This window comes from Pelophylax lessonae (assembly GCF_965119305.1).
Source record: "Pelophylax lessonae genome assembly, chromosome: 6".
Lineage (NCBI taxonomy): Eukaryota > Metazoa > Chordata > Amphibia > Anura > Ranidae > Pelophylax > Pelophylax lessonae.
The window spans coordinates 152,892,151-153,036,329 of record NC_138773.1 but is presented as its reverse complement, the minus strand read 5'-3'; the positions used below and the strand labels follow the sequence as shown (position 1 = coordinate 153,036,329).

The window sequence follows — 144,179 nt, the reverse complement described above, 5'->3', positions numbered from 1 at the left end:
ACCCTCAGTCTGGCCATGGGGGCAGCGTACAGTACCCGCACCCAGTTCAGAAAGTTCTCTCCCACACCAATGCGTTTGAGAACTTCCCTATACAGGCCGACACTTATTTCTGAATCCTGTGAATGCCTAATGTACCTTCAGCCTCCAAATACTACATACTTAGCTGTCAGGTAAACCCATGTGAGCTAATTTTTGGGGCCTATACATGCCGACACTTACTTCTGTATACTGTGTGAATGCCTAATGTACCTCTAAACAAAACGATTTGGGATGCTCATAATTGTCCGTTATGTTCCGCGGAAAGACCTTCTCTTTGCCACAAGTTCTGGTCCTGTCACTATATCACGACATTCTGGGACCAGGTACTGACCTTCAAGTGACGAAGTGGCACATACCCAAAGACCCTATATTGCTCCTGTTCGGTTACTGGGACAAACGCCTCCAAAAGTGGTCTAGCACCCCTGCCTCGCCACATCGTCTGTGGATCCTGACCTGTTTACTGGTGGCCAGAAGGACAATCCTAACTAATTGGATCTCCACGACTCCCCCCTTAGTTTCCCGGGTATGATCAGAGCTTTCCACACTTCTTTCCATTGACCGCCTCAACAGGTTTTTTTCAGCCCCATCCTCAGGGAAATCATTTCTACAGAAATGGGACAATTACATCAAGTACTCCTTCCCCAAATCCGACCCCTCTATGGATCAATATACATTTACGTTCCAGGACTCGCCCAAGAACTCTTCCCCACTCTCACATTCCCCATTAGTTTCCATGCTCTTTTGACCCTGAACCCCCCGCCCTGCCCTTCCCCAGTTCAGGTTACCCATACTATGAGTGACCTAATTTGCATAATGTCTGTATTTAATTGTACCTTTTCTGTTGTTGATACTCAAGTGTTATATTACAAAATTTTAAATAAAAAAAAAGGAAAAGCCAAAAGCCTTACAGCACCTGGTATTCCCAGGCGGTCTCCAATCCAGGTACTAACCAGGCCCGACCCTGCTTAGCTTCCGAGATCAGACGAGATAGGTCACGTTCAGGGTGATGTGGCCGTAGGCGATCACCCCTGCCACCCTCGACCCCTTTGAACTTGGCCATGGCAAGATGGCACCTCAGGAGAAACAAAAAGAAAGCCAACGAATAAAGGAAAAGCCAAAAGCCTACAGCACCTGGTATTCCCAGGCGGTTTCCCATCCAGGTTCTAACCAGGCACGACCCTGCTTAGCTTCTGAGATCAGACGAGATTGGGCGCGTTTAGAGTTATGTGGCCATAGGCGATCACCACTGCCACCCTCGACCCCTTTGAACTTGGCCATGGCAAGATGGCACCTCAGGAGAAACAAAAAGAAAGCCAACGAATAAAGGAAAAGCCAAAAGCCTACAGCACCTGGTATTCCCAGGCAGTTTCCCATCCAGCTGCTAACCAGGCCCGACCCTGCTTATCTTCTGAGATCAAATGAGATCGGGCACTTTCAGGGTGATGTCGCCGTAGGCGATCACAGATGCCACCCTCGACCCCTTTAAACTTGGCCATGGCAAGATGGCACCTCAGGAGAAACAAAAAGAAAGCCAACGAATAAAGGAAAAGCCAAAAGCCTACAGCACCTGGTATTCCCAGGCGGTCTCCCATCCAGGTACTAACCAGACCCAACCCTGCTTAGCTTCCGAGATTAGACAAGATCAGGTGCGTTGAGGGTGATGTGGCCGTAGGCGATCACCACTGCCACCCTCGACCCCTTTGAACTTGGCCATGGCAAGATGGCACCTCAAGTTATTCGTTGGCTTTCTTTTTGTTTCTCCTGTGTGAATGCCTAATTTACCTCTAGCCATCAAATACACTATGTTCTTTGCTGTCAGTTAAACCCATGTGAGCTAATTTTTGGGGCCTATACAGGCTGACACTTACTTCTGTATCCTGTGAAAGCCTATGTTTGTATGGTTTTAAAGAAGCTATTCGCTATTTTGATAGGCAGAGCTCGCATCAAATATAAATATTTTGGAAAGATGTTCATTTTTATTAGGTTCCCCCTCCCAAACCAAGACTGGAGTCCCCCCTCCCATTGGTCAAGAAGTCTCCTTGTCTCCTTGACCAGAGGGAGCAAATTCAGGTCGACTAACCTTGACAGGTCTGCTGATATATATGTCCCTAAATATTTCACTGCCTCTTTCACCCAGATAAAGCCAAAGTTACTTTTTAGTCTCTTCATTTTTACTTCCGAGACCCCTATTCCCAGCGCTTCCGATTTCCCATAATTTATTTTGAGATTTGACATGTCCCCATACTGTTTAAATTCCTTTAGGAGCACAGGTAGTGAGATGTCTGCCTCTGTCAAGGAAAATAACAGATCATCTGCATAGGCTGCGATTTTATATTGCTCTTTGCCCTGGGAAACTCCTCTTATATCCGGATTCATGCGGATTTTACATAAGAAAGGTTCCAGTACTAGAGCGAAGAGCAATGGGGAAAGTGGACATCCTTGTCTTGTGCCGTTCTTTATATAAAAAGGTTCTGAGAGTACCCCATTAGCCTTCACCCTCGCTGTTGGATTTGAATAGACTTTGGTGATTCTTTCCCTCATTACTTCTCCTACTCCTATATATCTAAGCACTGACTGCATAAAGGCCCACTCAACTCTATCGAAAGCCTTTTCTGCATCGGTGCTCAGTATAACACAGGGGGTCCTTGCTTTATTAACTATGTGGATTAAATTGAGGACTCTCGTAGTATTGTCTTTCGCTTCTCTTGCCATCATGAATCCTACTTGATCTAAATGAATTTCCCTCGAAAGGATCCTCGACATTCTAGTAGCTAATATTTTCGTGAAGATTTTTAAATCTGTATTTAACAGGGAGATAGGCCTATAACTTCCGCAATTTGCTGGGTCCCTACCCTCCTTCAGAATCAGCGTCAAGTAGGCTGCCAAAGTATCTCTGGCAAACATCCCCTCTGGACCTCTCTCATTAAATAGTCTTTCCATGTATGGTCCCAAAATTGGGGACAATACATGGAAGTACTGTGGTGTTAATCCATCCGGTCCTGGTGCTTTGCCTATCTTCATGTTTTTTATAGTCTATTGTATTTCCTCTAACGAGATTTGTTTTTCCAGATCCTCTCGTTCTTCTTCCGATAGTTTAGGGAGACCTGTTTGTATCAAATACTCATCCATCTCTTTCTGTGTTTTCCCTGTCTCCGGTAAATTATACAACAGAGAATAAAAATTCCTAAACTCATCAGAAATTTGTTTCGGTATCAGCTTCTTACTACCCTCTGATGTTACAATCTGTGGGATATAAGATCTTAATTTTTGGTTCTGAATAGATCTTGCTAAGGTCTTTCCACATTTGTTTCCTGATTCATAGGATACCTTTCTCGATATTTGTATTGCAGCCTTAGCTCTATATTGGAGTAGATCTGATATTTGTTTTCTTACGATAACTAGTTCCTCTAGTGTCTTATTTACCTTTTTCTGTTTATGCTCTATTTCTAATATTTTAAGTTTCTCTAAAAATGTTGTTAATTGTTTATTTCTTTCTTTCTTTATTCTTGCTCCATGCTTAATCAGAACTCCTCTTATCACTGATTCATGGGCTTCCCACAATATTCCTATAGAGCATCCTGGCTGATCGTTAACATCGAAATAGTCCCTAAGCTTCTTCTGTACCTCCACCCTCACCTCTTCTATCTGCAAAAGACTCTCGTTTAATTTCCAAGATCTCTGTTTTATTGAATTAATTGTTGTGACACTATAAATCTTTGAGATCATTGCGTGATCTGACCATGTTATGAATGCAGGGCAGGCGCGCGATCGCGTGCGCGCCGCCCTGCACTGCCGGTGTCGGGGTGTCCCCGGGACACCCCCCGTCACCGGCAGGGGGGAAACAGCCAATGGGCGTTTCTGTTTCCCACGTGATCGGCTGTGTTCCAATGACACAGCCGATCACAATGGAGGCGCCCGGGAGATGACCGCGCATGCGCGATCGGGAGCGCGCAGCGCGGTCATGTCGGTGGCGCTGTGTTCCGTAGGAACACAGCTGTCACCGGCAGTAGTAAACAGTCACTGACAGTGACTGTTTACTATGTGATCGGCTGTGAATCCATTCACAGCCGATCACAAAATGTAAACAAAGAGCAGTAACTCACTGTTACTAGCTCTTCTCCCCTCATACAGTTTCCAGTATGAGGGGAGCAGAGCTAGAAACAGTGAGTTACTGCTCTGTGTACCTGTAAAAGTAAAATCACAGTAAAATCACACTAATAAAGGTCCCCACACAGTCCTCAGCGCCCCCCCCCCAATGTCACCTGTCACCCAACAGTCACCTCATCAGTGCCCAGAAATTGACACCCATAACGTTCACATGTGAGCGCAGCGATCGCGGGCAGAATCACCGCGATTCTGCCCGCGATCCGGAAATCATTGCATATTGCGGGAAGCCTGTGAGTTGCCCGTTTTTTGCAATAGCACCCCAAACGCTGTGCGATGTTGCCACCATTTCCGCCTGCCGAATCGCGGTAACATCGCGCAAACATCGAATGACGCCCAAAAAAGGTACAAGAGCTTATTTGGGGCGTCATGCGTTGTTTGCGTGATGTTACCTCGATTCAGCAGGCGGAAATCGCAGCAACATCGCACAGCGTTTGGGGTGCTATTGCAAATCACGGGCAACGCACAGGCGTCCCGCGATTTGCAATGATTTCTGGATCGCACACATGTGAACGTAGCCTAAAGTTCACCGGTCACCAGAGACTGCCATCAGTACCGCCGTGCACCATCGCCCATCACCTGTCACCCATCAGTGACCATCGCCTGTCACCTGTCACCCCATCAATCACTGTCACCTGTCACCCCATCAGTCATCGTCATCTGTCACCCCATCAGTCATCGTCATCTGTCACCCTATCAATCATCGTCACTTGTCACCCCATCAGTGATCGTCACCTGTCACCCCATCAATCATCGTCACCTGTCACCTCATCAATCATCGTCACCTGTCACCTCATCAATTATCATCACCTGTCACCCCAACAGTCATCGTTACCAGTGATCTGAAAACATTTTTTTGGGTCAAAATGACTCTATTTTTTTCTCCAAGTGTCTAAAAAGCCTTTTTTAGTCAGGATAACTGCATTTGATCACCAAAGATCTGGAAAAAATGTTTTAGTCAAAATGACTGTATTTTCGGCTTTTAGAGTCTTATAACGCCGGTTTTAGACCAGATAACTGCATTTGGTAAACCAATGGCCTGAAAAAAATTTTTGGGTCAAAGTTAAATTATTTTGGTCTCCAAGTGTCTAAAAAGCATTTTTTAGTCAAAATAACTACATTTGGTCACCAAAGGTCTGACTTTTTTTGTCAAAATTTTCATCTTTTAGTCTTTTAGAGTCTTAAACAGCCGCTTTTTAGACAAGATACCTGCATGTGGTAACCAATAGCCTGACAAAAAATTTTTTGGGTCAAAATGACTCTATTTTGGTTTTCAAGTGACTAAAAAGCCTACAAGCCTTTTAAGACTCTAAAAGACAAAAATACAGTCATTTTGACGAAATTTTTTTTCAGGGGGGGCGTGGCCGAGCTGCGGGTGTGAGCGGACGTGCATGCTGTGAGCTCCGCTGTTGATCCTGGTAGTTATCCTGTGTAACTCCTTATCCTGCTCCGATTTCTACCGTCACTCAGTGCCCTGTGTTCCCTGGAGTGCGGTGATCACCCGGTGAGTCCTCCATCTTCTCTCTGTGATGTCTGAGAAGGGTAAAGAGGGAAATCCGCACAGGCCGGCCCGATCCAAGATGGCGGCGCCTCGCAGCGTGCAGCACAGAAGGCCACATATCTGGAGGCTGCTCAAAAGCTTTTTGCTAAGCCTGCTGCCCGGGACCCCCATACTCTATCTGAGGACCATCGATCCGGCTCACCGGGGTCGCATGCAGACACGGATGACACTGTTCCCTTTGGGGATCTCTCCCGCCAGATTGCTGATTGGGAGGCAGCAGATGCAGACCAGGCCCCGAGGCAATCATCTCCTACCCCGGACACAGAACCCACTTTGTGGGACATTATGGCTGCGGTTACCACCTGTACCACCTCAATTACGGCCCTGACAGCGGAGTTAAAGGGGGTCAAGGCTGAGATATCGTTCATGAAACATGATATCATGATATGCAGAAATTGAGGGAGAGGACAGCGGCAGTGGAAGGCAGGGTCAGCTCCCTGGAGGATGACATGGCGCCTTTGCAAAGGAAAGTGAAACATACTGCCCTGCTCTCGGCCCAGCAAGCTGCTCGTCTGGATGACTTGGAGAATAGGATGAGACAGAGTAATATCAGAGCAATTGGGATCCCTGAGCGGGCGGAAGGTAAAGATCCTGTGGCTTTCATTGAACAATGGCTGCTCTCTACTTTTGGGCAAGAATCCTTTACTTCCATGTTTTCGGTGGAATGTGCTCATAGGGTGCCTATGCGACCTCTTCCTCCTGGAGCCCCCCCCCCCCCCGCGCACTTTCATCTTCAAATTCCTCAATTACTAAAGCCAGGGGAATGCAGGGGAGGCTCAAGATTGACAACTCAAGGATCTCCCTGTTCCCCGATTACTCTGTGGTGGTGCAGAAACAGCGTGCGAAATTCGTAGAGGTCAAGAGGAGATTGCGGGACTTGAATGTTCAATATGCTATGCTGTACCCTTCCAGGCTCTGGGTGGTGGCCCGGGATGAGGTGTTGTTCTTTGACAAGCCTTCTGCTGCTGTTCAATGGCTGGATGCTAATGGTGGGGCCCTGCGGGCGGCCACTTCCCCCAGGCGAGAAGACCTTTGAGGATCGTTTCTACTTTTTGGAACTTTTGTACTCTTTTCGGCCGGTCATGGATCCTTTCGGTTCTCCTGCCTATACCTGGCACTTGATGTTACACACACTTTTCCTGTTATGATGGGAGCTCTTCTGCTGCACTAATGGTTGCTACCTCTCACACGGTTGCTAATTTTGAGGAGACTACACTGGCATCGGTGGTCCCTCTTCGGTTTCCCCCCCTTGGTCGTGACTGGACATGCCCTATTGACTCGTTCCTTCCCCCACACGTGGCAGACGTGTATTGCCTTTTTGTTCCCCCCTTTTTGCCTTTTTTCTGGTCCTGGACTTTGGTTCGATTTTTGCTTTTCCTGCATGTAATTTGTCGCTCTACTGCTATTATTTTACCCTATGCTGTGGATGTTCCTATTGACTGTTCTCTATGCTGGGTCTGCACCGGTACTGTGTGGGCTGGGCGACTACTCCTGTTGCTCTCTCTATATAGCTGGGCTGTGCTGATGGGGTGTAGTGGGTTCACCCTTTCTGGGTGCCCTCTTTCGCCTCCCTGGCCGGGTTGCCTGACGCTCCGTGTATGGCTACATTTTGACTATGGCTGATAATATTTGTGTGATGTCCTGGAATGTGCAGGGCCTCAGCAACCCGGTAAAGAGGACGGCAGTGCTCCGCACCATCAAACGCCTGCAGGCAGATGTGGTTTGCCTGCAGGAGACCCATATGTCTCCTTCCACTTCCCCGTGTCTCGCTCCTAGCGTATTTAGTCACCAGTTCCACTCTGTTTACTCCACTTATTCGAGAGGGGTGTGTATTTTGATTAAGAAGGGGGTACGGTTTCTATGCTCAAAGTCTGTGATTGACCCTGAGGGCCGGTTAGTTTTATCCTGCCAACTAGCAAGCCTTAGGTGTGTACTTGTGCCCCCCCCGTATTCTGCAGGGGTACTTAAACTTATCGTGCCACATATTGCTCAACTTCCTGATGTGCCCCTGCTGATGTTGGGGGACTTTACTGCCTGGGATAGGTTTTCCTCTCACTCCGGTGGACCTATGCTGGCCGGGGGGGCTACGCCCCTTGCTCGGTTGGTGGGTGAACTCGGACTGACAGATGTCTGGAGGATGGGCCACCCTAAGGTACGAAAGTTTTCGTGCTTCTCGGCGTCACACTCTGGATTGTCTAGGATAGATCTGGGGCTGGGTAATGGTTCGCTACTGCCTCTGGTGGTCGTGGCGGGGAAATCCCTTTGGAAACTCAATACATTCTGGCTGACGCTCTTTCCTAGTTCTGATCCCCTGCCACCCAAACTAACGTCCTTTTTTGCTGACAATTTGGAATCCGCAGAGGTGGGGGTGGTGTGGGATGCGGCTAAGGCATTCATGGGAGGTCAGTTTATACATATGGTTAATGCCATTAAAACGGACACCAGGCAATGGGAGAATACTGTGTTGGATGCAGTGACTAGAGCGGAGGAAACTTATGTTAGGGACCCGTCAGATGATACTCAGAGGTCGCGGCTGGCTGCCCAATCTATGGCCAAGTCGGCCTCGATTCAAAAGGCTGAAAACAAGCGCTTCTTCTTGCAGCAGAGGTATTTTGAGAAGGGAGAAAACACGGGTCATATGTTGGCCATGCTGGTTCGCTCGCAGCAGCCTGCGGCATTTATACACCAGATTAAGGATCCTCAGGGGGTGCTCTGGCACGCCACGGCTGACATACGGAGAGTACTTGGGAACTTTTATGCTGATCTTTACTCCTCTAAGATCTCGGCTGACTCACGAGAAATTGCCGATTTTTTTGGCTTCCTGCGATTTACCTTCTCTGTCTGCCTGGGACGTGGCTGTGCTTGGGGCCCCCCTTACGGAAAATGAACTTTATGCGGCCTTGAAATCTACTAAGCCTGGTAAATCTCCGGGGGCTGATGGTATCCCGTCGGAGGTTTACAGCCGATACGCTGAACAGTTGGTGCCTGTGCTGCTGTGGGTATATAACGAAGCCTTCCATATTGCCCGCTGTTAGGAATGCTTCATGAGCACACTGATGTGCTGTCATGAATCTGCAATCTAAAGGGTTAACCTAGAGCAGACTAATTGCAGTAATTGGCAAACAGGCTGCCTTATTTAAACAGCTCAGAAGCACTGTGTCTTTGCTGACTTTTCTGCAGCTCTTCCTGTGTTCCTGAAGCCTGCTTCCTGTTACCTGTTTGATATCCGTTTTGACCTTTGGCTTGTTCCTGACCTTGTTGACCTGCTGCCCGTCCTGACCCCCGGCTTGTTTGATCATACTCTCGGATCTCCCTTGTCTGCTTATCTGCCTTCGGATCATGACCGGCTTCTCCCTTGGTGGGGCGACCCTGAGGACTGCGACCTGGTATCCACACGCAGCAAAATCCATCCTCCCCACTAGAGGCTCTGGGGAAAACCGGTGGATACTTAGATTCCGCACCTCAGGTTAGCCTGTGTCACTTACCTTGGGGGTTCCCGTCTAAGCTCCGCCCTCTGGCACACGTGGGGCCTTCCTCTGCCATCAGGCTACCACTTGTATCCCTAACAGTACAAGTCAGCCATGACGGAGCCTGCAAGAGAAGCCTCACCGTTGGAAGAGATCTGCCAACACCTCGCAGCCCTATCTCAAACCGTAAAGTCGCTTCAAGGCGGCTACACACAGCTAGAGGAAAGGCTGCTCTCTACGACACTTCAGGGGGATCCTCCTGTATTATCTGCTTCCTCTCCTGCTGCAGCACTCTCTGCACCTGCTTCTGGCCCTACCGTAGTGATGCTGCCACCAGAACCTCGAGTTCCTGCTCCCGAAAAATATTCCGGGGATCGCGGTAAATTCCGCGCCTTTCGCAACGCCTGCCAGCTGTATTTCTCCCTGCAACCTCGAACCTTTTCTTTGGAGACCACCAAGGTGGGGTTTGTTATCTCCCTGCTCCTAGGCGAACCCCAGTCCTGGGTTCATCGGCTCCTTGAAGAGGGCAGCCCCCATTAAACTCCTTACGGTAATTTTTTGAGGCCATGGCACAGCTCTATGATGACCCGCAGCGATCCTCCACCGCAGAAGCTGCGCTTCATGTTCTTCAGCAGGGTCGCTGGCCTGTAGAACACTACGTCACTGACTTCCGCCGCCTCAGTTCCGATACATCCTGGAACGAAGCAGCACTCCGGTATCAGTTCTATCTCGGCTTGTCAGAAGGACTGAAGGACGAGCTGGCGCGGGTAGGTGTCCCCAATGCCTTGGAAGATTTTATTTCTCAGGCCATTCAAATCGACCGGTGGCTACGGGGGCGCAGAGCAGAACGATCTCCGCAGCCGTTCAGACCAGCCTGGACGCTACCACGAGTTGCTCATCCTGCATACTTTTCTTCTGCTGGGTCAGCTCTTACCAACCCCGCCTCCGCTGGAGTCGCCTTTAGATACGCCTGAACCTATACAACTTGGGATCATACGGCCTGCTTTGTCCCCGGAGGAGAGACGCTGTCGCCAGTTGGGTAACCTGTGCCTGTATTGCGGTGAAGCTGGACACTATGTGCGCTCCTGCCCGGCAAAATACCATAAGTTCATGCCGGCCTCACCATCTGTTGCCAGTTCCTCCCACCTAGCCTTTCCTGTGTCATTACAGCTTCCGGAAGGACTCGTCCCAGTTACCACAATCATTGACTTGGGAGCCTGCCGTTGTTTCATTGATCGCTCGTTCGCCCTGCAACATGGCGTACCTCTCCGGCTCAAGACTCAGGACCTCACCATCTTCCTGGCTGATGGCTCCCACATCAAATCCGGGCCCGTGACCCAAGAAACTTTTCCCCTTCCTATGGTCTCCTCCTCCGGCCATAAGGAACTGATTAGCCTGGATGTTATCACATCCTCCTTATTTCCCATTATCCTGGGATTACCGTGGTTGCAAGCACATAACCCGCAAGTCAATTGGATCACAGGCACCATCCAGTTCCCATCTTTTTACTGCAAGAATTCCTGTCTACCCGCTCCTCCTGAATTCCCCAAGACTCTGTTCTGTCTTGAATCCGAACCTGATGTATGTTCTGTGGTGCCCAAAGCATACCATGATTTCCTGGACGTATTCAGCAAACGGGGAGCAGAGACCTTGCCCCCCCACCGTCCATATGACTGACCCATCGACTTGCTCCCAGGAGCCGAAATCCCGTTCGGCCGGATTTACCCACTTTCTGAACGTGAGCTGGACGTCTTAAAGGACTATGTAGACGAAAGTCTGAAGAAGGGGTTCATCTGTCCCTCTACCTCTCCAGCAGGGGCAGGTATCTTCTTCGTAGAGAAGAAGGATCACACCCTCCGACCCTGCATCGATTATAGGGATTTAAATAAAGTTACTATTAAAAACCGTTATCCCCTTCCTCTAGTCCCCGAACTCTTTCAGAGACTCAGATCTGCCATCCTGTTTACTAAGCTGGATCTTCGTGGGGCGTACAACTTGGTGCGCATCCGAGAGGGCGACGAATGGAAGACTGCTTTCCGCACTAGATTCAGACATTTCGAATACCTGGTAATGCCATTTGGCCTTTGTAATGCTCCTACCACGTTCCAACACTTTGTGAACAACATCTTCAGGGATTGGTTGGATATCTTCATCATCGTATACTTGGATGACATCCTAATCTTCTCAACATCCCTAGAGCAGCATCGCGAGCACGTTCAAATGTCCTCGGTCGCCTTCGCCAGCATGGTCTCTACGCCAAGGCCGAGAAGTGCGTTTTTGAGCAGAACAGTATCTCGTTTCTGGGGTTAATAATTTCCACAGAAGGAATAGAGATGGATCCTCAGAAGGTCTCTGCAATTCTGGACTGGCCACCTCCATCAGACAAAAAGGGAGTACAGCGCTTCGTTGGCTTCACTAATTTTTATAGGAGGTTCATTAGGGGTTCTCTAACATCATAGCCCCTATTACTCACCTTACTAAGAAGAACGTCCACTTCCAGTGGACCCCAGAAGCTCAGTCCGCCTTCTCGGTTTCCTAAAAAACATTTTACCTCTGCCCCTATCCTAAGTCACCCGGATCCTGCCTTACCCTATCTCCTGGAGGTAGATGCATTGGACATTGCGGTCGGGGCAGTCATCTCCCAAAGACAGGGAACTAGAGACTTAACTCACCCAATAGCCTTCTTTTCCCGGAAACTCTCTCCCGCGGAGAAAAACTATGATGTCGGGGACCGGGAACTCCTGGCTATCAAAGCCGCTCTCGAAGAGTGGAGATATCTACTAGAAGGAGCATCACACCCGATTCTTATATTTACCGATCATAAGAACCTTGAGTACTTAAGATCTGCAAAGCGACTTAGACCCCGCCAGGCCCGATGGGCACTCTTCTTCTCCAGATTCTCGTTCCATATCACCTATTGGCCCGGGTCGAAAAATGTCAAACCGGATTCCCTGTCCCGGATGTTTGATAATACTAAAGAAGAGTTGGTACCTGACACTATCCTGTCAGAGAAAAACTTCCTGCTCACTAGCCTGAAATCCCATCTTGAGCAAGCCTCTGCCAAAATTTCCGGTCCACCTGGGATACCCCTGTCACGCAAGGATGGTTTGTTGTGGGCTAAGGACAAAATATTTGTCCCGGAGGGAGTCAGAGTTTCGGTTCTAGCTGCCTGCCATGACCACCCTCTGGCTGGCCATTTTGGTGTTCATAGGACCCTTGACCTCATGCAATGCACCTTCTGGTGGCCTGAGATGGGAAAAGACTGCAGAAGTTATGTGTCTTCCTGTGTTTCTTGCTCCAGGAGTAAAACCACCAGAAGTAAGGCGTGGGGTCTCCTCAGACCACTCCCAATCCCTGACTGGCCCTGGCAAACTATCGCCATGGACTTTATCCTGGAACTTCCACCTTCGGCCGGGTGCTCTGCCATTTTTGTGGTTGTAGACCGGTTTACTAAGATGGCCCACTTTCTACCCCTCAAAGGTACCCCCTCTGCAAAAGAAACTGCAGAAGTCTTCATTAAGGAGATCGTGCGACTCCACGGGGTACCCACGAACATTATCTCGGACAGAGGGGTACAGTTCACGTCCCGCTTTTGGAGGGCCTTGTGTAAGCTACTAAAAATTGAATTATCTATGTCCTCAGCTTACCACCCGCAGACGAACAGGCAAACAGAGAGGACAAACCAGACCCTGGAACAATATCTCCGGTGCTTTACCACCTTCGTCCAGTACGACTGGGTAGCATTACTACCATTTGCGGAATTTGCCTTTAATAATTCACGACATTCCGTTACCGGGCAATCTCCCTTCTTTGCCATTTATGGTTTTCATCCTTCCTTTCTGCCCGACGTCCCATCTGATTCCAGAGTGCCCGCAGTTCAGGTCACCATTGACTTCTTCACGAGTAATAACAAACTTCTGCCGGACACCTTGGCCAAGGCTCAGATAGCGTCCAAAAGAATCTTTGATGGGAAAAAGAGGGGAGAACTGTTCTCCAACCAGGTGACCAGGTCTTTTTATCCACAGCTAACCTGCGCTTGGCCTGCCCATCCAAGAAGTTGGCTTCCAGGTTTATCGGCCCATTCCCCGTTAAAATAAGACTCAATGCCGTGTCCTATGAGTTATCCTCACCTGATACCCTACGGATCCATCCTGTGTTCCATGTCACTCTTTTTTAAAACCCGCGGTTCCTGACGCCTTCCCCGGCAGAAGCCCTGGACCTCCGGAACCAGTGATGGTGGATTGCGACATGGAGTACGAAGTTGAGGCTGTACTTGATTGCCGGAAAAGAGGTAACCAGCTTCAGTTCCTTATTAAATAGAAGGGTTATGGGCCGGAAGAGAATTCATGGGAACCTGAGAGTAACATTCATGCCGCAGACCTGATCCAGGCGTTTTTTCTTGCCCATCCTCAGAAAAGCAGTTTGTTGGGCACCCGGAGGTTGCCCTTAAGGGGGGGGGTAATGTTAGGAATGCTTCCTGAGCACACTGATGTGCTGTCATGAATCTGCAATCTAAAGGGTTAACCTAGAGCAGACTAATTGCAGTAATTGGCAAAGAGGCTGCCTTATTTAAACAGCTCAGAAGCACTGTGTCTTTGCTGACTTGTCTGCAGCTCTTCCTGTGTTCCTGAAGCCTGCTTCCTGTTACCTGTTTGATATCCATTTTGACCTTTGGCTTGTTCCTGACCTTGATAACCTGCTGCCCGTCCTGACCCCCGGCTTGTTTGACCATTCTCTCGGATCTCCCTTGTCTGCTTATCTGCCTTCGGATCTTGACCGGCTTCTCCCTTGGTGGGGTGACCCTGAGGACTGCGACCTGGTATCCACACGCAGCAAAATCCATCCTCACCACTAGAGGCTCTGGTGAAAACCGGTGGATACTTAGATTCCGCACCTCAGGTTAGCCTGTGTCACTTACCTTGGGGGTTCCCGTCTAAGCACCGCCCTCTGGCACACGTGGGGCCTTCCTCTGCCATCAGGCTACCTCTTGTATCCCTAACAGCCACCTTCCTGCCTCTATGTCCGAAGCTTTAGTTGTTTTCCTGCTGAGACCTGGCAAGGACCCGCTTTTGGCGGATTCCTAAAGGCCCATATCTCTACTCACAACGGATGTTAAAATTCTAGCTAAGATACTGGCCACTAGGCTGTCCTCTGTTGTCCAGGGGGTTGTCCATAGGGATCAATCGGGGTTTATCCTGACCAGATCGATGGCACTTAATCTCCACCGACTATTTCTGAACCTTCAGATCCCAGTAGACAACCCTGGGAACCGGGCAGTCTTTTCGCTAGATGCCGCTAAGGCATTCGATAGTGTTGAATGGGTGTACCTATGGGAAGTTGTCAAACGCATTGGTGTAGGAGAGAACTTTCTGAACTGGGTGCGGGTACTGTACGCTGCCCCCACGGCCAGACTGAGGGTGAAAGGGGAGCTTTCTGGACCCTTCTGTTTGCACAGGGGGACTAGACAGGGCTGCCCACTATCTCCATTGCTGTTTGCCATGGCACTGGAGACCTTAGCGGCGTGGATTCGGTCCTCCCCTGACATAGTGGGGTTCAGAAGGGGCTCCCATGCAGACGTTATCTCACTCTATGCGGATGACACACTGCTCTACCTAGGTGATACAGGGGAATCCTTGCGGGCGGTAATGTCCCTTATTGACTATTTTGGGTCCCTGTCGGGATTTTCCATAAATTGGGATAAATCAGTTTTAATGCCCCTTGATCCCATAACTCAGCCTCTTCCGCACTGTGCATCCACAGTGCGAGTGGTTGACTGCTTCAAATATTTGGGGATCCAGGTGTCTCCTGATCCTACCCAGTATATCACACTGAACCTCGTACCTCTACTGCAAAGTTCCCTTGTCGGTGGCTGGGCGAGTCAATCTAATTAAGATGGTGTGGGCTCCTCAACTTCTTTATGTCTTGCACAACTCCCCAATCTGGATACCCAGGAAATGGTTGTATAGGATTGACTCCCAGTTCCGAGAACTAATCTGGTGCAAAAAAGTGGCTAGGATTAAATTGGCTACCCTTCACATGGGCAAGGATAGTGGTGGCTTGGCAGTCCCCAACCCCAGAGTATATTTTCTAACCTTCCAGGTTCAGCATATGGGGGGCTGGGATCTTTTGGATCCATTCGTTCCTATTGGGTCCCTACTGACTCGCCTCACCCTGTCCTTGTACACCTTGAAGCGGGGTTCTCCAATATGGGGACTCGGTTACCCACACTCGCCTTGATTCGCATGGTGTGGCGCTGTGTCAAGGGGATGTTGCAGATCACGGGTTACATTCCTCAGGCTCCGATTTGGCATAATCGCAACTTTTCGGAACTGTTTCGTCTAGAGGGTGCGGAGATGTGGGAGGCCCATGGTGTATATTTTATAGCACAATTGTTCAGAGCTGGGGTACTGAAATATATTCAAGACTTACAATGGCCTTTATATATTTGTATTTTGTATTTGTATTTGTAACACTGGTTCTATAACTGATTATGTCTACCATTCATGTTATTTATTCAGTGTACTGTTTATACTCAATAAATATAAAAAAAATTCAGACCTTTGGTGATTAAATGCAAAAAAATAAATGCTTTTTAGACACTTGGAGACCAAAATAGAGTCATTTTGACCCAAACAAATGTTTCAGGCGGTTGGTTACCAAATGTAATTATCTTGTCCAAGACCGGCTTTTTAAGACTCTAATAGATGAAAATACAATCATTTTGACTAAATTTTTTTTCAGACCTTCGGTGACCAAATGCAGTTATTTTGACTAAAAGGGGCTTTTTGGACACTTGGAGATCTAAATAGAGTCATTTTGACCAAAAACATTTTTTCAGGCCATTGGTTACCAAATGTAGTTTATCTTGTCTAAAAGCAGTGTTTTAAGACTCTAATAGACAAAAATACAGTCATTTTGGCTAAAAAAGTTTTTCAGACCTTTGGTGACCAAATGCAGTTATTTTGACTAAAAAAGGCTTTTTAGACACTTGGAGACCAAAATAGAATCATTTTGACCAAAAAAATATTTTCAGATCACTGCATACGAAATGCAATTATCTTGTCTAAAACCGGATTTTTAAGACTCTAATAGACAAACATACAGTCATTATGGCTAAAAAAAGGTTTTCAGACCTTTGGTGAACAAATGCATTTATTTTGACTAAAATAAGCTTTTTAGACACTTGGAGATCAAAATAGAGTCATTTTGACCAAAAAATGTTTTTAGATCACTGGTAACAAAATGCAATTAACTTGTCTAAAACAAGCTTTTTAAGACTAATAGACAAAAACACAGTCATTTTGGCTAAAAAAAGTTTTTCAGACCTTGTGTGACCAAACGTAGTTATTTTGACTAAAAAGGGCTTTTAAGACACTTGGAGACCTAAATAGAGTCATTTTGACCAAAAACATTTTTTCAGGCCATTGGTTACCAAGAGTAGTTTATCTTGTCTAAAAGCGGTGTTTTAAGACTCTAAAAGATAAAAATACAGTCATTTTGGCTAAAAAAAGGTTTTCAGACCTTTAGTGACAAAATGCCTTTATTTTGACTAAAATAAGCTTTTTAGACACTTGGAGACCAAAATAAAGTCATTTTGACCCAAACAAATGTTTCATGCGATTGGTTACCAAATGCAATTTTCTTGTCCAAAACCGGCTTTTTAAGACTCTAATAGACGAAAATACAATAATTTAAACTACATTTTTTTCAGACCTTTGGTGACCAAATACAGTTATTTTGACTAAAAGGGGCTTTTTAGACACTTGGAGACCAAAATAGAGTCATTTTGACCAAAAAATGTTTTCAGATCACTGGTTACGAAATGCAATTATCTTGTCTAAAACCGGCTTTTTAAGACTCTTAAAGACAAAAATACAGTCATGTTGGCTAAAAAAAGTTTTTCAGACCTTTGGTGACCAAATGCAGTTATTTTGACTAAAAAAGGCTTTTTAGACACTTGGAGACCAAAATAGAATCATTTTGACCAAAAAAATGTTTTCAGATCACTGCATACGAAATGCAATTATCTTGTCTAAAACCGGCTTTTTAAGACTCTAAAAGACAAAAATACAGTCATTTTGGCTAAAAAAAGGTTTTCAGACCTTTGGTGAACAAATGCATTTATTTTGACAAAAATAGGCTTTTTAGACACTTGGAGACCAAAATAGTCATTTTTTTACCCAAACAAATGTTTTAGGCGATTGGTTACCAAATGCAATTATCTAGTCCAAGACCGGCTTTTTAAGACTCTAATAGACGAAAATACAATCATTTTGACTACATTTTTTTTCAGACCTTTGGTGACCAAATACAGTTATTTTGACTAAAAGGGGCTATTTAGACACTTGGAGACCAAAATAGAGTCATTTTGACCAAAAAAAATGTTTTCAGATCACTGGTAACGAAATGCAATTATCTTGTCTAAAACCGGCTTTTTAAGACTCTAAAAGACAAAAATACAGTCATTTTGGCTCAAAAAAGTTTTTCAAACCTTTGGTGACCAAACGTAGTTATTTTGCCTAAAAAGGGCTTTTTAGACACTTGGAGACCTAAATAGAGTCATTTTGACCAAAAAATTTTTTCAGGCCATTGGTTACCAAGAGTAATTTATCTTGTCTTAAAGAGGTGTTTTAAGACTCTAAAATACAAAAATATAGTCATTTTGGCTAAAAAAAAATTTCAGACCTTTGGTGAACAAATGCATTTATTTTGACTAAAATAGGGTTTTTAGACACTTGGAGACCTAAATAGAGTCATTTTGACCCAAACAAATGTTTCAGGCGATTGGTTACCAAATGCAATTATCTTGTCAAAAACCGGCTTTTTAAGACTTTAATAGACGAAAATACAGTCATTTTGACTAAATTTTTATTTCAGACCTTTGGTGACGAAATATAGTTATTTTGACTAAAAAGGGCTTTTTAGACACTTGGAGACCAAAATAGAGTCATTTTGACCAAAAAAATGTTTTCAGATCACTGGTTACGAAATGCAATTATCTTGTCTAAAACCGGCTTTTTAAGACTCTAAAAGACAGAAATACAGTCATTTTGGCTAAAAAGGTTTTTCAGACCTTTGGTGACCAAATGCAGTTATTTTGACTAATAAAGGCTTTTTAGACACTTGGAGACCAAAATAGAGTCATTTTGACCCAAACAAATGTTTCAGGCGATTGGTTACCAAATGCAATTATCTTGTCAAAAACCGGCTTTTTAAGACTCTAATAGACGAATCATTTAAACTACATTTTTTTCAGACCTTTGGTGACCAAATACAGATATTTTGACCAAAAGGGTCTTTTTAGACACTTGGAGATCAAAATAGAGTCATTTTGACCAAAAAATGTTTTCAGATCACTGGAAACGAAATGCAATTATCTTGTCTAAAACCGGCTTTTTAAGACTCTAAAAGACAAAAATATCGTCATTTTGGATAAAAAAAGTTTTTCAGAATTGGGGTACCAACCGTAGTTATTTTGACTAAAAAGGGCTTTTTAGACACTTGGAGACCAAAATAGAGTCATCTTAACCCAAACCAATGTTTCAGGCGATTGGTTACCAAATGCAATTATCTTGTCCAAAACCGGCTTTTTAAGACTCTAATAGACGAAAATACAATCATTTTGACTAGATTTTTTTTCAAACCTTAGGTGACCAAATGCAGTTATTTTGACTAAAAAGGGATTTTTAGACACATGGAGACCAAAATAGAGTCATTTTGACCCAAACAAATGTTTCAGGCGATTGGTTACCAAATGCAATTATCTTGTCTAAAACCGGCTTTTTAAGATTCTAAAAGACAAAAATACAGTCATTTTGGCTAAAAAAGTTTTTCAGACCTTTGGTGACCAAACGCAGTTATTTTGACTAAAAAAGGCTTTTTAGACACTTGGAGACCAAAATAGAGTCATTTTGACCCAAACAAATGTTTCAGGCGATTGGTTACCAAATGCAATTATCTTGTCCAAAACCGGCTTTTTAAGACTCTAATAGACGAAAATACCATCATTTTGACTAATTTTTTATTTCAGACCTTTGGTGACCAAATATAGTTATTTTGACTAAAAAGGGCTTTTTAGACACATGGAGACCAAAATAGAGTCATTTTGACCAAAAAAATGTTTTCAGATCACTGGTTACGAAATGCAATTATCTTGTCTAAAACCGGCTTTTTAAGACTCTAAAAGACAAAAATACAGTCATTTTGGCTGAAAAAGTTTTTCAGAACTTTGGTGACCAAATGCAGTTATTTTGACTAAAAAAGGCTTTTTAGACACTTGGAGACCAAAATAGAGTCATTTTGACCCAAACAAATGTTTCAGGCGATTGGTTACCAAATGCAATTATCTTGTCCAAAACCGGCTTTTTAAGACTCTAATAGACGAAAATACAATTATTTTGACTACATTTTTTTTTTTCAGACCTTCGCTTACCAAATGCAGTTATTTTGACTAAAAAGGGATTTTTAGACACTTGGAGACCAAAATAGAGTCATTTTGAACAAAAAAATGTTTTCAGATCACTGGTTACGAAATGCAATTATCCTGTCTAAAACCGGCTTTTTAAGACTCTAAAAGACAAAAATACAGTCATTTTGGCTAAAAAAAGTTTTTCAGAACTTTGGTGACCAAATAAAGTTATTTTGACTAAAAAAGGCTTTTTAGACACTTGGAGACCAAAATAGAGTCATTTTGACCCAAACAAATGTTTCAGGCGATTGGTTACCAAATGCAATTATCTTGTCTAAAACCGGCTTTTTAAGATTCTAAAAGACAAAAATACAGTCATTTTGGCTAAAAAAGTTTTTCAGACCTTTGGTGACCAAAAGCAGTTATTTTGACTAAAAAAGGCTTTTTAGACACTTGGAGACCAAAATAGAGTCATTTTGACCCAAACAAATGTTTCAGGCGATTGGTTACCAAATGCAATTATCTTGTCCAAAACCGGCTTTTTAAGACTCTAATAGACGAAAATACCGTCATTTTGACTAATTTTTTATTTCAGACCTTTGGTGACCAAATATAGTTATTTTGACTAAAAAGGGCTTTTTAGACACATGGAGACCAAAATAGAGTCATTTTGACCAAAAAAATGTTTTCAGATCACTGGTTACGAAATGCAATTATCTTGTCTAAAACCGGCTTTTTAAGACTCTAAAAGACAAAAATACAGTCATTTTGGCTGAAAAGGTTTTTCAGAACTTTGGTGACCAAATGCAGTTATTTTGACTAAAAAAGGCTTTTTAGACACTTGGAGATCAAAATAGAGTCATTTTGACCCAAACAAATGTTTCAGGCGATTGGTTACCAAATGCAATTATCTTGTCCAAAACAGGCTTTTTAAGACTCTAATAGACGAAAATACAATTATTTTGACTAAATTTTTTTTCAGACCTTCGCTGACCAAATGCAGTTATTTTGACTAAAAAGGGATTTTTAGACACATGGAGATCAAAATAGAGTCATTTTGACCAAAAAAATGTTTTCAGATCACTGGTAACGAAATGCAATTATCTTGTCTAAAACACACTTTTTAAGACTCTAAAATACAAAAATATAGTCATTTTGGCTAAAAAAGGTTTTCAAACCTTTGGTGAACAAATGCATTTATTTTGACAAAATAGGGTTTTTAGACATTTGGAGACCTAAATAGAGTCGTTTTGACCCAAACAAATGTTTCAGGCGATTGGTTACCAAATGCAATTATCTTGTCAAAAACCGGATTTTTAAGACTCTAATAGACGAAAATACAGTCATTTTGACTTATTTTTTATTTCAGACCTTTGGTGACCAAATATAGTTATTTTGACTAAAAAAGGCTTTTTAGACACTTGGAGACCAAAATAGAGTCATTTTGACCAAAAAGATGTTTTCAGATCACTGGTAACGAAATGCAATTATCTTGTCTAAAACCGGCTTTTTAAGACTCTAAAAGACAAAAATACAGTCATTTTGGCTAAAAAAGTTTTTCAGACCTTTGGTGACCAAATGCAGTTATTTTGACTAAAAAAGGCTTTTTAGACACTTGGAGACCAAAATAGAGTCATTTTGACCAAAAAAATGTTTTCAGATCACTGGTAACGAAATGCAATTATCTTGTCTAAAACCAGCTTTTTAAGACTCTAAAAGACAAAAATACAGTCATTTTGCCAAAAAAAAAGGTTTTCAGACCTTTGGTTACCAAATGCAATTATCTTGTCTAAAACCGGCCTTTTAAGACTCTAAAAAAAAAATGCAATCATGGCTAAAAAAGTTTTTCACAGACCTTTGGTGACCAAATGCAGTTATTTTGACTAAAATAGGCTTTTTAGACACTTGGAGACCAAAAAAGTCATTTTGACCCAAACAAATGTTTCAGGCGATTGGTTACCAAATGCAATTATCTTGTCAAAAACCGGCTTTTTAAGACTCTAATAGACGAAAATACAATCATTTAAACTACATTTTTTTTTTAAAACCTTTGGTGACCAAATACAGATATTTTGACCAAAAGGGTCTTTTTAGACACTTGGAGACTAAAATAGAGTCATTTTGACCAAACAAAATGTTTTCAGATCACTGGTAACGAAATGCAATTATCTTGTCGAAAACCGGCTTTTTAAGACTCTAAAAGACAAAAATACAGTCATTTTGGCTAAAAAAGTTTTTCAGACCTTTGGTGACCAAACGTAGTTATTAAGACTAAAAAGGGCTTTTTAGACACTTGGAGACCTAAATAGAGTCATTTTGACCAAAAACATTTTTTCAGGCCATTGGTTACCAAGAGTACTTTACCTTGTCTAAAAGCGGTGTTTTAAGACTCTAAAATACAAAAATATAGTCATTTTGGCTAAAAAAGGTTTTCAGACCTTTGGTGAACAAATGCATTTATTTTGACTAAAATAGGGTTTTTAGACACTTGGAGACCTAAATAGAGTCGTTTTGACCCAAACAAATGTTTCAGGCAATTGGTTACCAAATGCAATTATCTTGTCAAAAACCGGCTTTTTAACCACTTGCCTACTGTGCACTTAAACACCCTTCCCATCCAGGCCAATTTTCAGCTTTCAGCGCTCTCACACTTTGAATGACAATTGCGCGGTCATGCTACACTGTACCCATATGAAATTTTTATCATTTTTTTCACACAAACAGAGCTTTCTTTTGGTGGTATTTAATCATCTCTGGGTTTTTTATTTTTTACAAAAAAAAAGAAAAAAGACAGAAAATTTTGAAAAAAAAAAAAGTTTTTCTTATTTTCTGCGAGTAAATTTTGAAAATAAATTTTTCTCCCTCACTGATGTGCGCTGATGAGGCGGCACTGATGGGCACTGATAGGCTGCACTGATGGGCACTGATGAGGTGGCACTTATGGGCACTGATGAGGTGGTACTTATGGGCACTGATGAGGAGGTACTAATATGCCGCACTGATGAGCACTGATAGGCGGCACTGATAGGCGGCACTGATAGGCGGCACTGCTGGGCACTGAGAGGTGGCACTGCTGGGCACTGAGAGGTGGCACTGCTGGGCACTGAGAGATGGCACTGCTGGGCACTGAGAGGTGGCACTGCTGGGCACTGAGAGGTGGCACTGCTGGGCACTGAGAGGCGGCACTGATAGGCGGCACTGATGGGCACTGGCGGATGGCACTGATGGACACTGACGGGTGACAGTGATGAGCACTGACGGGCGGCACTGATGAGCACTGATGGGCAGCACCATCAGTGCCCACACTCAGTGCCCATAGTGCTGCCAGTCAGTGCTCATCAGTGCCTAGATGAGCAGGCACTGATGGGCACTGACTGGCAGCACTATGGGCACTGATTGTGGGCATTGATGGGGGCACTGATGGCGGGCACTGTGGGCACTGATGGTGGGGGCAGTGTGTGTGTTTTTTTACCTTCAGTAATCAGGGCACTGGTGATCAGTGCCCTGATTACATTTGTCTGTGTCCCCAGCGGCTGTCGGCTCCCCCTCCTTCCTCACACTGCAGTGTCTGTGTGAGGAAGGAGCGCCGGCGATGAGAGATGATCTCATATGTTTACATATGAGATCATCTCTCATTGGACGGCTTGATCACGTGGTGAATGGCCGCTGTGATTGGCCATTCACCACGATCTGTGATCGGCCGTGTCCAAGGGACACGGCCGACACAGATTCCCCCCGATGCGCGCTCGCAGGAGCGCGCGGGGGGGCGTGTCACTGGAGGCCGTTTAAAAACGGCCTCCCGAAAATTCGAGTCCGCGCTGCAGCCGTATATAGGCTGTAGCGCGGATGGGAAGGGGTTAAGACTCTAATACACGAAAATACAGTCATGTTGACTAATTTTTTCTTTCAGACCTTTGGTGACCAAATATAGTTATTTTGACTAAAAAAGGCTTTTTAGACACTTGGAGACCTAAATAGAGTCATTTTGACCAAAAAGATGTTTTAAGATCACTGGTAACGAAATGCAATTATCTTGTCCAAAACCGGCTTTTTAAGACTCTAAAAGACAAAAATACAAATCATTTTGACTAATTTCTTTTTTTCAGTCCTTCGGTGACCAAATGCAGTTATTTTGACTGAAAAGGGATTTTTAGACACATGGAGACCAAAATAGAGTCATTTTGACCAAAAAAATGTTTTCAGATCACTGGTAATGAAATGCAATTATCTTGTCTAAAACCGGCTTTTTAAGACTCTAAAAGACAAAAATACAGTCATTTTGGCTAAAAAAGTCTTTCAGACCTTTGGTGACCAAATGCAGTAATTTTGACTAAAAAAGGCTTTTTAGACACTTGGAGATCAAAATAGAGTCATTTTGACCCAAACAAATGTTTCAGGCGATTGGTTACCAAATGCAATTATCTTGTCCAAAACCGGCTTTTTAAGACTCTAATTAGAGGAAAATACAATTATTTTGACTAAATTTGTTTTTCAGACCTTCGGTGACCAAATGCAGATATTTTGACTAAAAAGGGATTTTTAGACACATGGAGACCAAAATAGAGTCATTTTGACCAAAAAAATGTTTTCAGATCACTGGTAATGAAATGCAATTATCTTGTCTAAAACCGGCTTTTTAAGACTCTAAAAGACAAAAATACAGTCATTTTGGCTAAAAAAGTTTTTCAGACCTTTGGTGACCAAATGCAGTTATTTTGACTAAAAAAGGCTTTTTAGACACTTGGAGACCAAAATAGAGTCATTTTGACCAAAAACAAATGTTTCAGGCGATTGGTTACCAAATGCAATTATCTTGTCCAAAACCGGCTTTTTAAGACTCTAATAGACGAAAATACAATTATTTTGACTAAATTCTTTTTTCAGACCTTCGCTGACCAAATGCAGTTATTTTGACTAAAAAGGGATTTTTAGACACATGGAGACCAAAATAGAGTCATTTTGACCAAAAAAATGTTTTCAGATCACTGGTAATGAAATGCAATTATCTTGTCTAAAACCGGCTTTTTAAGACTCTAAAATACAAAAATACAGTCATTTTGGCTAAAAAAAGTTTTTCAGACCTTTGGTGACCAAACGTAGTTATTTTGACTAAAAAGGGCTTTTTGGACACTTGGAGACCTAAATAGAGTCATTTTGACCAAAAACATTTTTTCAGGCCATTTGTTACCAAATGTAGTTTATCTTGTCTAAAAGCAGTGTTTTAAGACTCTAAAAGACAAAAATACAGTCATTTTGGCTAAAAAAGTTTTTCAGACCTTTGGTGACCAAATGCAGTTATTTTGACCAAAAAAGGCTTTTTAGACACTTGGAGACCAAAATAGAATCATTTTGATCAAAAAATATTTTCAGATCACTGCATACGAAATGCAATTATCTTGTCTAAAACCGGCTTTTTAAGACTCTAAAAGACGAAAATACAATCATTTAAACTACATTTTTTGTTTAAAACCTTTGGTGACCAAATACAGATATTTTGACCAAAAGGGTCTTTTAAGACACTTGGAGACCAAAATAGAGTCATTTTGACCAAAAAAATGTTTTCAGATCACTGGTAACGAAATGCAATTAACTTGTCTAAAACAGGCATTTTAAGACTAAAAGACAAAAATACAGTCATTTTGGTTAAAAAAAAGTTTTTCAGACCTTGTGTGACCAAACGTAGTTATTTTGACTAAAAATGGCTTTTTAGACACTTGGAGACCTAAATAGAGTCATTTTGACCAAAAACATTTTTTCAGATCACTGGTAACGAAATGCAATTATCTTGTCTAAAACTGGCTTTTTAAGACTCTAAAAGACAAAAATACAGTCATTTTGGCTAAAAAAGTTTTTCAGACCTTTGGTGACCAAACGTAGTTATTTTGACTAAAAAGGGCTTTTTGGACACTTGGAGACCTAAATAGAGTAATTTTGACCAAAAACATTTTTTCAGGCCATTGGTTACCAAATGTAGTTTATCTTGTCTAAAAGCAGTGTTTTAAGACTCTAAAAGACAAAAATACAGTCATTTTGGCTAAAAAAGTTTTTCAGACCTTTGGTGACCAAATGCAATTATCTTGTCAAAAACCGGCTTTTTAAGACTCTTATAGATGAAAATACAGTCATTTTGACTAATTTTTTATTTCAGACCTTTGGTGACCAAATATAGTTATTTTGACTAAAAAAGGCTTTTTAGACACTTGGAGACCAAAATAGAGTCATTTTGACCCAAACAAATGTTTCAGGCGATTGGTTACCAAATGCAATTATCTTGTCCAAAACCGGCTTTTTAAGACTCTAATAGACGAAAATACAATCATTTTGACTAGATTTTTTTTCAAACCTTCGGTGACCAAATGCAGTTATTTTGACTAAAAAGGGATTTTTAGACACATGGAGACCAAAATAGAGTCATTTTGACTAAAACATTTTTTTCAGATCACTGGTAACGAAATGCAATTATCTTGTCTAAAACCGGCTTTTTAAGACTCTAAAAGACAAAAATACAGTCATTTTGGCTAAGAAAGTTTTTCAGACTTTTGGTGACCAAACGTAGTTATTTTGACTAAAAAGGGCTTTTTGGACACTTGGAGACCTAAATAAAGTCATTTTGACCAAAAACATTTTTTTAGGCCATTGGTTACCAAATGTAGTTTATCTTGTCTAAAAGCAGTGTTTTAAGACTCTAAAAGACAAAAATACAGTCATTTTGGCTAAAAAAGATTTTCAGACCTTTGGTGACCAAATGCAGTTATTTTGACTAAAAAAGGCTTTTTAGACACTTGGAGACCAAAATAGAATCATTTTGACCAAAAAAATGTTTTCAGATCACTGCATACGAAATGGAATTAAAGTGAATTAAAACCGCCTTTTTAAGACTCTAAAAGACAAAAATACAGTCATTTGGGCTAAAAAAGTTTTTCAAACCTTTGGTGACCAAACGAAGTTATTTTGACTAAACAGGGCTTTTTAGACACTTGGAGACCTAAATAGAGTCATTTTGACCAAAAACATTTTTTCAGGCCATTGGTTACCAAGAGTACTTTACTTTGTCTAAAAGCGGTGTTTTAAGACTCTAAAATACAAAAATATAGTCATTTTGGCTTAAAAAGGTTTTCAGACCTTTGGTGAACAAATGTAGTTATTTTCACCAAAGGTCTGAAAAAAAAATGTAGTCAAAATTATTGTATTTTCGTCTATTAGAGTCTTAAAAAGCCGGTTTTTGACAAGATATTTGCATTTGGTAACCAATCGCCTGAAACATTTGTTTGGCTCAAAATGACTCTATTTTGGTCTCCAAGTGTCTAAAAAGCCTTTTTTAGTCAAAATAACTGCATTTGGTCACCAAAGGTCTGAAAAACTTTTTTAGCCAAAATGACTGTATTTTTGTCTTTAAGAGTCTTAAAAATCCGGTTTTAGACAAGATAATTGCATTTCGTAACCAGTGATCTGAAAACATTTTTTGGTCAAAATGACTCTATTTTGGTCTCCAAGTGTCTAAAAAGCCCCTTTTAGTCAAAATAACTGTATTTGGTCACCAAAGGTCTGAAAAAAATGTAGTTTAAATTATTGTATTTTCGTCTATTAGAGTCTTAAAAAGCCGGTTTTGGACAAGAAAATTGCATTTGGTAACCAATCGCATGAAACATTTGTTTGGGTCAAAATGACTTTATTTTGGTCTCCAAGTGTCTAAAAAGCTTATTTTAGTCAAAATAAATGCATTTTTTCACCAAAGGTCTGAAAACCTTTATTTAGCCATTAATGACTGTATGTTTGTCTATTAGAGTCTTAAAAATCCGGTTTTAGACAAGATAATTGCATTTCGTATGCAGTGATCTGAAAACATTTTTTTGGTCAAAATGATTCTATTTTGGTCTCCAAGTGTCTAAAAAGCCTTTTTTAGTCAAAATAACTGCATTTGGTCACCAAAGGTCTGAAAAACTTTTTTAGCCAAAATGACTATATTTTTGTCTTTTAGAGTCTTAAAACACTGCTTTTAGACAAGATAATTGCATTTCGTTACCAGTGATCTGAAAACATTTTTTTGGTCAAAATGACTCTATTTTGGTCTCCATGTGTCTAAAAATCCCTTTTTAAACAAGATAATTGCATTTGGTAACCAATGGCCTGAAAAAATGTTTTTGGTCAAAATGAATCTATTTAGGTCTCCAAGTGTCCAAAAAGCCCTTTTTAGTCAAAATAACTACGTTTGGTCACCAAAGGTCTGAAAAACTTTTTTAGCCAAAATGACTGTATTTTAGTCTTTTAGAGTCTTAAAAAGCCGGTTTTAGACAAGATAATCGCATTTCGTATGCAGTGATCTGAAAACATTTTTTTGGTCAAAGTGACTCTATTTTGGTCTCCAAGTGTGTCTAAAAAGCCCCTTTTAGTCAAAATAACTGTATTTGGTCAAAAATGATTGTATTGTCGTCTATTAGAGTCTTAAAAAGCCGGTTTTGGACAAGATAATTGCATTTGGTAACCAATCGCCTGAAACATTTGTTTGGGTCAAAATGACTATTTTGGTCTCCAAGTGTCTAAAAAGCCTATTTTAGTCAAAATAAATGCATTTGTTCACCAAAGGTCTGAAAACCTCTTTTTAGCCAAAATGACTGTATTTTTGTCTTTTATAGTCTTAAAAAGCCGGTTTTAGACAAGATAATTGCATTTCGTAACCAGTGATCTGAAAACATTTTTTTTGGTCAAAATGACTCTATTTTGGTCTCCAAGTGTCTAAAAAGCCCTTTTTAGTAAAAAAAACTGCATTTGGTCACCAAAGGTCTGAAATAAAAATTTAGTCAAAATGACTGTATTTTCGTCTATTAGAGTCTTAAAAAGCCGGTTTTGGACATGATAATTGCATTTGGTAACCAATCGCCTGAAACATTTGTTTGGGTCAAAATGACTCTATTTTGGTCTCCAAGTGTCTAAAAAGACTATTTTAGTCAAAATAAATGCATTTGGTCACCAAAGGTCTGAAAAACATTAGTTAAATTTAGTCAAAATTACTATTTTTGTCTTTTAGAGTCTTAAAACACTGCTTTTAGACAAGATAAACTACATTTGGTAACCAATGGCCTAAAAAAATGTTTTTGGTCAAAATGACTCTAGGTCTCCAAGTGTCTAAAAAGCCCTTTTTAGTCAAAATAACTACGTTTGGTCACCAAAGGTCTGAAAAACTTTTTTAGCCAAAATGACTGTATTTTTGTATTTTAGAGTCTTAAAAAGCCGGTTTTAGACAAGATAATTGCATTTCGTTACCAGTGATCTGAAAACATTTTTTTGGTCAAAATGACTCAATTTTGTCTCCATGTGTCTAAAAAGCCCTTTTTAGTCAAAATAACTGCATTTGGTCACCAACCGCCTGAAACATTTGTTTGGGTCAAAATGACTCTATTTTGGTCTCCAAGTGTCTAAAAAGCATTTATTTTTTTGCATTTAATCACCAAAGGTCTGAATTTTTTTAAATATTTATTGAGTATAAACAGTACACTGAATAAATAACATGAACGGTAGACATAATCAGTTACAGAACCAGTGTTCGGAAAAATACAAATATATAAAGGATATAACAGCAACAGTACAGGAAAACGTCATCCATAAACCATTGCATTCAGGTGAAAATTACAGCCAAGTAAAAAAACCTGAGCATGTGCCCATGTGCATAAGAGAAGGATAAATAAAAACATACAGTTATTCCCTCCCAATAGTAATAGGACCATGAACATCTAGCAATATAGCACACACCTCCGTAAAGTAGCAAAAACCCACCTGAAGTACTAAGTGCAAAGGAGAAGGGAAGGGAAAAAAGGAAAACTGTGGCAGAAAATTTAAAGGTTGGGGGGAGGGGGAAAGGAAGGGAGGACTCTGCACGCTAGACCTTCTCAAGAAATGCTACCCTATCCAATGAGCAGGCGATCCATAACCAACTGGGGGGAGCCAAGGCCGGGTCATCCAACCAAGGTTGCCATAACGGGGCAAATTTCTTGTGAGCATTTCGATGCTGGTATGGCTTTTCCCTGATTAAAGAGGCATTGACCTGTGTTATCCACTGGCCCCTGCTCGGCACCCTGGAGGCGATCCAAAATCGATGATTGATGAGAGGCAAAGATCCCACGTCTGCCCATCTATGGGTCCAAGATCCCCCCTCCCACCCCGCACGAGCAGGGAGGGAAGAGGGGTCCTGCACGGATCCCAACAGAAGGACATAAACCTGTGAGATCATACCCTTCTTGTCCGAGACCCGAAACACCTCACCCAACAGGCAGTGAGTGTCGGGTGTCAAAGAAGCCAAGCCTGCCTGGGCCATCATCGCGTGTCTCAATTGTAGGTAGCGAAAGAAACAGTGCCTAGGAACATCAAACTCCCTCTGTAAGTCTTGAATATATTTCAGTACCCCAGCTCTGAACAATTGTGCTATAAAATATACACCATGTGCCTCCCACATCTCCGCGCCCTCTAGACGAAACAGTTCCGAAAAGTTGCGATTATGCCAAATCGGAGTCTGAGGAAGGTAACCCATGATCTGCAACATCCCCTTGACACAGTGCCACACCATGCGAATCAAGGCAAGTGTGGGTAACCGAGTCCCCATATTGGAGAACCCCGCTTCAAGGTGTACAAGGACAGGGTGAGGCGAGTCAGTAGGGACCCAATAGGAACGAATGGATCCAAAAGACCCCATCCCCCCATATGCTGAACCTGGAAGGCTAGAAAATATATTCTGGGGTTGGGGACTGCCAAGCCACCACTATCCTTGTCCATCTGCAGGGTAGCCAATTTAATCCTAGCCACTTTTTAGCACCAGATCAGTTCTCGGAACTGGGAGTCAATCCTATGCAACCATTTCCTGGGTATCCAGATTGGGGAGTTATGCAAGACATAAAGAAGTTGAGGAGCCCACACCATCTTAATTAGATTGACTCGCCCAGCCACCGACAAGGGAACTTTGCAGCAGAGGTACGAGGTTCAGTGTGATATACTGGGTAGGATCAGGAGACACCTGGATCCCCAAATATTTGAAGCAGTCAACCACTCGCACTGTGGATGCACAGTCCGGAAGAGGCTGAGTTATGGGATCAAGGGGCATTAAAACTGATTTATCCCAATTTATGGAAAATCCCAACAGGGACCCAAAATAGTCAATAAGGGACATTACCGCCCGCAAGGATTCCCCTGTATCACCTAGGTAGAGCAGTTTGTCATCCGCATAGAGTGAGATAACGTCTGCATGGGAGCCCCTTCTGAAACCCACTATGTCAGGGGAGGACCGAATCCACGCCGCTAAGGTCTCCAGTGCCATGGCAAACAGCAATGGAGATAGTGGGCAGCCCTGTCTAGTCCCCCTGTGCAAACAGAAGGGTCCAGAAAGCTCCCCTTTCACCCTCAGTCTGGCCATGGGGGCAGCGTACAGTACCCGCACCCAGTTCAGAAAGTTCTCTCCCACACCAATGCGTTTGAGAACTTCCCATAGGTACACCCATTCAACACTATCGAATGCCTTAGCGGCATCTAGCGAAAAGACTGCCCGGTTCCCAGGGTTGTCTACTGGGATCTGAAGGTTCAGAAATAGTCGGCGGAGATTAAGTGCCGTCGATTTGGTCAGGATAAACCCCGATTGATCCCTATGGACAACCCCCTGGACAACAGAGGACAGCCTAGTGGCCAGTATCTTAGCTAGAATTTTAACATCCATTGTGAGTAGAGATATGGGCCTTTAGGAATCCGCCAAAAGCGGATCCTTGCCGGGCTTCAGCAGGAAAACAACTATAGCTTCGGACATAGAGGCAGGAAGGTGGCTGTTAGGGATACAAGAGGTAGCCTGATGGCAGAGGAAGGCCCCACGTGTGCCAGAGGGCGGTGCTTAGACGGGAACCCCCAAGGTAAGTGACACAGGCTAACCTGAGGTGCGGAATCTAAGTATCCACCGGTTTTCACCAGAGCCTCTAGTGGTGAGGATGGATTTTGCTGCGTGTGGATACCAGGTCGCAGTCCTCAGGGTCGCCCCACCAAGGGAGAAGCCGGTCATGATCCGAAGGCAGATAAGCAGACAAGGGAGATCCGAGAGAATGGTCAAACAAGCCGGGGGTCAGGACGGGCAGCAGGTCAACAAGGTCAGGAACAAGCCAAAGGTCAAAACGGATATCAAACAGGTAACAGGAAGCAGGCTTCAGGAACACAGGAAGAGCTGCAGACAAGTCAGCAAAGACACAGTGCTTCTGAGCTGTTTAAATAAGGCAGCCTGTTTGCCAATTACTGCAATTAGTCTGCTCTAGGTTAACCCTTTAGATTGCAGATTCATGACAGCACATCAGTGTGCTCAGGAAGCATTCCTAACAGCGGCCAATACGGAAGGCTTCGTTATATACCCGCAGCTGCACGGGCACCAACTGTTCAGCGTATCGGCTGTAAACCTCCGACGGGATACCATCAGCCCCCGGAGATTTACCAGGCTTAGTAGATTTCAAGGCCGCATAAAGTTCATTTTCCGTAAGGGGGGCCCCAAGCACAGCCACGTCCCAGGCAGACAGAGAAGGCAAATCGCAGGAAGCCAAAAAAATCGGCAATTTCTCGTGAGTCAGCCGAGATCTTAGAGGAGTAAAGATCAGCATAAAAGTTCCCAAGTACTCTCCGTATGTCAGCCGTGGTGTGCCAGAGCACCCCCTGAGGATCCTTAATCTGGGGTATAAATGCCGCAGGCTGCTGCGAGCGAACCAGCATGGCCAACATATGACCCGTGTTTTCTCCCTTCTAAAAATACCTCTGCTGCAAGAATAAGCGCTTGTTTTCAGCCTTTTGAATCGAGACCGACTTGGCCATAGATTGGGCAGCCAGCCACGACCTCTGAGTATCATCTGACGGGTCCCTAACATAAGTTTCCTCCGCTCTAGTCACTGCGTCCAACACAGTATTCTCCCATTGCCTGGTGTCCGTTTTAATGGCATTAACCGTACGTATAAACTGACCTCCCATGAATGCCTTAGCCGCATCCCACACCACCCCCACCCCTGCGGATTCCAAATTGTCAGCAAAAAAGGATGTTAGTTTGGGTGGCAGGGGATCAGGACTAGGAAAGAGCGTCAGCCAGAATGCATTGAGTTTCCAAAGGGATTTCCCCGCCACGACCACCAGAGGCAGTAGCGAACCATTACCCAGCCCCAGATCTATCCTAGACAATCCCGAGTGTGACGCCGAGAAGCACGAAAACTTTCGTACCTCAGGGTGGCCCATCCTCCAGACATCTGTCAGTCCGAGTTCACCCACCAACCGAGCAAGGGGCGTAGCCCCCCGGCCAGCATAGGTCCACCGGAGTGAGAGGAAAACCTATCCTAGGCAGTAAAGTCCCCCAACATCAGCGGGGGCACATCAGGAAGTTGAGCAATATGTGGCACGATAAGTTTAAGTACCCCTGCAGAATACGGGGGGGGCACAAGTACACACCTAAGGCTTGCTAGTTGGCAGGATAAAACAAACCGGCCCTCAGGGTCAATCACAGACTTTGAGCATAGAAACCGTACCCCCTTCTTAATGAAAATACACACCCCTCTCGAATAAGTGGAGTAAACAGAGTGGAACTGGTGACTAAATACGCTAGGAGCTAGACACGGGGAAGTGGAAGGAGACATATGGGTCTCCTGCAGGCAAACCACATCTGCCTGCAGGCGTTTGATGGTGCGGAGCACCGCCGTCCTCTTTACCGGGTTGCTGAGGCCCCGCACATTCCAGGACATCACACAAATATTATCAGCCATAGTCAAAATGTAGCCATACACGGAGCGTCAGGCAACCCGGCCAGGGAGGTGAAAGAGGGCACCCAGAAAAGGTGAACCCACTACACCCCATCAGCACAGCCCAGCTATATAGAGAGAGCAACAGGAGTAGTCGCCCAGCTCACACAGTACCGGTGCAGCCCCAGCATAGAGAACAGTCAATAGGAACATCCACAGCATAGGGTAAAATAATAGCAGTAGAGCGACAAAGTACATGCAGGAAAAGCAAAAATCGAACCAAAGTCCAGGACCAGAAAAAAAGGCAAAAAGGGGGGAACAAAAAGGCAATACACGTCTGCCACGTGTGGGGGAAGGGACGAGTCAATAGGGCATGTCCAGTCACGACCAAGGGGGGGGAAACCGAAGAGGGACCACCGATGCCAGTGTAGTCTCCTCAAAATTAGCAACCATGTGAGAGGTAGCAACCATTAGTGCAGCAGAAGAGCTCCCATCATAACAGGAAAAGTGTGTGTAACATCAAGTGCCAGGTATAGGCAGGAGAACCGAAAGGATCCATGACCGGCCGAAAGAGTACAAAAGTTCCAAAAAGTAGAAACGATCCTCAAAGGTCTTCTCGCCTGGGGGAAGTGGCCGCCCGCAGGGCCCCACCATTAGCATCCAGCCATTGAACAGCAGCAGAAGGCTTGTCAAAGAACAACACCTCATCCCGGGCCACCACCCAGAGCCTGGAAGGGTACAGCATAGCGTATTGAACATTCAAGTCCCGCAATCTCCTCTTGACCTCTACGAATTTCGCACGCTGTTTCTGCACCACCACAGAGTAATCGGGGAACAGGGAGATCCTTGAGTTGTCAATCTTGAGCCTACCCTGCATTCCCCTGGCTTTAGTAATTGAGGAATTTGAAGATGAAAGTGCGCGGGGGGGGGCTCCAGGAGGAAGAGGTCGCATAGGCACCCTATGAGCACGTTCCACCGAAAACATGGAAGTAAAGGATTCTTGCCCAAAAGTAGAGAGCAGCCATTGTTCAATGAAAGCCACAGGATCTTTACCTTCCGCCCGCTCAGGGATCCCAATTGCTCTGATATTACTCCGTCTCATCCTATTCTCCAAGTCATCCAGACGAGCAGCTTGCTGGGCTGAGAGCAGGGCAGTATGTTTCACTTTCCTTTGCAAAGGCGCCATGTCATCCTCCAGGGAGCTGACCCTGCCTTCCACTGCCGCTGTCCTCTCCCTCAATTTCTGCATATCATGTCTCATGAACGATATCTCAGCCTTGACCCCCTTTAACTCCGCTGTCAGGGCCGTAATTGAGGTGGTACAGGTGGTAACCACAGCCATAATGTCCTGCAATGTGGGTTCTGTGCCCGGGGTAGGAGATGATTGCCTCAGGGCCTGGTCTGCATCTGCTGCCTCCCAATCAGCAATCTGGCGGGAGAGATCCTTAAAGGGAACAGTGTCATCCGTGTCTGCATGCGACCCCGGTGAGCCGGATCGATGGTCCTCAGATAGAGTTTGGGGGTCCCGGGCAGCAGGCTTAGCAAAAAGCTTTTGAGCAGCCTCCAGATGTGTGGCCTTCTGTGCTGCGCGCTGCGAGGCGCCGCCATCTTGGATCGGGCCGGCCTGTGCGGATTTCCCTCTTTACCCTTCTTAGACATCACAGCGAGAAGATGGAGGACTCACCGGGTGATCACCGCACTCCAGGGAACACAGAGCACCGAGTGACGGTAGAAATCAGAGCAGGATAAGGAGTTACACAGGATAACTACCAGGATCAACAGCGGAGCTCACAGCATGCACGTCCGCTCACACCCGCAGCTCGGCCACGCCCCCCTAAAAAAAATTTAGTCAAAATGACTGTATTTTTGTCTTTTAGAGTCTTAAAAGGCTTGTAGGCTTTTTAGACACTTGAAAACCAAAATAGAGTCATTTTGACCCAAAAAAATTTTGTCAGGCTATTGGTTACCACATGCAGTTATCTTGTCTAAAAAGCGGCTGTTTAAGACTCTAAAAGACGAAAAGATGAAAATTTTGACAAAAAAAAGTCAGACCTTTGATGACCAAATGTAGTTAATTTGACTAAAAAATGCTTTTTAGACACTTGGAGACCAAAATAATTTAACTTTCACCAAAAAATTTTTTTCAGGCCATTGGTTTACCAAATGCAGTTATCTTGTCTAAAACCGGCTTTTTAAGACTCTAAAAGGCGAAAATATAGTCATTTTGACTAAAAACAATTTTCAGACCTTAATGACCAAATGCAGTTATTTTGAGGAATAAAGGCTTTTTAGACACTTGGAGACCAAATGCAGTTATCTTGTCTAAAACAAGCGTTTTAAGACTCTAAAAGACGAAAATAGTCATTTTGACCAAAAACATTTTTTCAGGCTATTGGTTACCACATGCTGTTATCTTGAAAGCCAACGAATAAAGGAAAAGCCAAAAGCCTACAGCACCTGGTATTCCCAGCTGGTCTCCCATCCAGGTACTAACCAGGCCTGACCCTGCTTAGCTTCCGAGATCAGACAGGACCAGGCGTGTTCAGGGTGATGTGGCCGTAGGCGATCACCACTGCCACCATCGACCCCTTTGAACTTGGCCATGGCAAGATGTCACCTCAGGAGAAAAAAAAGCCAACGAATAAAGGAAAAGCCAAAAGCCTACAGCACCTGGTATTCCCAGCTGGTCTCCCATCCAGGTACTAACCCGTATAGATGATCGAACGGTTTGGGTCGACCATCGGTTCGACCCGAACATTGGGTGTTCGAAATTCGGCCGAATTCCGAACTTTTTGCGGTAAAAGTTCGGAATTCAGCCACCAGAACCGCCCAAAATGCACTGGTACAGGAACTGGGCTTTAAAAGAACGTGATTGGCCCAGAAACATCAGCAAAAGCCAATGAGGGGGCAGGAGTCTTCTGGGAACGTGATTGGAGTGACTACGGAGACCAGGTTCCAATCAGAAGTGAATACGCCCACAGTATATAAGATAGCCCCGCCTAACCCCTAGCACAGTGATACAGAGTCTGTTGAAGAGAGTGGAAGCATTTCTCTTACTCCTGCTTTGCTACACTATGTTTTCTGCATAGGCGAGTGCTTCTAAAGCTCCATATAGCAGAATTGCATTCAGCTTACAGCCAGTCAGTGTAGTTAGAAATACAGCGATTGTGCTGGTTTTTTGAGTTAGAAATGAGGAAAGGGATATCTAGTGTAGTTAGGGAACTTTGTACCACAGTAGTTAGATGTAATAATCTAGTTTCTGTAGGGAAAGTGAAAGTGAAAGTGTGAGGGTTCTGTGTAGTGAGCACGTTCCACAGTGCTGATATATCTACAGCAGGTATACGTGCTTGCTAGTCAGCAAAATACATTGCCTCAGTGACAACTTAACGCCTGTTCTTGAAAGCGTTAGGTCCACTGTGCAAAAGGCTTTGCAACTGTGCGTGACACGCATCTGCTGTGCTGTATTCAGCGACAACTGTGGGTCGCATAGCAGTGTGCATTTTTCACCGCACAGAGTTGCCAACGCCTCAGTGACAAATATGCCAGGTAGACCAAGAAAAGGCATACGTGGCCCTGCTGCGGAAAGGGGCACAGCTTCTAGGGTGTCTAGAGGCAGGGGTGGACGTGGTGGTCAGTCCTCAGCCAGGCCACCATTTGCGGACCCGCCGGCAGCGGGTAAAACTATCCGGTCCCGGATCCTCAGAGACAGGAAGTCGAGTGAGGGTAAGATGGCCCTCACTCGACTCTATGGTCTTGGAGGACCGGAGCTACGTCAAAAGACATTGCCTAGCAACCGGTTTAAAGGGCCACTTTTTTTTTTCTTTTTTTTTTTTTCCTCTTTCAACAATTTTTTTTTTCTTTTTTAGTGCAGTTGTGAGGTGTGAGGTCTTTTTGACCCCAGATCTCACAATAAAGAGGACCTGTCATGCCTATTTCTATTACAAGGGATGTTTACATTCCTTGTAATAGGAATAAAAATTATCAAAACATTTTTTTTTTAAACTGTATAAAAATAAAAAAATAATAAATAAAATAAATAGGAAAAAAAGAAATTAAAGCGGTCTGTCGCCGCAGAAGCAAACGCATACGCAAGTCCTGCCCACATATGTAAATGGTATTCAAACCATACATGTGAGGTATCGCCGCGATCGTTAGAGTGAGAGCAATAATTTGAGCCCTAGACCTCCTCTGTAACTCTAAGCTAGTAACCTGCAGAAATTTTCAAAATGTTGCCTATGGGGATTTTTAAGTACCAATGTTTGGCGCCATTCTGTGAGAATGCGCAATTTTGAAGCATGACATGTTGGGTATCTAATTACTCGGCGTAACATTATCTTTCACATTATGGAAAAAAATTGGGCTAAATTTACTGTTTTCTTATTTTTTAGTTCAAAAAAGTGAATTTTTTCAAAAAAATCGCATTTGGAAGACTGCTGCGCAAATATGGTGTGATAAAAAATATTGCAACGATCTCCATTTTATTCTCTAGGGTCTTTGCTAAAAAAAAATATATAATGTTTGGGGGTTCCAAGTAGTTTTCTAGCAAAAAAAATGATTTTAGCTTGTAAACACCAAGTGTCAAAAATAGGCCCAGTCTTAAAGTGGATAAATGGACAACTTTGTGAAAAGGGCTACTTGGATGTTAGGCCTATGTTTGTGGCCAGGCTGTGAAAAAGTGTTACACATGTGGTATCGCCATACTCAGGAGGAATAGCAGAATGTATTTTGGGGTGCAATTTTTGCTATGTACATGCTATGTGTTAGAAATATTGCATAAATGGACAGCTTTGTGTAAAAAAACGTGTTTTCATTTTCTTTCCACATTTTCCAAAAACTTGTGGAAAAAAATGACATTCAAAAGACTCATTATGCCTCAAAAATTATACGTTGGGCTGTTTGCTTTCCAAAATGGGGTCATTTTATGGGGGTTTCCATTGTCCTGGTGCTCCAGGGCCTTCAAAAGTGCGATAGGTTGTCAGGAAATGATATGTGTAATTTGTGCTCCTAGAATGCCGAACGGTACTACTTGGATGTTAGGCCTCTGTATGTGGCCAGGCTGTGAAAAAGTCTCACACATGTGGTATCGCCATACTCAGGAGGAGTAGTAGAATGTGTTTTGGGGTGTAGTTGCAAGTATACATGTGCTGTGTGAGAGAAATAACCTGTTAATAAGGCAATTTGTAAAAAAAAACTCATTTTGCAAAGCATTGTGGGAAAAAATTACAACTTCAAAAAACTCACCATGCCCCTTATTAAATACCTTGGAATGTCTACTTTCCAAAAAGGGGTCATTTGGGGGGTATTTGTACTTTCCTGACTTTTTAGTGTCTCAAGAAATGAGATAGGCCTTCAGTACATCAGGTGTGATCAAGTGTGATCAATTTTCAATGATTCGCACCATAGCTTGTGGACTCTATAACTTTCACAAAGACCAAATAATATACACTTATTTGTTTTTTTTTACCAAAGATAAGTAGCAGTATAAATTTTGGCCAAAATTTGTGAAGAAAAATGACTAATTTGCAAAATTTTATGACAGAAACAAAGAAAAATTTGTTTTTTCACGATATTTTCAGTCTTTTTTTATTTATAGCACAAAAAATAAAAAACCCAGTATTTATCAAATAGCATCAAAAGAAAGCTCTATTTGTGTAAAAAAAAAGGACACAATTTTTGTATGGGTACAGTCTAAAAATCCCTTTTTAGTCAAAATAACTGCATTTGGTAAGCGAAGGTCTGAAAAAAAAATGTAGTCAAAATAATTGTATTTTCGTCTATTAGAGTCTTAAAAAGCCGGTTTTGGACAAGATAATTGCATTTGGTAACCAATCGCCTGAAACAATTGTTTGGGTCAAAATGACTCTATTTTGGTCTCCAAGTGTCTAAAAAGCCTTTTTTAGTCAAAATAACTGCATTTGGTCACCAAAGGTCTGAAAAACTTTTTTAGCCAAAATGACTGTATTTTTGTCTTTTAGAGTCTTAAAAAGCCGGTTTTAGACAAGATAATTGCATTTCGTTACCAGTGATCTGAAAACATTTTTTTGGTCAAAATGACTCTATTTTTGGTCTCCATGTGTCTAAAAATCCCTTTTTAGTCAAAATAACTGCATTTGGTCACCGAAGGTCTGAAAAAAAATTTAGTCAAAATGATTGTATTTTTGTCTATTAGAGTCTTAAAAAGCCGGTTTTGGACAAGATAATTGCATTTGGTAAACAATCGCCTGAAACATTTGTTTAGGTCAAAATGACTCTATATTGGTCTCCAAGTGTCTAAAAAGCCGTTTTTAGTCAAAATAACTGCATTTGGTCACCAAAGGTCTGAAAAACTTTTTTTGGCAAAATAACTGTATTTTTGTCTTTTAGAGTCTTAAAAAGCCGGTTTTAGACAAGATAATTGCATTTCGTTACCAGCGATCTGAAAACATTTTTTTGGTCAAAATGACTCTATTTTGGTCTCCATGTGTCTAAAAATCCCTTTTTAGTCAAAATAACTGCATTTGGTCACCGAAGGTCTGAAAAAAAATTTAGTCAAAATGATTGTATTTTCGTCTATTAGAGTCTTAAAAAGCCGGTTTTGGACAAGATAATTGAATTTGGTAACCAAAGGTCTGAAAACCTTTTTTTGGCAAAATGACTGTATTTTTGTCTTTTAGAGTCTTAAAAAGCCGGTTTTAGACAAGATAATTGCATTTCGTTACCAGTGATCTGAAAACATTTTTTTGGTCAAAATGACTCTATTTTGGTCTCCAAGTGTCTAAAAAGCCTTTTTTAGTCAAAATAACTGCATTTATTCACCAAAGGTCTGAAAAACTTTTTGAAAGTTTTTCAAAAAAAAGTCATTTTGATCAAAAAAATGTTTCCAGATCACTTTTAACGAAATGCAATTATCTTGTCTAAAACCGGCTTTTTAAGACTCTAAAATACAAAAATACAGTCATTTTGGCTAAAAAAGTTTTTCAGACCTTTGGTGACCAAACGTAGTTATTTTGACTAAAAAGGGCTTTTTTACGCTTTTTTCAATACGCTATGCTGTACCCTTCCAGGCTCTGGGTGGTGGCCCGGGATGAGGTGTTGTTCTTTGACAAGCCTTCTGCTGCTGTTCAATGGCTGGATGCTAATGGTGGGGCCCTGCGGGCGGCCACTTCCCCCAGGCGAGAAGACCTTTGAGGATCGTTTCTACTTTTTGGAACTTTTGTACTCTTTCGGCCGGTCATGGATCCTTTCGGTTCTCCTGCCTATACCTGGCACTTGATGTTACACACACTTTTCCTGTTATGATGGGAGCTCTTCTGCTGCAGTAATGGTTGCTACCTCTCACATGGTTGCTAATTTTGAGGAGACTACACTGGCATCGGTGGTCCCTCTTCGGTTCCCCCCCCCCCTTGGTCGTGACTGGACATGCCCTATTGACTCGTCCCTTCCCCCACACGTGGCAGACGTGTATTGCCTTTTTGTTCCCCCCTTTTTGCCTTTTTTCTGGTCCTGGACTTTGGTTAGATTTTTGCTTTTCCTGCATGTACTTTGTCGCTCTACTGCTATTATTTTACCCTATGCTGTGGATGTTCCTATTGACTGTTCTCTATGCTGGGGCTGCACCGGTACTGTGTGGGCTGGGCGACTACTCCTGTTGCTCTCTCTATATAGCTGGGCTGTGCTGATGGGGTGTAGTGGGTTCACCTTTTCTGGGTGCCCTCTTTCACCTCCCTGGCCGGGTTGCCTGACGCTCCGTGTATGGCTACATTTTGACTATGGCTGATAATATTTGTGTGATGTCCTGGAATGTGCGGGGCCTCAGCAACCCGGTAAAGAGGACGGCGGTGCTCCGCACCATCAAACGCCTGCAGGCAGATGTGGTTTGCCTGCAGGAGACCCATATGTCTCCTTCCACTTCCCCGTGTCTAGCTCCTAGCGTATTTAGTCACCAGTTCCACTCTGTTTACTCCACTTATTCGAGAGGGGTGTGTATTTTCATTAAGAAGGGGGTACGGTTTCTATGCTCAAAGTCTGTGATTGACCCTGAGGGCCGGTTTGTTTTATCCTGCCAACTAGCAAGCCTTAGGTGTGTACTTGTGCCCCCCCCCCCGTATTCTGCAGGGGTACTTAAACTTATCGTGCCACATATTGCTCAACTTCCTGATGTGCCCCCGCTGATGTTGGGGGACTTTACTGCCTGGGATAGGTTTTCCTCTCACTCCGGTGGACCTATGCTGGCCGGGGGGCTACGCCCCTTGCTCGGTTGGTGGGTGAACTCGGACTGACAGATGTCTAGAGGATGGGCCACCCTGAGGTACGAAAGTTTTCGTGCTTCTCGGCGTCACACTCGGGATTGTCTAGGATAGATCTGGGGCTGGGTAATGGTTCGCTACTGCCTCTGGTGGTCGTGGCGGGGAAATCCCTTTGGAAACTCAATGCATTCTGGCTGACGCTCTTTCCTAGTCCTGATCCCCTGCCACCCAAACTAACATCCTTTTTTGCTGACAATTTGGAATCCGCAGGGGTGGGGGTGGTGTGGGATGCAGCTAAGGCATTCATGGGAGGTCAGTTTATACGTACGGTTAATGCCATTAAAACGGACACCAGGCAATGGGAGAATACTGTGTTGGACGCAGTGACTAGAGCGGAGGAAACTTATGTTAGGGACCCATCAGATGATACTCAGAGGTCGTGGCTGGCTGCCCAATCTATGGCCAAGTCGGTCTCGATTCAAAAGGCTGAAAACAAGCGCTTATTCTTGCAGCAGAGGTATTTTTAGAAGGGAGAAAACACGGGTCATATGTTGGCCATGCTGGTTCGCTCGCAGCAGCCTGCGGCATTTATACCCCAGATTAAGGATCCTCGGGGGGTGCTCTGGCACGCCACGGCTGACATACGGAGAGTACTTGGGAAGTTTTATGCTGATCTTTACTCCTCTAAGATCTCGGCTGACTCACGAGAAATTGCCGATTTTTTTGGCTTCCTGCGATTTGCCTTCTCTGTCTGCCTGGGACGTGGCTGTGCTTGGGGCCCCCCTTACGGAAAATGAACTTTATGCGGCCTTGAAATCTACTAAGCCTGGCAAATCTCCGGGGGCTGATGGTATCCCGTCGGAGGTTTACAGCCGATACGCTGAACAGTTGGTGCCCGTGCTGCTGCGGGTATATAACGAAGCCTTCCGTATTGGCCGCTGTTAGGAATGCTTCCTGAGCACACTGATGTGCTGTCATGAATCTGCAATCTAAAGGGTTAACCTAGAGCAGACTAATTGCAGTAATTGGCAAACAGGCTGCCTTATTTAAACAGCTCAGAAGCACTGTGTCTTTGCTGACTTGTCTGCAGCTCTTCCTGTGTTCCTGAAGCCTGCTTCCTGTTACCTGTTTGATATCCGTTTTGACCTTTGGCTTGTTCCTGACCTTGTTGACCTGCTGCCCGTCCTAACCCCCGGCTTGTTTGACCATTCTCTCGGATCTCCCTTGTCTGCTTATCTGCCTTCGGATCATGACCGGCTTCTCCCTTGGTGGGGCGACCCTGAGGACTGCGACCTGGTATCCACACGCAGCAAAATCCATCCTCACCACTAGAGGCTCTGGTGAAAACCGGTGGATACTTAGATTCCGCACCTCAGGTTAGCCTGTGTCACTTACCTTGGGGGTTCCCGTCTAAGCACCGCCCTCTGGCACACGTGGGGCCTTCCTCTGCCATCAGGCTACCTCTTGTATCCCTAACAGCCACCTTCCTGCCTCTATGTCCAAAGCTATAGTTGTTTTCCTGCTGAAGCCCGGCAAGGATCCGCTTTTGGCGGATTCCTAAAGGCCCATATCTCTACTCACAACGGATGTTAAAATTCTAGCTAAGATACTGGCCACTAGGCTGTCCTCTGTTGTCCAGGGGGTTGTCCATAGGGATCAATCGGGGTTTATCCTGACCAAATCGACGGCACTTAATCTCCGCCAACTATTTCTGAACCTTCAGATCCCAGTAGACAACCCTGGGAACCGGGCAGTCTTTTCGCTAGATGCCGCTAAGGCATTCGATAGTGTTGAATGGGTGTACCTATGGGAAGTTCTCAAACGCATTGGTGTGGGAGAGAACTTTCTGAACTGGGTGCGGGTACTGTACGCTGCCCCCATGGCCAGACTGAGGGTGAAAGGGGAGCTTTCTGGACCCTTCTGTTTGCACAGGGTGACTAGACAGGGCTGCCCACTATCTCCATTGCTGTTTGCCATGGCACTGGAGACCTTAGCGGCGCGGATTCGGTCCTCCCCTGACATAGTGGGGTTCAGAAGGGGCTCCCATGCAGACGTTATCTCACTCTATGCGGATGACACACTGCTCTACCTAGGTGATACAGGGGAATCCTTGCGGGCGGTAATGTCCCTTATTGACTATTTTGGGTCCCTGTCGGGATTTTCCATAAATTGGGATAAATCAGTTTTAATGCCCCTTGATCCCATAACTCAGCCTCTTCCGGACTGTGCATCCACAGTGCGAGTGGTTGACTGCTTCAAATATTTGGGGATCCAGGTGTCTCCTGATCCTACCCAGTATATCACACTGAACCTCGTACCTCTGCTGCAAAGTTCCCTTGTCGGTGGCTGGGCGAGTCAATCTAATTAAGATGGTGTGGGCTCCTCAACTTCTTTATGTCTTGCACAACTCCCCAATCTGGATACCCAGGAAATGGTTGTATAGGATTGACTCCCAGTTCCGAGAACTGATCTGGTGCTAAAAAGTGGCTAGGATTAAATTGGCTACCCTGCAGATGGGCAAGGATAGTGGTGGCTTGGCAGTCCCCAACCCCAGAGTATATTTTCTAGCCTTCCAGGTTCAGCATATGGGGGGATGGGGTCTTTTGGATCCATTCGTTCCTATTGGGTCCCTACTGACTCGCCTCACCCTGTCCTTGTACACCTTGAAGCGGGGTTCTCCAATATGGGGACTCGGTTACCCACACTCGCCTTGATTCGCATGGTGTGGCACTGTGTCAAGGGGATGTTGCAGATCACGGGTTACCTTCCTCAGACTCCGATTAGGCATAATCGCAACTTTTCGGAACTGTTTCGTCTAGAGGGCGTGGAGATGTGGGAGGCCCATGGTGTATATTTTATAGCACAATTGTTCAGAGCTGGGGTACTGAAATATATTCAAGACTTACAGAGGGAGTTTGATGTTCCTAGGCACTGTTTCTTTCGCTACCTACAATTGAGACACGCGATGATGGCCCAGGCAGGCTTGGCTTCTTTGACACCCGACACTCACTGCCTGTTGGGTGAGGTGTTTCGGGTCTCGGACAAGAAGGGTATGATCTCACAGGTTTATGTCCTTCTGTTGGGATCCGTGCAGGACCCCTCTTCCCTCCCTGCTCGTGCGGGGTGGGAGGGGGGATCTTGGACCCATAGATGGGCAGACGTGGGATCTTTGCCTCTCATCAATCATCGATTTTGGATCGCCTCCAGGGTGCCGAGCAGGGGCCAGTGGATAACACAGGTCAATGCCTCTTTAATCAGGGAAAAGCCATACCAGCATCGAAATGCTCACAAGAAATTTGCCCCGTTATGGCAACCTTGGTTGGATGACCCGGCCTTGGCTCCCCCCAGTTGGTTATGGATCGGCTGCTCATTGGATAGGGTAGCATTTCTTGAGAAGGTCTAGCGTGCAGAGTCCTCCCTTCCTTTCCCCCTCCCCCCAACCTTTAAATTTTCTGCCACTGTTTTCCTTTTTTCCCTTCCCTTCTCCTTTGCACTTAGTACTTCAGGTGGGTTTTTGCTACTTTACGGAGGTGTGTGCTATATTGCTAGATGTTCATGGTCCTATTACTATTGGGAGGGAATAACTGTATGTTTTTATTTATCCTTCTCTTATGCACAGGGGCACATGCTCAGGTTTGTTTACTTGGCTGTAATTTTCACCTGAATGCAATGGTTTATGGATGACGTTTTCCTGTACTGTTGCTGTTATATCCTTCATATATTTGTATTTTTCCGAACACTGGTTCTGTAACTGATTATGTCTACCGTTCATGTTATTTATTCAGTGTACTGTTTATACTCAATAAATATTAAAAAAAATTCAGACCTTTGGTGATTAAATGCAAAAAAATAAATGCTTTTTAGACACTTGGAGACCAAAATAGAGTCATTTTGACCCAAACAAGTGTTTCAGGCGGTTGGTGACCAAATACAGTTATTTTGACTAAAAGGGGCTTTTTAGACACTTGGAGACCAAAATAGAGTCATTTTGACCAAAAAAATGTTTTCAGATCACTGGTTACGAAATGCAATTATCTTGTCTAAAACCGGCTTTTTAAGACTCTTAAAGAAAAAAATACAGTCATTTTGGCTAAAAAAGTTTTTCAGACCTTTGGTGACCAAATGCAGTTATTTTGACTAAAAAAGGCTTTTTAGACACTTGGAGACCAAAATAGAGTCATTTTGAGCCAAACAAATGTTTCAGGCGATTGGTTACCAAATGCAATTATCTTGTCAAAAACCGGCTTTTTAAGACCCTAATAGACGAAAATACAATAATTTTGACTACATTTTTTTTTCAGACCTTTGGTGAAAATAACTGCATTTGTTCACCAAAGGTCTGAAAACCTTTTTAAGCCAAAATGACTATATTTTTGTATTTAAGAGTCTTAAAACACCGCTTTTAGACAAAGTAAAGTACTCTTGGTAACCAATGGCCTGAAAAAATGTTTTTGGTCAAAATGACTCTATTTAGGTCTCCAAGTGTCCAAAAAGCCCTTTTTAGTCAAAATAACTACGTTTGGTCACCAAAGGTCTGAAAAACTTTTTTAGCCAAAATGACTGTATTTTAGTCTTTTAGAGTCTTAAAAAGCCGGTTTTAGACAAGATAATCGCATTTCGTATGCAGTGATCTGAAAACATTTTTTTAGTCAAAGTGACTCTATTTTGGTCTCCAAGTGTGTCTAAAAAGCCCCTTTGAGTCAAAATAACTGTATTTGGTCAAAAATGATTGTATTTTCGTCTATTAGAGTCTTAAAAAGCCGGTTTTGGACAAGATAATTGCATTTGGTAACCAATCGCCTGAAACATTTGTTTGGGTCAAAATGACTATTTTGGTCTCCAAGTGTCTAAAAAGCATATTTTAGTCAAAATAAATGCATTTGTTCACCATAGGTCTGAAAACCTTTTTTTAGCCAAAATGACTGTATTTTTGTCTTTTAGAGGCTTAAAAAGCCGGTTTTAGACAAGATAATTGCATTTCGTAACCAGTGATCTGAAAACATTTTTTTGGTCAAAATAATTCTATTTTGGTCTCCAAGTGTCTAAAAAGCCTTTTTTAATCAAAATAACTGCATTTGGTCACCAAAGGTCTGAAAATCTTTTTTAGCCAAAATGACTGTATTTTTGTCTTTTAGAGTCTTAAAACACTGCTTTTAGACAAGATAAACTACATTTGGTAACCAATGGCCTGAAAAAATGTTTTTGGTCAAAATGACTCTATTTAGGTCTCCAAGTGTCCAAAAAGCCCTTTTTAGTCAAAATAACTACGTTTGGTCACCAAAGGTCTGAAAAACTTTTGTAGCCAAAATGACTGTATTTTTGTCTTTTAGAGTCTTAAAAAGCCGGTTTTAGACAAGATAATTGCATTTCGTTACCAGTGATCTGAAAAAAATTTTTTAGTCAAAATGACTCTATTTTGGTCTCCATGTGTCTAAAAATTCCTTTTTAGTCAAAATAACTGCATTTGGTCACCGAAGGTTTGAAAAAAAATCTAGTAAAATGATTGTATTTTCGTCTATTAGAGTCTTAAAAAGCCGGTTTTGGACAAGATAATTGCATTTGGTAACCAATCGCCTGAAACATTTGTTTGGGTCAAAATGACTCTATTTTGGTCTCCAAGTGTCTAAAAAGCCTTTTTTAGTCAAAATAACTATATTTGGTCACCAAAGGTCTGAAATAAAAAATTAGTCAAAATGACTGTATTTTCATCTATTAGAGTCTTAAAAAGCCGGTTTTTGACAAGATAATTGCATTTGGTCACCAAAGGTCTGAAAAACTTTTTTAGCCAAAATGACTGTATTTTTGTCTTTTAAAGTCTTAAAACACTGCTTTTAGACAAGATAAACTACATTTGGTAACCAATGGCCTGAAAAAATGTTTTTGGTCAAAATGACTCTATTTAGGTCTCCAAGTGTCCAAAAAGCCCTTTTTAGTCAAAATAACTATGTTTGGTCACCAAAGGTCTAAAAAACTTTTTTAGCCAAAATGACTGTTTTTTTGTATTTTAGAGTCTTAAAAAGCCGGTTTTAGACAAGATAATTGCATTTCGTTACCAGTGATCTGAAAAAATGTTTTTGGTCAAAATGACTCTATTTAGGTCTCCAAGTGTCTAAAAAGCCATTTTTAGTCAAAATATCTACGTTTGGTCACACAAGGTCTGAAAAACTTTTATTTTGGTCTCCAAGTGTCTAAAAAGACCCTTTTGGTCAAAATATCTGTATTTGGTCACCAAAGGTTTTAAACAAAAAATGTAGTTTAAATGATTGTATTTTCGTCTATTAGAGTCTTAAAAAGCCGGTTTTTGACAAGATAATTGCATTTGGTAACCAATCGCCTGAAACATTTGTTTGGGTCAAAATGACTCTATTTTGGTCTTCAAGTGTCTAAAAAGCCTTTATAAGTCAAAATAACTGCATTTGGTCACCAAAGGTCTGAAATAAAAAAATTAGTCAAAATGACTGTATTTTTGTCTTTTAGAGTCTTAAAAAGCCGGTTTTAGACAAGATAATTGCATTTCGTATGCAGTGATCTGAAAACATTTTTTGATCAAAATGATTCTATTTTGGTCTCCAAGTGTCTAAAAAGCCTTTTTTGGTCAAAATAACTGCATTTGGTCACCAAAGGTCTGAAAAACTTTTTTAGCCAAAATAACTGTATTTTTGTCTTTTAGAGTCTTAAAACACTGCTTTTAGACAAGATAAACTACATTTGGTAACAAATGGCCTGAAAAAATGTTTTTGGTCAAAATGACTCTATTTAGGTCTCCAAGTGTCCAAAAAGCCCTTTTTAGTCAAAATAACTACGTTTGGTCACCAAAGGTCTGAAAAACTTTTTTAGCCAAAATGACTGTATTTTTGTATTTTAGAGTCTTAAAAAGCCGGGTTTTAGACAAGATAATTGCATTTCGTTAAAAGTGATCTGGAAACATTTTTTTGATCAAAATGACTTTTTTTTGAAAAACTTTCAAAAGGTTTTTCAGACCTTTGGTGAATAAATGCAGTTATTTTGACTAAAAAAGGCTTTTTAGACACTTGGAGACCAAAATAGAGTCATTTTGACCAAAAAAATGTTTTCAGATCACTGGTAACGAAATGCAATTATCTTGTCTAAAACCGGCTTTTTAAGACTCTAAAAGACAAAAATACAGTCATTTTGCCAAAAAAATGTTTTCAGACCTTTGGTTACCAAATGCAATTATCTTGTCCAAAACCGGCTTTTTAAGACTCTAATAGACGAAAATACAATCATTTTGACTAAATTTTTTTCAGACCTTCGGTGACCAAATGCAGTTATTTTGACTAAAAAGGGATTTTTAGACACATGGAGACCAAAATAGAGTCATTTTGACCAAAAAAATGTTTTCAGATCACTGGTAACGAAATGCAATTATCTTGTCTAAAACCGGCTTTTTAAGACTCTAAAAGACAAAAATACAGTTATTTTGCCAAAAAAAGTTTTTCAGACCTTTGGTGACCAAATGCAGTTATTTTGACTAAAAAATGCTTTTTAGACACTTGGAGACCAATATAGAGTCATTTTGACCTAAACAAATGTTTCAGGCGATTGGTTACCAAATGCAATTATCTTGTCCAAAACCGGCTTTTTAAGACTCTAATAGACAAAAATACAATCATTTTGACTAAATTTTTTTTCAGACCTTCGGTGACCAAATGCAGTTATTTTGACTAAAAAGGGATTTTTAGACACATGGAGACCAAAATAGAGTCATTTTGACCAAAAAAATGTTTTCAGATCACTGGTAACGAAATGCAATTATCTTGTCTAAAACCGGCTTTTTAAGACTCTAAAAGACAAAAATACAGTCATTTTGGCTAAAAAAGTTTTTCAGACCTTTGGTGACCAAATGCAGATATTTTGACTAAAAAAGGCTTTTTAGACACTTGGAGACCAAAATAGAGTCATTTTGACTCAAACAATTGTTTCAGGCGATTGGTTACCAAATGCAATTATCTTGTCCAAAACCGGCTTTTTAAGACTCTAATAGACGAAAATACAATTATTTTGACTACATTTTTTTTCAGACCTTCGCTTACCAAATGCAGTTATTTTGACTAAAAAGGGATTTTTAGACACATGGAGACCAACATAGAGTCATTTTGACCAAAAAAATGTTTTCAGATCACTGGTAACGAAATGCAATTATCTTGTCTAAAACCGGATTTTTAAGACTCTAAAAGACAAAAATACAGTCATTTTGGCTAAAAAAGTTTTTCAGACCTTTGGTGACCAAACGCAGTTATTTTGACTAAAAAAGGCTTTTTAGACACTTGGAGACCAAAATAGAGTCATTTTGACCCAAACAAATGTTTCAGGCGATTGGTTACCAAATGCAATTATCTTGTCAAAAACCGGCTTTTTAAGACTCTAATAGACGAAAATACAATTATTTTGACTAAATTTTTTTTCAGACCTTCGCTGACCAAATGCAGTTATTTTGACTAAAAAGGGATTTTTAGACACATGGAGACCAAAATAGAGTCATTTTGACCAAAAAAATGTTTTCAGATCACTGGTAACGAAATGCAATTATCTTGTCTAAAACCGGCTTTTTAAGACTCTAAAAGACAAAAATACAGTCATTTTGGCTAAAAAAGTTTTTCAGACCTTTGGTGACCAAATGCAGTTATTTTGACTAAAAAAGGCTTTTTAGACACTTGGAGACCAAAATAGAGTCATTTTGACCCAAACAATTGTTTCAGGCGATTGGTTACCAAATGCAATTATCTTGTCCAAAACCGGCTTTTTAAGACTCTAATAGACGAAAATACAATTATTTTGACTACATTTTTTTTCAGACCTTCGCTTACCAAATGCAGTTATTTTGACTAAAAAGGGATTTTTAGACACATGGAGACCAAAATAGAGTCATTTTGACCAAAAAAATGTTTTCAGATCACTGGTAACGAAATGCAATTATCTTGTCTAAAACCGGCTTTTTAAGACTCTAAAAGACAAAAATACAGTCATTTTGGCTAAAAAAGTTTTTCAGACCTTTGGTGACCAAACGCAGTTATTTTGACTAAAAAAGGCTTTTTAGACACTTGGAGACCAAAATAGTCATTTTGACCCAAACAAAGGTTTCAGGCGATTGGTTACCAAATGCAATTATCTTGTCAAAAACCGGCTTTTTAAGACTCTAATAGACGAAAATACAGTCATTTTGACTAATTTTTTATTTCAGACCTTTGGTGACCAAATATAGTTATTTTGACTAAAAAGGGCTTTTTAGACGCTTGGAGACCAAAATAGAGTCATTTTGACCAAAAAAATGTTTTCAGATCACTGGTTACGAAATGCAATTATCTTGTCTAAAACCGGCTTTTTAAGACTCTAAAAGACAAAAATACAGTCATTTTGGCTAAAAAAGTTTTTCAGAACTTTGGTGACCAAATGCAGTTATTTTGACTAAAAAAGGCTTTTTAGACACTTGGAGACCTTTTCCCGGAAACTCTCTCCCGCGGAGAAAAACTATGATGTCGGGGAGCGGGAACTCCTGGCTATCAAAGCCACTCTCGAAGAGTGGAGATATCTACTAGAAGGAGCATCACACCCGATTCTTATATTTACCGATCATAAGAACCTTGAGTACTTAAGATCTGCAAAGCGACTTAGACCCCGCCAGGCCCGATGGGCACTCTTCTTCTCCAGATTCTCGTTCCATATCACCTATCGGCCCGGGTCGAAAAATGTCAAACCGGATTCCCTGTCCCGGATGTTTGATAATACTAAAGAAGAGTTGGTACCTGACACTATCCTGTCAGAGAAAAACTTCCTGCTCACTAGCCTGAAATCCCATCTTGAGCAAGCCTCTGCCAAAATTTCCGGTCCACCTGGGATACCCCTGTCACGCAAGGATGGTTTGTTGTGGGCTAAGGACAAAATATTTGTCCCGGAGGGAGTCAGAGTTTCGGGTCTAGCTGCCTGCCATGACCACCCTCTGGCTGGCCATTTTGGTGTTCATAGGACCCTTGACCTCATGCAATGCACCTTCTGGTGGCCTGAGATGGGAAAAGACTGCAGAAGTTATGTGTCTTCCTGTGTTTCTTGCTCCAGAAGTAAAACTACCAGAAGTAAGGCGTGGGGTCTCCTCAGACCACTCCCAATCCCTGACTGGCCCTGGCAAACTATCGCCATGGACTTTATCCTGGAACTTCCACCTTCGGCCGGGTGCTCTGCCATTTTTGTGGTTGTAGACCGGCTTACTAAGATGGCCCACTTTCTACCCCTCAAAGGTACCCCCTCTGCAAAAGAAACTGCAGAAGTCTTCATTAGGGAGATCGTGCAACTCCACAGGGTACCCACGAACATTATCTCAGACAGAGGGGTACAGTTCACGTCCCGCTTTTGGAGGGCCTTGTGTAAGCTACTAAAAATTGAATTATCTATGTCCTCAGCTTACCACCCGCAGACGAACCGGCAAACAGAGAGGACAAACCAGACCCTGGAACAATATCTCCGGTGCTTTACCACCTTCGTCCAGGACGACTGGGTAGCATTACTACCATTTGCGGAATTTGCCTTTAATAATTCACGACATTCCGTTACCGGGCAATCTCCCTTCTTTGCCAATTATGGTTTTCATCCTTTCTTTCTGCCCGACGTCCCATCCGATTCCAGAGTGCCCGCAGTTCAGGTCACCATTGACTTCTTCACGAGTAATAACAAACTTATGCAGGACACCTTGGCCAAGGCTCAGATAGCGTCCAAAAGAATCTTTGATGGGAAAAAGAGGGGAGAACTGTTCTCCAACCAGGTGACCAGGTCTTTTTATCCACAGCTAACCTGCGCTTGGCCTGCCCATCCAAGAAGTTGGCTTCCAGGTTTATCGGCCCATTCCCCGTTAAAATAAGACTCAATGCCGTGTCCTATGAGTTATCCTTACCTGATACCCTATGGATCCATCCTGTGTTCCATGTCACTCTTTTTTAAAACCCACGGTTCCCGACGCCTTCCCCGGCAGAAGCCCTGGACCTCCGGAACCAGTGATGGTGGATGGCGACATGGAGTACGAAATTGAGGCTGTACTTGATTGCCGGAAAAGAGGTAACCAGCTTCAGTTCAAAATAACTGCATTTGGTCACCAAAGGTCTGAAAAACTTTTTTAGCCAAAATGACTGTATTTTTGTCTTTTAGAGTCTTAAAACACTGCTTTTAGACAAGATAAACTACATTTGGTAACAAATGGCCTGAAAAAATGTTTTTGGTCAAAATGACTCTATTTAGGTCTCCAAGTGTCCAAAAAGCCCTTTTTAGTCAAAATAACTACGTTTGGTCACCAAAGGTCTGAAAAACTTTTTTAGCCAAAATGACTGTATTTTTGTATTTTAGAGTCTTAAAAAGCCGGTTTTAGACAAGATAATTGCATTTCGTTAAAAGTGATCTGGAAACATTTTTTTGATCAAAATGACTTTTTTTTAAAAAACTTTCAAAAAGTTTTTCAGACCTTTGGTGAATAAATGCAGTTATTTTGACTAAAAAAGGCTTTATAGACACTTGGAGACTAAAATAGAGTCATTTTGACCAAAAAAATGTTTTCAGATCACTGGTAACGAAATGCAATTATCTTGTCTAAAACCGGCTTTTTAACCACTTAAGCCCCGGAAGATTTTACCCCCTTCCTGACCAGGGGGTATTTTGCGATTCGGCACTGCGTGACTTTAACGGACAATTGCGCAGTCATGCGACGCTGTACCTAAACGAATTTGGCGTCCTTTTTTTCCCACAAACAGAGCTTTCTTTTGGCGGTATTTGATCACCTGTGCGATTTTTTGATCACGCGCTATAAACAAAAAAAGAGCGTAAATTTTGCAAAAATAGCAATATTTTTCCCTTTTTTTTATATGAAATTCCCCCAAAAATAAATGTAAAAATCAAAATTTTTTAATATTTTCGGCCAATTTGTTTTATGCTACCTATGTTTGGTAAAAAAAATCGCAAAAAGCGTATTTTGATTGGTTTGCGCAAAAGTTATTGCGTTTACTAACAAAGGGAAAGATTTTTGTCATTTTTGTTGTTTTTTTTTAACGCGTAATGGCGGCGATCTGCGATTTTTTTTGCGGTACTGCGACAATGCGGCGGACAGATCGGACCCTTGACTGACATTTTTGACACTTTTGGGGTTACCAGTGACATTTCTACAGTAATCAGTGCTATATATATGCACTGTTACTGTAAAAATACACTGGTAGTGAAGGGGTTAACTTTATTTGAGAGGGAGGGGCTGTGTGTGTCCCTAGGGGCGTGCTTCTAACTGTGATTGGCTGGGGCTTCAACTGTATGCAGAGTGATCAATGGATCTACATAGTAGATCCATGTGATCATCTCTCATACAGAGAGGAGAATGACAGGCAGCTTGTTTACACAAGCTGCCTGACTTTCTCCCTCTCCCCCGCCGATCGCAGAGTGGCCGGCGGCGATCGGGTCCGCCGGTCACACGCGCGGGGGGGTCCGTGACCACGCGGGAGCGGGAGCGCGCCTCCGGCGGCGCGCGCTCGCTCCCTAAACCCTCACAGGCGAGCAACGTAGACCTACGTCACTTTGCCTGTGAGGGGCTGACCGCCCACGTAGATAGTCGTGCGGCGGTCGGCAAGTGGTTAAGACTCTAAAAGACAAAAATACAGTCATTTTGGCTAAAAAAGTTTTTCAGACCTTTGGTGACCAAATGCAGTTATTTTGACTAAAAAAGGCTTTTTAGACACTTGGAGACCAAAATAGAGTCATTTTGACCCAAACAATTGTTTCAGGCGATTGGTTACCAAATGCAATTATCTTGTCCAAAACCGGCTTTTTAAGACTCTAATAGACGAAAATACAATTATTTTGACTACATTTTTTTTCAGACCTTCGCTTACCAAATGCAGTTATTTTGACTAAAAAGGGATTTTTAGACACTTGGAGACCAAAATAGAGTCATTTTGACCAAAAAAATGTTTTCAGATCACTGGTTACGAAATGCAATTATCTTGTCTAAAAACGGCTTTTTAAGACTCTAAAAGACAAAAATACAGTCATTTTGGCTAAAAAAGTTTTTCAGAACTTTGGTGACCAAATGCAGTTATTTTGACTAAAAAAGGCTTTTTAGACACTTGGAGACCAAAATAGAGTCATTTTGACCCAAACAAATGTTTCAGGCGATTGGTTACCAAATGCAATTATCTTGTCTAAAACCGGCTTTTTAAGACTCTAAAAGACAAAAATACAGTCATTTTGGCTAAAAAAGTTTTTCAGACCTTTGGTGACCAAACGCAGTTATTTTGACTAAAAAAGGCTTTTTAGACACTTGGAGACCAAAATAGAGTCATTTTGACCCAAACAAATGTTTCAGGCGATTGGTTACCAAATGCAATTATCTTGTCAAAAACCGGCTTTTTAAGACTCTAATAGACGAAAATACCGTCATTTTGACTAATTTTTTATTTCAGACCTTTGGTGACCAAATATAGTTATTTTGACTAAAAAGGGCTTTTTAGACACATGGAGACCAAAATAGAGTCATTTTGACCAAAAAAATGTTTTCAGATCACTGGTTACGAAATGCAATTATCTTGTCTAAAACCGGCTTTTTAAGACTCTAAAAGACAAAAATACAGTCATTTTGGCTGAAAAAGTTTTTCAGAACTTTGGTGACCAAATGCAGTTATTTTGACTAAAAAAGGCTTTTTTGGACACTTGGAGACCAAAATAGAGTCATTTTGACCCAAACAAATGTTTCAGGCGATTGGTTACCAAATGCAATTATCTTGTCCAAAACCGGCTTTTTAAGACTCTAATAGACGAAAATACAATTATTTTGACTAAATTTTTTTTCAGACCTTCGCTGACCAAATGCAGTTATTTTGACTAAAAAGGGATTTTTAGACACATGGAGACCAAAATAGAGTCATTTTGACCAAAAAAATGTTTTCAGATCACTGGTAACGAAATGCAATTATCTTGTCTAAAACACGCTTTTTAAGACTCTAAAATACAAAAATATAGTCATTTTGGCTAAAAAAGGTTTTCAAACCTTTGGTGAACAAATGCATTTATTTTGACAAAATAGGGTTTTTAGACATTTGGAGACCTAAATAGAGTCGTTTTGACCCAAACAAATGTTTCAGGCGATTGGTTACCAAATGCAATTATCTTGTCAAAAACCGGATTTTTAAGACTCTAATAGACGAAAATACAGTCATTTTGACTTATTTTTTATTTCAGACCTTTGGTGACCAAATATAGTTATTTTGACTAAAAAAGGCTTTTTAGACACTTGGAGACCAAAATAGAGTCATTTTGACCAAAAAGATGTTTTCAGATCACTGGTAACGAAATGCAATTATCTTGTCTAAAACCGGCTTTTTAAGACTCTAAAAGACAAAAATACAGTCATTTTGGCTAAAAAAGTTTTTCAGACCTTTGGTGACCAAATGCAGTTATTTTGACTAAAAAAGGCTTTTTAGACACTTGGAGACCAAAATAGAGTCATTTTGACCAAAAAAATGTTTTCAGATCACTGGTAACGAAATGCAATTATCTTGTCTAAAACACGCTTTTTAAGACTCTAAAATACAAAAATATAGTCATTTTGGCTAAAAAAGGTTTTCAAACCTTTGGTGAACAAATGCATTTATTTTGACAAAATAGGGTTTTTAGACATTTGGAGACCTAAATAGAGTCGTTTTGACCCAAACAAATGTTTCAGGCGATTGGTTACCAAATGCAATTATCTTGTCAAAAACCGGATTTTTAAGACTCTAATAGACGAAAATACAATTATTTTGACTACATTTTTTTTCAGACCTTCGCTTACCAAATGCAGTTATTTTGACTAAAAAGGGATTTTTAGACACATGGAGACCAACATAGAGTCATTTTGACCAAAAAAATGTTTTCAGATCACTGGTAACGAAATGCAATTATCTTGTCTAAAACCGGCTTTTTAAGACTCTAAAAGACAAAAATACAGTCATTTTGGCTAAAAAAGTTTTTCAGACCTTTGGTGACCAAACGCAGTTATTTTGACTAAAAAAGGCTTTTTAGACACTTGGAGACCAAAATAGAGTCATTTTGACCCAAACAAATGTTTCAGGCGATTGGTTACCAAATGCAATTATCTTGTCAAAAACCGGCTTTTTAAGACTCTAATAGACGAAAATACAATTATTTTGACTAAATTTTTTTTCAGACCTTCGCTGACCAAATGCAGTTATTTTGACTAAAAAGGGATTTTTAGACACATGGAGACCAAAATAGAGTCATTTTGACCAAAAAAATGTTTTCAGATCACTGGTAACGAAATGCAATTATCTTGTCTAAAACCGGCTTTTTAAGACTCTAAAAGACAAAAATACAGTCATTTTGGCTAAAAAAGTTTTTCAGACCTTTGGTGACCAAATGCAGTTATTTTGACTAAAAAAGGCTTTTTAGACACTTGGAGACCAAAATAGAGTCATTTTGACCCAAACAATTGTTTCAGGCGATTGGTTACCAAATGCAATTATCTTGTCCAAAACCGGCTTTTTAAGACTCTAATAGACGAAAATACAATTATTTTGACTACATTTTTTTTCAGACCTTCGCTTACCAAATGCAGTTATTTTGACTAAAAAGGGATTTTTAGACACATGGAGACCAAAATAGAGTCATTTTGACCAAAAAAATGTTTTCAGATCACTGGTAACGAAATGCAATTATCTTGTCTAAAACCGGCTTTTTAAGACTCTAAAAGACAAAAATACAGTCATTTTGGCTAAAAAAGTTTTTCAGACCTTTGGTGACCAAACGCAGTTATTTTGACTAAAAAAGGCTTTTTAGACACTTGGAGACCAAAATAGTCATTTTGACCCAAACAAAGGTTTCAGGCGATTGGTTACCAAATGCAATTATCTTGTCAAAAACCGGCTTTTTAAGACTCTAATAGACGAAAATACAGTCATTTTGACTAATTTTTTATTTCAGACCTTTGGTGACCAAATATAGTTATTTTGACTAAAAAGGGCTTTTTAGACGCTTGGAGACCAAAATAGAGTCATTTTGACCAAAAAAATGTTTTCAGATCACTGGTTACGAAATGCAATTATCTTGTCTAAAACCGGCTTTTTAAGACTCTAAAAGACAAAAATACAGTCATTTTGGCTAAAAAAGTTTTTCAGAACTTTGGTGACCAAATGCAGTTATTTTGACTAAAAAAGGCTTTTTAGACACTTGGAGACCTTTTCCCGGAAACTCTCTCCCGCGGAGAAAAACTATGATGTCGGGGAGCGGGAACTCCTGGCTATCAAAGCCACTCTCGAAGAGTGGAGATATCTACTAGAAGGAGCATCACACCCGATTCTTATATTTACCGATCATAAGAACCTTGAGTACTTAAGATCTGCAAAGCGACTTAGACCCCGCCAGGCCCGATGGGCACTCTTCTTCTCCAGATTCTCGTTCCATATCACCTATCGGCCCGGGTCGAAAAATGTCAAACCGGATTCCCTGTCCCGGATGTTTGATAATACTAAAGAAGAGTTGGTACCTGACACTATCCTGTCAGAGAAAAACTTCCTGCTCACTAGCCTGAAATCCCATCTTGAGCAAGCCTCTGCCAAAATTTCCGGTCCACCTGGGATACCCCTGTCCCGCAAGGATGGTTTGTTGTGGGCTAAGGACAAAATATTGTTCCCGGAGGGAGTCAGAGTTTCGGGTCTAGCTGCCTGCCATGACCACCCTCTGGCTGGCCATTTTGGTGTTCATAGGACCCTTGACCTCATGCAATGCACCTTCTGGTGGCCTGAGATGGGAAAAGACTGCAGAAGTTATGTGTCTTCCTGTGTTTCTTGCTCCAGAAGTAAAACTACCAGAAGTAAGGCGTGGGGTCTCCTCAGACCACTCCCAATCCCTGACTGGCCCTGGCAAACTATCGCCATGGACTTTATCCTGGAACTTCCACCTTCGGCCGGGTGCTCTGCCATTTTTGTGGTTGTAGACCGGCTTACTAAGATGGCCCACTTTCTACCCCTCAAAGGTACCCCCTCTGCAAAAGAAACTGCAGAAGTCTTCATTAGGGAGATCGTGCAACTCCACAGGGTACCCACGAACATTATCTCAGACAGAGGGGTACAGTTCACGTCCCGCTTTTGGAGGGCCTTGTGTAAGCTACTAAAAATTGAATTATCTATGTCCTCAGCTTACCACCCGCAGACGAACCGGCAAACAGAGAGGACAAACCAGACCCTGGAACAATATCTCCGGTGCTTTACCACCTTCGTCCAGGACGACTGGGTAGCATTACTACCATTTGCGGAATTTGCCTTTAATAATTCACGACATTCCGTTACCGGGCAATCTCCCTTCTTTGCCAATTATGGTTTTCATCCTTTCTTTCTGCCCGACGTCCCATCCGAATCCAGAGTGCCCGCAGTTCAGGTCACCATTGACTTCTTCACGAGTAATAACAAACTTATGCAGGACACCTTGGCCAAGGCTCAGATAGCGTCCAAAAGAATCTTTGATGGGAAAAAGAGGGGAGAACTGTTCTCCAACCAGGTGACCAGGTCTTTTTATCCACAGCTAACCTGCGCTTGGCCTGCCCATCCAAGAAGTTGGCTTCCAGGTTTATCGGCCCATTCCCCGTTAAAATAAGACTCAATGCCGTGTCCTATGAGTTATCCTTACCTGATACCCTATGGATCCATCCTGTGTTCCATGTCACTCTTTTTTAAAACCCACGGTTCCCGACGCCTTCCCCGGCAGAAGCCCTGGACCTCCGGAACCAGTGATGGTGGATGGCGACATGGAGTACGAAATTGAGGCTGTACTTGATTGCCGGAAAAGAGGTAACCAGCTTCAGTTCAAAATAACTGCATTTGGTCACCAAAGGTCTGAAAAACTTTTTTAGCCAAAATGACTGTATTTTTGTCTTTTAGAGTCTTAAAACACTGCTTTTAGACAAGATAAACTACATTTGGTAACAAATGGCCTGAAAAAATGTTTTTGGTCAAAATGACTCTATTTAGGTCTCCAAGTGTCCAAAAAGCCCTTTTTAGTCAAAATAACTACGTTTGGTCACCAAAGGTCTGAAAAACTTTTTTAGCCAAAATGACTGTATTTTTGTATTTTAGAGTCTTAAAAAGCCGGTTTTAGACAAGATAATTGCATTTCGTTAAAAGTGATCTGGAAACATTTTTTTGATCAAAATGACTTTTTTTTTAAAAACTTTCAAAAAGTTTTTCAGACCTTTGGTGAATAAATGCAGTTATTTTGACTAAAAAAGGCTTTATAGACACTTGGAGACTAAAATAGAGTCATTTTGACCAAAAAAATGTTTTCAGATCACTGGTAACGAAATGCAATTATCTTGTCTAAAACCGGCTTTTTAACCACTTAAGCCCCGGAAGATTTTACCCCCTTCCTGACCAGGGGGTATTTTGCGATTCGGCACTGCGTGACTTTAACGGACAATTGCGCAGTCATGCGACGCGGTACCTAAACGAATTTGGCGTCCTTTTTTTCCCACAAACAGATCTTTCTTTTGGCGGTATTTGATCACCTGTGCGATTTTTTGATCACGCGCTATAAACAAAAAAAGAGCGTAAATTTTGCAAAAATAGCAATATTTTTCCCTTTTTTTTATATGAAATTCCCCCAAAAATAAATGTAAAAATCAAAATTTTTTAATATTTTCGGCCAATTTGTTTTATGCTACCTATGTTTGGTAAAAAAAATCGCAAAAAGCGTATTTTGATTGGTTTGCGCAAAAGTTATTGCGTTTACTAACAAAGGGAAAGATTTTTGTCATTTTTGTTGTTTTTTTTAACGCGTAATGGCGGCGATCTGCGATTTTTTTTGCGGTACTGCGACAATGCGGCGGACAGATCGGACCCTTGACTGACATTTTTGACACTTTTGGGGTTACCAGTGACATTTCTACAGTAATCAGTGCTATATATATGCACTGTTACTGTAAAAATACACTGGTAGTGAAGGGGTTAACTTTATTTGAGAGGGAGGGGCTGTGTGTGTCCCTAGGGGCGTGCTTCTAACTGTGATTGGCTGGGGCTTCAACTGTATGCAGAGTGATCAATGGATCTACATAGTAGATCCATGTGATCATCTCTCATACAGAGAGGAGAATGACAGGCAGCTTGTTTACACAAGCTGCCTGACTTTCTCCCTCTCCCCCGCCGATCGCAGAGTGGCCGGCGGCGATCGGGTCCGCCGGTCACACGCGCGGGGGGGTCCGTGACCACGCGGGAGCGGGAGCGCGCCTCCGGCGGCGCGCGCTCGCTCCCTAAACCCTCACAGGCGAGCGACGTAGACCTACGTCACTTTGCCTGTGAGGGGCTGACCGCCCACGTAGATAGTCGTGCGGCGGTCGGCAAGTGGTTAAGACTCTAAAAGACAAAAATACAGTCATTTTGGCTAAAAAAGTTTTTCAGACCTTTGGTGACCAAATGCAGTTATTTTGACTAAAAAAGGCTTTTTAGACACTTGGAGACCAAAATAGAGTCATTTTGACCCAAACAATTGTTTCAGGCGATTGGTTACCAAATGCAATTATCTTGTCCAAAACCGGCTTTTTAAGACTCTAATAGACGAAAATACAATTATTTTGACTACATTTTTTTTCAGACCTTCGCTTACCAAATGCAGTTATTTTGACTAAAAAGGGATTTTTAGACACTTGGAGACCAAAATAGAGTCATTTTGACCAAAAAAATGTTTTCAGATCACTGGTTACGAAATGCAATTATCTTGTCTAAAAACGGCTTTTTAAGACTCTAAAAGACAAAAATACAGTCATTTTGGCTAAAAAAGTTTTTCAGAACTTTGGTGACCAAATGCAGTTATTTTGACTAAAAAAGGCTTTTTAGACACTTGGAGACCAAAATAGAGTCATTTTGACCCAAACAAATGTTTCAGGCGATTGGTTACCAAATGCAATTATCTTGTCTAAAACCGGCTTTTTAAGACTCTAAAAGACAAAAATACAGTCATTTTGGCTAAAAAAGTTTTTCAGACCTTTGGTGACCAAACGCAGTTATTTTGACTAAAAAAGGCTTTTTAGACACTTGGAGACCAAAATAGAGTCATTTTGACCCAAACAAATGTTTCAGGCGATTGGTTACCAAATGCAATTATCTTGTCAAAAACCGGCTTTTTAAGACTCTAATAGACGAAAATACCGTCATTTTGACTAATTTTTTATTTCAGACCTTTGGTGACCAAATATAGTTATTTTGACTAAAAAGGGCTTTTTAGACACATGGAGACCAAAATAGAGTCATTTTGACCAAAAAAATGTTTTCAGATCACTGGTTACGAAATGCAATTATCTTGTCTAAAACCGGCTTTTTAAGACTCTAAAAGACAAAAATACAGTCATTTTGGCTGAAAAAGTTTTCAGAACTTTGGTGACCAAATGCAGTTATTTTGACTAAAAAAGGCTTTTTAGACACTTGGAGACCAAAATAGAGTCATTTTGACCCAAACAAATGTTTCAGGCGATTGGTTACCAAATGCAATTATCTTGTCCAAAACCGGCTTTTTAAGACTCTAATAGACGAAAATACAATTATTTTGACTAAATTTTTTTTCAGACCTTCGCTGACCAAATGCAGTTATTTTGACTAAAAAGGGATTTTTAGACACATGGAGACCAAAATAGAGTCATTTTGACCAAAAAAATGTTTTCAGATCACTGGTAACGAAATGCAATTATCTTGTCTAAAACACGCTTTTTAAGACTCTAAAATACAAAAATATAGTCATTTTGGCTAAAAAAGGTTTTCAAACCTTTGGTGAACAAATGCATTTATTTTGACAAAATAGGGTTTTTAGACATTTGGAGACCTAAATAGAGTCGTTTTGACCCAAACAAATGTTTCAGGCGATTGGTTACCAAATGCAATTATCTTGTCAAAAACCGGATTTTTAAGACTCTAATAGACGAAAATACAGTCATTTTGACTTATTTTTTATTTCAGACCTTTGGTGACCAAATATAGTTATTTTTACTAAAAAAGGCTTTTTAGACACTTGGAGACCAAAATAGAGTCATTTTGACCAAAAAGATGTTTTCAGATCACTGGTAACGAAATGCAATTATCTTGTCTAAAACCGGCTTTTTAAGACTCTAAAAGACAAAAATACAGTCATTTTGGCTAAAAAAGTTTTTCAGACCTTTGGTGACCAAATGCAGTTATTTTGACTAAAAAAGGCTTTTTAGACACTTGGAGACCAAAATAGAGTCATTTTGACCAAAAAAATGTTTTCAGATCACTGGTAACGAAATGCAATTATCTTGTCTAAAACACGCTTTTTAAGACTCTAAAATACAAAAATATAGTCATTTTGGCTAAAAAAGGTTTTCAAACCTTTGGTGAACAAATGCATTTATTTTGACAAAATAGGGTTTTTAGACATTTGGAGACCTAAATAGAGTCGTTTTGACCCAAACAAATGTTTCAGGCGATTGGTTACCAAATGCAATTATCTTGTCAAAAACCGGATTTTTAAGACTCTAATAGACGAAAATACAGTCATTTTGACTTATTTTTTATTTCAGACCTTTGGTGACCAAATATAGTTATTTTGACTAAAAAAGGCTTTTTAGACACTTGGAGACCAAAATAGAGTCATTTTGACCAAAAAGATGTTTTCAGATCACTGGTAACGAAATGCAATTATCTTGTCTAAAACCGGCTTTTTAAGACTCTAAAAGACAAAAATACAGTCATTTTGGCTAAAAAAGTTTTTCAGACCTTTGGTGACCAAATGCAGTTATTTTGACTAAAAAAGGCTTTTTAGACACTTGGAGACCAAAATAGAGTCATTTTGACCAAAAAAATGTTTTCAGATCACTGGTAACGAAATGCAATTATCTTGTCTAAAACCGGCTTTTTAAGACTCTAAAAGACAAAAATACAGTCATTTTGCCAAAAAAAAGGTTTTCAGACCTTTGGTTACCAAATGCTATTATCTTGTCTAAAACCGGCTTTTTAAGACTCTAAAAAAAAATGCAATCATGGCTAAAAAAGTTTTTCACAGACCTTTGGTGACCAAATGCAGTTATTTTGACTAAAATAGGCTTTTTAGACACTTGGAGACCAAAAAAGGCATTTTGACCCAAACAAATGTTTCAGGCGATTGGTTACCAAATGCAATTATCTTGTCAAAAACCGGCTTTTTAAGACTCTAATAGACGAAAATACAATCATTTAAACTACATTTTTTTTTAAAACCTTTGGTGACCAAATACAGATATTTTGACCAAAAGGGTCTTTTTAGACACTTGGAGACTAAAATAGAGTCATTTTGACCAAAAAAAATGTTTTCAGATCACTGGTAACGAAATGCAATTATCTTGTCGAAAACCGGCTTTTTAAGACTCTAAAAGACAAAAATACAGTCATTTTGGCTAAAAAAGTTTTTCAGACCTTTGGTGACCAAACGTAGTTATTTTGACTAAAAAGGGCTTTTTAGACACTTGGAGACCTAAATAGAGTCATTTTGACCAAAAACATTTTTTCAGGCCATTGGTTACCAAGAGTACTTTACCTTGTCTAAAAGCGGTGTTTTAAGACTCTAAAATACAAAAATATAGTCATTTTGGCTAAAAAAGGTTTTCAGACCTTTGGTGAACAAATGCATTTATTTTGACTAAAATAGGGTTTTTAGACACTTGGAGACCTAAATAGAGTCGTTTTGACCCAAACAAATGTTTCAGGCAATTGGTTACCAAATGCAATTATCTTGTCAAAAACCGGCTTTTTAAGACTCTAATACACGAAAATACAGTCATGTTGACTAATTTTTTATTTCAGACCTTTGGTGACCAAATATAGTTATTTTGACTAAAAAAGGCTTTTTAGACACTTGGAGACCTAAATAGAGTCATTTTGACCAAAAAGATGTTTTAAGATCACTGGTAACGAAATGCAATTATCTTGTCTAAAACCGGCTTTTTAAGACTCTAAAAGACAAAAATACAGTCATTTTGGCTAAAAAAGTCTTTCAGACCTTTGGTGACCAAATGCAGTAATTTTGACTAAAAAAGGCTTTTTAGACACTTGGAGACCAAAATAGAGTCATTTTGACCCAAACAAATGTTTCAGGCGATTGGTTACCAAATGCAATTATCTTGTCCAAAACCGGCTTTTTAAGACTCTAAAAGACAAAAATACAAATCATTTTGACTAATTTTTTTTTCAGTCCTTCGGTGACCAAAGGCAGTTATTTTGACTGAAAAGGGATTTTTAGACACATGGAGACCAAAATAGAGTCATTTTGACCAAAAAAATGTTTTCAGATCACTGGTAATGAAATGCAATTATCTTGTCTAAAACCGGCTTTTTAAGACTCTAAAAGACAAAAATACAGTCATTTTGGCTAAAAAAGTTTTTCAGACCTTTAGTGACCAAATGCAGTTATTTTGACTAAAAAAGGCTTTTTAGACACTTGGAGACCAAAATAGAGTCATTTTGACCCAAACAAATGTTTCAGGCAATTGGTTACCAAATGCAATTATCTTGTCCAAAACCGGCTTTTTAAGACTCTAATAGACGAAAATACAATTATTTTGACTAAATTCTTTTTTCAGACCTTCGCTGACCAAATGCAGTTATTTTGACTAAAAAGGGATTTTTAGACACATGGAGACCAAAATAGAGTCATTTTGATCAAAAAAATGTTTCCAGATCACTTTTAACGAAATGCAATTATCTTGTCTAAAACCGGCTTTTTAAGACTCTAAAAGACAAAAATACAGTCATTTTGGCTAAAAAATTCTTTCAGACCTTTGGTGACCAAATGCAGTAATTTTGACTAAAAAAGGCTTTTTAGACACTTGGAGACCAAAATAGAGTCATTTTGACCCAAACAAATGTTTCAGGCGATTGGTTACCAAATGCAATTATCTTGTCCAAAACCGGCTTTTTAAGACTCTAATTAGACGAAAATACAATTATTTTGACTAAATTTGTTTTTCAGACCTTCGGTGACCAAATGCAGATATTTTGACTAAAAAGGGATTTTTAGACACATGGAGACCAAAATAGAGTCATTTTGACCAAAAAAATGTTTTCAGATCACTGGTAATGAAATGCAATTATCTTGTCTAAAACCGGCTTTTTAAGACTCTAAAAGACAAAAATACAGTCATTTTGGCTAAAAAAGTTTTTCAGACCTTTAGTGACCAAATGCAGTTATTTTGACTAAAAAAGGCTTTTTAGACACTTGGAGACCAAAATAGAGTCATTTTGACCCAAACAAATGTTTCAGGCAATTGGTTACCAAATGCAATTATCTTGTCCAAAACCGGCTTTTTAAGACTCTAATAGACGAAAATACAATTATTTTGACTAAATTCTTTTTTCAGACCTTCGCTGACCAAATGCAGTTATTTTGACTAAAAAGGGATTTTTAGACACATGGAGACCAAAATAGAGTCATTTTGATCAAAAAAATGTTTCCAGATCACTTTTAACGAAATGCAATTATCTTGTCTAAAACCGGCTTTTTAAGACTCTAAAATACAAAAATACAGTCATTTTGGCTAAAAAAGTTTTTCAGACCTTTGGTGACCAAACGTAGTTATTTTGACTAAAAAGGGCTTTTTGGACACTTGGAGACCTAAAAAGAGTCATTTTGACCAAAAACATTTTTTCAGGCCATTTGTTACCAAATGTAGTTTATCTTGTCTAAAAGCAGTGTTTTAAGACTCTAAAAGACAAAAATACAGTCATTTTGGCTAAAAAAGTTTTTCAGACCTTTGGTGACCAAATGCAGTTATTTTGACCAAAAAAGGCTTTTTAGACACTTGGAGACCAAAATAGAATCATTTTGATCGAAAAATGTTTTCAGATCACTGCATACGAAATGCAATTATCTTGTCTAAAACCGGCTTTTTAAGACTCTAAAAGACAAAAATACAGTCATTTTGACTAATTTTTTTATTTCAGACCTTTGGTGACCAAATGCAGTTATTTTGACTAATAAAGGCTTTTTAGACACTTGAAGACCAAAATAGAGTCATTTTGACCCAAACAAATGTTACAGGCGATTGGTTACCAAATGCAATTATCTTGTCAAAAACCGGCTTTTTAAGACTCTAATAGACGAAAATACAATAATTTAAACTACATTTTTTGTTTAAAACCTTTGGTGACCAAATACAGATATTTTGACCAAAAGGGTCTTTTAAGACACTTGGAGACCAAAATAGAATCATTTTGACCAAAAAAATGTTTTCAGATCACTGGTAACGAAATGCAATTAACTTGTCTAAAACCGGCATTTTAAGACTAAAAGACAAAAATACAGTCATTTTGGTTAAAAAAAGTTTTTCAGACCTTGTGTGACCAAACGTAGTTATTTTGACTAAAAATGGCTTTTTAGACACTTGGAGACCTAAATAGAGTCATTTTGACCAAAAACATTTTTTCAGATCACTGGTAACGAAATGCTATTATCTTGTCTAAAACTGGCTTTTTAAGACTCTAAAAGACAAAAATACAGTCATTTTGGCTAAAAAAGTTTTTCAGACCTTTGGTGACCAAACGTAGTTATTTTGACTAAAAAGGGCTTTTTGGACACTTGGAGACCTAAATAGAGTCATTTTGACCAAAAACATTTTTTCAGGCCATTGGTTACCAAATGTAGTTTATCTTGTCTAAAAGCAGTGTTTTAAGACTCTAAAAGACAAAAATACAGCCATTTTGGCTAAAAAAGTTTTTCAGACCTTTGGTGACCAAATGCAATTATTTTGTCAAAAACCGGCTTTTTAAGACTCTAATAGATGAAAATACAGTCATTTTGACTAATTTTTTATTTCAGACCTTTGGTGACCAAATATAGTTATTTTGACTAAAAAAGGCTTTTTAGACACTTGGAGACCAAAATAGAGTCATTTTGACCCAAACAAATGTTTCAGGCGATTGGTTACCAAATGCAATTATCTTGTCCAAAACCGGCTTTTTAAGACTCTAATAGACGAAAATACAATCATTTTGACTAGATTTTTTTTCAAACCTTCGGTGACCAAATGCAGTTATTTTGACTAAAAAGGGATTTTTAGACACATGGAGACCAAAATAGAGTCATTTTGACTAAAAAAATTTTCAGATCACTGGTAACGAAATGCAATTATCTTGTCTAAAACCGGCTTTTTAAGACTCTAAAAGAGAAAAATACAGTCATTTTGGCTAAGAAAGTTTTTCAGACTTTTGGTGACCAAACGTAGTTATTTTGACTAAAAAGGGCTTTTTGGACACTTGGAGACCTAAATAAAGTCATTTTGACCAAAAACATTTTTTCAGGCCATTGGTTACCAAATGTAGTTTATCTTGTCTAAAAGCAGTGTTTTAAGACTCTAAAAGACAAAAATACAGTCATTTTGGCTAAAAAAGATTTTCAGACCTTTGGTGACCAAATGCAGTTATTTTGACTAAAAAAGGCTTTTTAGACACTTGGAGACCAAAATAGAATCATTTTGACCAAAAAAATGTTTTCAGATCACTGCATACGAAATGGAATTAAATGGAATTAAAACCGCCTTTTTAAGACTCTAAAAGACAAAAATACAGTCATTTGGTCTAAAAAAGTTTTTCAAACCTTTGGTGACCAAACGAAGTTATTTTGACTAAAAAGGGCTTTTTAGACACTTGGAGACCTAAATAGAGTCATTTTGACCAAAAACATTTTTTCAGGCCATTGCTTACCAAGAGTACTTTACTTTGTCTAAAAGCGGTGTTTTAAGACTCTAAAATACAAAAATATAGTCATTTTGGCTTAAAAAGGTTTTCAGACCTTTGGTGAACAAATGCAGTTATTTTCACCAAAGGTCTGAAAAAAAAATGTAGTCAAAATTATTGTATTTTCGTCTATTAGAGTCTTAAAAAGCCGGTTTTTGACAAGATAATTGCATTTGGTAACCAATCGCCTGAAACATTTGTTTGGCTCAAAATGACTCTATTTTGGTCTCCAAGTGTCTAAAAAGCCTTTTTTAGTCAAAATAACTGCATTTGGTCACCAAAGGTCTGAAAAACTTTTTTAGCCAAAATGACTGTATTTTTGTCTTTAAGAGTCTTAAAAAGCCGGTTTTAGACAAGATAATTGCATTTCGTAACCAGTGATCTGAAAACATTTTTTGGTCAAAATGACTCTATTTTGGTCTCCAAGTGTCTAAAAAGCCCCTTTTAGTCAAAATAACTGTATTTGGTCACCAAAGGTCTGAAAAAAATGTAGTTTAAATTATTGTATTTTCGTCTATTAGAGTCTTAAAAAGCCGGTTTTGGACAAGAAAATTGCATTTGGTAACCAATCGCATGAAACATTTGTTTGGGTCAAAATGACTTTATTTTGGTCTCCAAGTGTCTAAAAAGCTTATTTTAGTCAAAATAAAGGCATTTTGTCACTAAAGGTCTGAAAACCTTTTTTTAGCCAAAATGACTGTATTTTTGTCTTTTAGAGTCTTAAAACACCGCTTTTAGACAAGATAAACTACTCTTGGTAACCAATGGCCTGAAAAAATGTTTTTGGTCAAAATGACTCTATTTAGGTCTCCAATTGTCTTAAAAGCCCTTTTTAGTCAAAATAACTACGTTTGGTCACACAAGGTCTGAAAAACTTTTTTTTAGCCAAAATGACTGTGTTTTTGTCTATTAGTCTTAAAAAGCTTGTTTTAGACAAGTTAATTGCATTTTGTTACCAGTGATCTAAAAACATTTTTTGGTCAAAATGACTCTATTTTGATCTCCAAGTGTCTAAAAAGCTTATTTTAGTCAAAATAAATGCATTTTTTCACCAAAGGTCTGAAAACCTTTATTTAGCCATAATGACTGTATGTTTGTCTATTAGAGTCTTAAAAATCCGGTTTTAGACAAGATAATTGCATTTCGTATGCAGTGATCTGAAAACATTTTTTTGGTCAAAATGATTCTATTTTGGTCTCCAAGTGTCTAAAAAGCCTTTTTTAGTTAAAATAACTGCATTTGGTCACCAAAGGTCTGAAAAACTTTTTTAGCCAAAATGACTGTATTTTTGTCTTTTAGAGTCTTAAAACACTGCTTTTAGACAAGATAATTGCATTTCGTTACCAGTGATCTGAAAACATTTTTTTGGTCAAAATGACTCTATTTTGGTCTCCATGTGTCTAAAAATCCCTTTTTAAACAAAATAACTGCATTTGGTCACCGAAGGTTTGAAAAAAAAATTTAGTCAAAATGATTGTATTTTCGTCTAATAGAGTCTTAAAAAGCCGGTTTTGGACAAGATAATTGCATTTGGTAACCAATGGCCTGAAAATATGTTTTTGGTCAAAATGACTCTATTTAGGTCTCCAAGTGTCCAAAAAGCCCTTTTTAGTCAAAATAACTACGTTTGGTCACCAAAGGTCTGAAAAACTTTTTTAGCCAAAATGACTGTATTTTAGTCTTTTAGAGTCTTAAAAAGCCGGTTTTAGACAAGATAATCGCATTTCGTATGCAGTGATCTGAAAACATTTTTTTGGTCAAAGTGACTCTATTTTGGTCTCCAAGTGTGTCTAAAAAGCCCCTTTTAGTCAAAATAACTGTATTTGGTCAAAAATTATTGTATTTTCGTCTATTAGAGTCTTAAAAAGCCGGTTTTGGACAAGATAATTGCATTTGGTAACCAATCGCCTGAAACATTAGTTTGGGTCAAAATGACTATTTTGGTCTCCAAGTGTCTAAAAAGCCTATTTTAGTCAAAATAAATGCATTTGTTCACCAAAGGTCTGAAAACCTTTTTTTAGCCAAAATGACTGTATTTTTGTGTTTTATAGTCTTAAAAAGCCGGTTTTAGACAAGATAATTGCATTTCGTAACCAGTGATCTGAAAACATTTTTTTGGTCAAAATGACTCTATTTTGGTCTCCAAGTGTCTAAAAAGCCCTTTTTAGTAAAAAAAACTGCATTTGGTCACCAAAGGTCTGAAATAAAAATTTAGTCAAAATGACTGTATTTTCGTCTATTAGAGTCTTAAAAAGCCGGTTTTGGACATGATAATTGCATTTGGTAACCAATCGCCTGAAACATTTGTTTGGGTCAAAATGACTCTATTTTGGTCTCCAAGTGTCTAAAAAGACTATTTTAGTCAAAATAAATGCATTTGGTCACCAAAGGTCTGAAAAACATTAGTTAAATTTAGTCAAAATGACTATTTTTGTCTTTTAGAGTCTTAAAACACTGCTTTTAGACAAGATAAACTACATTTGGTAACCAATGGCCTAAAAAAATGTTTTTGGTCAAAATGACTCTATTTAGGTCTCCAAGTGTCTAAAAAGCCCTTTTTAGTCAAAATAACTACGTTTGGTCACCAAAGGTCTGAAAAACTTTTTTAGCCAAAATGACTGTATTTTTGTATTTTAGAGTCTTAAAAAGCCGGTTTTAGACAAGATAATTGCATTTCGTTACCAGTGATCTGAAAACATTTTTTTGGTCAAAATGACTCAATTTTGTCTCCATATGTCTAAAAAGCCCTTTTTAGTCAAAATAACTGCATTTGGTCACCAACCGCCTGAAACATTTGTTTGGGTCAAAATGACTCTATTTTGGTCTCCAAGTGTCTAAAAAACATTTATTTTTTTGCATTTAATCACCAAAGGTCTGAATTTTTTTTAAATATTTATTGAGTATAAACAGTACACTGAATAAATAACATGAACGGTAGACATAATCAGTTACAGAACCAGTGTTTGGAAAAATACAAATATATAAAGGATATAACAGCAACAGTACAGAAAAACGTCATCCATAAACCATTGCATTCAGGTGAAAATTACAGCCAAGTAAACAAACCTGAGCATGTGCCCATGTGCATAAGAGAAGGATAAATAAGAACATACAGTTATTCCCTCCCAATAGTAATAGCACCATGAACATCTAGCAATATAGCACACACCTCCGTAAAGTAGCAAAAACCCACCTGAAGTACTAAGTGCAAAGGAGAAGGGAAGGGAAAAAAGGAAAACTGTGGCAAAAAATTTAAAGGTTGGGGGAGGGGGAAAGGAAGGGAGGACTCTGCACGCTAGACCTTCTCAAGAAATGCTACCCTGTCCAATGAGCAGCCGATCCATAACCAACTGGGGGGAGCCAAGGCCGGGTCATCCAACCAAGGTTGCCATAACGGGGAAAATTTCTTGTGAGCATTTCGATGCTGGTATGGCTTTTCCCTGATTAAAGAGGCATTGACCTGTGTTATCCACTGGCCCCTGCTTGGCACCCTGGAGGCGATCCAAAATCGATGATTGATGAGAGGCAAAGATCCCACGTCTGCCCATCTATGGGTCCAAGATCCCCCCTCCCACCCCGCACGAGCAGGGAGGGAAGAGGGGTCCTGCACGGATCCCAACAGAAGGACATAAACCTGTGAGATCATACCCTTCTTGTCCGAGACCCGAAACACCTCACCCAACAGGCAGTGAGTGTCGGGTGTCAAAGAAGCCAAGCCTGCCTGGGCCATCATCGCGTGTCTCAATTGTAGGTAGCGAAAGAAACAGTGCCTAGGAACATCAAACTCCCTCTGTAAGTCTTGAATATATTTCAGTACCCCAGCTCTGAACAATTGTGCTATAAAATATACACCATGTGCCTCCCACATCTCCGCGCCCTCTAGACGAAACAGTTCCGAAAAGTTGCGATTATGCCAAATCGGAGTCTGAGGAAGGTAACCCGTGATCTGCAACATCCCCTTGACACAGTGCCACACCATGCGAATCAAGGCAAGTGTGGGTAACAGAGTCCCCATATTGGAGAACCCCGCTTCAAGGTGTACAAGGACAGGGTGAGGCGAGTCAGTAGGGACCCAATAGGAACGAATGGATCCAAAAGACCCCATCCCCCATATGCTGAACCTGGAAGGCTAGAAAATATATTCTGGGGTTGGGGACTGCCAAGCCACCACTATCCTTGTCCATCTGCAGGGTAGCCAATTTAATCCTAGCCACTTTTTAGCACCAAATCAGTTCTCTGAACTGGGAGTCAATCCTATGCAACCATTTCCTGGGTATCCAGATTGGGGAGTTGTGCAAGACATAAAGAAGTTGAGGAGCCCACACCATCTTAATTAGATTGACTCGCCCAGCCACCGACAAGGGAACTTTGCAGCAGAGGTACGAGGTTCAGTGTGATATACTGGGTAGGATCTGGAGACACCTGGATCCCCAAATATTTGAAGCAGTCAACCACTCGCACTGTGGATGCACAGTCCGGAAGAGGCTGAGTTATGGGATCAAGGGGCATTAAAACTGATTTATCCCAATTTATGGAAAATCCCGACAGGGACCCAAAATAGTCAATAAGGGACATTACCGCCCGCAAGGATTCCCCTGTATCACCTAGGTAGAGCAGTGTGTCATCCGCATAGAGTGAGATAACGTCTGCATGGGAGCCCCTTCTGAACCCCACTATGTCAGGGGAGGACCGAATCCGCGCCGCTAAGGTCTCCAGTGCCATGGCAAACAGCAATGGAGATAGTGGGCAGCCCTGTCTAGTCCCCCTGTGCAAACAGAAGGGTCCAGAAAGCTCCCCTTTCACCCTCAGTCTGGCCATGGGGGCAGCGTACAGTACCCGCACCCAGTTCAGAAAGTTCTCTCCCACACCAATGCGTTTGAGAACTTCCCTATACAGGCCGACACTTAATTATGTGGATTAAATTGAGGACTCTCGTAGTATTGTCTTTCGCTTCTCTTGCCATCATGAATCCTACTTGATCTAAATGAATTTCCCTCGAAAGGATCCTCGACATTCTAGTAGCTAATATTTTCGTGAAGATTTTTAAATCTGTATTTAACAGGGAGATAGGCCTATAACTTCCGCAATTTGCTGGGTCCTTACCCTCCTTCAGAATCAGCGTCAAGTAGGCTGCCAAAGTATCTCTGGCAAACATCCCCTCTGGACCTCTCTCATTGAATAGTCTTTCCATGTATGGTACCAAAATTGGGGACAATACATGGAAGTACTGTGGTGTTAATCCATCCGGTCCTGGTGCTTTGCCTATCTTCATGTTTTTTATAGTCTATTGTATTTCCTCTAACGAGATTTGTTTTTCCAGATCCTCTCGTTCTTCTTCCGATAGTTTAGGGAGACCTGTTTGTATCAAATACTCATCCATCTCTTTCTGTGTTTTCCCTGTCTCCGGTAAATTATACAACAGAGAATAAAAATTCCTAAACTCATCAGAAATTTGTTTCGGTATCAGCTTCTTACTACCCTCTGATGTTACAATCTGTGGGATATAAGATCTTAATTTTTGGTTCTGAATAGATCTTGCTAAGGTCTTTCCACATTTGTTTCCTGATTCATAGGATACCTTTCTCGATATTTGTATTGCAGCCTTAGCTCTATATTGGAGTAGATCTGATATTTGTTTTCTTACGATAACTAGTTCCTCTAGTGCAGTGGTTCTTAACCTTGTTGGCGGTACTGAACCCCACCAGTTTCATATGTGCATTCACCGAACCCTTCTTAATTGGAAAAATAAAATATGATTTTTTCAAATTCAAAACATAGGTATATATTTAGGTATATATTTATACATAGGTGCACAGAATGAACAAAACCATTAAGAACAAAGCCATTAAAACATGATTTTCACACAAAAACATAATAATGAATATTTACTGCAAATCAGTGTGACTGGGGGTGGGGGGTGGGAGGTCATACCATGTGGTGTCAGGAGGGCACACACTGGGGGGGGTTGGGAGGACATACCATGGGATGTCAGGAGGGAACACACTGGGGGGAGGTGTTGGGAGGGCACACCATGGGGTGTCAGGAGGGCACGCACTGGGGGGGGGGGGGGTTGGGAGGGCATACCATTGTGTGCCAGGAGGGCACACACCAGGGGGCATTCACAATGCTTTATTGAGCTAAATGAAAAGGACATGCATTTCCATTTGTCAGCTAACAGCACCTCTATGCTAAGCTGCAGTAACTCAACAGACTTGGCATAGAGGTGCTTGTAAACGAATCCACCATGTACAGCTAGCTGAGCCTACCTCCAGGAACATTCACTCGGCTCCCTCTGCTCAGCTGCTCACACTTCCCTCTTCCAGGCGGGCGCGATCTCCGTGGTCAGGTACATCCCCACCCCGCCCACTCAAGCAGCTTGCAGGCGATAGGCTGGAAACCTGCTGGGGGAGGTACAGGGGGCGGAGCATCAAGTGTCTATGTGTAATGGCTGTGAGTTGTCCCGACCGCAGCTCTGATTTCCCGGGGTGCGCTCGGCCTCACAATCAGTAATATTTTGTCTTGACCCCTGCCGAACCCGCAAGACTGACTCACCGAACCCCTGGGGTTCGATCGAACCCAGGTTAAGAACCACTGCTCTAGTGTCTTATTTACCTTTTTCTGTTTATGCTCTATTTCTAATATTTTATGTTTCTCTAAAAATGTTGTTAATTGTTTATTTCTTTCTTTCTTTATTCTTGCTCCATGCTTAATCAGAACTCCTCTTATCACTGATTCATGGGCTTCCCACAATATTCCTATAGAGCATCCTGGCTGATCGTTAACATCGAAATAGTCCCTAAGCTTCTTCTGTACCTCCACCCTCACCTCTTCTATCTGCAAAAGACTCTCGTTTAATTTCCAAGATCTCTGTTTTATTGAATTAATTGTTGTGACACTATAAATCTTTGAGATCATTGCGTGATCTGACCATGTTATGAATGCAGGGCAGGCGCGCGATCGCGTGCGCGCCGCCCTGCACTGCCGGTGTCGGGGTGTCCCCGGGACACCCCCCGTCACCGGCAGGGGGGAAACAGCCAATGGGCGTTTCTGTTTCCCACGTGATCGGCTGTGTTCCAATGACACAGCCGATCACAATGGAGGCGCCCGGGAGATGACCGCGCATGCGCGATCGGGAGCGCGCAGCGCGGTCATGTCGGTGGCGCTGTGTTCCGTAGGAACACAGCTGTCACCGGCAGTAGTAAACAGTCACTGACAGTGACTGTTTACTATGTGATCGGCTGTGAATCCATTCACAGCCGATCACAAAATGTAAACAAAGAGCAGTAACTCACTGTTACTAGCTCTTCTCCCCTCATACAGTTTCCAGTATGAGGGGAGCAGAGCTAGAAACAGTGAGTTACTGCTCTGTGTACCTGTAAAAGTAAAATCACAGTAAAATCACACTAATAAAGGTCCCCACACAGTCCTCAGCGCCCCCCCCCAATGTCACCTGTCACCCAACAGTCACCTCATCAGTGCCCAGAAATTGACACCCATAACGTTCACATGTGAGTGCAGCGATCGCGGGCAGAATCACCGCGATTCTGCCCGCGATCTGGAAATCATTGCATATTGCGGGAAGCCTGTGAGTTGCCCGTTTTTTGCAATAGCACCCCAAACGCTGTGCGATGTTGCCGCCATTTCCGCCTGCCGAATCGCGGTAACATCGCGCAAACATCGAATGACGCCCAAAAAAGGTACAAGAGCTTATTTGGGGCGTCATGCGTTGTTTGCGTGATGTTACCTCGATTCGGCAGGCGGAAATCGCAGCAACATCGCACAGCGTTTGGGGTGCTATTGCAAATCACGGGCAACGCACAGGCGTCCCGCGATTTGCAATGATTTCTGGATCGCACACATGTGAACGTAGCCTAAAGTTCACCGGTCACCAGAGACTGCCATCAGTACCGCCGTGCACCATCGCCCATCACCTGTCACCCATCAGTGACCATCGCCTGTCACCTGTCACCCCATCAATCACCGTCACCTGTCACCCCATCAGTCATCGTCATCTGTCACCCCATCAGTCATCGTCATCTGTCACCCTATCAATCATCGTCACTTGTCACCCCATCAGTGATCGTCACCTGTCACCCCATCAATCATCGTCACCTGTCACCTCATCAATCATCGTCACCTGTCACCTCATCAATTATCGTCACCTGTCACCCCATCAGTCATCGTCACCTGTCACCCCATCAGTCATCGTCACCTGTCACCCCATCAGTCATTGTCACCTGTCACCCCATCAGTCATCGTCACCTGTTTGCCATATACATGCAATCACTTACTGACTGCCTAACGACTATATGCGTCGGCCATTAAAAGCTAAATACTGGGGTTATGGCAGCAGATAGCCCCCATAACCCCGTTATTTTTTGAAACGGCGGGCGGTCGGCTTTCAGATAAGGGTGGTCCCAGTGGCGGATTCGCCGTGGAATTACCCTTACGGTGCAGGGGAAGAGGTGAGCCCCCTCCTGCCGCGTCCCAGACGTTTTCCCAGCTTACCGGACCCGCCGGCAGCGGGGAAAACTATCCGGTCCCGGATCCTCAGAGACAGGAAGTCGAGTGAGGGCAAGATGGCCCTCACTCGACTCTATGGTCTTGGAGGACCGGAGCTACGTCAAAAGACGTTGCCCAGCAACCGGTTTAAAGGGCCACTTTTTTTTCCTCTTTCAACAATTTTTTTTTCTTTTTTAGTGCAGTTGTGAGGTGTGAGGTCTTTTTGACCCCAGATCTCACAATAAAGAGGACCTGTCATGCCTATTTCTATTACAAGGGATGTTTACATTCCTTGTAATAGGAATAAAAATGATCAAAACATTTTTTTTTAAACTGTGTAAAAATAAAAAAATAATAAATAAAATAAATAGGAAAAAAAAGAAATTAAAGCGCCCTGTCCCCGTTAGCTCGCGCGCAGAAGCAAACGCATACGCAAGTCCCGCCCACATATGTAAACGGTGTTCAAACCATACATGTGAGGTATCACCGCGATCGTTAGAGCGAGAGCAACAATTTGAGCCCTAGACCTCCTCTGTAACTCTAAGCTAGTAACCTGCAGAAATTTTTAAAATGTTGCCTATGGGGATTTTTATCGCGGTAACATCGCGCAAACATCGCATGACGCCCAAAAAAGGTACAAGAGCTTCTTTGGGGCGTCATGCGTTGTTTGTGTGATGTTACCTCGATTCGGCAGGCGGAAATCGCAGCAACATCGCACAGCGTTTGGGGTGCTATTGCAAATCACGGGCAACGCACAGGCGTCCCACGATTTGCAATGATTTCTGGATCGCGGGCGGAATCTCGGTGATTCTGCCCGCGATCGCTATGCTCACATGTGAATGTAGCCTAAAGTTCACCGGTCACCAGAGACTGCCATCAGTACCACCGTGCACCATCGCCCATCACCTGTCACCCATCAGTGACCATCGCCGGTCACCTGCCACCCCATCAATCACCGTCACCTGTTACCCCATCAGTCATCATCATCTGTCACCCTATCAATCATCATCACTTGTCACCCCGTCAGTGATTGTCATCTGTCACCCCATCAATCATCGTCACCTGTCACCTCATCAATCATCGTCACCTGTCACCTCATCAATTATCGTCACCTGTCACCCCAACAGTCATCATCACCTGTAACCCCATCAGTCATCATCACCTGTCACCCCATCAGTCATCGTCACCTGTCACCCCATCAGTCATTGTCACCTGTCACCCTATCAGTCATCGTCACCTGTTTGCCATATACATGCAATCACTTACTGACCGCCTAATGACTATATGCGTCGGCCATTAAAAGCTAAATACTGGGGTTATGGCAGCAGATAGCCCCCATAACCCCGGTATTTTTTGAAACGGCGGGCGGTGGGCTTTCAGATAAGGGTGGTCCCAGTGGCGGATTTTACCCTTACGGTGCAGGGGAAGAGGTGCCCCCCCTCCTGCCGCGTCCCAGACGTTTTCCCAGCTTACCGGACCCGCCGGCAGCGGGGAAAACTATCCGGTCCCGGATCCTCAGAGACAGGAAAACGAGTGAGGGCAAGATGGCCCTCACTCGACTCTATGGTCTTGGAGGACCGGAGCTACGTCAAAAGACGTTGCCTAGCAACCGGTTTAAAGGGCCACTTTTTTTTTTCTTTTTTTTTTCCTCTTTCAACAATTTTTTTTTCTTTTTTAGTGCAGTTGTGAGGTGTGAGGTCTTTTTGACCCCAGATCTCACAATAAAGAGGACCTGTCATGCCTATTTCTATTACAAGGGATGTTTACATTCCTTGTAATAGGAATAAAAATGATCAAAACATTTTTTTTTTAAACTGTGTAAAAATAAAAAATAATAAATAAAATAAATAGGAAAAAAAAGAAATTAAAGCGGTCTGTCCCCGTTAGCTCGCGCGCAGAAGCAAACGCATACGCAAGTCCCGCCCACATATGTAAACGGTGTTCAAACCATACATGTGAGGTATCGCCGCGATCGTTAGAGTGAGAGCAATAATTTGAGCCCTAGACCTCCTCTGTAACTCTAAGCTAGTAACCTGCAGAATTTTTCAAAATGTTGCCTATGGGGATTTTTAAGTACCAATGTTTGGCGCCATTCTGTGAGAATGCGCAATTTTGAAGCATGACATGTTGGGTATCTAATTACTCGGCCATACTCAGGAGGAGTAGTAGAATGTGTTTTGGGGTGTAGTTGCAAGTATACATGTGCTGTGTGAGAGAAATAACCTGTTAATACGGCAATTTGTAAAAAAAAAAAAAAAAACCTCATTTTGCAAAGCATTGTGGGAAAAAATTACAACTTCAAAAAACTCACCATGCCCCTTATTAAATACCTTGGAATGTCTGCTTTCCAAAAAGGGGTCATTTGGGGGGTATTTGTACTTTCCTGACTTTTTAGTATCTCAAGAAATGAGATAGGCCTTCAGTACATCAGGTGTGATCAAGTGTGATCAATTTTCAATGATTCGCACCATAGCTTGTGAACTCTATAACTTTCACAAAGACCAAATAATTTACACTTATTTGGGTTTTTTTTACCAAAGATAAGTAGCAGTATAAATTTTGGCCAAAATTTGTGAAGAAAAATGACTAATTTGCAAAATTTTATGACAGAAACAAAGAGAAATTTGTTTTTTCACAATATTTTCAGTCTTTTTTTATTTATAGCACAAAAAATAAAAAACCCAGTATTTATCAAATAGCATCAAAAGAAATCTCTATTTGTTTAAAAAAAAGGACACAATTTTTGTATGGGTACAGTGTTGCATGACTGAGTAATTCTCAGTCAAAGTGTGAGAGCGCTGAAAGCTGAAAATCGGTCTGGGCAGGAAGGGGGTGAAAGTGCACTGTAGGCAAGTGGATTATCAGAACTCCTCTTATCACTGATTTATGGGCTTCCCACAATATTCCTATAGAGCATCCTGGCTTATCGTTAACATCGAAATAGTCCCTAAGCTCCTTCTGTACCTCCTCCACCCTCACCTCTTCTATCTGCAAAAGACTCTTGTTTAATTTCCAAGATCTCTGTTTTATTGAATTAATTGTTGTGACACTATAAATCATTGAGATCATTGCGTGATCTGACCATATTATGTTGTCTATATCAGTGCATTTAACCGCTTGGAGATGAGTGTGGGGGACCAGAAAGAAATCTATTCTCGAATAACTCCCATGTGAACTTGAATAAAATGTAAATTCCCTTTCCGTCGGGTGTTGAATACGCCATACATCTATCATTTGTTCCTTGTATAGAGTCCTCAGCATCCGTCTGCAAGCCATTGCAGAAATAGTCGATTCAGACCTAGAGGTATCGACCGTTGGAGACAGAGGCATATTAAAATAGCCTCCTAGCAATAATTGCCCTTGTGTAAATTTTCTAAGCGTGTTTAGTGTTTTAGCTACAAACCTATCCTGATGTTTATTAGGAGCGTATAAAGTGGCCAAGGTTAACTGGGTTTCCCCTATCTTTCCCTTTAAGAACAAGAATCTGCCAATATCATCGCTTAACTTCTCCTCCAACAGCCATGGAGTTTTCCAATCTGTTAGTATCGATACCCCTCGAGATTTTGTTTGCATATTAGTCGCGTGGTGTGTATATAAACATTTCTATATCAACCCCCCCCCCCTCTTATTTGTGCTGTGAGTAAAATATCACCCAGTTTTCTAAAAAAAAAAAAAACAAAAGGAAAGAAAAAAAAAAATAATATTTTCCCAGGATCAACCCCCCCCCCATGTTTGTGCTGTGAGTAAAATATCACCCAGTTTTCTAAAAAAAAAAAAAATCCAATTAATTCTAAGTCAACCATCGACCCCCCCTCTTATTTGTGCTATGAGTGAAATACCACCCAATTTATCCAAACAAAAAAAAAATTCCCCTTTTTTCTCCCCCCCCCCTTCCCTCCTCCCTAAGAGACACGTTTATTGGTGAGGGTTTTTTCTACCAAGGGATGCTCCGGCCTTCCCAGCTCAGTGCGAATCCCATGAATTTTATTCCTTCCCATTATTAAACCAGTTCACTAAAGGGGAAGAGGTGGTAAAAAAATCGCAAAAAGCGTATTTTGATTGGTTTGCGCAAAAGTTATCGCGTTTACTAACAAAGGGAAAGATTTTTGGCATTTTTGTTGTTTTTTTTAATGCGTAATGGCGGCGATCTGCGATTTTTTTTGTGGTACTGCAAAATTGCGGTGGACAGATCGGACCCTTGACTGACATTTTTGACACTTTTGGGGTTACCAGTGACATTTCTACAGTAATCAGTGCTATACATATGCACTGTTACTGTAAAATTACACTGGCAGTGAAGGGGTTAACTTTTTTTGAGAGGGAGGGGCTGTGTGTGTCCCTAGGGGCGTGATTCTAACTGTGATTGGCTGTGCCTTGAGCTGTAGGAACAGTGATCAACGGTCCTACATAGTAGAACCGTATGATCACTGTTTCTACACAGGGGAGAATGACAGGTGGCTTGTTTACATCAGCCGCCTGACTTTCTCCCTCTGCAGCGACGATCGCCGAGTGACCGGTGGACATCGGGTGGTCCGTGACCACGCGGGAGCGCACCTCCGAGGGCGTGCGCTCGCTCCCTAGACCCTCACAGACTAGTGACGTAGATCAACGTCACTTTGCCTGTGAGGGGCTGACTGCCGACGTAAATAGTCGTGCGGCAGTCGGCAAGTGGTTAAGGCTCTAAAAGACAAAAATACAGTCACTTTGACTAAATTTTTTTTAGACCTTTGGTGACAAAATTCAGTTATTTTGACTAAAAAAGGCTTTTTAGACACTTGGAGACCAAAATTGAGTCATTTTGACCAGAAAAAATGTTTCAGGCCATTGGAGCCCAAATGGCCAGTTTTAGACAACTCTTGTCTAAAACCGGCTTTTTAAGGCTCCAAAAGACAAAAATACAGTCATTTTGACTAAAAAAAATTTCAGACCTTTGGTGACCAAATGCAGTTATTTTGACTTAAAAAAGCTTTTTAGACACTTGGAGACAAAAATAGAGTCATTTTGAACAAAACATTTTTTTCAGGCCATTGGAGCCCAAATGGCCGGTTTTAGACAAATCGTGTCTAAACCCCGGCTTTTTAAAGCTCTAAAAGACAAAAATAGTCATTTTGACAAAAAAAATTTCAGACCTTTATTGACCAAATGCAGTTATTTTGACTAAAATAGTCTTTTTGGAAACTTGGAGACCAAAATACAGTCATTTTGACCCAAAAAAATTTTCAGACCATTGGAGACAAAATGCAGTAATCTTGTCTAAAACCGGATTTTTAAGACTCTAAAAGACAAAAATTGGGTCATTTTGACTAAAAAAAATTTCAGACCTTTGGTGGCCAAATGCACTTATTTTGACTAAAAAAAGGCTTTTTAGACACTTGGAAACCAAAATAGAGTCATTTTGACCAAAAAATTTTTCAGGCCATTGGAGAGCAAAATGCAGTTATCTTGTCTAAAACCGGCTTTTTAAGACTCTAAAATACAAAAATACAGCCCTTTTGACTAAAAGTTTTTTTTCATTCACAGAATACAGAAGTAAGTGTCGGCCGTAAAATGAAATGCAGGTGAGGAGAAAGACCAGCGCTATGGATACATTCTCAGAGACTTTATTGCATAAAAATAGGTTGCAGCCACCAACCCCTAAAACATTAGGGGTCAAGTATCATATGGGGGGAAGGTAGTTGGAAACGGTGCTACCTTTTATATATAAAGTAAAACCAACAGTGTATCCAGACCGTAGGGTAACTTTTAAGATATGTGCAAAATAAAGTGCCAGTGCAAAGAATATGTGTCGGCCGTAAAAGGCCCCAAAAATTAGCCCACATGGGTTTACCTAACAGCTAAGAACGTAGTATTTGGTGGCTGAAGGTACATTAGGCATTCACAGGATACAGAAGTAAGAGTCGGCCATAAAAGGCCCTAAAAATTAGCCCACATGGGTTTACCTAACAACTAAGAACGTAGTATTTGGTGGCTGAAGGTATATTAGGCATTCACAGGGTACAGAAGTAAGTGTCTGTAGAGGGCCCAAAAATTAGCCCACATGGGTTTAATTGATAGTTAAGAATGTAGTATTCTGTGGCTGAAGGTACATTAGGCATTCACGGGATACAGAAGCAAGTGTCGGCCGTAAAAGGCCCCAAAAATTAGCCCACATCAGTTTACCTGACAATAAGAACGTAGTATTTGGTGGCTGGAGGTACATTAGGCATTCACACAGTATACAGAAGTAAGTGTCGGCCTGTATAGGCCCCAAAAAATAGCTCACATGGGTTTAACTGACAGCAAAGAACATAGAATTTGATGGCTAGAGGTACATTAGGCATTCACACAGTATACAGAAGTAAGTGTCGGCATGTATAGGCCCCAAAAATTAGCTCACATGGGTTTACCTGACAGTTAAGAATGTAGTATTTGGTGGCTGCTAAAAGACAGAAATACAGTCATATTGGCTAAAAAAGGTTTTCAGACCTTTGGTGACAAAATGCATTTGTTTTGACTAAAATAAGCTTTTTAGACACTTGGAGACCAAAATAGAGTCATTTTGACCCAAACAAATGTTTCAGGCGATTTGGTACCAAATGCAATTATCTTGTCCAAAACCGGCTTTTTAAGACTCTAATAGACGAAAATACAATCATTTTGACTAAATTTTTTTTTCAGACCTTTGGTGACCAAATGCAGTTATTTTGACTAAAAGGGGCTTTTTAGGCACTTGGAGACCTAAATAGAGTCATTTTGACCAAAAACATTTTTTCAGGCCATTGGTTACCAAATGTAGTTTATCTTGTCTAAAAGCAGTGTTTTAAGACTCTAAAAGACAGAAATACCGTCATATTGGCTAAAAAAATTTTTTTCAGACCTTTGGTGACCAAATGCAGTTATTTTGACTAAAAAGGGCTTTTTAGACACTTGGAGACCAAAATAGAGTCATTTTGACCAAAATTTTTTTTCAGATAACTGGTTACGAAATGCAATTATCTTGTCTAAAACCGGCTTTTTAAGACTCTAAAAGACAGAAATACAGTCATATTGGCTAACAAAGGTTTTCAGACCTTTGGTGACCAAATGTAGTTATTTTCACCAAAGGTCTGAAAAAAAAATGTAGTCAAAATGATTGTATTTTCGTTTATTAGAGTCTTAAAAAGCCGGTTTTGATCAAGATAATAGAAGACCAATTTAATATATAATGATTTTATTAATACATGTGTACAAAATTGTTAAAAAAGACACAGATGCAAGGGCATCAAAAGACAGTCAATATAGAAAATATGTGATCAATAAAATTATGAACCATATCCTAGAGTAGTGGGGTCACCCAGGTCCAACATGTTTCTCCGACTCTGCAGACTCTGACTTAAAAAGGCTTTTTAGACACTTGAAGACCAAAATAGAGTCATTTTGACCAAAAACTTTTTCAGGCCATTGGAGCCCAAATGGCCTGTTTTAGACAAATCAAGTCTAAAAACGGCTTTTTAAGGCTCTAACAGACAAAAATACAGTCATTTTTACAAAAAAATTTTCAGACATTTGGTGACCAAATGCCGTTATTTTGACTAACAAAAGGTTTTTAGACACTTGGAGACCAAAATAGAGTCATTTAGACCAAAACATTTTTTTCAGGCCATTGGAGCCAAATGTCTAAAATCTGGTCTAAAACCAGCTTTTTAAGGCTCTAAAAGACAAAAATATAGTCATTTTGACTAAATTTTCTTTCTGACCTTTGGTGACCAAATGCCGTTATTTTGACTAAAAAAGGATTTTTAGACACTTGGAGACCAAAATAGTCATTTTGACCAAAAAAAAAATTTCAGGCCATTGGAGAGCAAAATGCAGTTATCTTGTCTAAAACTGGCTTTTTAAGACTCTAAAAGACAAAAATACAGTCATTTTGACTAAAAAAGTTTTTCAGACCTTTGGTGACCAAATGCAGTTATTTTGACTAAAAAAGGCTTTTTAGACACTTGGAGACCAAAATAGTTATTTTAACAAAAAAAATTTTCAGGCCATTGGAGCCAAATGTCTAAAATCTTGTCTAAAACCGGCTTTTTAAGGCTCTAAAAGACAAAAATTTACAGCGAAGAACGTAGTAAGTGTCGGCCATAAAAGGCCCCAAAAATTAGCCCAAATGGGTTTACCTGACAGCTAAGAACATAGTATTCTGTGGCTGAAGGTACATTAGGCATTAACAGGATAAAGAAGTAAGTGTCGGCCATAAAAGGCCCCAAAAATTAGCCCACATCAGTTTACCTGACAACTAAGAACTTAGTATTTGTTGGCTGGAGGTACATTAGGCATTCACACAGTATACAGAAGTTAGTGTCGGACTGTATAGGCCCCAAAAATTTGCTCACATGGGTTTAACTGACAGCAAAGAACGTAGTGTATTTGATGGCTGGTGGTACATTAGGCATTCACAGTAGACAGAAGTAAGTGTCGGCCTTTATAGGCCCCAAACATTAGCTCACATGGGTTTAACTGACAGCACAGAACGTAGTATTTTATGGCTGGAGGTAAATTAGGCTTTCACAGGATACAGAAGTAAGTGTCAGCCTGTATAGGCCCAAAAACTTAGCTCACATGGGTTTAACTGACAGCAAAGAACATAGTGTATTTGATGGCTAGAGGTAAATTAGGCATTCACACAGGAGAAACAAAAAGAAAGCCAACGAATAACTTGAGGTGCCATCTTGCCATGGCCAAGTTCAAAGGGTGGCAGTGGTGATCGCCTACGGCCACATCACCCTGAACGCACCCGATCTTGTCTAATCTCGGAAGCTAAGCAGGGTCGGGCCTGGTTAGTACCTGGATGGGAGACCGCCTGGGAATACCAGGTGCTGTAGGCTTTTGGCTTTTCCTTTATTCGTTGGCTTTCTTTTTGTTTCTCCTGAGGTGCCATCTTGCCATGGCCAAGTTCAAAGGGGTCGAGGGTGGCATTTGTCATCACCTATGGCCACGTCACCCTAAAAGCGCCCGATCTCATTTGATCTCAGAAGCTAAGCAGGGTCAGGCCTGGTTAGTAGCTGGATGGGAAACTGCCTGGGAATACCAGGTGCTGTAGGCTTTTGGCTTTTCCTTTATTCGTTGGCTTTCTTTTTGTTTCTCCTGAGGCGCCATCTAGCCATGGCCAAATTCACAGGGGTCGAGGGTGGCAGTGGTGATCGCCTATGGCCACATAACCCTTTAACGCGCCCAATCTCGTCTGATCTCAGAAGCTAAGCAGGGTCGTGCCTGGTTAGAACCTGGATGGGAAACCGCTTGGGAATACCAGGTGCTGTAGGCTTTTGGCTTTTCCTTTATTTGTTGGCTTTCTTTTTGTTTCTCCTGAGGTGCCATCTTGCCATGGCCAGTTCAGAAAGTTCTCTCCCACACCAATGCGTTTGAAAACTTCCCATAGGTGCACCCATTCAACACTATCGAATGCCTTAGCGGCATCTAGCGAAAAGACTGCCCGGTTCCCAGGGTTGTCTACTGGGATCTGAAGGTTCAGAAATAGTCGGCGGAGATTAAGTGCCGTCGATTTGGTCAGGATAAACCCCGATTGATCCCTATGGACAACCCCCTGGACAACAGAGGACAGCCTAGTGGCCAGTATCTTAGCTAGAATTTTAACATCCGTTGTGAGTAGAGATATGGGCCTTTAGGAATCCGCCAAAAGCGGATCCTTGCCGGGCTTCAGCAGGAAAACAACTATAGCTTCGGACATAGAGGCAGGAAGGTGGCTGTTAGGGATACAAGAGGTAGCCTGATGGCAGAGGAAGGCCCCACGTGTGCCAGAGGGCGGTGCTTAGACGGGAACCCCCAAGGTAAGTGACACAGGCTAACCTGAGGTGCGGAATCTAAGTATCCACCGGTTTTCACCAGAGCCTCTAGTGGTGAGGATGGATTTTGCTGCGTGTGGATACCAGGTCGCAGTCCTCAGGGTCACCCCACCAAGGGAGAAGCCGGTCAAGATCCGAAGGCAGATAAGCAGACAAGGGAGATCCGAGAGAATGGTCAAACAAGCCAGGGGTCAGGACGGGCAGCAGGTCAACAAGGTCAGGAACAAGCCAAAGGTCAAAATGGATATCAAACAGGTAACAGGAAGCAGGCTTCAGGAACACAGGAAGAGCTGCAGACAAGTCAGCAAAGACACAGTGCTTCTGAGCTGTTTAAATAAGGCAGCCTCTTTGCCAATTACTGCAATTAGTCTGCTCTAGGTTAACCCTTTAGATTGCAGATTCATGACAGCACATCAGTGTGCTCAGGAAGCATTCCTAACATTACCCCCCCCCCCTTAAGAGCAACCTCCGGGTGCCCAACAAACTGCTTTTCTGAGGATGGGAAAGAAAAAACGCCTGGATCAGGTCTGCGGCATGAATGTTACTCTCAGATTCCCAGGAATTCTCTTCCGGCCCATAACCATTCTATTTAATAAGGAACTGAAGCTGGTTACCTCTTTTCCGGCAATCAAGTACAGCCTCAATTTCGTACTCCATGTCGCCATCCACCATCACTGGTTCCGGAGGTCCAGGGCTTCTGCCGGGGAAGGCGTCGGGAACCGTGGGTTTCAAAAAAGAGTGACATGGAACACAGGATGGATCCATAGGGTATCAGGTAAGGATAACTCATAGGACACGGCATTGAGTCTTAATTTAACGGGGAATGGGCCGATAAACCTGGAAGCCAACTTCTTGGATGGGCAGGCCAAGCGCAGGTTAGCTGTGGATAAAAAGACCTGGTCACCTGGTTGGAGAACAGTTCTCCCCTCTTTTTCCCATCAAAGATTCTTTTGGACGCTATCTGAGCCTTGGCCAAGGTGTCCTGCATAAGTTTGTTATTACTCGTGAAGAAGTCAATGGTGACCTGAACTGCGGGCACTCTGGAATCGGATGGGACGTCGGGCAGAAAGAAAGGAGGAAAACCATAATTGGCAAAGAAGGGAGATTGCCCGGTAACGGAATGTCGTGAATTATTAAAGGCAAATTCCGCAAATGGTAGTAATGCTACCCAGTCGTCCTGGACGAAGGTGGTAAAGCACCGGAGATATTGTTCCAGGGTCTGGTTTGTCCTCTCTGTTTGCCGGTTCGTCTGCGGGTGGTAAGCTGAGGACATAGATAATTCAATTTTTAGTAGCTTACACAAGGCCCTCCAAAAGCGGGACGTGAACTGTACCCCTCTGTCTGAGATAATGTTCGTGGGTACCCTGTTGAGTTGCACGATCTCCCTAATGAAGACTTCTGCAGTTTCTTTTGCAGAGGGGGTACCTTTGAGGGGTAGAAAGTGGGCCATCTTAGTAAGCCGGTCTACAACCACAAAAATGGCAGAGCACCCGGCCGAAGGTGGAAGTTCCAGGATAAAGTCCATGGCGATAGTTTGCCAGGGCCAGTCAGGGATTGGGAGTGGTCTGAGGAGACCCCACGCCTTACTTCTGGTAGTTTTACTTCTGGAGCAAGAAACACAGGAAGACACATAACTTCTGCAGTCTTTTCCCATCTCAGGCCACCAGAAGGTGCATTGCATGAGGTCAAGGGTCCTATGAACACCAAAATGGCCAGCCAGAGGGTGGTCATGGCAGGCAGCTAGACCCGAAACTCTGACTCCCTCCGGGACAAATATTTTGTTCTTAGCCCACAACAAACCATCCTTGCGTGACAGGGGTATCCCAGGTGGACCGGAAATTTTGGCAGAGGCTTGCTCAAGATGGGATTTCAGGCTAGTGAGCAGGAAGTTTTTCTCTGACAGGATAGTGTCAGGTACCAACTCTTCTTTAGTATTATCAAACATCCGGGACAGGGAATCCGGTTTGACATTTTTCGACCCGGGCCGATAGGTGATATGGAACGAGAATCTGGAGAAGAAGAGTGCCCATCGGGCCTGGCGGGGTCTAAGTCGCTTTGCAGATCTTAAGTACTCAAGGTTCTTATGATCGGTAAATATAAGAATCGGGTGTGATGCTCCTTCTAGTAGATATCTCCACTCTTCGAGAGTGGCTTTGATAGCCAGGAGTTCCCGCTCCCCGACATCATAGTTTTTCTCCGCGGGAGAGAGTTTCCGGGAAAAGGTCTCCAAGTGTCTAAAAAGCCTTTTTTAGTCAAAATAACTGCATTTGGTCACCAAAGTTCTGAAAAACTTTTTTAGCCAAAATGACTGTATTTTTGTCTTTTAGAGTCTTAAAAAGCCGGTTTTAGACAAGATAATTGCATTTCGTAACCAGTGATCTGAAAACATTTTTTTGGTCAAAATGACTCTATTTTGGTCTTCAAGCGTCTAAAAAGCCCTTTTTAGTCAAAATAACTATATTTGGTCACCAAAGGTCTGAAATAAAAAATTAGTCAAAATGACTGTATTTTCGTCTATTAGAGTCTTAAAAAGCCGGTTTTTGACAAGATAATTGCATTTGGTAACCAATCGCCTAAAACATTTGTTTGGGTCAAAATGACTCTATTTTGGTCTCCAAGTGTCTAAAAAGCCTTTTTTAGTCAAAATAACTGCGTTTGGTCACCAAAGGTCTGAAAAACTTTTTTAGCCAAAATGACTGTATTTTTGTCTTTTAGAGTCTTAAAAAGCCGGTTTTAGACAAGATAATTGCATTTCGTTACCAGTGATCTGAAAACATTTTTTTGGTCAAAATGACTCTATTTTGGTCTCCATGTGTCTAAAAATCCCTTTTTAGTCAAAACAACTGCATTTGGTCACCGAAGGTCTGAAAAAAATTTAGTCAAAATGATTGTATTTTCGTCTATTAGAGTCTTAAAAAGCCGGTTTTGGACAAGATAATTGCATTTGGTAACCAAAGGTCTGAAAACCTTTTTTTGGCAAAATGACTGTATTTTTGTCTTTTAGAGTCTTAAAAAGCCGGTTTTAGACAAGATAATTGCATTTCGTTACCAGTGATCTGAAAACATTTTTTTGGTCAAAATGACTCTATTTTGGTCTCCAAGTGTCTAAAAAGCCTTTTTTAGTCAAAATAACTGCATTTATTCACCAAAGGTCTGAAAAACTTTTTGAAAGTTTTTAAAAAAAAAGTCATTTTGATCAAAAAAATGTTTCCAGATCACGTTTAACGAAATGCAATTATCTTGTCTAAAACCGGCTTTTTAAGACTCTAAAAGACAAAAATACAGTCATTTTGGCTACAAAAGTTTTTCAGACCTTTGGTGACCAAACGTAGTTATTTTGACTAAAAAGGGCTTTTTGGACACTTGGAGACCTAAATGGAGTCATTTTGACCAAAAACATTTTTTGAGGCCATTTGTTACCAAGAGTTCTTTACCTTGTCTAAAAGCGGTGTTTTAAGACTCTAAAATACAAAAATATAGTCATTTGGCTAAAAAAAGTTTTTCAGACCTTTTGTGACCAAATGCAGTTATTTTGACCAAAAAAGGCTTTTTAGACACTTGGAGACCAAAATAGAATCATTTTGATCAAAAAATGTTTTCAGATCACTGCATACGAAATGCAATTATCTTGTCTAAAACCGGCTTTTTAAGACTCTAAAAGACAAAAATACAGTCATTTTGACTAATTTTTTATTTCAGACCTTTGGTGACCAAATGCAGTTATTTTGACTTATAAAGGCTTTTTAGACACTTGAAGACCAAAATAGAGTCATTTTGACCCAAACAAATGTTTCAGGCGATTGGTTACCAAATGCAATTATCTTGTCAAAAACCGGCTTTTTAAGACTCTAATAGACGAAAATACAATCATTTAAACTACATTTTTTGTTTAAAACCTTTGGTGACCAAATACAGATATTTTGACCAAAAGGGTCTTTTTAGACACTTGGAGACCAAAATAGAGTCATTTTAACCAAAAAAATGTTTTCAGATCACTGGTAACGAAATGCAATTAACTTGTCTAAAACCGGCTTTTTAAGACTAAAAGACAAAAATACAGTCATTTTGGTTAAAAAAGTTTTTCAGACCTTGTGTGACCAAACGTAGATATTTTGACTAAAAATGGCTTTTTAGACACTTGGAGACCTAAATAGAGTCATTTTGACCAAAAACATTTTTTCAGATCACTGGTAACGAAATGCAATTATCTTGTCTAAAACCGGCTTTTTAAGACTCTAAAATACAAAAATACCGTCATTTTGGCTAAAAAAGTTTTTTAGACCTTTGGTGACCAAACGTAGTTATTTTGACTAAAAAGGGCTTTTTGGACACTTGGAGACCTAAATAGAGTCATTTTGACCAAAAACATTTTTTCAGGCCATTGGTTACCAAATGTAGTTTATCTTGTCTAAAAGCAGTGTTTTAAGACTCTAAAAGACAAAAATACAGTCATTTTGGCTAAAAAAGTTTTTCAGACCTTTGGTGACCAAATGCAATTATATTGTCAAAAACCGGCTTTTTAAGACTCTAATAGATGAAAATACAGTCATTTTGACTAATTTTTTATTTCAGACCTTTGGTGACCAAATATAGTTATTTTGACTAAAAAAGGCTTTTTAGACACTTGGAGACCAAAATAGAGTCATTTTGACCCAAACAAATGTTTCAGGCGATTGGTTACCAAATGCAATTATCTTGTCCAAAACCGGCTTTTTAAGACTCTAATAGACGAAAATACAATCATTTTACTAGATTTTTTTTCAAACCTTCGGTGACCAAATGCAGTTATTTTGACTAAAAAGGGATTTTTAGACACATGGAGACCAAAATAGAGTCATTTTGACTAAAAAAATTTTTTCAGATCACTGGTAACGAAATGCAATTATCTTGTCTAAAACCGGCTTTTTAAGACTCTAAAAGACAAAAATACAGTCATTTTGGCTACAAAAGTTTTTCAGACCTTTGGTGACCAAACGTAGTTATTTTGACTAAAAAGGGCTTTTTGGACACTTGGAGACCTAAATAGAGTCATTTTGACCAAAAACATTTTTTCAGGCCATTGGTTACCAAATGTAGTTTATCTTGTCTAAAAGCAGTGTTTTAAGACTCTAAAAGACAAAAATACAGTCATTTTGGCAAAAAAAGATTTTCAGACCTTTGGTGACCAAATGCAGTTATTTTGACTAAAAAAGGCTTTTTAGACACTTGGAGACCAAAATAGAATCATTTTGACCAAAAAAATGTTTTCAGATCACTGGTTACGAAATGCAATTATCTTGTCTAAAACCGGCTTTTTAAGCCTCTAAAAGACAAAAATACAATCATTTTTGACCAAATACAGTTATTTTGACTCAAAGGGGCTTTTTAGACACACTTGGAGACCAAAATAGAGTCACTTTGACTAAAAAAATGTTTTCAGATCACTGCATACGAAATGCGATTATCTTGTCTAAAACCGGCTTTTTAAGACTCTAAAAGACTAAAATACAGTCATTTTGGCTAAAAAAGTTTTTCAGACCTTTGGTGACCAAACGTAGTTATTTTGACTAAAAAGGGCTTTTTGGACACTTGGAGACCTAAATAGAGTCATTTTGACCAAAAACATTTTTTCAGGCCATTGGTTACCAAGAGTACTTTACTTTGTCTAAAAGCGGTGTTTTAAGACTCTAAAATACAAAAATATAGTCATTTTGGCTTAAAAAGGTTTTCAGACCTTTGGTGAACAAATGCAGTTATTTTCACCAAAGGTCTGAAAAAAAAATGTAGTCAAAATTATTGTATTTTCGTCTATTAGAGTCTTAAAAAGCCGGTTTTTGACAAGATAATTGCATTTGGTAACCAGTGATCTGAAAACATTTTTTTGGTCAAAATGACTCTATTTTGGTCTTCAAGCGTCTAAAAAGCCCTTTTTAGTCAAAATAACTATATTTGGTCACCAAAGGTCTGAAATAAAAAATTAGTCAAAATGACTGTATTTACGTCTATTAGAGTCTTAAAAAGCCGGTTTTTGACAAGATAATTGCATTTGGTAACCAATCGCCTGAAACATTTGTTTGGGTCAAAATGACTCTATTTTGGTCTCCAAGTGTCTAAAAAGCCTTTTTTAGTCAAAATAACTGCGTTTGCTCACCAAAGGTCTGAAAAACTTTTTTAGCCAAAATGACTGTATTTTTGTCTTTTAGAGTCTTAGAAAGCCGGTTTTAGACAAGATAATTGCATTTCGTTACCAGTGATCTGAAAACATTTTTTTGGTCAAAATGACTCTATTTTGGTCTCCATGTGTCTAAAAATCCCTTTTTAGTCAAAATAACTGCATTTGGTCAGCGAAGGTCTGAAAAAAAATTTAGTCAAAATAATTGTATTTTCGTCTATTAGAGTCTTAAAAAGCCGGTTTTTGACAAGATAATTGCATTTGGTAACCAATCGCCTGAAACATTTGTTTGGGTCAAAATGACTCTATTTTGGTCTCCAAGTGTCTAAAAAGCCTTTTTTAGTCAAAATAACTGCGTTTGCTCACCAAAGGTCTGAAAAACTTTTTTAGCCAAAATGACTGTATTTTTGTCTTTTAGAGTCTTAGAAAGCCGGTTTTAGACAAGATAATTGCATTTCGTTACCAGTGATCTGAAAACATTTTTTTGGTCAAAATGACTCTATTTTGGTCTCCATGTGTCTAAAAATCCCTTTTTAGTCAAAATAACTGCATTTGGTCAGCGAAGGTCTGAAAAAAAATTTAGTCAAAATAATTGTATTTTCGTCTATTAGAGTCTTAAAAAGCCGGTTTTTGACAAGATAATTGCATTTGGTAACCAATCGCCTGAAACATTTGTTTGGGTCAAAATGACTCTATTTTGGTCTCCAAGTGTCTAAAAAGCCTTTTTTAGTCAAAATAACTGCGTTTGGTCACCAAAGGTCTGAAAAACTTTTTTAGCCAAAATGACTGTATTTTTGTCTTTTAGAGTCTTAAAAAGCCGGTTTTAGACAAGATAATTGCATTTCGTTACCAGTGATCTGAAAACATTTTTTTGGTCAAAATGACTCTATGTTGGTCTCCATGTGTCTAAAAATCCCTTTTTAGTCAAAATAACTGCATTTGGTAAGCGAAGGTCTGAAAAAAAATGTAGTCAAAATAATTGTATTTTCGTCTATTAGAGTCTTAAAAAGCCGGTTTTGGACAAGATAATTGCATTTGGTAACCAATCGCCTGAAACAATTGTTTGGGTCAAAATGACTCTATTTTGGTCTCCAAGTGTCTAAAAAGCCTTTTTTAGTCAAAATAACTGCATTTGGTCACCAAAGGTCTGAAAAACTTTTTTAGCCAAAATGACTGTATTTTTGTCTTTTAGAGTCTTAAAAAGCCGGTTTTAGACAAGATAATTGCATTTCGTTACCAGTGATCTGAAAACATTTTTTTGGTCGAAATGACTCTATTTTGGTCTCCATGTGTCTAAAAATCCCTTTTTAGTCAAAATAACTGCATTTGGTCACCGAAGGTCTGAAAAAAATTTAGTCAAAATGATTGTATTTTCGTCTATTAGAGTCTTAAAAAGCCGGTTTTGGACAAGATAATTGCATTTGGTAACCAATCGCCTGAAACAATTGTTTGGGTCAAAATGACTCTATTTTGGTCTCCAAGTGTCTAAAAAGCCTTTTTTAGTCAAAATAACTGCATTTGGTCACCAAAGGTCTGAAAAACTTTTTTAGCCAAAATGACTGTATTTTTGTCTTTTAGAGTCTTAAAAAGCCGGTTTTAGACAAGATAATTGCATTTCGTTACCAGTGATCTGAAAACATTTTTTTGGTCAAAATGACTCTATGTTGGTCTCCATGTGTCTAAAAATCCCTTTTTAGTAAAAATAACTGCATTTGGTAAGCGAAGGTCTGAAAAAAAATGTAGTCAAAATAATTGTATTTTCGTCTATTAGAGTCTTAAAAAGCCGGTTTTGGACAAGATAATTGCATTTGGTAACCAATCGCCTGAAACAATTGTTTGGGTCAAAATGACTCTATTTTGGTCTCCAAGTGTCTAAAAAGCCTTTTTTAGTCAAAATAACTGCATTTGGTCACCAAAGGTCTGAAAAACTTTTTTAGCCAAAATGACTGTATTTTTGTCTTTTAGAGTCTTAAAAAGCCGGTTTTAGACAAGATAATTGCATTTCGTTACCAGTGATCTGAAAACATTTTTTGGTCAAAATGACTCTATTTTGGTCTCCATGTGTCTAAAAATCCCTTTTTAGTCAAAATAACTGCATTTGGTCACCGAAGGTCTGAAAAAAAATTTAGTCAAAATGATTGTATTTTTGTCTATTAGAGTCTTAAAAAGCCGGTTTTGGACAAGATAATTGCATTTGGTAACCAATCGCCTGAAACATTTGTTTAGGTTAAAATGACTCTATATTGGTCTCCAAGTGTCTAAAAAGCATTTTTTAGTCAAAATAACTGCATTTGGTCACCAAAGGTCTGAAAAACTTTTTTTGGCAAAATAACTGTATTTTTGTCTTTTAGAGTCTTAAAAAGCCGGTTTTAGACAAGATAATTGCATTTCGTTACCAGTGATCTGAAAACATTTTTTTGGTCAAAATGACTCTATTTTGGTCTCCATGTGTCTAAAAATCCCTTTTTAGTCAAAATAACTGCATTTGGTCACCGAAGGTCTGAAAAAAATTTAGTCAAAATGATTGTATTTTCGTCTATTAGAGTCTTAAAAAGCCGGTTTTGGACAAGATAATTGCATTTGGTAACCAAAGGTCTGAAAACCTTTTTTTGGCAAAATGACTGTATTTTTGTCTTTTAGAGTCTTAAAAAGCCGGTTTTAGACAAGATAATTGCATTTCGTTACCAGTGATCTGAAAACATTTTTTTGGTCAAAATGACTCTATTTTGGTCTCCAAGTGTCTAAAAAGCCTTTTTTAGTCAAAATAACTGCATTTATTCACCAAAGGTCTGAAAAACTTTTTGAAAGTTTTTCAAAAAAAAGTCATTTTGATCAAAAAAATGTTTCCAGATCACTTTTAACGAAATGCAATTATCTTGTCTAAAACCGGCTTTTTAAGACTCTAAAATACAAAAATACAGTCATTTTGGCTAAAAAAGTTTTTCAGACCTTTGGTGACCAAACGTAGTTATTTTGACTAAAAAGGGCTTTTTGGACACTTGGAGACCTAAATAGAGTCATTTTGACCAAAAACATTTTTTCAGGCCATTTGTTACCAAATGTAGTTTATCTTGTCTAAAAGCAGTGTTTTAAGACTCTAAAAGACAAAAATACAGTCATTTTGGCTAAAAAAGTTTTTCAGACCTTTGGTGACCAAATGCAGTTATTTTGACCAAAAAAGGCTTTTTAGACACTTGGAGACCAAAATAGAATCATTTTGATCAAAAAATGTTTTCAGATCACTGCATACGAAATGCAATTATCTTGTCTAAAACCGGCTTTTTAAGACTCTAAAAGACAAAAATACAGTCATTTTGACTAATTTTTTATTTCAGACCTTTGGTGACCAAATGCAGTTATTTTGACTTATAAAGGCTTTTTAGACACTTGAAGACTAAAATAGAGTCATTTTGACCCAAACAAATGTTTCAGGCGATTGGTTACCAAATGCAATTATCTTGTCAAAAACCGGCTTTTTAAGACTCTAATAGACGAAAATACAATCATTTAAACTACATTTTTTGTTTAAAACCTTTGGTGACCAAATACAGATATTTTGACCAAAAGGGTCTTTTTAGACACTTGGAGACCAAAATAGAGTCATTTTAACCAAAAAAATGTTTTCAGATCACTGGTAACGAAATGCAATTAACTTGTCAAAAATACAGTCATTTTGGTTAAAAAAGTTTTTCAGACCTTGTGTGACCAAACGTAGATATTTTGACTAAAAATGGCTTTTTAGACACTTGGAGACCTAAATAGAGTCATTTTGACCAAAAACATTTTTTCAGATCACTGGTAACGAAATGCAATTATCTTGTCTAAAACCGGCTTTTTAAGACTCTAAAATACAAAAATACCGTCATTTTGGCTAAAAAAGTTTTTTAGACCTTTGGTGACCAAACGTAGTTATTTTGACTAAAAAGGGCTTTTTGGACACTTGGAGACCTAAATAGAGTCATTTTGACCAAAAACATTTTTTCAGGCCATTGGTTACCAAATGTAGTTTATCTTGTCTAAAAGCAGTGTTTTAAGACTCTAAAAGACAAAAATACAGTCATTTTGGCTAAAAAAGTTTTTCAGACCTTTGGTGACCAAATGCAATTATCTTGTCAAAAACCGGCTTTTTAAGACTCTAATAGATGAAAATACAGTCATTTTGACTAATTTTTTATTTCAGACCTTTGGTGACCAAATATAGTTATTTTGACTAAAAAAGGCTTTTTAGACACTTGGAGACCAAAATAGAGTCATTTTGACCCAAACAAATGTTTCAGGCGATTGGTTACCAAATGCAATTATCTTGTCCAAAACCGGCTTTTTAAGACTCTAATAGACGAAAATACAATCATTTTACTAGATTTTTTTTCAAACCTTCGGTGACCAAATGCAGTTATTTTGACTAAAAAGGGATTTTTAGACACATGGAGACCTAAATAGAGTCATTTTGACCAAAAACATTTTTTCAGATCACTGGTAACGAAATGCAATTATCTTGTCTAAAACCGGCTTTTTAAGACTCTAAAATACAAAAATACAGTCATTTTGGCTAAAAAAGTTTTTTAGACCTTTGGTGACCAAACGTAGTTATTTTGACTAAAAAGGGCTTTTTGGACACTTGGAGACCTAAATAGAGTCATTTTGACCAAAAACATTTTTTCAGGCCATTGGTTACCAAATGTAGTTTATCTTGTCTAAAAGCAGTGTTTTAAGACTCTAAAAGACAGAAATACAGTCATTTTGGCTAAAAAAGTTTTTCAGACCTTTGGTGACCAAATGCAATTATCTTGTCAAAAACCGGCTTTTTAAGACTCTAATAGATGAAAATACAGTCATTTTGACTAATTTTTTATTTCAGACCTTTGGTGACCAAATATAGTTATTTTGACTAAAAAAGGCTTTTTAGACACTTGGAGACCAAAATAGAGTCATTTTGACCCAAACAAATGTTTCAGGCGATTGGTTTCCAAATGCAATTATCTTGTCCAAAACCGGCTTTTTAAGACTCTAATAGACGAAAATACAATCATTTTACTAGATTTTTTTTCAAACCTTCGGTGACCAAATGCAGTTATTTTGACTAAAAAGGGATTTTTAGACACATGGAGACCAAAATAGAGTCATTTTGACTAAAAAATTTTTTTCAGATCACTGGTAACGAAATGCAATTATCTTGTCTAAAACCGGCTTTTTAAGACTCTAAAAGACAAAAATACAGTCATTTTGGCTACAAAAGTTTTTCAGACCTTTGGTGACCAAACGTAGTTATTTTGACTAAAAAGGGCTTTTTGGACACTTGGAGACCTAAATAGAGTCATTTTGACCAAAAACATTTTTTCAGGCCATTGGTTACCAAATGTAGTTTATCTTGTCTAAAAGCAGTGTTTTAAGACTCTAAAAGACAAAAATACAGTCATTTTGGCTAAAAAAGATTTTCAGACCTTTGGTGACCAAATGCAGTTATTTTGACTAAAAAAGGCTTTTTAGACACTTGGAGACCAAATAGAATCATTTTGACCAAAAAAATGTTTTCAGATCACTGGTTACGAAATGCAATTATCTTGTCTAAAACCGGCTTTTAAGCCTCTAAAAGACAAAAATACAGTCATTTTGGCTAAAAAAAGGTTTTCAGACCTATGGTGAACAAATGCATTTATTTTGACTAAAATAGGCTTTTTAGACACTTGGAGACCAAAATAGTCATTTTGACCCAAACAAATGTTTCAGGCGATTGGTTACCAAATGCAATTATCTTGTCCAAAACCGGCTTTTTAAGACTCTAATAGACGAAAATACAATAATTTTTGACCAAATACAGTTATTTTGACTCAAAGGGGCTTTTTAGACACACTTGGAGACCAAAATAGAGTCACTTTGACTAAAAAAATGTTTTCAGATCACTGCATACGAAATGCGATTATCTTGTCTAAAACCGGCTTTTTAAGACTCTAAAAGACTAAAATACAGTCATTTTGGCTAAAAAAGTTTTTCAGACCTTTGGTGACCAAACGTAGTTATTTTGACTAAAAAGGGCTTTTTGGACACTTGGAGACCTAAATAGAGTCATTTTGACCAAAAACATTTTTTCAGGCCATTGGTTACCAAGAGTACTTTACTTTGTCTAAAAGCGGTGTTTTAAGACTGTAAAATACAAAAATATAGTCATTTTGGCTTAAAAAGGTTTTCCGACCTTTGGTGAACAAATGCAGTTATTTTCACCAAAGGTCTGAAAAAAAAAATGTAGTCAAAATTATTGTATTTTCGTCTATTAGAGTCTTAAAAAGCCGGTTTTTGACAAGTTAATTGCATTTGGTAACCAATCGCCTGAAACATTTGTTTGGCTCAAAATGACTCTATTTTGGTCTCCAAGTGTCTAAAAAGCCTTTTTTAGTCAAAATAACTGCATTTGGTCACCAAAGGTCTGAAAAACTTTTTTAGCCAAAATGACTGTATTTTTTTCTTTAAGAGTCTTAAAAAGCCGGTTTTAGACAAGATAATTGCATTTCGTAACCAGTGATCTGAAAACATTTTTTTGGTCAAAATGACTCTATTTTGGTCTCCAAGTGTCTAAAAAGCCCCTTTTAGTCAAAATAACTGTATTTGGTCACCAACCGCCTGAAACACTTGTTTGGGTCAAAATGACTCTATTTTGGTCTCCAGGTGTCTAAAAAGCATTTATTTTTTTGCATTTAATCACCAAAGGTCTGAATTTTTTTTAATATTTATTGAGTATAAACAGTACACTGAATAAATAACATGAACGGTAGACATAATCAGTTACAGAACCAGTGTTCAGAAAAATACAAATATATAAAGGATATAACAGCAACAGTACAGGAAAACGTCATCCATAAACCATTGCATTCAGGTGAAAATTACAGCCAAGTAAACAAACCTGAGCATGTGCCCCTGTGCATAAGAGAAGGATAAATAAAAACATACAGTTATTCCCTCCCAATAGTAATAGGACCATGAACATCTAGCAATATAGCACACACCTCCGTAAAGTAGCAAAAACCCACCTGAAGTACTAAGTGCAAAGGAGAAGGGAAGGGAAAAAAGGAAAACAGTGGCAGAAAATTTAAAGGTTGGGGGGAGGGGGAAAGGAAGGGAGGACTCTGCACGCTAGACCTTCTCAAGAAATGCTACCCTATCCAATGAGCAGCCGATCCATAACCAACTGGGGGGAGCCAAGGCCGGGTCATCCAACCAAGGTTGCCATAACGGGGCAAATTTCTTGTGAGCATTTCGATGCTGGTATGGCTTTTCCCTGATTAAAGAGGCATTGACCTGTGTTATCCACTGGCCCCTGCTCGGCACCCTGGAGGCGATCCAAAATCGATGATTGATGAGAGGCAAAGATCCCACGTCTGCCCATCTATGGGTCCAAGATCCCCCCTCCCACCCCGCACGAGCAGGGAGGGAAGAGGGGTCCTGCACGGATCCCAACAGAAGGACATAAACCTGTGAGATCATACCCTTCTTGTCCGAGACCCGAAACACCTCACCCAACAGGCAGTGAGTGTCGGGTGTCAAAGAAGCCAAGCCTGCCTGGGCCATCATCGCGTGTCTCAATTGTAGGTAGCGAAAGAAACAGTGCCTAGGAACATCAAACTCCCTCTGTAAGTCTTGAATATATTTCAGTACCCCAGCTCTGAACAATTGTGCTATAAAATATACACCATGGGCCTCCCAGATCTCCACGCCCTCTAGACGAAACAGTTCCGAAAAGTTGCGATTATGCCTAATCGGAGTCTGAGGAAGGTAACCCGTGATCTGCAACATCCCCTTGACAAGTGCCACACCATGCGAATCAAGGCGAGTGTGGGTAACCGAGTCCCCATATTGGAGAACCCCGCTTCAAGGTGTACAAGGACAGGGTGAGGCGAGTCAGTAGGGACCCAATAGGAACGAATGGATCCAAAAGACCCCATCCCCCCATATGCTGAACCTGGAAGGCTAGAAAATATACTCTGGGGTTGGGGACTGCCAAGCCACCACTATCCTTGCCCATCTGCAGGGTAGCCAATTTAATCCTAGCCACTTTTTAGCACCAGATCAGTTCTCGGAACTGGGAGTCAATCCTATACAACCATTTCCTGGGTATCCAGATTGGGGAGTTGTGCAAGACATAAAGAAGTTGAGGAGCCCACACCATCTTAATTAGATTGACTCGCCCAGCCACCGACAAGGGAACTTTGCAGCAGAGGTATGAGGTTCAGTGTGATATACTGGGTAGGATCAGGAGACACCTGGATCCCCAAATATTTGAAGCAGTCAACCACTCGCACTGTGGATGCACAGTCCGGAAGAGGCTGAGTTATGGGATCAAGGGGCATTAAAACTGATTTATCCCAATTTATGGAAAATCCCGACAGGGACCCAAAATAGTCAATAAGGGACATTACCGCCCGCAAGGATTCCCCTGTATCACCTAGGTAGAGCAGTGTGTCATCCGCATAGAGTGAGATAACGTCTGCATGGGAGCCCCTTCTGAACCCCACTATGTCAGGGGAGGACCGAATCCGCGCCGCTAAGGTCTCCAGTGCCATGGCAAACAGCAATGGAGATAGTGGGCAGCCCTGTCTAGTCACCCTGTGCAAACAGAAGGGTCCAGAAAGCTCCCCTTTCACCCTCAGTCTGGCCATGGGGGCAGCGTACAGTACCCGCACCCAGTTCAGAAAGTTCTCTCCCACACCAATGCGTTTGAGAACTTCCCATAGGTACACCCATTCAACACTATCGAATGCCTTAGCGGCATCTAGCGAAAAGACTGCCCGGTTCCCAGGGTTGTCTACTGGGATCTGAAGGTTCAGAAATAGTCGGCGGAGATTAAGTGCCGTCGATTTGGTCAGGATAAACCCCGATTGATCCCTATGGACAACCCCCTGGACAACAGAGGACAGCCTAGTGGCCAGTATCTTAGCTAGAATTTTAACATCCGTTGTGAGTAGAGATATGGGCCTTTAGGAATCCGCCAAAAGCGGATCCTTGCCGGGCTTCAGCAGGAAAACAACTATAGCTTTGGACATAGAGGCAGGAAGGTGGCTGTTAGGGATACAAGAGGTAGCCTGATGGCAGAGGAAGGCCCCACGTGTGCCAGAGGGCGGTGCTTAGACGGGAACCCCCAAGGTAAGTGACACAGGCTAACCTGAGGTGCGGAATCTAAGTATCCACCGGTTTTCACCAGAGCCTCTAGTGGTGAGGATGGATTTTGCTGCGTGTGGATACCAGGTCGCAGTCCTCAGGGTCGCCCCACCAAGGGAGAAGCCGGTCATGATCCGAAGGCAGATAAGCAGACAAGGGAGATCCGAGAGAATGGTCAAACAAGCCGGGGGTTAGGACGGGCAGCAGGTCAACAAGGTCAGGAACAAGCCAAAGGTCAAAACGGATATCAAACAGGTAACAGGAAGCAGGCTTCAGGAACACAGGAAGAGCTGCAGACAAGTCAGCAAAGACACAGTGCTTCTGAGCTGTTTAAATAAGGCAGACTGTTTGCCAATTACTGCAATTAGTCTGCTCTAGGTTAATCCTTTAGATTGCAGATTCATGACAGCACATCAGTGTGCTCAGGAAGCATTCCTAACAGCGGCCAATACGGAAGGCTTCGTTATATACCCGCAGCAGCACGGGCACCAACTGTTCAGCGTATCGGCTGTAAACCTCCGACGGGATACCATCAGCCCCCGGAGATTTACCAGGCTTAGTAGATTTCAAGGCCGCATAAAGTTCATTTTCCGTAAGGGGGGCCCCAAGCACAGCCACGTCCCAGGCAGACAGAGAAGGCAAATCGCAGGAAGCCAAAAAAATCGGCAATTTCTCGTGAGTCAGCCGAGATCTTAGAGGAGTAAAGATCAGCATAAAACTTCCCAAATACTCTCCGTATGTCAGCCGTGGCGTGCCAGAGCACCCCCTGAGGATCCTTAATCTGGGGTATAAATGCCGCAGGCTGCTGCGAGCGAACCAGCATGGCCAACATATGACCCGTGTTTTCTCCCTTCTAAAAATACCTCTGCTGCAAGAATAAGCGCTTGTTTTCAGCCTTTTGAATCGAGACCGACTTGGCCATAGATTGGGCAGCCAGCCACGACCTCTGAGTATCATCTGATGGGTCCCTAACATAAGTTTCCTCCGCTCTAGTCACTGCGTCCAACACAGTATTCTCCCATTGCCTGGTATCCGTTTTAATGGCATTAACCGTACGTATAAACTGACCTCCCATGAATGCCTTAGCCGCATCCCACACCACCCCCACCTCTGCGGATTCCAAATTGTCAGCAAAAAAGGATGTTAGTTTGGGTGGCAGGGGATCAGGACTAGGAAAGAGCGTCAGCCAGAATGCATTGAGTTTCCAAAGGGATTTCCCCGCCACGACCACCAGAGGCAGTAGCGAACCATTACCCAGCCCCAGATCTATCCTAGACAATCCCGAGTGTGACGCCGAGAAGCACGAAAACTTTCGTACCTCAGGGTGGCCCATCCTCTAGACATCTGTCAGTCCGAGTTCACCCACCAACCGAGCAAGGGGCGTAGCCCCCCGGCCAGCATAGGTCCACCGGAGTGAGAGGAAAACCTATCCCAGGCAGTAAAGTCCCCCAACATCAGCGGGGGCACATCAGGAAGTTGAGCAATATGTGGCACGATAAGTTTAAGTACCCCTGCAGAATACGGGGGGGGGCACAAGTACACACCTAAGGCTTGCTAGTTGGCAGGATAAAACAAACCGGCCCTCAGGGTCAATCACAGACTTTGAGCATAGAAACCGTACCCCCTTCTTAATCAAAATACACACCCCTCTCGAATAAGTGGAGTAAACAGAGTGGAACTGGTGACTAAATACGCTAGGAGCTAGACACGGGGAAGTGGAAGGAGACATATGGGTCTCCTGCAGGCAAACCACATCTGCCTGCAGGCGTTTGATGGTGCGGAGCACCGCCGTCCTCTTTACCGGGTTGCTGAGGCCCCGCACATTCCAGGACATCACACAAATATTATCAGCCATAGTCAAAATGTAGCCATACACGGAGCGTCAGGCAACCCGGCCAGGGAGGTGAAAGAGGGCACCCAGAAAAGGTGAACCCACTACACCCCATCAGCACAGCCCAGCTATATAGAGAGAGCAACAGGAGTAGTCGCCCAGCCCACACAGTACCGGTGCAGCCCCAGCATAGAGAACAGTCAATAGGAACATCCACAGCATAGGGTAAAATAATAGCAGTAGAGCGACAAAGTACATGCAGGAAAAGCAAAAATCTAACCAAAGTCCAGGACCAGAAAAAAGGCAAAAAGGGGGGAACAAAAAGGCAATACACGTCTGCCACGTGTGGGGGAAGGGACGAGTCAATAGGGCATGTCCAGTCACGACCAAGGGGGGGGAACCGAAGAGGGACCACCGATGCCAGTGTAGTCTCCTCAAAATTAGCAACCATGTGAGAGGTAGCAACCATTACTGCAGCAGAAGAGCTCCCATCATAACAGGAAAAGTGTGTGTAACATCAAGTGCCAGGTATAGGCAGGAGAACCGAAAGGATCCATGACCGGCCGAAAGAGTACAAAAGTTCCAAAAAGTAGAAACGATCCTCAAAGGTCTTCTCGCCTGGGGGAAGTGGCCGCCCGCAGGGCCCCACCATTAGCATCCAGCCATTGAACAGCAGCAGAAGGCTTGTCAAAGAACAACACCTCATCCCGGGCCACCACCCAGAGCCTGGAAGGGTACAGCATAGCGTATTGAAAAAAGCGTAAAAAAGCCCTTTTTAGTCAAAATAACTACGTTTGGTCACCAAAGGTCTGAAAAACTTTTTTAGCCAAAATGACTGTATTTTTGTATTTTAGAGTCTTAAAAAGCCGGTTTTAGACAAGATAATTGCATTTCGTTAAAAGTGATCTGGAAACATTTTTTTGATCAAAATGACTTTTTTTTGAAAAACTTTCAAAAAGTTTTTCAGACCTTTGGTGAATAAATGCAGTTATTTTGACTAAAAAAGGCTTTTTAGACACTTGGAGACCAAAATAGAGTCATTTTGACCAAAAAAATGTTTTCAGATCACTGGTAACGAAATGCAATTATCTTGTCTAAAACCGGCTTTTTAAGACTCTAAAAGACAAAAATACAGTCATTTTGCCAAAAAAAAGTTTTCAGACCTTTGGTTACCAAATTCAATTATCTTGTCCAAAACCGGCTTTTTAAGACTCTAATAGACGAAAATACAATCATTTTGACTAAATTTTTTTCAGACCTTCGGTGACCAAATGCAGTTATTTTGACTAAAAAGGGATTTTTAGACACATGGAGACCAAAATAGAGTCATTTTGACCAAAAAAATGTTTTCAGATCACTGGTAACGAAATGCAATTATCTTGTCTAAAACCGGCTTTTTAAGACTCTAAAAGACAAAAATACAGTTATTTTGCCAAAAAAAGTTTTTCAGACCTTTGGTGACCAAATGCAGTTATTTTGACTAAAAAAGGCTTTTTAGACACTTGGAGACCAATATAGAGTCATTTTGACCTAAACAAATGTTTCAGGCGATTGGTTACCAAATGCAATTATCTTGTCCAAAACCGGCTTTTTAAGACTCTAATAGACAAAAATACAATCATTTTGACTAAATTTTTTTTCAGACCTTCGGTGACCAAATGCAGTTATTTTGACTAAAAAGGGATTTTTAGACACATGGAGACCAAAATAGAGTCATTTTGACCAAAAAAATGTTTTCAGATCACTGGTAACGAAATGCAATTATCTTGTCTAAAACCGGCTTTTTAAGACTCTAAAAGACAAAAATACAGTCATTTTGGCTAAAAAAGTTTTTCAGACCTTTGGTGACCAAATGCAGTTATTTTGACTAAAAAAGGCTTTTTAGACACTTGGAGACCAAAATAGAGTCATTTTGACCCAAACAATTGTTTCAGGCGATTGGTTACCAAATGCAATTATCTTGTCCAAAACCGGCTTTTTAAGACTCTAATAGACGAAAATACAATTATTTTGACTACATTTTTTTTTCAGACCTTCGCTTACCAAATGCAGTTATTTTGACTAAAAAGGGATTTTTAGACTGTACCCATACAAAAATTGTGTCCTTTTTTTTTACACAAATAGAGCTTTCTTTTGATGCTATTTGATAAATACTGGGTTTTTTATTTTTTGTGCTATAAATAAAAAAAGACTGAAAATATCGTGAAAAAACAAATTTTTCTTTGTTTCTGTCATAAAATTTTGCAAATTAGTAATTTTTCTTCACAAATTTTGGCCAAAATTTATACTGCTACTTATCTTTGGTAAAAAAAACCAAATAAGTGTATATTATTTGGTCTTTGTGAAAGTTATAGAGTCCACAAGCTATGGTGCGAATCATTGAAAATTGATCACACTTGATCACACCTGATGTACTGAAGGCCTATCTCATTTCTTGAGACACTAAAAAGTCAGGAAAGTACAAATACCCCCCAAATTACCCCTTTTTGGAAAGTAGACATTCCAAGGTATTTAATAAGGGGCATGGTGAGTTTTTTGAAGTTGTAATTTTTTCCCACAATGCTTTGCAAAATGAGTTTTTTTTTTTACAAATTGCCTTATTAACAGGTTATTTCTCTCACACAGCACATGTATACTTGCAACTACACCCCAAAACACATTCTACTACTCCTCCTGAGTATGGCGATACCACATGTGTGAGACTTTTTCACAGCCTGGCCACATACAGAGGCCTAACATCCAAGTAGTACCGTTCGGCATTCTAGGAGCACAAATTACACATATCATTTCCTGACAACCTATCGCACTTTTGAAGGCCCTGGAGCACCAGGACAATGGAAACCCCCATAAAATGACCCCATTTTGGAAAGCAAACAGCCCAACGTATAATTTTTGAGGCATAATGAGTCTTTTGAATGTCATTTTTTTCCACAAGTTTTTGGAAAATGTGGAAAGAAAATGAAAACACGTTTTTTTACACAAAGCTGTCCATTTATGCAATATTTCTAACACATAGCATGTACATAGCAAAAATTGCACCCCAAAATACATTCTGCTATTCCTCCTGAGTATGGCGATACCACATGTGTAACACTTTTTCACAGCCTGGCCACAAACATAGGCCTAACATCCAAGTAGCCCTTTTCACAAAGTTGTCCATTTATCCACTTTAAGACTGGGCCTATTTTTGACACTTGGTGTTTACAAGCTAAAATCATTTTTTTTGCTAGAAAACTACTTGGAACCCCCAAACATTATATATTTTTTTTAGCAAAGACCCTAGAGAATAAAATGGAGATCGTTGCAATATTTTTTATCACACCATATTTGCGCAGCAGTCTTCCAAATGCGATTTTTTTGAAAAAAATTCACTTTTTTGAACTAAAAAATAAGAAAACAGTAAATTTAGCCCAATTTTTTTCCATAATGTGAAAGATAATGTTACGCCGAGTAATTAGATACCCAACATGTCATGCTTCAAAATTGCGCATTCTCACAGAATGGCGCCAAACATTGGTACTTAAAAATCCCCATAGGCAACATTTTGAAAATTTCTGCAGGTTACTAGCTTAGAGTTACAGAGGAGGTCTAGGGCTCAAATTATTGCTCTCACTCTAATGATCGCGGCGATACCTCACATGTATGGTTTGAATACCGTTTACATATGTGGGCAGGACTTGCGTATGCGTTTGCTTCTGCGGCGACAGACCGCTTTAATTTCTTTTTTTCCTATTTATTTTATTTATTATTTTTTTATTTTTATACAGTTTAAAAAAAAAATGTTTTGATAATTTTTATTCCTATTACAAGGAATGTAAACATTCCTTGTAATAGAAATAGGCATGACAGGTCCTCTTTATTGTGAGATCTGGGGTCAAAAAGACCTCACACCTCACAACTGCACTAAAAAAGAAAAAGAAAATTGTTGAAAGAGGAAAAAAAAAAAAAGAAAAAAAAAAGTGGCCCTTTAAACCGGTTGCTAGGCAATGTCTTTTGACGTAGCTCCGGTCCTCCAAGACCATAGAGTCGAGTGAGGGCCATCTTGCCCTCACTCGACTTCCTGTCTCTGAGGATCCGGGACCGGATAGTTTTACCCGCTGCCGGCGGGTCCGCAAATGGTGGCCTGGCTGAGGACTGACCACCACGTCCACCCCTGCCTCTAGACACCCTAGAAGCTGTGCCCCTTTCCGCAGCAGGGCCACGTATGCCTTTTCTTGGTCTACCTGGCATATTTGTCACTGAGGCGTTGGCAACTCTGTGCGGTGAAAAATGCACACTGCTATGCGACCCACAGTTGTCGCTGAATACAGCACAGCAGATGCGTGTCACGCACAGTTGCAAAGCCTTTTGCACAGTGGACCTATCGCTTTCAAGAACAGGCGTTAAGTTGTCACTGAGGCAATGTATTTTGCTGACTAGCAAGCACGTATACCTGCTGTAGATATATCAGCACTGTGGAACGTGCTCACTACACAGAACCCTCACACTTTCACTTTCACTTTCCCTACAGAAACTAGATTATTACATCTAACTACTGTGGTACAAAGTTCCCTAACTACACTAGATATCCCTTTCCTCATTTCTAACTCAAAAAACCAGCACAATCGCTGTATTTCTAACTACACTGACTGGCTGTAAGCTGAATGCAATTCTGCTATATGGAGCTTTAGAAGCACTCGCCTATGCAGAAAACATAGTGTAGCAAAGCAGGAGTAAGAGAAATGCTTCCACTCTCTTCAACAGACTCTGTATCACTGTGCTAGGGGTTAGGCGGGGCTATCTTATATACTGTGGGCGCATTCACTTCTGATTGGAACCTGGTCTCCGTAGTCACTCCAATCACGTTCCCAGAAGACTCCTGCCCCCTCATTGGCTTTTGCTGATGTTTCTGGGCCAATCACGTTCTTTTAAAGCCCAGTTCCTGTACCAGTGCATTTTGGGCGGTTCTGGTGGCTGAATTCCGAACTTTTACCGCAAAAAGTTCGGAATTCGGCCGAATTTCGAACACCCAATGTTCGGGTCGAACCGATGGTCGACCCAAACCGTTCGATCATCTATACGGGTGTCTCAATTGTAGGTAGTGAAAGAAACAGTGCCTAGGAACATCAAACTCCCTCTGTAAGTCTTGAATATATTTCAGTACCCCAGCTCTGAACAATTGTGCTATAAAATATACACCATGGGCCTCCCACATCTCCACGCCCTCTAGACGAAACAGTTCCGAAAAGTTGCGATTATGCCTAATCGGAGTCTGAGGAAGGTAACCCGTGATCTGCAACATCCCCTTGACACAGTGCCACACCATGCGAATCAAGGCGAGTGTGGGTAACCGAGTCCCCATATTGGAGAACCCCGCTTCAAGGTGTACAAGGACAGGGTGAGGCGAGTCAGTAGGGACCCAATAGGAACGAATGGATCCAAAAGACCCCATCCCCCCATATGCTGAACCTGGAAGGCTAGAAAATATACTCTGGGGTTGGGGACTGCCAAGCCACCACTATCCTTGCCCATCTGCAGGGTAGCCAATTTAATCCTAGCCACTTTTTAGCACCAGATCAGTTCTCGGAACTGGGAGTCAATCCTATACAACCATTTCCTGGGTATCCAGATTGGGGAGTTGTGCAAGACATAAAGAAGTTGAGGAGCCCACACCATCTTAATTAGATTGACTCGCCCAGCCACCGACAAGGGAACTTTGCAGCAGAGGTATGAGGTTCAGTGTGATATACTGGGTAGGATCAGGAGACACCTGGATCCCCAAATATTTGAAGCAGTCAACCACTCGCACTGTGGATGCACAGTCCGGAAGAGGCTGAGTTATGGGATCAAGGGGCATTAAAACTGATTTATCCCAATTTATGGAAAATCCCGACAGGGACCCAAAATAGTCAATAAGGGACATTACCGCCCGCAAGGATTCCCCTGTATCACCTAGGTAGAGCAGTGTGTCATCCGCATAGAGTGAGATAACGTCTGCATGGGAGCCCCTTCTGAACCCCACTATGTCAGGGGAGGACCGAATCCGCGCCGCTAAGGTCTCCAGTGCCATGGCAAACAGCAATGGAGATAGTGGGCAGCCCTGTCTAGTCACCCTGTGCAAACAGAAGGGTCCAGAAAGCTCCCCTTTCACCCTCAGTCTGGCCATGGGGGCAGCGTACAGTACCCGCACCCAGTTAAGAAAGTTCTCTCCCACACCAATGCGTTTGAGAACTTCCCATAGGTACACCCATTCAACACTATCGAATGCCTTAGCGGCATCTAGCGAAAAGACTGCCCGGTTCCCAGGGTTGTCTACTGGGATCTGAAGGTTCAGAAATAGTCGGCGGAGATTAAGTGCCGTCGATTTGGTCAGGATAAACCCCGATTGATCCCTATGGACAACCCCCTGGACAACAGAGGACAGCCTAGTGGCCAGTATCTTAGCTAGAATTTTAACATCCGTTGTGAGTAGAGATATGGGCCTTTAGGAATCCGCCAAAAGCGGATCCTTGCCGGGCTTCAGCAGGAAAACAACTATAGCTTTGGTCATAGAGGCAGGAAGGTGGCTGTTAGGGATACAAGAGGTAGCCTGATGGCAGAGGAAGGCCCCACGTGTGCCAGAGGGCGGTGCTTAGACGGGAACCCCCAAGGTAAGTGACACAGGCTAACCTGAGGTGCGGAATCTAAGTATCCACCAGTTTTCACCAGAGCCTCTAGTGGTGAGGATGGATTTTGCTGCGTGTGGATACCAGGTCGCAGTCCTCAGGGTCGCCCCACCAAGGGAGAAGCCGGTCATGATCCGAAGGCAGATAAGCAGACAAGGGAGATCCGAGAGAATGGTCAAACAAGCCGGGGGTTAGGACGGGCAGCAGGTCAACAAGGTCAGGAACAAGCCAAAGGTCAAAACGGATATCAAACAGGTAACAGGAAGCAGGCTTCAGGAACACAGGAAGAGCTGCAGACAAGTCAGCAAAGACACAGTGCTTCTGAGCTGTTTAAATAAGGCAGACTGTTTGCCAATTACTGCAATTAGTCTGCTCTAGGTTAATCCTTTAGATTGCAGATTCATGACAGCACATCAGTGTGCTCAGGAAGCATTCCTAACAGCGGCCAATACGGAAGGCTTCGTTATATACCCGCAGCAGCACGGGCACCAACTGTTCAGCGTATCGGCTGTAAACCTCCGACGGGATACCATCAGCCCCCGGAGATTTACCAGGCTTAGTAGATTTCAAGGCCGCATAAAGTTCATTTTCCGTAAGGGGGGCCCCAAGCACAGCCACGTCCCAGGCAGACAGAGAAGGCAAATCGCAGGAAGCCAAAAAAATCGGCAATTTCTCGTGAGTCAGCCGAGATCTTAGAGGAGTAAAGATCAGCATAAAACTTCCCAAATACTCTCCGTATGTCAGCCGTGGCGTGCCAGAGCACCCCCCGAGGATCCTTAATCTGGGGTATAAATGCCGCAGGCTGCTGCGAGCGAACCAGCATGGCCAACATATGACCCGTGTTTTCTCCCTTCTAAAAATACCTCTGCTGCAAGAATAAGCGCTTGTTTTCAGCCTTTTGAATCGAGACCGACTTGGCCATAGATTGGGCAGCCAGCCACGACCTCTGAGTATCATCTGATGGGTCCCTAACATAAGTTTCCTCCGCTCTAGTCACTGCGTCCAACACAGTATTCTCCCATTGCCTGGTGTCCGTTTTAATGGCATTAACCGTACGTATAAACTGACCTCCCATGAATGCCTTAGCCGCATCCCACACCACCCCCACCTCTGCGGATTCCAAATTGTCAGCAAAAAAGGATGTTAGTTTGGGTGGCAGGGGATCAGGACTAGGAAAGAGCGTCAGCCAGAATGCATTGAGTTTCCAAAGGGATTTCCCCGCCACGACCACCAGAGGCAGTAGCGAACCATTACCCAGCCCCAGATCTATCCTAGACAATCCCGAGTGTGACGCCGAGAAGCACGAAAACTTTCGTACCTCAGGGTGGCCCATCCTCTAGACATCTGTCAGTCCGAGTTCACCCACCAACCGAGCAAGGGGCGTAGCCCCCCGGCCAGCATAGGTCCACCGGAGTGAGAGGAAAACCTATCCCAGGCAGTAAAGTCCCCCAACATCAGCGGGGGCACATCAGGAAGTTGAGCAATATGTGGCACGATAAGTTTAAGTACCCCTGCAGAATACGGGGGGGGCACAAGTACACACCTAAGGCTTGCTAGTTGGCAGGATAAAACAAACCGGCCCTCAGGGTCAATCACAGACTTTGAGCATAGAAACCGTACCCCCTTCTTAATCAAAATACACACCCCTCTCGAATAAGTGGAGTAAACAGAGTGGAACTGGTGACTAAATACGCTAGGAGCTAGACACGGGGAAGTGGAAGGAGACATATGGGTCTCCTGCAGGCAAACCACATCTGCCTGCAGGCGTTTGATGGTGCGGAGCACCGCCGTCCTCTTTACCGGGTTGCTGAGGCCCCGCACATTCCAGGACATCACACAAATATTATCAGCCATAGTCAAAATGTAGCCATACACGGAGCGTCAGGCAACCCGGCCAGGGAGGTGAAAGAGGGCACCCAGAAAAGGTGAACCCACTACTCCCCATCAGCACAGCCCAGCTATATAGAGAGAGCAACAGGAGTAGTCGCCCAGCCCACACAGTACCGGTGCAGCCCCAGCATAGAGAACAGTCAATAGGAACATCCACAGCATAGGGTAAAATAATAGCAGTAGAGCGACAAAGTACATGCAGGAAAAGCAAAAATCTAACCAAAGTCCAGGACCAGAAAAAAGGCAAAAAGGGGGGAACAAAAAGGCAATACACGTCTGCCACGTGTGGGGGAAGGGACGAGTCAATAGGGCATGTCCAGTCACGACCAAGGGGGGGGGAACCGAAGAGGGACCACCGATGCCAGTGTAGTCTCCTCAAAATTAGCAACCATGTGAGAGGTAGCAACCATTACTGCAGCAGAAGAGCTCCCATCATAACAGGAAAAGTGTGTGTAACATCAAGTGCCAGGTATAGGCAGGAGAACCGAAAGGATCCATGACCGGCCGAAAGAGTACAAAAGTTCCAAAAAGTAGAAACGATCCTCAAAGGTCTTCTCGCCTGGGGGAAGTGGCCGCCCGCAGGGCCCCACCATTAGCATCCAGCCATTGAACAGCAGCAGAAGGCTTGTCAAAGAACAACACCTCATCCCGGGCCACCACCCAGAGCCTGGAAGGGTACAGCATAGCGTATTGAAAAAAGCTTAAAAAAGCCCTTTTTAGTCAAAATAACTACGTTTGGTCACCAAAGGTCTGAAAAACTTTTTTAGCCAAAATGACTGTATTTTTGTATTTTAGAGTCTTAAAAAGCCGGTTTTAGACAAGATAATTGCATTTCGTTAAAAGTGATCTGGAAACATTTTTTTGATCAAAATGACTTTTTTTTGAAAAACTTTCAAAAAGTTTTTCAGACCTTTGGTGAATAAATGCAGTTATTTTGACTAAAAAAGGCTTTTTAGACACTTGGAGACCAAAATAGAGTCATTTTGACCAAAAAAATGTTTTCAGATCACTGGTAACGAAATGCAATTATCTTGTCTAAAACCGGCTTTTTAAGACTCTAAAAGACAAAAATACAGTAATTTTGCCAAAAAAAAGTTTTCAGACCTTTGGTTACTGTGAGGAAAATGTGTATCTTGAAATGCCATTTTGTATTGTTTAGCTTAGCATAAGTCATCTCAGTATATATTAGAAGGTTAGAGTATCCCTTTATATCTCTTGGATGTATCTTTGCTTAGTGTTTCAGATTATAAATCACACTTGCACTTTTTACGCCGGATATCTAGTCTGCGGTTAGAGATTAGAATCAGAGACAGGATGTTCTGCAAGTTAAAGACATGCAAGCTATAAGAGATGTTTTATACATATATTGATAGAACATTGCCAATATATCAGCATCGGCTATAATGCATAACATATATTTACATTAATATAGCTTGAATAAGTTTCTTAGCAATAATTAATAATTGACACAGTGAATAGGAATTTACTAAACATATTATTAAGTATGAGAGATGGTTTTGCAAAAGCTGAGATGGTTTTTGCTGAAGTTACGTAACCGTAAAATGTTCAGACAGTACTGAAAGTAGGAACGGGGAATTTTATTGTGGTAACAGGTGGTATGAACTGATGACACAATAATATGTTATTTTTTTTATGATCTTTGAACTATATTTGACTTTTTATGTAACCGGGTAGATTAAGAGAACACGTTAATTGATTGGGTAATTTTTGTGGGAGGTCCTGGGAGGTATAAGATAATTTTGTGGTTTAAGGCTATATATTCTTGACGATGTTTGAAAATAAATGCAGTCATTAGAACCAAGCTATTGTGTATGGTTTTCATTGATTGTCCGGCTAGCTGAAGATTCATCCACAGGACAAACCTAGGGTGCACCCAAACTCGGGATCCTTACAGAATGGTACCAGTAGAAGTGGGGTGCTGACTATTCGGGTAAGTGATATTTCTTCCATTTTTTTATGCTGGTTGAGATGTTACTTTCCTGGATACAGTAGAACCCGGTACTATTGTTAGTGTTGGCAGGTTATTGGTAGGTTAGTGTTGGCAGGCTAGTTTAGTTTTTGCATGGCTGTGACAGGCACAGATTAGTACACTGTGTTCTGTAGGTTTCCAGGAGGGGCGTACTCCTGGACAACACGCAGCGTGGCTGGCAGGGGACGGTGTCTTATAGTAACACGCGTCATACGTTGGTAGGAATTTTCAAATGGAGAATTAGTCTCCTTTGAGCGTTGGCAGGAATTTTCAAATGGAGAATTAGTCTCCTTTGAGCGTTGGCAGGATATTTTCCAAACGAAGAGCTAGTCTAGTTTGGTGTTGGTAGGACTTATTGAGTTTAAGGATCACTCAAGGAATTTATATAAAGTACAAGGAAGTAAAAGAAAGTACAAGAAAGTACAAGGAAATAAATATAAAGGTGAAATATATATATATATAAAGGTGAAATAAGATATATAAAGGAAAAGGAATATACGCACAGTAAGGGAAACTAATATATCGAAAAGTATATGTTGGTTTTTAACTTACTCGGATTGTCTGTGGATTGAATCAGTTGCGCAACATAACTGTACAGTCAAAATTTGAGACAATATTGGTTGAATGGTACAAATAGTGGTATTTGTGAATACTTCTTATCAAACTCATAGATTGTGGTGCCCACATTTTCAAAGAAATTCTAAACGCATTGTAAGAGTATTTTAAAGTATTTATGTATTAAGTATTTATTGTGCTTGCTCAAGCTTATCACTAACATAACGCTAATTATACAACTGCTGCTATTTATAATCCGCATTGTGCTATTGTTTGAAGGAATATATAGAGCTAATTTTAGATTTTATTGAAAAGTCATGGGTAATGATTTGGGAAAGGATCCGGATGGTGAGCCGGAGACCAGACCCACACCGTTACTCTTTGTATCAGGCACCTGTGGGATAACAGTTACTGATCCATTTTGGGCGAACATATATGAGCGCGGTCCGCAATTGGAAATTACGCGGCTCAGCGCTATAGGTCCTCGCAATGAAGGGGACTGGGCGGAGGTTAAAAAAAAAAATGGTGGGGCTTCACCCAAAATATAATTATCTCCCCCGGGTGCCTGGGATGAAATGTATGTGATGCAATGTTGTAAGAAATGGGGAAAGGCATTAAAGGAATAATAAATAGTTAACTAGGGCTTTTAAGAGTAGGTCCTCATTACCCACAGCAATTGCTTGTAAGTAGAAGTCAGGTGAAACTGTCCAGGAGTTTTGGACAATGTTTAGAAATGTATGGACTTATGAGGCCGGTTTAAGTGTCACCCAGGAGTGGCACAGCCTCATGATTCAGACATTTATCAGTAATTTTAAAATCCCAGTACATGCTAAGGTTTCATACTGGGCTGAAAAAGACATGGATGGTTTTCAAAAAGCCATAATAGGAAAAAATGCAGCTGGCTGTTTTTGATCTGCTGAAAGGAAAACAGCCTGTCAGCACGCATTTTCAAGGGTGTTATCAGAGAAGCAGAAGAAAGGGGAATTCAGAGGCAAAGTAGAAAATATTCAAACTAGGTCCCCCCACAATTAAACAACCTTACAACAGCCTTACAACAACATCACAACAGTGAGTGTATTTACAGTGACATCGGAATCCAGGGGTATGGGCTATAAGTCCCCTGGATGTAGGATTGATTCCATGTTAGGTATACATTAGATAGATTCTTGGCCGAAGGTACATTTAAAATAGTATTACCTCACAAGATAACACTACGCCCCTGTTTTTTGTTGTTCTGAATATTCATTTTCCAAACTGGACATACATAATTGTTTGAAGCTGCAATGTTGAGCTTGAAGTTGACACATTCCTAGGGAGGGGGTCACTTCTGCAAATGAACGGTCTCAGCATTCCCACACATATACAATTATTTTTATAGAAGTTTTTTGGAGTTTTGCAATTTATACATTGTGTATATAGCATAGCAACCTCTGTGAACAGTAATAATAGTGAATAAAAACACTATTTTATTAGGCAAAACATAAATTGCCGTTGTCGGCAGGATATTTTGAAGTTATTTTTTTATAGAATTAGAGATAATGAAAAATTACATTTTTGCAAATTGTCCCCTATGTGAAGGGGAGCCTTCCTGCAAAATTTTGAAAATTGGCTATTTGCCAAGAAAGCGTTCAAATGTCATATCTCTATTCCTGTTAAAGTTATGGAATTTATTTTTGGACAGAAAGAGTTACCGCAATTAGTGTGACCATTGGACCCTGTTGGCACAGAGCCAAAAGTTTCAAATCAGATTAACTTTTTATCTGATTATAGTTTTTAAATTATATTTTATGGGTATCCTCTATTGAAAGAGAACCTCTGGCCAGATTTTTGTTAGAATGGCACGAAGTAAAAAAATAAATAAATAAATAAATAAATACGTTTTTGGGAAAATTGGCACTAAGCCAAAAAGTTTTTTAGTTCTTTATATGATCATAGCATGCAAGTGGTATCTGATGTGCCATCTCTACTGACAGCCATACCATCTGATGCTACCCACTTTACAGTGATTGGTTTAAGAAACGTTTTTTTTTAGCGTCCTATTGGACGAGGAGACACAGCCATGTTTGTTTCTTGTTTTTCAGTCCAGGTAACTGACCTGGTGTAGAGCAGTTCGCTTGTCCGCTCTATAGTTCTCCAGACCATGCAAGAGGGGATGGACACCTGCTCATGGGTCAGTCCCGCTACAATATGTATATGACATATGTAGTCACTCTGTGGAGGCCAGTCAGAGCGAGTGAGCTTATTGAAGAAATGTACATGTATGTGGACACAAAGTGTCACAGGAATTATGACAGTGGTGTCAGGAGAGTGTTGTTTACCTTGGTTTTGTTCTCACAGAGGGTGATAGTAGAGTCAGTCACATAAGAGCTAAAGCTCTAGTGGGTCTTGCCAGCCCACAGTGGGTCTTGCCCGCCCACAGGATCATTGATTGTTATGGATCCGGACTGCTCCTATCTATAATAACATTTTGAGACAAACCACAGGTTCAGAAATGTCACAAGAATTGTTGAATGTGTTTATGTATCTGAAAAATGCTATAGTTGTAGCGCCTGCACTGGGCCTCCCAAATCATGGAAAAATGTTTTGTGTTTATGCAAGGGACAATTGTAAGACCATGACAGGTGTACTTGCCCAGGAGTATGGTGGTGGACTTTGCCCTATAGTTTTTGTCCAAAGATGGTCGCAGTCCAGGTCTAAAGGCATGCCTGAAGTGACTCCGAACATAGTACATAGCATCTTGTGAGATGGTAATAGAGATGGCCACATCATTTGCCCTAGGTAGGCCCCAGTTTTCGATGGATTACTGGTATTAAAGGGTGTGTTTCACCACAACATGATTGTATAGACTGTAATGTTTGGGGGATTGTAGCAGCACAGGACCGAGTGCAAAACCGTTAAACTTCAAACAAAAAGGCTTTTATTCAGCAGGTAACACAAAATCAAGCAGCTTCCAGCAGCACACAAAAATACAAAATAAAGTCCGCTTATCTTCAGCACAACGTAAAAGGAAAACACATACGGTTTGTAGTTGGGTCTTTGCCCCAAGGTTTAACAGTCCTTGTTAAGTCCTGCTTCTTGCAGCCTCCAGCCAAACTCACAGCTCTCTCCAAGACAGGTGCATACACCAACTCCTCCTCTCCACACTATCACTACTTCCTGTCTTCTTTTAAGAGCTGCTTCCTGGAGGTTCTTAACCCTGTGTGTGCTGGAATCCTCAGTCAGAGGTGGAGACCCCTTCCCACCCGAATATCGCTTCAGGGTCTCCGAAATCCCGGGTCCCAAATATTCCTCAAATAAACCAGAGAGAACTGCGAGTCAGTCCTCTCCTGTTTCAGACTATTCCCGGGGATTCCTCACCCATCTTGGGTGACCCTCTGAGTACCTCCACACTTCCCTTAAAGGGACCATAACCCAAAAATTGGTGCTATATAGCACCCATCCAGGACCCAACCTTGGCGTCCTGTACAAGACATAATATATCAAGACAGCCATTGAGGGAGCAGAAGATGTTTTTTGAAGATGGTTCCTGCTCCAAGCCAAAAGATCACACATTGTTAGAGCTACAAACGCATGTTACAGAACAGGTTTTAAGGAACTGGGTGGTGATTTAGGAAAGTGTAGAGAATAGCCTTTTTCTAAAAGAGGGGAGATCATGTATCCCCGCAGCTAGCGCCCCACTGTCTATTGCCTAGTATCGTGGAATAGGAGTAGGGGGTGGAAAAGAACATATGAAGTATTACTGAAGTTTTTTTTTCTGCATTTACAGGTCTAAATTAGTGCAAGCATATGTTGCTAGGTGCATCATCTGTATTAGGAACAATACAACCAAACACATAAGGCCAAACATGAACATCTACAAAATGTTTTCACACATAAGCCCAACACAGGGTAGAAACAAGCGTTAATAGTGGACATGTTCAGCAGATGAGTAGAAGCTTTTAGGGCCACAAAAGGGAGATGCTCACATGGTGGCAAACATTCTCAATCGGGAGATTATTCCTGGATGAGGATGCCTGCTTTGAATTAGTTTTACTAATGGGCCAGCTTTCATATCAAAGAGGATGCCAGGAACTAGTTAAAATCCTGAAAATAGATTGTCATCCCCAGAGTTCAGGTATAGTGGAAAGGATGAATAGGACAAGTAAAGAGAAGTTGAGAAAATAAAAAAAAAGGTAATTGAAACTTTGAATCAAGTGGAACGAAAAGGTTGCTCGCACCTTTCTCTTTCTCTTCACAGATTCCCTGCCATCCCTTGAAGGAGGGAGATGAAGTAGTGATCAAGCTGCCGCCACATGACAGGACCAAGGCTGGATTTCGTTTTTGACCAAAAGACAAAGGTAGTCGCAGTGACCAGAATCGCCGTCCTTGTGGAAAACCAACAAGCCCGCATCCATGCCAGTCGAGTAAAAGGTCAAGGTGGAAGCAAGACACAGATAAAAGACACAGATAAAGGAGGTGAAACAGGTGTTGAAAGCCTCGAAGAGTGAGTGAAGCAGGTGTTATAGTCTCTGAAAAGTTGCAAAATGACTGTACTCATAACAAAGAACTTTGGCAAGCTGTGGATTTTGTTGGGGGCACTAGTATTTTTAGTGTTCATCCCAACCTGGATCATAACTAACTGTATATATCAACTAGCAGATCTGGGGCCCCTTGGAGGAATTTGTGGGACCCCTAATGCCACCAGCCCAGACATAGTATCAAAGACACCTCAGAAAAGGAATAAAAGAGCCCTGTCCCATAGTACACCCTCCCAGATAGCCATCACACAAACAAATGGCATGACGCAATTTTAGTAGAATTTCCCTAACACACAAGTAGCTACTTTTATAGTGCCTTTATGATAGGAGATTAGGCCCAGGAACTGTATTTATATGTGTCACGGAGAAATGTTGAGGAGACAATTGTGACTATTGGGGATCAGTGGGTTGGAACACGGGAGACGATTGGGAGTGCAAATCTACTTAAGGAGAACACTGGAACTACAGGGAAACAAAAGAGAGAGGCTCCCATACAAAGTTTTGACCCACATATATATACATATATAAATGCCATCGGGGTCCCAAGAGGAGTCCCTAATGAGTTCAAGGAAAGAGATCAGGTTAAAGCCAGTTATGAGTCCTTTATCTCTCCCCTTGTCACCATAAATAAAAATGTAGATTGGATAAATTGTATCTATTATAATCAGCAGAGATTTGTTAACTATATAAAGAATTCCCTAAAGAGCATAGCAGAACAACTAGAAGCCACTTCCCAGATGACATTCCAGAACAGAATGGCTCTGGATATGACCCACGCAGGAAAAGGTGGTACCTGTGTATATATTGATAAAGTAGATAGATGCTGTACTTACATTCCTGATAATACTGGCCCCAAAGGGAAGGTCACTCTGGCCATTCTGTGGAACTAAAGAAGAATTCTGGCATTGACAACCCTTGGGATCAGTATTTTGGATGGTCTAATACTTGAAAACAAACCCTAGTGTGGCTAGGAATTATCATTGTTATTATATTTGTTATAATAGGTGTTGTAATACTTTGTGTAGTCCCGAAAGCACACTGACTAACGCAACACGCAACCTCCCACGCGCTAGTAGACATAAGAGGTCCACTTCTATTTTTGAAAGACCCAATTTTGGAAATGCAAAGGTTGCTTGCTGTACAAGAGCTGGAAATAGGTTGAAAAAGACAATGATGAATAAGGTCATAGGATGGAAAGAGCAGAAACTAGGAGGGCCATGTAAAATAGCAGCCATATCATTGATCATTAGGGCCTTGCCCCAGAATATCTCCGTGTGTCTGACACCCAACCCAACTAATACAGCTACCAGAAGGAAAATACAGGAACTTAAACAATTAATTCCTCAGTCTAATAAGAAAGATATTCTACCCAAACCAAACTTTAGGGAGACAGAACAAGTAGCAAGACATTTGAATTTAGCAATACAGAAGTACATAGATCCCTTACCATCGATTCTAGGGAATGTACATCCTCAAGGTTTCCAAGATATGAATAGAATTCCCCATCATTTTCTGTTGATGCATGAATATGGTATACAACAATCACAGGGAAAGGGAGATTGTTGGGTTTGTTCTCATATGCATACAGGAGAAAATTTATTCCCAATGATAGCAAAACAATTATCTATAACACAGTTAATGAATGAGACATATGTGTTCACTGGACAGGCAAGACCAGACAATAGGCCATTTTTGATACAGGGATACACACAACCACCAAAATTCTGTTTTCTGAACGGACACCCACTGAATAATGAAACAAACATTTATGCCAATGATGAATTTTGTTATGACACAGATGTCAATTTTACACTTCTGAACATAGAGAAATACAAAACATTTAACTTAATAGACATTACAGGCTTAAACACTGTAATGTTAAACACTGTTAACATAAATACAAGAATGAGAAACTTGTCAATGTACAATATTTCTTCATGCCCTAGATCAAAACCAACCTATAACAAGTCAGAGGTAGATAAATGGTTAAATTTGGTGAATGAAACATTGGTACTTGACAATAAGGTCAAATTAATACATATCGCTGAGTGGTTATGTCTAATTGGAATGCGAACAGATCTGACTACTCAGGAGATGATATCTGCCCCAATGTTACCAGAGGGCTGGGTAGTTTGCTGCGGGCTATGGTGTCACACCACTATCCCTTTTCCCAAGGGAGAAGAATCAGCCGGGTGGTGCACCATAGTTAGATTGTTCCCTTACATGAGTACTGAGTCAGGAAGACGTGTGAGTATGGTGCCAGCCTCAGGGGTACTCACATTTCACGATCAGGGACGATATAAGAGGGCACTGACTAGTTCATGGGAGAAATTCTACATGAGCATCCTACCAGGGGGTACAGCACTGGCACTTATTAAGCTTGATGCATTTGCCGATATTATGGAAAAATGGATCAACACAACAACAAAGGATATAGGATTAATCAATGAAGAAATGAGGAAAATTAGGATGGAGCAGGAGGTAATTAGACAGCGACAGGAAAGACTAATGATGGCAGTAACAGGTCTGTGTGATCAAACACAAAACAAACAAGTATGTTGCATATATTTTCACAACTTCACCAAAGAGACTAAGGATGTTCAAGTACCAGATTATTATGACATTATTAATGGCCACCAACTAGAGAGAGACTTCAGGGAGAACTGCATAATCTTCCCAATGCCTGGAATCCATTTGATTCCAGGCATTGGGAAAAGAGGGGATTGTGAGGAAAATGTGTATCTTGAAATGCCATTTTGTATTGTTTAGCTTAGCATAAGTCATCTCAGTATATATTAGAAGGTTAGAGTATCCCTTTATATCTCTTGGATGTATCTTTGCTTAGTGTTTCAGATTATAAATCACACTTGCACTTTTTACGCCGGATATCTAGTCTGCGGTTAGAGATTAGAATCAGAGACAGGATGTTCTGCAAGTTAAAGACATGCAAGCTATAAGAGATGTTTTATACATATATTGATAGAACATTGCCAATATATCAGCATCGGCTATAATGCATAACATATATTTACATTAATATAGCTTGAATAAGTTTCTTAGCAATAATTAATAATTGACACAGTGAATAGGAATTTACTAAACATATTATTAAGTATGAGAGATGGTTTTGCAAAAGCTGAGATGGTTTTTGCTGAAGTTACGTAATCGTAAAATGTTCAGACAGTACTGAAAGTAGGAACGGGGAATTTTATTGTGGTAACAGGTGGTATGAACTGATGACACAATAATATGTTATTTTTTTTATGATCTTTGAACTATATTTGACTTTTTATGTAACCGGGTAGATTAAGAGAACACGTTAATTGATTGGGTAATTTTTGTGGGAGGTCCTGGGAGGTATAAGATAATTTTGTGGTTTAAGGCTATATATTCTTGACGATGTTTGAAAATAAATGCAGTCATTAGAACCAAGCTATTGTGTATGGTTTTCATTGATTGTCCGGCTAGCTGAAGATTCATCCACAGGACAAACCTAGGGTGCACCCAAACTCGGGATCCTTACAGTTACCAAATTCAATTATCTTGTCCAAAACCGGCTTTTTAAGACTCTAATAGACGAAAATACAATCATTTTGACTAAATTTTTTTTCAGACCTTCGGTGACCAAATGCAGTTATTTTGACTAAAAAGGGATTTTTAGACACATGGAGACCAAAATAGAGTCATTTTGACCAAAAAAATGTTTTCAGATCACTGGTAACGAAATGCAATTATCTTGTCTAAAACCGGCTTTTTAAGACTCTAAAAGACAAAAATACAGTTATTTTGCCAAAAAAAGTTTTTCAGACCTTTGGTGACCAAATGCAGTTATTTTGACTAAAAAAGGCTTTTTAGACACTTGGAGACCAATATAGAGTCATTTTGACCTAAACAAATGTTTCAGGCGATTGGTTACCAAATGCAATTATCTTGTCCAAAACCGGCTTTTTAAGACTCTAATAGACAAAAATACAATCATTTTGACTAAATTTTTTTTCAGACCTTCGGTGACCAAATGCAGTTATTTTGACTAAAAAGGGATTTTTAGACACATGGAGACCAAAATAGAGTCATTTTGACCAAAAAAATGTTTTCAGATCACTGGTAACGAAATGCAATTATCTTGTCTAAAACCGGCTTTTTAAGACTCTAAAAGACAAAAATACAGTCATTTTGGCTAAAAAAGTTTTTCAGACCTTTGGTGACCAAATGCAGTTATTTTGACTAAAAAAGGCTTTTTAGACACTTGGAGACCAAAATAGAGTCATTTTGACCCAAACAATTGTTTCAGGCGATTGGTTACCAAATGCAATTATCTTGTCCAAAACCGGCTTTTTAAGACTCTAATAGACGAAAATACAATTATTTTGACTACATTTTTTTTTCAGACCTTCGCTTACCAAATGCAGTTATTTTGACTAAAAAGGGATTTTTAGACTGTACCCATACAAAAATTGTGTCCTTTTTTTTTTACACAAATAGAGATTTCTTTTGATGCTATTTGATAAATACTGGGTTTTTTATTTTTTGTGCTATAAATAAAAAAAGACTGAAAATATCGTGAAAAAACAAATTTTTCTTTGTTTCTGTCATAAAATTTTGCAAATTAGTCATTTTTCTTCACAAATTTTGGCCAAAATTTATACTGCTACTTATCTTTGGTAAAAAAAAACAAATAAGTGTATATTATTTGGTCTTTGTGAAAGTTATAGAGTCCACAAGCTATGGTGCGAATCATTGAAAATTGATCACACTTGATCACACCTGATGTACTGAAGGCCTATCTCATTTCTTGAGACACTAAAAAGTCAGGAAAGTACAAATACCCCCCAAATGACCCCTTTTTGGAAAGTAGACATTCCAAGGTATTTAATAAGGGGCATGGTGAGTTTTTTGAAGTTGTAATTTTTTCCCACAATGCTTTGCAAAATGAGTTTTTTTTTTTACAAATTGCCTTATTAACAGGTTATTTCTCTCACACAGCACATGTATACTTGCAACTACACCCCAAAACACATTCTACTACTCCTCCTGAGTATGGCGATACCACATGTGTGAGACTTTTTCACAGCCTGGCCACATACAGAGGCCTAACATCCAAGTAGTACCGTTCGGCATTCTAGGAGCACAAATTACACATATCATTTCCTGACAACCTATCGCACTTTTGAAGGCCCTGGAGCACCAGGACAATGGAAACCCCCATAAAATGACCCCATTTTGGAAAGCAAACAGCCCAACGTATAATTTTTGAGGCATAATGAGTCTTTTGAATGTCATTTTTTTCCACAAGTTTTTGGAAAATGTGGAAAGAAAATGAAAACACGTTTTTTTACACAAAGCTGTCCATTTATGCAATATTTCTAACACATAGCATGTACATAGCAAAAATTGCACCCCAAAATACATTCTGCTATTCCTCCTGAGTATGGCGATACCACATGTGTAACACTTTTTCACAGCCTGGCCACAAACATAGGCCTAACATCCAAGTAGCCCTTTTCACAAAGTTGTCCATTTATCCACTTTAAGACTGGGCCTATTTTTGACACTTGGTGTTTACAAGCTAAAATCATTTTTTTTGCTAGAAAACTACTTGGAACCCCCAAACATTATATATTTTTTTTAGCAAAGACCCTAGAGAATAAAATGGAGATCGTTGCAATATTTTTTATCACACCATATTTGCGCAGCAGTCTTCCAAATGCGATTTTTTTGAAAAAAATTCACTTTTTTGAACTAAAAAATAAGAAAACAGTAAATTTAGCCCAATTTTTTTCCATAATGTGAAAGATAATGTTACGCCGAGTAATTAGATACCCAACATGTCATGCTTCAAAATTGCGCATTCTCACAGAATGGCGCCAAACATTGGTACTTAAAAATCCCCATAGGCAACATTTTGAAAATTTCTGCAGGTTACTAGCTTAGAGTTACAGAGGAGGTCTAGGGCTCAAATTATTGCTCTCACTCTAACGATCGCGGCGATACCTCACATGTATGGTTTGAATACCGTTTACATATGTGGGCAGGACTTGCGTATGCGTTTGCTTCTGCGGCGACAGACCGCTTTAATTTCTTTTTTTCCTATTTATTTTATTTATTATTTTTTTATTTTTATACAGTTTAAAAAAAAAATGTTTTGATAATTTTTATTCCTATTACAAGGAATGTAAACATCCCTTGTAATAGAAATAGGCATGACAGGTCCTCTTTATTGTGAGATCTGGGGTCAAAAAGACCTCACACCTCACAACTGCACTAAAAAAGAAAAAAAAAATTGTTGAAAGAGGAAAAAAAAAAAAGAAAAAAAAAAGTGGCCCTTTAAACCGGTTGCTAGGCAATGTCTTTTGACGTAGCTCCGGTCCTCCAAGACCATAGAGTCGAGTGAGGGCCATCTTGCCCTCACTCGACTTCCTGTCTCTGAGGATCCGGGACCGGATAGTTTTACCCGCTGCAGGCGGGTCCGCAAATGGTGGCCTGGCTGAGGACTGACCACCACGTCCACCCCTGCCTCTAGACACCCTAGAAGCTGTGCCCCTTTCCGCAGCAGGGCCACGTATGCCTTTTCTTGGTCTACCTGGCATATTTGTCACTGAGGCGTTGGCAACTCTGTGCGGTGAAAAATGCACACTGCTATGCGACCCACAGTTGTCACTGAATACAGCACAGCAGATGCGTGTCACGCACAGTTGCAAAGCCTTTTGCACAGTGGACCTAACGCTTTCAAGAACAGGCGTTAAGTTGTCACTGAGGCAATGTATTTTGCTGACTAGCAAGCACGTATACCTGCTGTAGATATATCAGCACTGTGGAACGTGCTCACTACACAGAACCCTCACACTTTCACTTTCACTTTCCCTACAGAAACTAGATTATTACATCTAACTACTGTGGTACAAAGTTCCCTAACTACACTAGATATCCCTTTCCTCATTTCTAACTCAAAAAACCAGCACAATCGCTGTATTTCTAACTACACTGACTGGCTGTAAGCTGAATGCAATTCTGCTATATGGAGCTTTAGAAGCACTCGCCTATGCAGAAAACATAGTGTAGCAAAGCAGGAGTAAGAGAAATGCTTCCACTCTCTTCAACAGACTCTGTATCACTGTGCTAGGGGTTAGGCGGGGCTATCTTATATACTGTGGGCGCATTCACTTCTGATTGGAACCTGGTCTCCGTAGTCACTCCAATCACGTTCCCAGAAGACTCCTGCCCCCTCATTGGCTTTTGCTGATGTTTCTGGGCCAATCACGTTCTTTTAAAGCCCAGTTCCTGTACCAGTGCATTTTGGGCGGTTCTGGTGGCTGAATTCCGAACTTTTACCGCAAAAAGTTCGGAATTCGGCCGAATTTCGAACACCCAATGTTCGGGTCGAACCGATGGTCGACCCAAACCGTTCGATCATCTATACGGGTTAGTACCTGGATGGGAGACCAGCTGGGAATACCAGGTGCTGTAGGCTTTTGGCTTTTCCTTTATTCGTTGGCTTTTTTTTGTTTTTTGTTTCACCCTGAACACACCTGGTCCTGTCTGATCTCGGAAGCTAAGCAGGGTCAGGCCTGGTTAGTACCTGGATGGGAGACCAGCTGGGAATACCAGGTGCTGTGGCTTTTGGCTTTTCCTTTATTCGTTGGCTTTCAAGATAACAGCATGTGGTAACCAATAGCCTGAAAAAATGTTTTTGGTCAAAATGACTATTTTCGTCTTTTAGAGTCTTAAAACGCTTGTTTTAGACAAGATAACTGCATTTGGTCTCCAATGGCCTGAAAAATTTTTTTGGTCAAAATGACTCTAATTTGGTCTCCAAGTGTCTAAAAAGCCTTTATTCCTCAAAATAACTGCATTTGGTCATTAAGGTCTGAAAATTGTTTTTAGTCAAAATGACTATATTTTCGCCTTTTAGAGTCTTAAAAAGCCGGTTTTAGACAAGATAACTGCATTTGGTAAACCAATGGCCTGAAAAAAAATTTTTGGTCAAAGTTAAATTATTTTGGTCTCCAAGTGTCTAAAAAGCATTTTTTAGTCAAATTAACTACATTTGGTCATCAAAGGTCTGACTTTTTTTTGTCAAAATTTTCATCTTTTCGTCTTTTAGAGTCTTAAACAGCCGCTTTTTAGACAAGATAACTGCATGTGGTAACCAATAGCCTGACAAAATTTTTTTGGGTCAAAATGACTCTATTTTGGTTTTCAAGTGTCTAAAAAGCCTACAAGCCTTTTAAGACTCTAAAAGACAAAAATACAGTCATTTTGACTAAATTTTTTTCAGGGGGGCGTGGCCGAGCTGCGGGTGTGAGCGGACGTGCATGCTGTGAGCTCCGCTGTTGATCCTGGTAGTTATCCTGTGTAACTCCTTATCCTGCTCCGATTTCTACCGTCACTCGGTGCCCTGTGTTCCCTGGAGTGCGGTGATCACCCGGTGAGTCCTCCATCTTCTCGCTGTGATGTCTAAGAAGGGTAAAGAGGGAAATCCGCACAGGCCGGCCCGATCCAAGATGGCGGCGCCTCGCAGCGCGCAGCACAGAAGGCCACATATCTGGAGGCTGCTCAAAAGCTTTTTGCTAAGCCTGCTGCCCGGGACCCCCAAACTCTATCTGAGGACCATCGATCCGGCTCACCGGGGTCGCATGCAGACACGGATGACACTGTTCCCTTTAAGGATCTCTCCCGCCAGATTGCTGATTGGGAGGCAGCAGATGCAGACCAGGCCCTGAGGCAATCATCTCCTACCCCGGGCACAGAACCCACGTTGCAGGACATTATGGCTGTGGTTACCACCTGTACCACCTCAATTACGGCCCTGACAGCGGAGTTAAAGGGGGTCAAGGCTGAGATATCGTTCATGAGACATGATATGCAGAAATTGAGGGAGAGGACAGCGGCAGTGGAAGGCAGGGTCAGCTCCCTGGAGGATGACATGGCGCCTTTGCAAAGGAAAGTGAAACATACTGCCCTGCTCTCAGCCCAGCAAGCTGCTCGTCTGGATGACTTGGAGAATAGGATGAGACGGAGTAATATCAGAGCAATTGGGATCCCTGAGCGGGCGGAAGGTAAAGATCCTGTGGCTTTCATTGAACAATGGCTGCTCTCTACTTTTGGGCAAGAATCCTTTACTTCCATGTTTTCGGTGGAACGTGCTCATAGGGTGCCTATGCAACCTCTTCCTCCTGGAGCCCCCCCCCCCGCGCACTTTCATCTTCAAATTCCTCAATTACTAAAGCCAGGGGAATGCAGGGGAGGCTCAAGATTGACAACTCAAGGATCTCCCTGTTCCCCGATTACTCTGTGGTGGTGCAGAAACAGCGTGCGAAATTCGTAGAGGTCAAGAGGAGATTGCGGGACTTGAATGTTCAATACGCTATGCTGTACCCTTCCAGGCTCTGGGTGGTGGCCCGGGATGAGGTGTTGTTCTTTGACAAGCCTTCTGCTGCTGTTCAATGGCTGGATGCTAATGGTGGGGCCCTGCGGGCGGCCACTTCCCCCAGGCGAGAAGACCTTTGAGGATCGTTTCTACTTTTTGGAACTTTTGTACTCTTTCGGCCGGTCATGGATCCTTTCGGTTCTCCTGCCTATACCTGGCACTTGATGTTACACACACTTTTCCTGTTATGATGGGAGCTCTTCTGCTGCACTAATGGTTGCTACCTCTCACATGGTTGCTAATTTTGAGGAGACTACACTGGCATCGGTGGTCCCTCTTTGGTTTCCCCCCCCCTTGGTCGTGACTGGACATGCCCTATTGACTCGTCCCTTCCCCCACACGTGGCAGACGTGTATTGCCTTTTTGTTCCCCCCTTTTTGCCTTTTTTCTGGTCCTGGACTTTGGTTCGATTTTTGCTTTTCCTGCATGTACTTTGTCGCTCTACTGCTATTATTTTACCCTATGCTGTGGATGTTCCTATTGACTGTTCTCTATGCTGGGGCTGCACCGGTACTGTGTGAGCTGGGCGACTACTCCTGTTGCTCTCTCTATATAGCTGGGCTGTGCTGATGGGGTGTAGTGGGTTCACCTTTTCTGGGTGCCCTCTTTCACCTCCCTGGCCGGGTTGCCTGACGCTCTGTGTATGGCTACATTTTGACTATGGCTGATAATATTTGTGTGATGTCCTGGAATGTGCGGGGCCTCAGCAACCCGGTAAAGAGGACGGCGGTGCTCCGCACCATCAAACGCCTGCAGGCAGATGTGGTTTGCCTGCAGGAGACCCATATGTCTCCTTCCACTTCCCTGTGTCTAGCTCCTAGCGTATTTAGTCACCAGTTCCACTCTGTTTACTCCACTTATTCGAGAGGGGTGTGTATTTTGATTAAGAAGGGGGTACGGTTTCTATGCTCAAAGTCTGTGATTGACCCTGAGGGCCGGTTTGTTTTATCCTGCCAACTAGCAAGCCTTAGGTGTGTACTTGTGCCCCCCCCCCGTTTCTGCAGGGGTACTTAAACTTATCGTGCCACATATTGCTCAACTTCCTGATGTGCCCCCGCTGATGTTGGGGGACTTTACTGCCTGGGATAGGTTTTCCTCTCACTCCGGTGGACCTATGCTGGCCGGGGGGCTACGCCCCTTGCTCGGTTGGTGGGTGAACTCGGACTGACAGATGTCTGGAGGATGGGCCACCCTGAGGTACGAAAGTTTTCGTGCTTCTCGGCGTCACACTCGGGATTGTCTAGGATAGATCTGGGGCTGGGTAATGGTTCGCTACTGCCTCTGGTGGTCGTGGCGGGGAAATCCCTTTGGAAACTCAATGCATTCTGGCTGACGCTCTTTCCTAGTCCTGATCCCCTGCCACCCAAACTAACATCCTTTTTTGCTGACAATTTGGAATCCGCAGGGGTGGGGGTGGTGTGGGATGCGGCTAAGGCATTCATGGGAGGTCAGTTTATACGTACGGTTAATGCCATTAAAACGGACACCAGGCAATGGGAGAATACTGTGTTGGACGCAGTGACTAGAGCGGAGGAAACTTATGTTAGGGACCCGTCAGATGATACTCAGAGGTCGTGGCTGGCTGCCCAATCTATGGCCAAGTCGGTCTCGATTCAAAAGGCTGAAAACAAGCGCTTATTCTTGCAGCAGAGGTATTTTTAGAAGGGAGAAAACACGGGTCATATGTTGGCCATGCTGGTTTGCTCGCAGCAGCCTGCGGCAATTATACCCCAGATTAAGGATCCTCAGGGGGTGCTCTGGCACACCACGGCTGACATACGGAGAGTACTTGGGAAGTTTTATGCTGATCTTTACTCCTCTAAGATCTCGGCTGACTCACGAGAAATTGCCGATTTTTTTGGCTTCCTGCGATTTGCCTTCTCTGTCTGCCTGGGACGTGGCTGTGCTTGGGGCCCCCCTTACGGAAAATGAACTTTATGCGGCCTTGAAATCTACTAAGCCTGGTAAATCTCCGGGGGCTGATGGTATCCCGTCGGAGGTTTACAGCCGATACGCTGAACAGTTGGTGCCCGTGCTGCTGCGGGTATATAACAAAGCCTTCCGTATTGGCCGCTGTTAGGAATGCTTCCTGAGCACACTGATGTGCTGTCATGAATCTGCAATCTAAAGGGTTAACCTAGAGCAGACTAATTGCAGTAATTGGCAAACAGGCTGCCTTATTTAAACAGCTCAGAAGCACTGTGTCTTTGCTGACTTGTCTGCAGCTCTTCCTGTGTTCCTGAAGCCTGCTTCCTGTTACCTGTTTGATATCCGTTTTGACCTTTGGCTTGTTCCTGACCTTGTTGACCTGCTGCCCGTCCTGACCCCCGGCTTGTTTGACCATTCTCTCGGATCTCCCTTGTCTGCTTATCTGCCTTCGGATCATGACCGGCTTCTCCCTTGGTGGGGCGACCCTGAGGACTGCGACCTGGTATCCACACGCAGCAAAATCCATCCTCACCACTAGAGGCTCTGGTGAAAACCGGTGGATACTTAGATTCCGCACCTCAGGTTAGCCTGTGTCACTTACCTTGGGGGTTCCCGTCTAAGCACCGCCCTCTGGCACACGTGGGGCCTTCCTCTGCCATCAGGCTACCTCTTGTATCCCTAACAGCCACCTTCCTGCCTCTATGTCCGAAGCTATAGTTGTTTTCCTGCTGAAGCCCGGCAAGGATCCGCTTTTGGCGGATTCCTAAAGGCCCATATCTCTACTCACAATGGATGTTAAAATTCTAGCTAAGATACTGGCCACTAGGCTGTCCTCTGTTGTCCAGGGGGTTGTCCATAGGGATCAATCGGGGTTTATCCTGACCAAATCGACGGCACTTAATCTCCGCCGACTATTTCTGAACCTTCAGATCCCAGTAGACAACCCTGGGAACCGGGCAGTCTTTTCGCTAGATGCCGCTAAGGCATTCGATAGTGTTGAATGGGTGTACCTATGGGAAGTTCTCAAACGCATTGGTGTGGGAGAGAACTTTCTGAACTGGGTGCGGGTACTGTACGCTGCCCCCATGGCCAGACTGAGGGTGAAAGGGGAGCTTTCTGGACCCTTCTGTTTGCACAGGGGGACTAGACAGGGCTGCCCACTATCTCCATTGCTGTTTGCCATGGCACTGGAGACCTTAGCGGCGTGGATTCGGTCCTCCCCTGACATAGTGGGGTTCAGAAGGGGCTCCCATGCAGACGTTATCGCTGGTTCGCTCGCAGCAGCCTGCGGCATTTATACCCCAGATTAAGGATCCTCGGGGGGTGCTCTGGCACGCCACGGCTGACATACGGAGAGTATTTGGGAAGTTTTATGCTGATCTTTACTCCTCTAAGATCTCGGCTGACTCACGAGAAATTGCCGATTTTTTTGGCTTCCTGCGATTTGCCTTCTCTGTCTGCCTGGGACGTGGCTGTGCTTGGGGCCCCCCTTACGGAAAATGAACTTTATGCGGCCTTGAAATCTACTAAGCCTGGTAAATCTCCGGGGGCTGATGGTATCCCGTCGGAGGTTTACAGCCGATACGCTGAACAGTTGGTGCCCGTGCTGCTGCGGGTATATAACGAAGCCTTCCGTATTGGCCGCTGTTAGGAATGCTTCCTGAGCACACTGATGTGCTGTCATGAATCTGCAATCTAAAGGATTAACCTAGAGCAGACTAATTGCAGTAATTGGCAAACAGTCTGCCTTATTTAAACAGCTCAGAAGCACTGTGTCTTTGCTGACTTGTCTGCAGCTCTTCCTGTGTTCCTGAAGCCTGCTTCCTGTTACCTGTTTGATATCCGTTTTGACCTTTGGCTTGTTCCTGACCTTGTTGACCTGCTGCCCGTCCTAACCCCCGGCTTGTTTGACCATTCTCTCGGATCTCCCTTGTCTGCTTATCTGCCTTCGGATCATGACCGGCTTCTCCCTTGGTGGGGCGACCCTGAGGACTGCGACCTGGTATCCACACGCAGCAAAATCCATCCTCACCACTAGAGGCTCTGGTGAAAACCGGTGGATACTTAGATTCCGCACCTCAGGTTAGCCTGTGTCACTTACCTTGGGGGTTCCCGTCTAAGCACCGCCCTCTGGCACACGTGGGGCCTTCCTCTGCCATCAGGCTACCTCTTGTATCCCTAACAGCCACCTTCCTGCCTCTATGTCCAAAGCTATAGTTGTTTTCCTGCTGAAGCCCGGCAAGGATCCGCTTTTGGCGGATTCCTAAAGGCCCATATCTCTACTCACAACGGATGTTAAAATTCTAGCTAAGATACTGGCCACTAGGCTGTCCTCTGTTGTCCAGGGGGTTGTCCATAGGGATCAATCGGGGTTTATCCTGACCAAATCGACGGCACTTAATCTCCGCCGACTATTTCTGAACCTTCAGATCCCAGTAGACAACCCTGGGAACCGGGCAGTCTTTTCGCTAGATGCCGCTAAGGCATTCGATAGTGTTGAATGGGTGTACCTATGGGAAGTTCTCAAACGCATTGGTGTGGGAGAGAACTTTCTGAACTGGGTGCGGGTACTGTACGCTGCCCCCATGGCCAGACTGAGGGTGAAAGGGGAGCTTTCTGGACCCTTCTGTTTGCACAGGGTGACTAGACAGGGCTGCCCACTATCTCCATTGCTGTTTGCCATGGCACTGGAGACCTTAGCGGCGCGGATTCGGTCCTCCCCTGACATAGTGGGGTTCAGAAGGGGCTCCCATGCAGACGTTATCTCACTCTATGCGGATGACACACTGCTCTACCTAGGTGATACAGGGGAATCCTTGCGGGCGGTAATGTCCCTTATTGACTATTTTGGGTCCCTGTCGGGATTTTCCATAAATTGGGATAAATCAGTTTTAATGCCCCTTGATCCCATAACTCAGCCTCTTCCGGACTGTGCATCCACAGTGCGAGTGGTTGACTGCTTCAAATATTTGGGGATCCAGGTGTCTCCTGATCCTACCCAGTATATCACACTGAACCTCATACCTCTGCTGCAAAGTTCCCTTGTCGGTGGCTGGGCGAGTCAATCTAATTAAGATGGTGTGGGCTCCTCAACTTCTTTATGTCTTGCACAACTCCCCAATCTGGATACCCAGGAAATGGTTGTATAGGATTGACTCCCAGTTCCGAGAACTGATCTGGTGCTAAAAAGTGGCTAGGATTAAATTGGCTACCCTGCAGATGGGCAAGGATAGTGGTGGCTTGGCAGTCCCCAACCCCAGAGTATATTTTCTAGCCTTCCAGGTTCAGCATATGGGGGGATGGGGTCTTTTGGATCCATTCGTTCCTATTGGGTCCCTACTGACTCGCCTCACCCTGTCCTTGTACACCTTGAAGCGGGGTTCTCCAATATGGGGACTCGGTTACCCACACTCGCCTTGATTCGCATGGTGTGGCACTGTGTCAAGGGGATGTTGCAGATCACGGGTTACCTTCCTCAGACTCCGATTAGGCATAATCGCAACTTTTCGGAACTGTTTCGTCTAGAGAGCGTGGAGATGTGGGAGGCCCATGGTGTATATTTTATAGCACAATTGTTCAGAGCTGGGGTACTGAAATATATTCAAGACTTACAGAGGGAGTTTGATGTTCCTAGGCACTGTTTCTTTCGCTACCTACAATTGAGACACGCGATGATGGCCCAGGCAGGCTTGGCTTCTTTGACACCCGACACTCACTGCCTGTTGGGTGAGGTGTTTCGGGTCTCGGACAAGAAGGGTATGATCTCACAGGTTTATGTCCTTCTGTTGGGATCCGTGCAGGACCCCTCTTCCCTCCCTGCTCGTGCGGGGTGGGAGGGGGGATCTTGGACCCATAGATGGGCAGACGTGGGATCTTTGCCTCTCATCAATCATCGATTTTGGATCGCCTCCAGGGTGCCGAGCAGGGGCCAGTGGATAACACAGGTCAATGCCTCTTTAATCAGGGAAAAGCCATACCAGCATCGAAATGCTCACAAGAAATTTGCCCCATTATGGCAACCTTGGTTGGATGACCCGGCCTTGGCTCCCCCCAGTTGGTTATGGATCGGCTGCTCATTGGATAGGGTAGCATTTCTTGAGAAGGTCTAGCGTGCAGAGTCCTCCCTTCCTTTCCCCCTCCCCCCAACCTTTAAATTTTCTGCCACTGTTTTCCTTTTTTCCCTTCCCTTCTCCTTTGCACTTAGTACTTCAGGTGGGTTTTTGCTACTTTACGGAGGTGTGTGCTATATTGCTAGATGTTCATGGTCCTATTACTATTGGGAGGGAATAACTGTATGTTTTTATTTATCCTTCTCTTATGCACAGGGGCACATGCTCAGGTTTGTTTACTTGGCTGTAATTTTCACCTGAATGCAATGGTTTATGGATGACGTTTTCCTGTACTGTTGCTGTTATATCCTTTATATATTTGTATTTTTCCAAACACTGGTTCTGTAACTGATTATGTCTACCGTTCATGTTATTTATTCAGTGTACTGTTTATACTCAATAAATATTAAAAAAAATTCAGACCTTTGGTGATTAAATGCAAAAAAATAAATGCTTTTTAGACACTTGGAGACCAAAATAGAGTCATTTTGACCCAAACAAGTGTTTCAGGCGGTTGGTGACCAAATACAGTTATTTTGACTAAAAGGGGCTTTTTAGACACTTGGAGACCAAAATAGAGTCATTTTGACCAAAAAAATGTTTTCAGATCACTGGTTACGAAATGCAATTATCTTGTCTAAAACCGGCTTTTTAAGACTCTAAAAGACAGAAATGCAATCATTTTGGCTAAAAAAAGTTTTTCAGACCTTTGGAGAACAAATGCATTTATCTTGTCAAAAACCGGCTTTTTAAGACTCTAATAGACGAAAATACAGTCATTTTGACTATTTTTTTATTTTAGACCTTTGGTGACCAAATGCAGTTATTTTGACTAATAAAGGCTTTTTAGACACTTGAAGACCAAAATAGAGTCATTTTGACCCAAACAAGTGTTTCAGGCGGTTGGTGACCAAATACAGTTATTTTGACTAAAAGGGGCTTTTTAGACACTTGGAGACCAAAATAGAGTCATTTTGACCAAAAAAATGTTTTCAGATCACTGGTTACGAAATGCAATTATCTTGTCTAAAACCGGCTTTTTAAGACTCTTAAAGAAAAAAATACAGTCATTTTGGCTAAAAAAGTTTTTCAGACCTTTGGTGACCAAATGCAGTTATTTTGACTTAAAAAGGCTTTTTAGACACTTGGAGACCAAAATAGAGTCATTTTGAGCCAAACAAATGTTTCAGGCGATTGGTTACCAAATGCAATTAACTTGTCAAAAACCGGCTTTTTAAGACTCTAATAGACGAAAATACAATAATTTTGACTACATTTTTTTTTCAGACCTTTGGTGAAAATAACTGCATTTGTTCACCAAAGGTCGGAAAACCTTTTTAAGCCAAAATGACTATATTTTTGTATTTTACAGTTTTAAAACACCGCTTTTAGACAAAGTAAAGTACTCTTGGTAACCAATGGCCTGAAAAAATGTTTTTGGTCAAAATGACTCTATTTAGGTCTCCAAGTGTCCAAAAAGCCCTTTTTAGTCAAAATAACTACGTTTGGTCACCAAAGGTCTGAAAAACTTTTTTAGCCAAAATGACTGTATTTTAGTCTTTTAGAGTCTTAAAAAGCCGGTTTTAGACAAGATAATCGCATTTCGTATGCAGTGATCTGAAAACATTTTTTTAGTCAAAGTGACTCTATTTTGGTCTCCAAGTGTGTCTAAAAAGCCCCTTTGAGTCAAAATAACTGTATTTGGTCAAAAATGATTGTATTTTCGTCTATTAGAGTCTTAAAAATCCGGTTTTGGACAAGATAATTGCATTTGGTAACCAATCGCCTGAAACATTTGTTTGGGTCAAAATGACTATTTTGGTCTCCAAGTGTCTAAAAAGCCTATTTTAGTCAAAATAAATGCATTTGTTCACCATAGGTCTGAAAACCTTTTTTTAGCCAAAATGACTGTATTTTTGTCTTTTAGAGGCTTAAAAAGCCGGTTTTAGACAAGATAATTGCATTTCGTAACCAGTGATCTGAAAACATTTTTTTGGTCAAAATGATTCTATTTTGGTCTCCAAGTGTCTAAAAAGCCTTTTTTAGTCAAAATAACTGCATTTGGTCACCAAAGGTCTGAAAATCTTTTTTAGCCAAAATGACTGTATTTTTGTCTTTTAGAGTCTTAAAACACTGCTTTTAGACAAGATAAACTACATTTGGTAACCAATGGCCTGAAAAAATGTTTTTGGTCAAAATGACTCTATTTAGGTCTCCAAGTGTCCAAAAAGCCCTTTTTAGTCAAAATAACTACGTTTGGTCACCAAAGGTCTGAAAAACTTTTGTAGCCAAAATGACTGTATTTTTGTCTTTTAGAGTCTTAAAAAGCCGGTTTTAGACAAGATAATTGCATTTCGTTACCAGTGATCTGAAAAAAATTTTTTAGTCAAAATGACTCTATTTTGGTCTCCATGTGTCTAAAAATCCCTTTTTAGTCAAAATAACTGCATTTGGTCACCGAAGGTTTGAAAAAAAATCTAGTAAAATGATTGTATTTTCGTCTATTAGAGTCTTAAAAAGCCGGTTTTGGACAAGATAATTGCATTTGGTAACCAATCGCCTGAAACATTTGTTTGGGTCAAAATGACTCTATTTTGGTCTCCAAGTGTCTAAAAAGCCTTTTTTAGTCAAAATAACTATATTTGGTCACCAAAGGTCTGAAATAAAAAATTAGTCAAAATGACTGTATTTTCATCTATTAGAGTCTTAAAAAGCCGGTTTTTGACAAGATAATTGCATTTGGTCACCAAAGGTCTGAAAAACTTTTTTAGCCAAAATGACTGTATTTTTGTCTTTTAGAGTCTTAAAACACTGCTTTTAGACAAGATAAACTACATTTGGTAACCAATGGCCTGAAAAAATGTTTTTGGTCAAAATGACTCTATTTAGGTCTCCAAGTGTCCAAAAAGCCCTTTTTAGTCAAAATAACTACGTTTGGTCACCAAAGGTCTAAAAAACTTTTTTAGCCAAAATGACTGTATTTTTGTATTTTAGAGTCTTAAAAAGCCGGTTTTAGACAAGATAATTGCATTTCGTTACCAGTGATCTGAAAAAATGTTTTTGGTCAAAATGACTCTATTTAGGTCTCCAAGTGTCTAAAAAGCCATTTTTAGTCAAAATATCTACGTTTGGTCACACAAGGTCTGAAAAACTTTTTTAACCAAAATGACTGTATTTTTGTCTTTTAGTCTTAAAAAGCCGGTTTTAGACAAGTTAATTGCATTTCGTTACCAGTGATCTGAAAACATTTTTTTGGTTAAAATGACTCTATTTTGGTCTCCAAGTGTCTAAAAAGACCCTTTTGGTCAAAATATCTGTATTTGGTCACCAAAGGTTTTAAACAAAAAATGTAGTTTAAATGATTGTATTTTCGTCTATTAGAGTCTTAAAAAGCCGGTTTTTGACAAGATAATTGCATTTGGTAACCAATCGCCTGAAACATTTGTTTGGGTCAAAATGACTCTATTTTGGTCTTCAAGTGTCTAAAAAGCCTTTATAAGTCAAAATAACTGCATTTGGTCACCAAAGGTCTGAAATAAAAAATTAGTCAAAATGACTGTATTTTTGTCTTTTAGAGTCTTAAAAAGCCGGTTTTAGACAAGATAATTGCATTTCGTATGCAGTGATCTGAAAACATTTTTTGATCAAAATTATTCTATTTTGGTCTCCAAGTGTCTAAAAAGCCTTTTTTGGTCAAAATAACTGCATTTGGTCACCAAAGGTCTGAAAAACTTTTTTAGCCAAAATGACTGTATTTTTGTCTTTTAGAGTCTTAAAACACTGCTTTTAGACAAGATAAACTACATTTGGTAACAAATGGCCTGAAAAAATGTTTTTGGTCAAAATGACTCTATTTAGGTCTCCAAGTGTCCAAAAAGCCCTTTTTAGTCAAAATAACTACGTTTGGTCACCAAAGGTCTGAAAAACTTTTTTAGCCAAAATTACTGTATTTTTGTATTTTAGAGTCTTAAAAAGCCGGTTTTAGACAAGATAATTGCATTTCGTTAAAAGTGATCTGGAAACATTTTTTTGATCAAAATGACTTTTTTTTGAAAAACTTTCAAAAAGTTTTTCAGACCTTTGGTGAATAAATGCAGTTATTTTGACTAAAAAAGGCTTTTTAGACACTTGGAGACCAAAATAGAGTCATTTTGACCAAAAAAATGTTTTCAGATCACTGGTAACGAAATGCAATTATCTTGTCTAAAACCAGCTTTTTAAGACTCTAAAAGACAAAAATACAGTCATTTTGCCAAAAAAAGGTTTTCAGACCTTTGGTTACCAAATGCAATTATCTTGTCCAAAACCGGCTTTTTAAGACTCTAATAGACGAAAATACAATCATTTTGACTAAATTTTTTTCAGACCTTCGGTGACCAAATGCAGTTATTTTGACTAAAAAGGGATTTTTAGACACATGGAGACCAAAATAGAGTCATTTTGACCAAAAAAATGTTTTCAGATCACTGGTAACGAAATGCAATTATCTTGTCTAAAACCGGCTTTTTAAGACTCTAAAAGACAAAAATACAGTTATTTTGCCAAAAAAAGTTTTTCAGACCTTTGGTGACCAAATGCAGTTATTTTGACTAAAAATGCTTTTTAGACACTTGGAGACCAATATAGAGTCATTTTGACCTAAACAAATGTTTCAGGCGATTGGTTACCAAATGCAATTATCTTGTCCAAAACCGGCTTTTTAAGACTCTAATAGACAAAAATACAATCATTTTGACTAAATTTTTTTTCAGACCTTCGGTGACCAAATGCAGTTATTTTGACTAAAAAGGGATTTTTAGACACATGGAGACCAAAATAGAGTCATTTTGACCAAAAAATGTTTTCAGATCACTGGTAACGAAATGCAATTATCTTGTCTAAAACCGGCTTTTTAAGACTCTAAAAGACAAAAATACAGTCATTTTGGCTAAAAAAGTTTTTCAGACCTTTGGTGACCAAATGCAGTTATTTTGACTAAAAAAGGCTTTTTAGACACTTGGAGACCAAAATAGAGTCATTTTGACCCAAACAATTGTTTCAGGCGATTGGTTACCAAATGCAATTATCTTGTCCAAAACCGGCTTTTTAAGACTCTAATAGACGAAAATACAATTATTTTGACTACATTTTTTTTCAGACCTTCGCTTACCAAATGCAGTTATTTTGACTAAAAAGGGATTTTTAGACACATGGAGACCAACATAGAGTCATTTTGACCAAAAAAATGTTTTCAGATCACTGGTAACGAAATGCAATTATCTTGTCTAAAACCGGCTTTTTAAGACTCTAAAAGACAAAAATACAGTCATTTTGGCTAAAAAAGTTTTTCAGACCTTTGGTGACCAAATGCAGTTATTTTGACTAAAAAACGCTTTTTAGACACTTGGAGACCAAAATAGAGTCATTTTGACCCAAACAATTGTTTCAGGCGATTGGTTACCAAATGCAATTATCTTGTCCAAAACCGGCTTTTTAAGACTCTAATAGACGAAAATACAATAATTTTGACTAAATTTTTTTCAGACCTTCGGTGACCAAATGCAGTTATTTTGACTAAAAAGGGATTTTTAGACACATGGAGACCAAAATAGAGTCATTTTGACCAAAAAAATGTTTTCAGATCACTGGTAACGAAATGCAATTATCTTGTCTAAAACCGGCTTTTTAAGACTCTTAAAGACAAAAATACAGTCATTTTGGCTAAAAAAGTTTTTCAGACCTTTGGTGACCAAATGCAGTTATTTTGACTAAAAAGGCTTTTTAGACACTTGGAGACCAAAATAGAGTCATTTTGATCCAAACAATTGTTTCAGGCGATTGGTTACCAAATGCAATTATCTTGTCCAAAACCGGCTTTTTAAGACTCTAATAGACGAAAATACAATTATTTTGACTACATTTTTTTCAGACCTTCGCTTACCAAATGCAGTTATTTTGACTAAAAAGGGATTTTTAGACACATGAGACCAACATAGAGTCATTTTGACCAAAAAAATGTTTTCAGATCACTGGTAACGAAATGCAATTATCTTGTCTAAAACCGGCTTTTTAAGACTCTAAAAGACAAAAATACAGTCATTTTGGCTAAAAAAGTTTTTCAGACCTTTGGTGACCAAACGCAGTTATTTTGACTAAAAAAGGCTTTTTAGACACTTGGAGACCAAAATAGAGTCATTTTGACCCAAACAAATGTTTCAGGCGATTGGTTACCAAATGCAATTATCTTGTCAAAAACCGGCTTTTTAAGACTCTAATAGACGAAAATACAATTATTTTGACTAAATTTTTTTTTCAGACCTTCGCTGACCAAATGCAGTTATTTTGACTAAAAAGGGATTTTTAGACACATGGAGACCAAAATAGAGTCATTTTGACCAAAAAAATGTTTTCAGATCACTGGTAACGAAATGCAATTATCTTGTCTAAAACCGGCTTTTTAAGACTCTAAAAGACAAAAATACAGTCATTTTGGCTAAAAAAGTTTTTCAGACCTTTGGTGACCAAACGCAGTTATTTTGACTAAAAAAGGCTTTTTAGACACTTGGAGACCAAAATAGAGTCATTTTGACCCAAACAAATGTTTCAGGCGATTGGTTACCAAATGCAATTATCTTGTCAAAAACCGGCTTTTTAAGACTCTAATACACGTAAATACAGTCATTTTGACTAATTTTTTATTTCAGACCTTTGGTGACCAAATATAGTTATTTTGACTAAAAAGGGCTTTTTAGACGCTTGAAGACCAAAATAGAGTCATTTTGACCAAAAAAATGTTTTCAGATCACTGGTTACCAAATGCAATTATCTTGTCAAAAACCGGCTTTTTAAGACTCTAATAGACGAAAATACAATAATTTTGACTACATTTTTTTTCAGACCTTTGGTGAAAATAACTGCATTTGTTCACCAAAGGTCTGAAAACCTTTTTAAGCCAAAATGACTATATTTTTGTATTTTAGAGTCTTAAAACACCGCTTTTAGACAAAGTAAAGTACTCTTGGTAACCAATGGCCTGAAAAAATGTTTTTGGTCAAAATGACTGTATTTTAGTCTTTTAGAGTCTTAAAAAGCCGGTTTTAGACAAGATAATCGCATTTCGTATGCAGTGATCTGAAAACATTTTTTTAGTCAAAGTGACTCTATTTTGGTCTCCAAGTGTGTCTAAAAAGCCCCTTTGAGTCAAAATAACTGTATTTGGTCAAAAATGATTGTATTTTTGTCTTTTAGAGGCTTAAAAAGCCGGTTTTAGACAAGATAATTGCATTTCGTAACCAGTGATCTGAAAACATTTTTTTGGTCAAAATGATTCTATTTTGGTCTCCAAGTGTCTAAAAAGCCTTTTTTAGTCAAAATAACTGCATTTGGTCACCAAAGGTCTGAAAATCTTTTTTTGCCAAAATGACTGTATTTTTGTCTTTTAGAGTCTTAAAACACTGCTTTTAGACAAGATAAACTACATTTGGTAATAAATAGCCTGAAAAAATGTTTTTGGTCAAAATGACTCTATTTAGGTCTCCAAGTGTCCAAAAAGCCCTTTTTAGTCAAAATAACTACGTTTGGTCACCAAAGGTCTGAAAAACTTTTGTAGCCAAAATGACTGTATTTTTGTCTTTTAGAGTCTTAAAAAGCCGGTTTTAGACAAGATAATTGCATTTCGTTACCAGTGATCTGAAAAAAATTTTTTAGTCAAAATGACTCTATTTTGGTCTCCATGTGTCTAAAAATCCCTTTTTAGTCAAAATAACTGCATTTGGTCACCGAAGGTTTGAAAAAAAATCTAGTAAAATGATTGTATTTTCGTCTATTAGAGTCTTAAAAAGCCGGTTTTGGACAAGATAATTGCATTTGGTAACCAATCGCCTGAAACATTTGTTTGGGTCAAAATGACTCTATTTTGGTCTCCAAGTGTCTAAAAAGCCTTTTTTAGTCAAAATAACTATATTTGGTCACCAAAGGTCTGAAATAAAAAATTAGTCAAAATGACTGTATTTTCATCTATTAGAGTCTTAAAAAGCCGGTTTTTGACAATATAATTGCATTTGGTCACCAAAGGTCTGAAAAACTTTTTTAGCCAAAATGACTGTATTTTTGTCTTTTAGAGTCTTAAAACACTGCTTTTAGACAAGATAAACTACATTTGGTAACCAATGGCCTGAAAAAATGTTTTTGGTCAAAATGACTCTATTTAGGTCTCCAAGTGTCCAAAAAGCCCTTTTTAGTCAAAATAACTACGTTTGGTCACCAAAGGTCTAAAAAACTTTTTTAGCCAAAATGACTGTATTTTTGTATTTTAGAGTCTTAAAAAGCCGGTTTTAGACAAGATAATTGCATTTCGTTACCAGTGATCTGAAAAAATGTTTTTGGTCAAAATGACTCTATTTAGGTCTCCAAGTGTCTAAAAAGCCATTTTTAGTCAAAATATCTACGTTTGGTCACACAAGGTCTGAAAAACTTTTTTAACCAAAATGACTGTATTTTTGTCTTTTAGTCTTAAAAAGCCGGTTTTAGACAAGTTAATTGCATTTCGTTACCAGTGATCTGAAAACATTTTTTTGGTTAAAATGACTCTATTTTGGTCTCCAAGTGTCTAAAAAGACCCTTTTGGTCAAAATATCTGTATTTGGTCACCAAAGGTTTTAAACAAAAAATGTAGTTTAAATGATTGTATTTTCGTCTATTAGAGTCTTAAAAAGCCGGTTTTTGACAAGATAATTGCATTTGGTAACCAATCGCCTGAAACATTTGTTTGGGTCAAAATGACTCTATTTTGGTCTTCAAGTGTCTAAAAAGCCTTTATAAGTCAAAATAACTGCATTTGGTCACCAAAGGTCTGAAATAAAAAATTAGTCAAAATGACTGTATTTTTGTCTTTTAGAGTCTTAAAAAGCCGGTTTTAGACAAGATAATTGCATTTCGTATGCAGTGATCTGAAAACATTTTTTGATCAAAATGATTCTATTTTGGTCTCCAAGTGTCTAAAAAGCCTTTTTTGGTCAAAATAACTGCATTTGGTCACCAAAGGTCTGAAAAACTTTTTTAGCCAAAATGACTGTATTTTTGTCTTTTAGAGTCTTAAAACACTGCTTTTAGACAAGATAAACTACATTTGGTAACAAATGGCCTGAAAAAATGTTTTTGGTCAAAATGACTCCATTTAGGTCTCCAAGTGTCCAAAAAGCCCTTTTTAGTCAAAATAACTACGTTTGGTCACCAAAGGTCTGAAAAACTTTTTTAGCCAAAATGACTGTATTTTTGTATTTTAGAGTCTTAAAAAGCCGGTTTTAGACAAGATAATTGCATTTCGTTAAACGTGATCTGAAAACATTTTTTTGATCAAAATGACTTT

General features: G+C 40.9%; 1 protein-coding gene across 1 annotated transcript; it reads left to right on the top strand.

The window, feature by feature from the left end:
* Positions 1-120,541: 120,541 nt before the first annotated feature.
* On the top strand, positions 120,542-122,137 carry LOC309558671 (uncharacterized protein; the record flags this gene model as incomplete). The annotated part of the gene is made up of 1 exon (XM_082261731.1): positions 120,542-122,137. The coding sequence occupies one exon, from the start codon at positions 120,542-120,544 to the stop codon at positions 122,135-122,137; it is 1,596 nt and encodes a 531-aa protein (XP_082117857.1).
* Positions 122,138-144,179: the final 22,042 nt, after the last annotated feature.